Genomic DNA, 137088 nt, shown 5'->3' with positions numbered 1-137088 from the left:
AAACAGAGAACCCCTCGGAAACGGGAAGCACCCGGAGGCCCCTGCGAGTTCCGGGGCAGCTCCTGGGAAGCCAGAGGTGCTCCAAGGGGTTTGGAAGCTGGGAACACGGATTGTGAGCATCCATGTGTGGCAGAGGCCTCCCCAGCCCCCACCCCGTGGCTGTGCTCACTCATTTAGGTCACCCTGGTTAATCAGCACATCCCAACTGCCTCCAGACACTCGGAGTGAATCCCTTCCCTCCCTCCTCCCACTCACTTCCACGGAGACTTGAAGGGAGTGGCTGCCAAAAGGCAAGTTTGGGAGAAGGCACCCGGCGTCTATTTTTACGTTTGCTGTTGCCAGGATCAATTGGAGGCACGGGGAGCTGCACACAAAGCACTGCTGTATCTCCAGCTTCCCAAAAAACACATGCTTCCCCCCTCATCCTCCAGCAGCATCCCGGACCGGAAAGGTGGCCAGTGCTGAGCAAAGGGAAAAAACACCCTGGAGTGGAAACAGGAGCGTAGGGATGTTTGCTAAGGAGGGATGAGGACAGGATGGATTTGCTCAGGGTCAGCACCATCCTCTTTTCCTTGCTCTTTGTCCTCCCTGGGGCTGCAGGTGACAGTTTATGGGGAGCACAGGGACACCCCGCTCCTTGGAACCTTCTGCTGGGCATGGAATGGCTTGGGCATGATTTTCTCCCTGTCAATGAGAATATTCCTTTGGGTTTGAGACAACCCAGCAAATCCTGGGATGGGAGGACAAGCTCCTGGGATGATCAGGACACAGAGACAACCCCAACACCTACTGGGATGGGAGGACAAGCTGCTGGGATGACCAGGACACAGAGCCAACACCAGAACCTCCTGGGATGGGAGGACAAGCTCCTGGGATGACCAGGACACACAGTGAAACCCCAAAACCTCCTGGGATGGGAGGACAAGCTCCTGGGATGACCAGGACACACAGTGAAACCCCAAAACCTCCTGGGATGGGAGGACAAGCTCCTGGGATGACCAGGACACACAGTGAAACCCCAAAACCTGCTGGGATGGGAGGACAAGCTCCTGGGATGACCAGGACACACAGTGAAACCCCAAAACCTCCTGGGATGGGAGGACAAGCTCCTGGGATGACCAGGACACAGAGACAACCCCAAAACCTCCTGGGATGGGAAGACAAGCTCCTGGGATGACCAGGACATAGAGCCAATGCCAGAACCTCCCGGGATGGGAGGATAACCTGCTGGGATGACCAGGGTACTGAGCCAACCCCAATGGAACGACAACGCTGCCCGTGATCCGAGGTTTTCCATCACCTTTCCACACCCTCCTCCTGACCAAACAACTCCCTCAGCACAAAACCAAGCACAAAGCCAAGGCCTCCAGCCCATCAGCAGTTTCAGGGATCAGCATGACAAAGCCCTGGAGTGATCCAAGCTCATTTCACTGGTTTGGGAATACCAATGGATGCCGGGATTAGATCAGACAAGCAACGCGTTGCACACAACACGACTCTCAGAGCTGCCACGGGCACCATCCTGCTCCACTTCCAGGGAGAACATGGGTCCTTCCAAGAACCACCTTTGCTCTCCCATGACTCCAGCTGGGGTCCCCAAGAGATCCCTGCCCAACTTCCAGCTCAGCTGATCCTACCTCGCCCCACCGGAGCTGCTCAACACACCCTGAGCACAAAGGTCTCCAGTTTCACTCTCAAACTGGTCCCAGTGCTTTACCAGCACTTCCTTGGGAAATTAAGTCCCTTAGGGATGCACAGCTGGAGTGTTTCTGGAGCACTTCAACCATCAGGTGCTTCCCAAAAGCCTCCCAAAACCACTGAGCACTGCCAGGGTGGTCGAGGTTTGTCTCAAATTGAGCAGGAATTCTCCTGCCCTGCCCAACTCATCCGCCTGAACTGCACTTTGGAGACAGACACATCCCAACACGGAGCCAAAGCCTCTTCCCTGATCACACCAGCCTGACATTTACTGCTGATTCATCCCTGCAACAAGGTCAGCCTGGCTGGAGATGGAGAGAAGAGCCCCAAGTCTTAAATTAAGGATTATTTGGGCTGCTACAGTGACAGAGCAGCTCCGAGCACAGAAAAGACGATCCAAGGAAAACAAGAACGTTGGCTCCTCTTGGCACAACCCCCTCGAGAACACAGCAAAGAAGATTTTGGTGAGCCAAGAGTTGGAGCTCACCTGCCTGGGAAGGGAAGCACAGGGGTGGAAAACAACCCAACCCCGGGGAATTTTGTGCTTTTCTTTGTCTGGCTCCGTGTTCCTTCCCCCGCCGGCAGCTTTTCCGCAGCGTCGGTTTTCGGGTCGGTTTTGGACGGCTGGTTTTGCCAGGTGAGCCCTGGGAGCTGCTAAAAGCACAGCTGGAAAAATAAACACAGGGCTGATTCCCTCCCCTGCAGATGGAGCAGCTGAGGTGGGAAGTTCATCTCTCCATCCTTCCGAGAAGTGCTCGAAAACAGAACTCGCAGAAACCAACCCCCCTCCACCCTGAGCTCATTACACAACTCCACGAAACAGCTCTGCCCTGCCCCTCTAACGGGCTCCAGCTTTGGCACTGCCAGCTCCAGAGGTGCTGCCTAAATGGAATTCCTCAGGAATGAAGGTGTGGTGAGGGGTGGAACAGGATGTAGCCCACTGGGACAACCAGGAACCCAGGGGGAGAAGATCCCACCACCGACCCACACTGAAAGGCTCATCCCACGGCTCACGGGCCGGGAACAGGGATAGTGTCACTCCAGTGGGACTCAGTGGCAGGGAACGGCCTGAAAACCAGGAATAACCCCAGCCCTGCTTGTGTCCAAGCTCATGGCACCTCATGCACGGATCCTGCAGCACCTCAGTGCTCCATGGACAAGGTCCATCCTGGCAAGGTCCTGAGCATCCTCATTCCCGCATGGAATGGCCCACAGGACTCCCTCCCTGGCTATGGGGGGACTGGGGTGACCCACAGAGCCCCCAGAGGAGTTGTTTCCTTGTCCCTGTACTCCAAGGAGATAGAGGATGCTTCCCAACCACCCCACTGTTCCTAAATCTGTCCCTACAGCCCCTGTGCCGGCTGGCAGAGGCAAACAGGGGGATGTGATGGCACAGAGGGGGACAATTTTTGGGTCAGGACAGACACCAGGGATGGAGAAGAGCTCTCAGCCACCAGGACATGACAACATGGGCAGTAACTTCACCTCAAACCACTCTGGGCTGAGAAAATCCAAGGCTTTTCCTCTCTCCAGCACAGGAAGGGAAGAGGGGAGGAGGGAAGATTTAAGGAGCTGTAAAATGGAGCATGGAATATTTATAAGTGGTACTAGGAGGAGTCAGTACTAGCAGGAGTCAGGAGGAGATCACTCCAGCTGCATTTATCCACTCCAGAGCATCCAAGGTTTGTGTTTTCCCATGTTTTTCCAGCTGCCAACAAGCCAACAAACCACGTTTGGGGTCACCAAGTGACGTGAACTTCCCGAGCACCACAAGACACGGGGACAAGGTCCCCATGTGAGGATGGGAGAGGGTGATCCAATCACCTGCTGCACGAGATTCCAAGGTTAAAAAAAAAAAAAGCCAAGCCCGGAGCTGATTTTGCAGGACTGCAAAGCACAAGGAGCTGCTCCACAGGTTCCCCTAGAGCACCTCAACGTGCACGGGATGGGCAGGAGAAACACGGTTTTTTGCTGCAAATCCTTTCCTACTTCCAGCTGGGAAAAGCATCACGGCAGGGTTTGTACGGAGAACCCGGTTCCCAGAGGCAACGGGAGGCTTGGGAATGCCGGTTCTCCAAAGGGACACCAAGCCCAAGGGCTCCAAGGAACTTAAAATACCGGCTACACCCGCTCTGGCAACAGGTCATGCGTGGATTGTCCATCTGTCACATCAACGGGCTCCTGGGAATGAGTCACGGACACAAAAAAGGGGGGAAAAGGGAAAATGGAAGGAATTTTGAGCCCAGCAGCTGCTTAGACACTTGGATCCACGGGATGCTGCCCCAGGGATGGAGTCCCCAAACCCCTATCCCGGAAGCCAAACCCTGTGTCCCAGCCAGGGCAAGCAAATTCCCAGGGCAGGAATGTGCACACCTGTGCCAAGGGCAGGCTCCAACAAGCTCCAGGGTGGGAAGAGACCCAGCAGCAAAGGCTTAAAGGCCATTTTCACCTGACACACCACGTGTGGAGAGGATGCCAGGTTTTTCCTGGACTCCTCTACCCCCGAGAAGATTCCCTGGGGAATCACGAGGAGCATCCCCCAAAAACTCCTCTCCTGCTTTTGAGCCATCCCTTGGAGGGCGAGAGGGGCAGAGAGCAGAGCCCACCCTGCATTCCTGGGCACCAAAGACTGGCACTTTGCCAGTAGGGAAGGGAGGGAATCCCCTTGGAGTCTCCTGAAGCACCAGCTGAACTCAGCACAAGCAACAGCACCGGTTCCACCCCAGCGTCTGGAGCTTTGTTCCGACAGGATTGAGGTGTTTTCCGAGCTGACTGAAGGTTTTTTTGCAGCTGGAGGAAACCAGGGCCCTGAAAATTAGTGTGAAACAGAGGAAAAAGCCTGAATCTGCAGCTTTTTGGGGTTTTAAGATGATGGAGGGCGACAGGCCACCGACAGACCAAACCCAAGATGCCAGACTTGGGATCAAACCACTCCAATATCTTTTAAAAAACAAGAAAAATCAGAGTTTACTCGGAGCAGGACAGAGCAAGGACCTTAAACTCCTTAAACCAGCAGTGGAAATGGGTGAAAATGGGGTTAACTGGGCAGGCAGGAGGAAAATTAAGCCCCAAGAAGCACCTTGGGGGTCACAACTGGGGGGAAACACTTGCTTGGGACCAGCCGGCCACCAAGGACGTTATCCCGAGGCCTGGCTGCCCTCCCACAGCACACAGAGCATCCTGACCTGATTTTTGGCAGCACTGACCCTCTCCTCCCCCTGATTTCAACACTCCAGGGTGTTTCCTGGCTCAGAGGAGACACAACAACCCCCCCCAGAGCTGCGTTTCCAGCCCCAAAACACGGGTTTCATCACAGCTCAGGGCCTCCAGGGAGCTCCCTGCTGCTCCTGGGCCACCTCCAAGACCTTCATTGGCACCTCTGATGGCAGCCCCCAGGGAAAAGGGCTCCTCCTTGCCCTTGGATTAAAACTTTCCATCCCGAATCCATCACGGAGCAGCGATTTCCTCCCCACCCCCTGCCAGGGCTCTTCCTCTCCCAGGCTTAAGGACAGACGTGCCAAGGACACAACTGCAGCACTTTGGCCTCAGCTGGTGCCCGACTGGGAGCAGAAAGGGTGTGAAAAGTCTCCCCTGGGAGATGCAGGAGGAGCCAAAGCCGCAATGGGAATGACAACAAGCATCCCAGATATGTCAGAGATGGGAATGACAACAAGCACCACATCCCAGAGATGCCACAGCCCCGAAGGGCTCCACTGCTAATGAGCTCCTGCCTTTAATTTGATGAGGGAGGGAGGTGGCCACAAGCACAGCACAGGCTGACACAGGTCCAGAGGGGCTGGAGGAGGAGATTAGGGTGGATCTATCCCTGGGAAAGCACAAGGACAGTGCCAGGGAAAGCACTGGCCACAGCAAGGAGGGGATGTGATGGGTCCCGCTACAGAGGGGGAGGGAAAAGTGCCTGGTGAATTTGGGGATCATCCCTTGGTCTTGAGGGAGTTTGGGAGCCTCCAAAGTCCCCCATACTGCTGAGCAGATGGACAGCACCCATTACTGACTTTCCAGATCAGCCTTGGATGTGCCTCTGGATCAGCCCTTTCCTTCCCCTCAGCTGCTTCTCCCTCTCCATGCCAAGCCACAGAGCTCCAGGCAGTGATGGGACTCACAAACTCCTTCTCTGCCATCTCGGCCTGTCTCCATGACATCTTCCCCCCAAACCCAAGGAATTCCCTGTCTCTTCTCCACTGAGCCTCAGCCCAAAAGAGCTCCATCATGGCACGGAGCAGGAAAAGCCCTGGTAGCCTCAAGGACCTTGGCTGGAGAAGTTCAGCATCCAGAGGGAAACTCCTTTGCTGATGGAGCGGGAGGAGATTGTCCCACTCCTGCTGCCAGGGTGGAGATGCTGCGGCTCCACACAAGCCCAGGCTCCCCCTCCACAGCTGGGGAGGAACAGGAACAAGTAAAGGGAAGTGAAGCACGGAAGGGCTTTGGGGAACTCGGAGCTGAGCTAATTTTGCAGGGGGAACAACTTCCCAAGGCAACTTCCCTGTCGCAGAGACGCCGACGGCCACGCGCTGCCGTCGTTCCTGATCCAAGGCAGCAACCAGAGAATGACTGCAAGGCACTGCAGGAAAACACCAGAGCCAGGAATCATGACTCCTGCCACACTTATCATCATCCCCTTCAACACGAGATCCCACTGCTGGAAAGCCTTGGATTTTGCTCCAGCAGCCCGGTGTTTGCACGGCCAGCAGACTCACGGCGTCAACCTTTCCCATTTCTGAGGGGCTGGGAGGTCTTAGGGACAGCAGGCAAATGGAAAACGGTATTTCCAAGAGGGAGAAAGGAAGGAATGACAGTTGGGGTTTTCTTCCGCCAGCCGAGGAAGCCCTGGATGCCCACTGCTCCTTCCCACCACAGCCCAGGCAGTAAAATCAAGGATATTTTGGGTCCCCACACAGAGAGATCCGGGGTCCAACCCTGCAGGTGTTTCCAGGTACCTCCTACCCCCCTCAGTGCTGAGACCCCACCCAAGGGATGTGACACCTTGGCCAAGGGGAAAAGGTCTCCAAGTGCCTCAGAGAGGGACTGGGGACAAGGGGTGGAAGGACAGGACAAGGGGAAATAGCTTCCCACTGTCAGAGGGCAGGGTTAGATGGGATATTGGGAAGGAATTGTTGGCTGGGAAGGTGTTGAGGCCCTGTCCCAGGTTGGGCAGAGAAGCTGTGGCTGCCCCTGGATCCCTGGAAGTGTCCAAGGCCAGGCTCGAGCACCCTGGGCTAGTGGAAGGTGTCCCTGCCCACGGCAGGGTCTGGAACAAGATGATCTTTAAGGCCCCTTCCAACCCAAACCATTCCATGACTTAATGAAAACACAGCCTGATGGGTGTCAGATGGAAGCTTGTTTTTTGCTGGATGCATTTCCAGCCTCCCCAGATTCCTGCTGATGTTGTGGACATGGAGGTGACAGTCCCTGTCTTGCTGCCACATCACAGGGAAACAGGAGGGAGACCCTTTGGGAGACTCCAAGGGCATTTCCTGGATGTCAGGAAGCAGAAGCAACAGCTGCCTTGTGAGTACCCAAAAAATCCCTCTTCTTCTGGGCTGGGCCCTGCTTTGGGAGGGAATCACCACCTGCCACGTTTTTTTTGACTTCCCAAAAAATGAAGCAGCACAGAGAGCTGCAGGGACCGAGTCCTGGGAGGGGGAGGTGAAGACCAGGAGCATCCTGCCCAGGCACAGGGCTTTTTGGATGTGGGATGGCTCAAGTGGAAAGGGAGAAATGACGGGATCCTCAGCCCCTGCTCTGCCTGCCAAGCCCAATCCCTGGAGCTGCCGGAGCGTGGGACAAGCCTTGGGATGCCCAAAAAGGCCACGGGAGCTCTCAGGCTGCTCTTGTGCAACTCCAGGAGTTGATTTTCTTCCGGCAAAACACTGAAACGACCGAGAACTGAGCCGGACAAAGCAGCTCATCAACACCCCCGGCCACCGGCGCGTTCCCGGAGAAGAGTCCAAGTTTTGACGGAACATTTTCCACCGAGCCGAAAACAAGGATCATAATTATCCACCGGTGAAGTTTCCATGCAATAAAAAATCAGCAGGAAAACGAGAGCAAGGTCAACACACTGACAATGGAGGCCTTTTTTAGGCAGGATCCCATCCCAGCTGGCAGCGGGTTTGTGCCCAGGAGTGAGGGCCGGAGACGGGATCCCAAAAAGCAGCGCCTGGCACAGCCCCAACTCCCACCACCCCCCCCCGGTTATCTCCAGGGCACAGGCCTGGGCCAGGAGGGTGGGAGCCTCTGTTTGTTTTGCTCTTTTTTCATCTAGGACTAAAAAATTTCCTCCTAAACAAAAGTTGTTTGCAACGGGGGCCACACCAGACGTCAGGAGCCGGTTGGAAGCTCCGGTGGCTCCCGGACTCCCCACGATCCTTCTCCCACCTGGCTGGACAAGCTCCAGCTCTTGGGATTCCTCTCTCTAAAAAAAAATGCAGCTTCTTCCACGCTGCAAAGCTGTCACCCACCCTGGGGACACCTTCCAGCTCCGGGCTTGGAGCGAGCAGAGATGCTCCTGGCACAGGGTGAGAGCTCTCCATGTTTTCTGTGCTCACTTCCATCCTCAGGGGCCAAGGGTGAAGATAAAGAGCCTTCAAAGCTCTTGTGATCCCAAATACTGCAAGGGGAAGTAAATTTTCCTTATGCAAGCAAAGCTGCAGGAAGGGAGGGAGACAGAGAGCCAGCTGGAGAATCATGGAATGGGTTGGTTTGGAAGGGGCCATAAAAATCATCCAGTTCCAACTCCTTGCCATGGGCAGGGACACCTTCCACTAGCCCAGGTTGCTCCAAGCCCTGTCCAACCTGGCCTTGGACACTTCCAGGAATCTGGGCAACCTGTGCCAGGGCCTCCCCACCCTCCCAGCCAGCAATTCCTTCCCAATATCCCACCTATCCCTGCCCTCTGGCAGTGGGAAGCCATTCCCCCTTGTCCTGTCCTTCCATCCCTTGTCCCAAGTCCCTCTACAACTCTCTTGGAGCCCCTTTGGGAACTCGAATATGCTGAAAGGTCTCCCTGGAGCCTTTTCAAAAATTCCTGGGGATCTCCAGCCTCACAGCCCAAATCCCCCAGGACTATCCAATGCAGGATAACCAGGAGCTGTGACACGCTGTCCAGCCACACTGGACGTTGCTCCCATGGGATTAACAGCCCCTGACGCCCTTGGAGACCTTTGAGACGAGTCCATGGGCTCAGCCTCCCAAACCTTGGGGCCCCTGCTTTGCACAGCTCTGTAAACTTTTCCCACTGGGAGCGTGGCTTTCCTCGAGCTCCCAGCTCCTATCCCAGCTCCATTCCCAAAACCACAGGAAGGACGGACGGGGAGTTCTTCCACATCCCCCCGTGCCAGAACCACTCGTCTCTCCTGCCAGGCCGTGGCTCTCTCCGGAGTCGTCCTGGTTTCAATTAGGGCCCCAAGAATCCCGATCCAGCCCCAGCACCGCCCGCTCTCCAGGCATTTTGCTAAGGAAAGCAAAATAAACGCCGGCGGGGAAACACCCAGACACCATCTCCGGGGTTAGTCACCGCTCCTCCTTCCCCACGCTCCCATTTTAGGGCAAATCAGGAATCTCCAAGGGCTGCGGAGCCGCGTTTTCTCCACGGGAAAAGTTTTTTCCAGCCCCTTTTCACTCCAATCCCACTCCCTCCGCTGCCCCGGGTAGGGGGGTGAGGGAGGTCCCTCTCCAAGCCCGCAGCTTCGGGCAGCAATCCAGCTGAATTCCCGGGATCCAGGGGGCCAGGGAGCAGGGGGGACACTCCCGGAGGCACAGCCCAGCCAGGTCCGCCCGGAACAAAGCCCCTAAAAACTTCTTCCCTAAAGGAATTTCGGCCACATTCCTGCATTTCTGTGCTTGGCAAAGGCTCGGGAAACGTTATGATTGTTTTAAACCCTTCTGGGGGAAGGAGGAAGATGAGGAATTCACACACATACAGGGATTTATGCTGGAGGGGTGCAGACCCCCAAACTGGGAGGTGACACCGATGGTCCCACGGAGCTGGGGGGGACAAACCACGACCTGCAGCTGTGCCACGGCTTCCCAGGAGACAGATCCCTGGAAAACCCCCACGGGATGCAGAGGGACCTTGGGGCATCTCATCCCCTGGACCCCCCTGCCTGGGGGGAGGATGGATCCTGCAGTGCCTTGTCTCCCTTCCAGGGGGGATGGAGGGGCCCTGAGCCATCCCATCCTCCACCACATCCTTCCTGGAGCACACGTGATGTCCTACATCCCCCACAACGTCCTTCCTGGAGCATCCACGGGCCCTGTGACACCCCGTGTCCTGCAATGTCCTTCCTGGGTGACACACAGACCCCACCCCACCCTCTGGGACACCCTTCCCAGTGACAACCCTTCCCGGTGGATGCACAGCCCATGGATGGCAGATGACCTCTTGGAAAGGCCTTCCCTGGACCCCATCACACCCCAATCCCTGTGACACCCTCCTTAGGGTGTCCATGGGTCCTGTGCTGCCCTTCCTCCTCGAGCACCCATCCTGGGGCACACAGGGACCCCAGGACACCCACCCTGGGGTACCCAGGGACCCCACAACGCCCATCCTGGGCCACACAGTGATCCAATGACAGCCATCCCATGGCATGCAGGGATTCCATGTGTCCACCCTGGGGCACACAGTGACCCCCTGACACCCATCCAGGGCACACAGTGACCCCCTGACACCCATCCAGGGCACACAGTGGCCTCCTGATGCCCATCCTGAGGTACCCAGGGACCCCAAGATACCTGTCCTGGGGAACACAGGGACCCCAAGACATCTGCCCAGGGCACACAAGGACCCCACAACACCCATCCTGGAGAATCCAGGGATGCCATGACACCACCCTGGGACCACAGGGACCCCATGACACCCACGCCAGGGTACACAGGGATTCCATGTGCCCATCCTGGCAAGCACAGGGACTCCATGACGCCCACGGGGTACCCAGGGACCCCATGACACACACTCTGGGGTGCACAAGGACCCCATGACATCCATCCAGGGGCACCCAGGGGTGCCGTGACACCACCCTGGGATAGACAAGGACCCCATGATGCCCACCCTGGGGTAGCCAGTGACCCCAGGACACCCACCCAGGGCCACCCCATACCCCCCCCCCCGGGCTGTGCCCCCCCGGCCGCACTCACCGCTCGTCGGGCTCCCTCCCGCGCTGCCGGGCGGGCTCCAGGGGCACCACGGCCTGTCCCAGGAATCGGTCCATGCCCACCAGCGCCCGGTGCATCACGGTGAGCACCAGCCCGGCGCGGGGCCCGGGCTCGGGGGGCAGCTCGAAGGCACATTCCTCCCTCCACTCGGGGCTGCCGCCGCTCTTCTCGGCCACCGAGGTGCTGTACTTCTCGCGGCCCAGCTGGATCACGGTGTACGCGTCGCTGCCGCCCGCTTTGCCTTTGCCGGTGCCGCCCTTGCAGCGCAGCCCGCGGGCCCGCACCACCGTCACCTGGACGTGCGTGGGCAGCCAGGCCGGGCCGCCCTCGGCCGGCAGCGCGGCCGCCCGCAGCAGCGCCATGGCCGGCCCGGGGGGAGCCGGGGGAACGGCCGGGAACGGGCGGGGAAGAGCCGGGAAAAGCGGGCAGGGCCGCGCCGGGCCCCGCTCGGAGCCGCCGCTGCCGCAGCGAGAGGGACACCGCCCCCGCCCCGGCCCCGCCCACAACGGTCAGGCCCCGCCCACAACGGGCACTGAGCCGCGCCCCGTAATCCCTGGCCACGCCTCCATCGCGCTGGCCACGCCCCCCGCTCCCAGGGCTGGTCACGCCCCCGACAGGGTTTGACCCCGCCCCACCTGGCGCTAGCCACGCCCCTGTCCGCTCCGGCTCCGCCCATGACCGGCCTTGGCCCCGCCTCCTCCACGCCCGGTGTTAACCCCGCCTACGATCCGCGTCGGCCCCGCCCCCTTCGCGCACCCACCTCCGACACATCTAGACGGCGGGGGCGTGGTCAAAACCGGGGGCGTGGTCAGCCGTCTGGGGGCGGGGTCAGAGTTGTTGGGGGGAGTGGTCAGAGCAGGGCGGGCCACGCCCAACCCCGGGGGGGCCGTTTGAGGGTCTCACCTGTGCCCCAGGTGTGTCCACAGCCCGTGAGTCCATGCACATAAAGAAACGCACACACACACACACGTGTCCATGTCCAGATGTGTCCAAGCCCAGGTGTGTCCATGCCCAGGTATGTCCATGCACATAAAGAAACACACACATACACACACACACGTGTGTCCATGCCCAGGTGTGTCCATGCCCAGATATGTCCATGCCCAGGTGAGTCCGTGCACATGGAGGAACACACACACACACACACACACACACATGTGTCCATGCCCAGGTGCGTCCACATCCAGGTGTTTCTACACCCTGGTGTGTCCACACCCAGGTGTGTCCATGCCCAGATGTGTCCGTGCCCAGATATCTCCATGCACATAAAGGAACACACACACACACACACGTGTGTCCATGCTCAGGTGTGTCCATGCACATAAAGGAACACACACAAACACATGTGTCCATGCCCAGGTGTGTCCACACCCAGCTGTGTCCATGCCCAGATGTGTCCATGTCCAGGTGATGCCACACCCTGGTGCGTCTGTGCCCAGCTGTATCCACATCCAGGTGTGTCCACGCCCAGGTGTGTCCATGCCCAGCTGTTTCCACACCCCGGTGTGTCCATGCCCAGGTGATTCCACCCCCCGGCGTGTCTGTGCCCGCACCAACACCCACTGCACATTCCAACCTGTGTGTTCTCCTCTGGCTGCTGGAGCCCCCCCCGAATCCCCCCAAACCTGGGGGCTTCGGAGATCCCCTCGCGTGCCATTCTCCCATGACCTCACACGCACAGGAGCAGATTCCCGCAATCCCAACAGGATTATTCCCAACGGCATCGAGCCGCACACCCCCTTTCCCCACTCCGAGCTCCACCTCACACCCAGCCCGGAGCGGGGTGTGGGACACACCAACACACCCCCAGTGGCCCCAATCCTAATTAAACCCGCTCCCTGACCCCATAAGTCGATCCCATTCCCGGTCCCTGGAGCAAGGTCAGGGCGCGGAGCCGTGCCGGGCGCCGGGCCTGGAGCGCTGATCCCGCCGTGATAAGGGATGTCCGGGGCCGTCCCGGGTCAGCGCCCGCTCTGCCCTATCGCTCCCATCTCCCTCTCCCGGCTCCCGCTCCGTGTTCCCGGAGCTCCCGGGGCCCGAGGCGCCCGTTCCGCTCGGCCGCGGGGACGCGGGGACTAAACGGTCTTTGAGGTCCCTTCCAACCCAAACCAATTCCATGATCCGTGATTCCTGCGCCCCCTTCCCTTGCTTTTGGGGGCTCCTGAGGCTGCTCACGGGAACGAAGCTGCCGAGTGCGGGAACTGCCCCAGAAAGCCCCCCGAGCGAGGGGATAAACTGTGGAAAATCCTGCGTTTTTTTCCGTCGGGATGCTCTGCCCCAGCTATATTCAAATCTCCCATTAAAATATGCTTCAGACGGGAATAAAAAAAACCCTACACTGGGAACTTCTTATCGCCCCCGAGACGAAATCAAATCCAATTATCCCTCCGGTCCGGCGCCCGTTCCCGCTCCGCCGGCCGCCCCTTATCCCTCTTCAGCATCTGCTTTTGATTTTCCCTTCTTTTGATTGTTTTTCCACATTTTTTTTTATGCTCTGATTATCTCTCCTCTCGCAACATCTCCTCCTCTCTGCCACTTCCCATCCGTTACCTTCATAATTGGGATTTTTTTTTATCCATCTCCCTTCCCTGCCCCGCTCCCATTTATTTCTCTCTTATTCATTCAACTCTTTTATTTCGCTGACATCTCTGCATTCTGAGGCATAAAGAGGTTTTTTAATTACCCCTGAAATCAATTATTACGTTTTTTATTTCACTCTGGAATCGAAGGGAACACGGGGATCCTTTGCACCGTCCTGGGCTGGGTGGAATTTTGCTCCAACTTTAATTTTTAGCTTGAATTTTTCCCTTCCAATTCAATATTTCCTTCAACTTTAATTTTTGCTCTAACCTTAATTTTTCTGCTTTAACCTTAATTTTTTTTCTTTAACTTTAATTTTTCCTTCAGTTTTAATATTCCCTGCCACATATTCTGTGATTCTATGATTAATTTTTGCTTTATTTTAATATTTCCTTCACCATTCATTTTTGCTTTATTTTAATTTTTCTTTCAACTTTAATTTTTTCTTTATTTTATTTTTTCCCCTTTAATTTCTCCCTTAACACTTTCTGCAATTTTTGCCTAACTTCAATTTTTCCTTCCTCCTCCTCCTCCATGGCATTTCCCTCTCCCAAATCACTCTAATACTTCCCTAAATCCCATTGCAATGACATGCTGGATGTGGGATCCCATCTAAGCGAGCTCCCTTCCTGGGAAGAAGTTGGAAAATAATAGAAATGACATGATTTTGCTCTTTTGCCTCACTTTTGGTGCAAAATGCTGCTCTCCATCCTGGTGGGACCATCAGTGCCTGGTGCTGCTCACCCCGGGAGCTTCCCAACCTGGAGCTGACCCTTCCTAGGGATGGGAAAAGCACCTTGTTGGGGTTGCAAAGAAAGTGGATTTTCATGGGATGCTGAGCCAGGATGGCAGCAGGGTCTGGGATCATCTCCCCCAAGGCTCGTTGGCTCTTTGGATTCATTTTCTGATGGTGCTGAAATCCAGAGTGGGAGCAACTGCACAAAGAGCCCTGGGATTGAAGGGAAGGGATGAAGGATGAGATAGAATTGGGGATCCAGCACCTCAAATGTGCTGGTGGATGAAAGGCTGGAGATGCTCCGGCCACATGTGCTGGCATCCCAAAAAATCCCCGTGCCCTGGGCTGATCCCCCAGCGTGGGCAGCAGGGTAGGGGGGGATTCTGCCCCTCTGCCCCTGTCTCAGCTGAGACCCCCCTGCAGAGCTGCTCCAGCCCTGGGAACAACAGCACAAGGACGTGGAGCTGCTGGAGAGAGTCCAGAGGAGGCCCCGGAGCTGCTGCCAGGGCTGGAGCCCCTCTGCTCTGGAGCCAGGCTGGGAGAGCTGGGGGGGTTCCCCTGGAGAAGAGAAGGCTCCAGGGAGAGCTGAGAGCCCCTGGCAGGGCCTGAAGGGGCTCCAGGAGAGCTGGAGAGGGACTGGGGACAAGGCATGGAGGGACAGCACACAGGGAATGGCTTCCCACTGGAAAAAGTGAAGATTTGGATGGGATATTGGGAAGGAATTCCTGGCTGTGAGGGTGATAAAACACCGGCCCAGGTTGGGCAGAGAAGCTGTGGCTGCCCCTGGATCCCTGGAAGTGTCCAAGGCCAGGTTGGAGCAACCCGGGATGGTGGAAGGTGCCCACGGGAACAAAACGATCCTCAAGTCCCTTCAACCCAAACCATTCTGGGATTCTATGGAATCTCCACGCCAGCGCTTCCCATCCCAGCAAATATTCCTGCCACCACCAAAACGCCCCCGAACCCGGACACAGGGACCGGCTCTCGCAGCAACACCCAAACCTCCCCAAACCCCAATATTTTTTGGTTTTTTTGGAGGACGAGCCACTAAACGCTCCCTGAAAACATCTTTTACAGGGGATGGCGGATCCCCACCGGCGATTTCCCACTGCAAAATCCCGGCTGGCAGCGCAGGGATGCCCGGGAATGGAGGGAGGGGCTGCGAAGGGGAAAGGGGGGGGGAGAGAGAGAGGCGGGGGCTGGAGCGGAGACAAATAAAGAGTTCAAATGGGAAACGATTAAAACTAAACTAAAGTAAAATAAATGGAAAGCGGGGGAGATAAGGCCGGGGCGCCCTCTGTGCCTATTTAACATTCATTGGATTGAATAATCAGGCCTCATTATCTCAAATTGCTGCATATTTGCCCTCAAAATGCTAATTTGAAAGTTGGCTGCGAGCGCCGGCTGCCTATTTTGACTAAAATATGATTTTGCTTTCTTGTCCGTTGTTTGTAGCTCCGGGGGCATTTCCCTGAACCGAACTGAAAGGGAAATAGGGAGAAAGAAAAAACAAAACAAAACACGGGGAAGGGAAAAAAAAAAAAATCCCCCGACGTTTATCAAGAGAAGGTTGGGGAGGAGAGAGGGGCCCTGCTTTGCGTAGAAATGGCATTTTTTTTAGGCCTTGCAGTAAAATTAAAGGTGTTATCAGTTGGCTTTTCAGGGATGGACAGTTTATCCTTCATCTCTCGGGAAGGGAAATAGGAAGAATAATTTGCTTTTATTCTGATTGTTTGGTGGAGGGGAGGGGGGGGGGGGGAAGGGATGGAGGCTCCTCCCTCCCCTTTCCCATCTCCTTACTCCCCCCCCCGACCTCTTCACCCCCCCGCTCCGAGGGGGGCAAAAATCACAGCCCGGGGCTTCACCCGGCGCATCCCGCACGGAAAACGTGCTCCGGGTGATCCCCTGGCGGGATTCCGAGCGTCCATCTCTTTATGTTATTACCCTTTCTAAAAGTCAATCAATAGATAATAAGGTGGGAATGAGGGGGCAGGAGTTAAAGCCCCCCCTTCTCCCCCCCCCCCATCCAGGCCGAGGATTAGGGTTATTGAAAGCTCCGGAATTGTTTCAATCCCGCGTTAGGGATGCCGGGATTCGCTCCCTGCTTTACCCAAATGACACATTTCTCATGCAAACCCCAACTCCGGCCCCCCCAAAGCTGTTTGCACAGCAAATTCCAATTGTGTGGGAGATTAAGGGGGCTCGGGAGGGGCAGGGGGGAGGCCAAGGAGCCTTGTTGACAAATAAGGGTGGAAATCCGGCGCCATCAATTCCACGGGTGCCTCTGGATTTGGCAATGACACTGCTTTTGACTTTCCTGCTGGGCAGATGGGTGGGGGTGCTGACCCACTCCCAGGCTGTCGGGGCAGATGGTGGAGCAAAAGGGGGGATCCACAGGGATCCTGGTGGCCCTGGGGGTGCTGCAACCCCCTGGAGCAGATTCCGGGGGGGGAACTCGGAGGATTTCAGCCCTGCTGCCCAGAAATCAGTGCATGGAGAAGGACAAACCTTCCCACCATCCCCACAGCCCAGCCCAGCATCCCTTGGGATGATGGGGACACATTGTCACCCAGAGGCTCAGCCAGAGCTGGCACAGGCAGTGGTGGCACCCACACGTGGAGAGGGGACAGGTTGTCACCCCTCTTTATCCATGGGAAAAACCTCTTGGCCCTGGGGTGTCCCATCCCACCATCCCACCCCAGTGTGTCCCAGTGTGTCCCAGTGTGTCCCAGTGTGCCCCAGCCCCATTTGCCCCATTACAGATTGTCCCAGCCCAGAGTGTCCCATGCTGCTGTATCCCAACCTGCTGCATCCCTTTCTGAAGTCCCACCCTGGTGTGTCCCATCCCAGGATATCCCAGCCCTGGTGTGTCCCAGCCCGCTGTGATATCCTGGAGTGTCCCACCCTCATGTGTGTATCTCATCCCGGTGTCCCCCATCCCATTGTCCCAGCCTGATGTCCCCCAGACTGATGTCCCCTATCCCACTGTCCCAGCCCAGTGTGTCCCATCCCACTGTCCCAGCGCCATGTCCCTCTTCCCATGATCCCAGCCCGGTGTCCCCTCTGCCTGGTGTCCTCCATCCTGCTGTCCCATCCCATCCCATCCCATCCCATCCCATCCCATCCCATCCCATCCCATCCCATCCCATCCCATCCCAGTGTGTCCCAGCTGGGTGTGTCCCAGCCTCATGTCCCCTTGCCCAGTGTCCCCCACCCTGATGTCCCTCCACACCCTGTCCCCTCTCCTGCTGTCCCCCATCCCACTGTCCCATTCCAGTGTCTCCGTCCCTTTGTCCTGTCCCAGTGTTTCCTCATACCACCATCCCCATCCCACTGTCCCCTCCTGCTGTCCCATCCCACTCTCCCCATCCCAGTGTCCTCTCCAGGTGTCCCCATTCCCACTGTACCATCCTACTGCCCCATCCCGCTGCCCCCACCCCACTGTCCCTTCCCACTGTCCCCATCCCAATGTCCTCATCTCCATTGTCCCATTCCCACTGTCCCATTCCCACTGTCCCATCTCAATGCCCCCATTCCCACTGCCCCCATCCCGCTGTCCCTTCCCACTGTCCCCATCCCACTGTCCCCATCCCGCTGTCCCATTCCACTCTCCCATCCCACTGTCCCATCCCCAGTGTTCCATCCCACTGTCCCTTCCCACTGCCCCCATCCCGCTGCCCCCACCCCACTGTCCCTTCCCACTGTCCCCATCCCAATGTCCCCATCCCCATTGTCCCATTCCCACTGTCCCATTCCCACTGTCCATTCCCACTGTCCCATCCCGCTGTCCCCATCCTGCTAACTCATTCCCACTGTCCCATCCCGCTGTCCCCATCCCGCTGTCCCATTCCACTCTCCTATCCCACTGTCCCTTCCCACTGTCCCTATCCCAATGTCCTCATCCCGCTGCCCCCATCCCGCTATCCCAATCCCACTGTCCCATCCCGGTACTTCCAGGACGGAGCGCGGTCGTGCATCGCCCTCTGGCGGTCACTGCGGGAACTGTCCCGCCGGGATCCCACCGGGATCCCACCGGGATCTCACCGGGATCGTCCCGGGATCCCACCGGGACCCTTCCCTGGGCTGCCTCCCACCGCGATCCTCCTTGACGTGTATCCCACTGACTGGGATATTAACCGGGATCCCGATAACCGGGATCTCTGGACACACTCATTAGGATCGCCCCTAACTGGCACCCCCAGTAATTAGCAGCCTGTTAATTGGGATGGCTGGTGCTGGGAGGACCCTCTTTCACTGACAGACTGCTGGCTGGAGTGGTGCCACCTGGGATGCCGGTTAACCGGGATCCCTCCTAAATGGGATGCTTTGCTAACTGGGATCCCCACTAACCAGCACACCTGTTAACTGGGAGCCAGCTGGTTGGGATCCTGGATAACTGGATACTCACTGACTGGGATCCTCATGTGCTGGGATACTTGCTAAGTGGAAAGCCCAGTAACTGGGATGCTCACTAACTGGGATCCTCCCTAATTGGGATTCTCACTAATTGGGATCCTCACCAGCTGGGATGCTCTTGGGTCCCTCTGGGTCAAGGGACACTCAGTATTTCAGGTGCCTTTGGGAATTGGACCCAGATGCTCCAAAAAGTGGATTTTTTTTTTGCTGGAAGTGGCTCCTTTGGCACTGCCAGCACCCAAAAGAGCTCGGGTAAGGAGCGGAACCAAGTGTGGGAAGGGCAAGATCTGTCCTCAGTCAGGAATCCCAGGAGCCACAGCTTCAAAAAGCCCCCAAACAGAAATCAGGAAGATTATGGAATAAAATCCCACCGGTTTTCCTTCAGGTGCCTGGAAAGGGACAAAACCTTTAGAGGTGACATGTCCTTCCTACCCCAATACCTGGAGGCATTTGCATAACCCACTTGTTTGCTGGGAGGAGACCCATCCCAACCCGGGGGACCCATCCCAGCCCTGGGAAACCCATCCCTGTCCTGGGAGACCTATCCCTGTCCTAGGGACCCATCCCTGTCCTGGGAGACCCATCCCAGCCCTGGGAGGACCATTCCCTGCTCCAGGGGGGGCCATCCCAGCATGCAGCTGCCCAGCTCTGCTGCAGGACACCCCCAGTTTGGGATTTGGGACACATTCCATCTCATATCTTACAGCTACAGCTGTCATTATTCACAGAAACTCCTGTTGGAGCCCTCAACTTCCCAAAGTGCCTGTGCAAGGAATTTCCCAGGTCAATCACTGCCAGGGTTTAAAAAAAAAATAAGTATTTTTCCTTTTTTTTTTTTTTCTGCCTTTGGAGCCTCAAACAACCTGTGCCCTGTGCACGTCCGAGACCTGGAAAATTCTGCCTGGAAAAATCTCCCTGGAGCTGGGTCAGGCCTGTGGAGAGAGGAAGTGGAGCTGCATATCTTAGGATGCTTAAGGAAGGGCTTCACTCTGCATCCCAAATCCGGGTGGGGAAACCTTTAATAAGTGGGGGAAAAGTGTGGATTTAATTGGGGGTGGGGGGGCAGATCTGGGATTCCAACAAAACGATCCTCAGGGAATGAGGGTCAGGCCTGGATCCTCCTCAGCCACTTGATGGCAGCGGGTGCCCAAAACACTTCCCTTTCCCCCAATAATTTCAGCTGAATTGGTAAGAAATATCCCTTTTCCCTGGAAATTTGGGGTGTCCGTAGTCCCCCAGTGCAGGGCTGGCAATTGGATGCAAAGGAATTTTGTGGGTGAAAGGGCTCCAAGGGCTGGGATGGAGGGATGGACAATGGCCAGACAGAGGGATGCAGTGGGAGAGGGGATGGACACAAAACCAGGGAGGGGCTCTGGGATCATCCCAGGGACTGTCCAGGGACAGTGGGATGATCCTGGAGGCCCCAGACAGACAATCTACACCCTGCCCAGACAGCTCTGCTGAGGGTTAATGAGCAGCTTTGTCATTAATTAGCTCAGGAGCCTGAGCCTTGAGGCCATTTTGCCTCAAAATTAGGCAGGAGTCATCCCTGGATTCACATCCCATTTCTGGATCCGGAGCTGGTGAAAGGAGGTGCCCAATTTGTGGGCAGTGACACCCCCCCAATTCCAACCCTCTCTCCCGTGCTCCTTGTTTCCATGGCATCCCCTCCCCAAATCACCAACACCTCCCTTTCACCTCTCCAGGACAGGATTTTCCCACCTGGAAATGAAGCAAAGGGTTCCAAAGAACCACTGAGTACCAGTATTCCCATTTTGACCCAAATCACCTGGATCCCAATCCCATGGATCCCAAAGAACCACTGGGTACCAACCAGTATCCTCATTTTAGCTCCATATCACCTGGATCCCATCCTCATGGATCCCAAAGGACTGCTGGATACCATTATCCCTATTTCAGCCCTGTATCACCTGGATCTCAACCCTGTGGATCTCAAAGAACCACTGGGTACCAGTGTCCCCATTTTGGCCCTACATCACCCGGATCCTAACCCTATGGATCCCAAAAAACCACTGGGTATCAACCAGTATCCTCATTTTGGCTCCATATCACCTGGATCCCAACCCCATGGATCCCAAAGAACCACTGGGTACCAGTAGTCCCATTTTGGCTTCAGATCACCTCAATCCCATTCCCACGAATCCCAAGGGACTGCTGGATACCATTATCCCTATTTCAGCCCTATATCACCTGGATCCCATCCCCATGGATTCCAAAGAACCACTGGGTACCAGTATCACCATTTTGGGGACATATCACCTGGATATATCACCCAGTATCCTCATTTGGCCCTATATCACCTGGATACCAGTCCCATGGATCCCAAAGAACCACTGGGTACCAGTGTCCCTATTTTGGCCCTATATCACCTGGATACCAACCAGTATCCCCATTTTGACCCTATATCACCTGGATCCCAACCCCATGGATCCCAAAGCACTGCTGGGTACCAGTATTCCCATTTTGGGAATACATCACCTGGGTATATCTCCCAGCATCCCCATTTTGACCCTGTATCACCTGGATCCCAACCCCATGGATCCCAAGGAACCACTGGATGCCAGTATCACCCTTTTAGCTCCACATCACCTGGATCCCAAAGAACCAGTGTCCCCATTTTGGCCCAAATCACCTGGATCTCAACCCCATGGATCCCAAGGAAACACTGGGTTCCATTATCCCTATTTTGGCTCCAGGTCACCTGGAATCCCAACCCTTTGCCTCCCACCTGGCACAGGGATGTTGGACACCCCCATTCCTGGGCCCACCCAGCTGGGTGAGGGTGCCAGGGGGGTGTTTGCTGAGCTCCAGCAAACACAGGGAGAGGAAAAAAGGGGAATAAAGGAAGGGAAAGCACCTCTTATCCAAACACAGCTGAGCCCACCAAGGGCCTCCTGCCTTTTTATCTTTCCAAGACCGTAATTAAGACTCAATAACCCCAAATCTGCCTCCCTTTCATCTCGGTCCCCCCCTCCCCAGGGCCTTTATTTGCCTCAGTTTGAGGGTGATGTCCCTGTGATGCTCCAGGGAATGTGGCATCATCCCCGGCACCGGTGCCCACTGCGGGATTTTATGGAATTTTTGGTGCACAGACACCCCCGGGAAGCCTCCACCTGCAGATTCCAGGCTGGGATGTGGCCCAGAGCATGGAAATTGGGGTCCCCCATCCCCATCTCCATCCCCGAGGTGGCTGGGAAGCTGCAGAGCCGGGGATGCTCCTCGCGGGGGCACAGCTCCGTAATGACTTTCCCAGCTCCTCGGGGTTATTCCCGGCTCGGGAGGCTGCACGTACTGGGATTATCCATCGGGAAAGCCCAACGAGGGGGCTGCTGCGGTGCAGATGTGGCCCCGGCCCCCCGACTCCCCCATTTCCTCCCCAATAAACCCCCCGAGCCCCCGGAGGAGTCTTTGACCGGGGCTCTCCCCCCCCACGGCGCCGGCCGAGGTGTGACTTTTCCCAGCTCATTAGGAAAAGCTGCGGGATTTTTAAGGATCTCAAACCCTAATGACCATCTGAATCCCATCAGCCGAGCGAGGAGAGCTGGGGGGGGGTGCAGGGAGACCCCCCCCTGCCTCTGGCACTGCCTCCTGGAGCTTCCCTGCTCCTGTCCCTTCTCCCTGGCCTGGGGTGTTGTTGACACCCCAAAAAGCAGCTCTGCCGGGGGGGTCCAGGATGGGAAGGTAAGCTCAGGGTACCAAGAGGACACCAAGGGGGACCCCGAGTCCCCCACTGGGAATTTGGTGGCCTCGGGGTGACACTGTGGTGTCCCCTGGGTGCTGGATGCTCCTGCCTGAGTAATGTGGGGCCAAAGCCCCCCTGGGGGAGGATAAATGGGGGGCTCTGCCCCCGAGGCAGGGGGACATGGAGGGGACATCCCCACCGAGGGCAGGGGGACGTGGGAGAACATCCCAAACGGGGGCAGGGGGACATGGAGAGGAGGAGGCATCCCCTTGGAGGGGGACACATCCCCACCGAGGGCAGGGGGACATGGAGGGGGGACATCCCAGTTGAGGGCAGGGGGACATCCCCATCGAGAGCAAGGGGACACAGGGGAGGGGACATCGCCATCAGGAGCTGGGGGACATGGCAGGGGACATCCCCATCGAGAGCAGGGGGACATGGTGGGGGGACATCCCCACCGAGGGCAGAGAACTCGGCACGGGGACATCCCCATGGAGGGCAGAGGGACAGGGAGGGGACACGGAGGAGTCTCGGGCCCCTCCCCGTCCCCTCCGCCCCCGCGGTGCCCCCGGGCCCCATAAAGGCGGGCGGGCAGCGCTGCCCCGGGTGGCCCCGCGATGCCGACCCCGACCCCCAGCCCGGCGCCCCCCGGCCGCTCCTTCACCATCGCCGCGCTCCTGGGACCCTCGGGACCCTCGCCTCGCCCTGAGCCCCCCCCGCCGCCGCTCTGGGGGTCCCCCCCGGCTCCAGCCCCGCTCCTGCCGCCGCTCTGCACCGACTGCTGCGGGGGAACCCCCGCATGGGCCGCCAGCCTCGGGGCTACAGGTACCGACAGCCCCCCCAAACCCCGCACAGGGACCCCCCTCTGCTGCTCCCGGGGGGGACATCGCCAATGGGGACCTCCTTCCTGCTCCCCAAAGGGGATCCCTTCTCCCACGGGGAACCAGATTCACCTCTCCTGGGGGACACCCCTAAATGGGGACCTCCTTCCTGCTTCCAAAGCAGGGACCCCCTCTCCCAGAGGGACCCACATCCACCTCCCCCACAGGATACCCCCAGTGGGGACCTCCTTCCTGTTCCCCAAGGGGGAACCCTTTCTCCCACGGGGAATCAGATTCACCTCTCCTGAGGGACACCCCTAATGGGAACTTCCTTCTTACTCCCCAAAGGGGGACCCCTTTCTCCCAGGGGGACATCCCCAAATGTGGACCTCCTTCCTGCTCTCCATAGGGGGAATCCCCTCTCTCAGGGGACCCACATCCACCTCTCCTGAGGGACACCCCTACATGGGGACCTCCTTCCTGCTTCCCAAGCAAGGATCCCTTCTCCCAGGGGACCCACATCCACCTCCCCCACGGGACACCCCCAATGGGGACCTCCATCCTGCTCCCCTAGGGGGAATCCCCTCTCCCAGGGGACCCAAATCCACCTTTCCCGAGGGGCACCCCTAAATGGGGACCTCTTTCCTGCTCCCCAAAAGGGGATTTCTTCTTCCAGAGGGACACCCCTAAATGAAGATCTCCTCCCTGCTTCCCAGGCAGGGACCCCCTCTCCCAGAGGGACCCACATCCACCTCCTCCACAGGATACTCCAAATGGGGATTTCCTTTCACCTCTCCAAAGGGAAGATGCCCTGAAATGGGAACTCTTCCGGGAGAATTCCATGCCCAATTCTCTTGGGACACCCTGAAAGGGGACATCTCCAAGAGGGAGAGCTCCTTCCACCTCCTCATGGGGACTGCCTCCGGAGGGAATATATCCAAGAAGGACCCGTATCCACCTCTCCAAGGAGATCCTCAGCAAATGGAGGACCCTCTCCCACCTCTTCACAGGGACTTTGTCCAAAGGGATTCTCTCCAACAGGGACCTGTATCCACCTTTCTAGGGAGATCTGCATCAAATGGGGGACCCTCTCCCACCTCTTCACATAGGGAACCCCCTCCAAAAACAACCTCTTTAAAGGGGACACCTCCAAGTGGGAAGATCCCTTCTGCCTCTCCAGGAAATGACCTCCCAAGGAGGGACCCCACTGGGACCTCTCTAAGGGCTCCTCTTCATCCTGACCTTCCCTCTCTCTGTCATCTCCAGGCTTCCTGATCTCCAGGTGCTGCTTCCCCGTCTTCAAAGCCAAGCCTGGCAAAGCCAAGAGGGTCAGGACCATCTTCACCAATGACCAGCTGGCCCGGCTGGAGAAGGAATTCTCACGGCAGCAGTACCTGGTGGGCACGGAGAGGGGCCTGCTCGCCTCCTCCCTGCACCTCACCGAGGAGCAGGTAACCCCCTCCACCCTCCAGCTCCACCTGGGAGGCTCCCAAACCTCGGTGCCAACAGGTGGGACCTGGGATGTGTCCCTCAGACTGCAGCAGGAGCCTTGTGGGGTGGTGGTTGCAGAGAGTTTGGATTAAAAATGTGGAGGATGCCAGGTGGGGAAACTGAGGCACAAAGGGTTGTCCAAGAGCCATGAACTTGTGTCCCTCTTAAGGCTGGACCTTCTCCACCAGTGGCAGGTCCAGCTCCTGGGGTGCAGGGGGCAGTTCTCCATCTTGCTGGGGACGGAGTGGGCACTGCCTGAGCCTGAGGGTTCAGCAGTCCAGGACTTCGTGGTCCGTGGAGAAACCAAGTTTGAAAGCCCTTCCTAAAGTGGGAGGGAATTGGTGGAATCACCATCCCTGGAAGTGTTCAAAAACCACGTGGATGTGGCACTTGGGGACATGGTTTAGTGGTGCTGGGTTAGTTGTTGGACTCAGTGGTCTTTGAGGTCTTTTCCAAACGTAATGATTCCATGATTCTGTGATTCCAAGGTGAAAGTCTGGTTCCAAAACCGCAGGATCAAGTGGAGGAAACAAAGCCTGGAGCAGCAACAAGCCAAGCTGGCCAAAATGGGTTTGGCCACCCCACAGGGGAGCCCTGACTCTCAGAGCCACCACGGCGAGGAGGACAAGGACTTCCCAGCAGAGTCAGAGGATGGACAGGAGGACACGGGGACAGGACCTGCACAGACTGGGACAAAGAGCTGCTGAGTGGCCCCACGGGGCCCTTTCTCCATGTGTATTATATGACTGTACCATAGCTGGCCATATCTAATATATACAGGATATATACAGGGCACTCCTTGGGCTGGGGGGGGTGGTGAAAATAAATTATTTATGCAATTTTTGGGCTCATCTTTGCAGAAGGACGAGGAAAGGGAGGAGGGAGAATACACACACCCAGAGTGGCAGCGAGTGTTCAATGAGGGCTTCTTTATGGGAGAAAGATTTGGGGGAGTGGGGGTCACCTGCACACCCCCACCCACAGATTATCCCAAAGGTGTTGGGAGCTGGGATATCTCGGAGATCAGGACCTTCACAGAGCACCCAGGTCCTTGTAGAGGATCTTCCTCTCATGGTCCATCCATCTCCCTGCCAGTGGCATCTTCACCATAACCAGCTCTGCCCACAGCTCACATGTCCCACCCAGCACTGGCATCCCTCTCTCCAGGGATTTTGGAGCCAGGACAATGGGGAAAACACACCTGGAGAGCAGAGCTGGCGGGAGCTTTGCGAGTTGGGCACCCAGGGTGACATCTCAGCTGGGCAAGAATTAGCCAGGGTTCGATTTGAATTGCTTGGCCCTGATTAGGCAGAGGTAGAGGTTTCTAATCCAGCAGTTCTGGGATGGACACTGGGCTGGGGATGAGCCAAAAGTGGGATCTGTGGGAAGCTGGGGAGCTGCTTGAAGGATGAAAAGCAGGTGAGCATCAAGGGCCTGGGATCTGCTGGATGAAAGCAGCAATGGGGGCAGCAGTGGGGACATCTGGGTGCTCATCTGGGCAGCACCAGCTCCTGGAAGCCGATTTGCTCCATACCTGTGCTGGGTTTGGAGCTGGAGCAAGAAGGGATCCAGGTGGAGGGTTTATTTGGGCAGGTGTGAAACCCAGAGCAAGAAGAGGGGGGATGTTGCAAGGAAAGGAAGGAAAATTAGGGAAGGGGACGATGCAAAGAGAAGGGATCAGTGCGAGGAGAAGGGAGATGTGCAAGGAAAGGGGGGACAGTGCAAAGAGAAGGAGATGATGCCAGGAGAGAGGGCAGTGCCAGGAGAGGGAGAGGGTTCAAGGAGAAGGGGACAATTTAAGAAGAGACAGTGCAAGGAGAGAGGGACAGTGCAGGGAGAAAAGGGATGTGCAAGGAAAGGGGATGAGGCAGAGAGGGGGGACAGTGCAAGGAGGAGATGATGCCAGGAGAGGGAGAGGGTTCAAAGAGAAGGGGAGAATTTAAGAAGAGACAGTGCAAGGAGAAAAGGGATGTGCAAGGAAAGGGGATGAGGCAGAGAGGGGGGACAGCACAAGGAGAAGGAGATGACGCCAGGAGAGGGGGCAATGTTGGGAGAAGGGGATAATGCATGGAGAGAGGGAATGATGCCAGGAGAAGGGGATGTGGCAAAGAGAAGGGGACAATATAAGATGGGACAGGAAAGGGGACAGTGCCAGAAGAGGGGGAGGATGCAAGAAGAGGACGGTGCCAGGAAAAGGGGGATGTGCAAGCAAAGGGGATAAAGCAGAGAGGCAGGACAGTGCAAAGGGAAGAAGATGATGCCAGGAGAGGGAACAATGTCTGGAGAAGGGATAATGCATGGAGAGAGGGAATGATGCCAGGAGATGGGATCAGTACAAGATGGGACAGTGCAAGGAAAGGGGACAGTGCAAGAGGAGGGGGAGGATGCAAGAAGGTGACAGTGCAAGGAGAAGGGGCCGGTGGCAGGAGGGCGATAAAATAAAAAGAGCAGGATGCAAGAAGAGGAAGGTGCAAGGAAAAGGGGGATGTGCAAGGAAAGGGGATAAAGCAGAGAGGGAGGACAGTGCAAAGGGAAGATGATGCCAGGAGAGGGAGCAATGTCAAGAGAAGGGGACGGTGCATGGAAGGGGGAATGATGCCAGGAGAAATGGAGAAGGGAACGTGGCAAGGAGAAAAGGACAATATAAGATGGGACAGTGCAAGGAAAGGGGACAGTGCAAGAGGAGGGGGAGGATACAAGAAGGGGACAGTGCAAGAAGAAGGGGCTGGTGGCAGGAGGGCGATAAAATAAAAAGAGGAGGATGCAAGAAGAGGACAGTGCAAGGACAAGGGGCTGGTGAGAGCGGGGTGATGCAAGGAAAAGGGGAAGATGCAAGAAGGGGACAGTGCGAGCAGAAGGGGCTGGTGCCAGGAGAAGGGGCCGATGTGACGGAAGCTGCCCTTTGTCCCGGCCGTTTCAGAGCCGGGATTAGCCGGCACATCTCAAAGAGCCCAAACTGTGCTAATGTCTTCACATGTCTGCCGGGAGCCCGCGCTGCGCCGGCGGGTTTAACCCGCTAATCTCCCGTGCCGGTGGGTTTATTGCAATCAGCTCCGAGACAACGGGGCTTACGGGGGTGTTTTAATATCGCCCGGCCGGGGGCCGAGCTGATTGCGGGAGTTAAGTTGTTCTCAGGACACCTTTAATCCCCTGGGAGCTGGCAGCGCTCAGCCTCCGGCAGGATTGGGCTCCTCCTGGGCAGCCACGGGGGATCCATTCCCGCTCCAGGGGATGCTCCCGCAGGGTCTGCCCAGCCCGGACCCCTCCCCGGGGGGTGTCCGACCAGGGGCAATGGTTTAATTAAAACTGCCGGGCTTGATTGAGGTTTTTTAAATTTACTTATATATGAGACGGATTAAAGCACGTCCCTCTGGCACCTTGGGGTTTGACCAGGAGGTTTTTCTCGTGGGGGGTGATAATCCTTGATGGGGTGGTCGGTCCCTGGGGGCTCAGGATGGCTGTGTTCCCTCAGGACAGCTGGGTGCCAGGGAAGGCCATCCCTTGTCCTCCTCTCACTCAGGGATTAGCCTGTTTGCAGGTTCCTCAGGGTGGGGAAGGGACTTTGTCTCTGTGGGACGAAGCAGGGATTACTGGAAGAGCCAAACCCCCGGAGCTGACCCTGGTCATGGGGATGGAGTTGATGGTTTGCAGAAAAGCTGGATTCATCCCGGTCATTTTATGCCCTGCCAAGCCCCTGCTGCCAGCCTGGACATTCTGGAAATGGGGTAGAAGTGAAGTTTTCTTCCCACTCCCTCCCCAGTTCGGGGAAGAGGAGTTTTTGCAGTTCAGCCCAGCTCCTGGCAAATCAGCTGGGGCACATGGATTGGGATCAAACCCAGCACCGTGGAAAAGATGGGAGAGAGATGTTTGGAAAGGTTTTGGGCTGGATCAACCCACCTGGGACAGAGCCTTGGCTCTTCTCATCCCCCAGGAAAGTCCGTGTGTAAAAGAATAAGAATAAAGGAGAAGAATTAAGGAGAAGAGCTGTGTGTCTTTACCCAGCCCCCTCCTCCCATCCCAAAGACCCTGCTAGTCCCTTCCTAATCCATGACTTTCTGCAAGACACTGTTTTTTCACCTGTCTGCACAACCCGGGATGGCTTTCAGTGACAGATAATTAAAAGGAAGTGAGAATTAAGCAGCTTTATTAAGAGGATAAAGGTTATCTGCCAAAGATGCAGCGCTGAGCCCTTCCCGGCAAATCTCCTCCCTGCTCCATAGATAAGTAGGAGTCTCCTAGGACAGGTAGGATGTGGGATGGGTGTGTGGGTGTTTTCCCAGAGGAATAGCCTGCAATGGGGATAAAATGGGTGGGTGGAGGGTTGGGGATGAATGCAGGGAGCTGGTGAAGAGGTGTAAATGGGTGTCTGGCTAAATGGGATGGGATATGGATGGAGAGATAGGAGAAGGGATAACCAGGTGAAGGTGTAGCCTGAAGGCCTTTCGGGTCTTCCTCCCTGCTCTCCTTCCTGCCAGGATTATTCCTGCTGAGCGCATGGCGAGGGATTTGTTTGCGGGGTGGGGCATTTGGATGCAGGACCCCTCCAGCCCCTCAATGGCCCTGATCCAGCCGCTTTCCCAGGCACCTTCCCGGAGCTGGGAGCCCCATCCCCTCGGCTGATTGCCCTGTTTTGAGGGGGGCTGCTAAATGGGATTACCATGTGGAAGGGCCGGGATGTCGGGAAGGACAACGCGCCCCTGGCAGAGGTTCAAGGCAAAGCCGGGACACGGGATGCCGGGGGTCGTTCCCGTGCATGTTTCCAGGCTCCATCCCCTCGTGTAATCTTGTTAAATGGTCAGGGAGCATTTCCCCTGCTTCTCCCTCCCCTTTAATTCCCGATTGAAACATCAAATAAGTTTCCCGAGGCTGCTTTGACTGGTTTCGGTGGAAATTAAATAATAATAATAATAAAAAAAAGACATCACTGGCAATGGGAGGAAATGCCACCACATCCCATATTTTGCAGGCTTTCTGGGATGAATTTGCCCCAGGTTGCCTCGGACACAGAGCAAAGGCATCAAATTTTTACATTAAACTCTCTTCTGGATCCATGAAAATAAGGACGGAATGGGGTGACCTGCCTGGAAATGCAGCAGAAAAACCGAGACACTAAGGACACCCCTCTTATGGGGTGAGCATTGCAGTGGCCAAAATCTCTGGGTTTAAAAATCATGGATCTAAACCAGTTTCGGCGAAATGAGCTGTTACAAAAAAGTGGGGGGGGGAGAAGATGAAAATTGCATCACCTCCCTCTTTGCAAATGGTCTGTGGCACAAAATCCCTCGTCCCTGTGTCGTGCCAGTATGGACCGGCTGGGATTTCACTGGAGATGCCGCTCTGGCATCACTCTCTGAACGGTGTGATTTTATTTTGGGAGTTGATTAAATCGTTAACTCGAGCAATACAGGGCTGCTGATGGGAGGTGTGGGATTGGCAGTCGGATAAAGCGCTTCCCGGCTCTACCACAACCTCCTCCCGGGATTTATTTAGGCTGCGACCCTCCCGTGCCTCAGTTTCCCCGGCCGCAAGAGCTGGGTGAGTAAATCCTTGGACGCACGTGGTGCTGAGCAGGTCTGATCCCGCTCCCACCCGGCACCCCCGCGGAGATTCGAGCCGGATCCAACCCCTTGGATCTGCCCCATCCTTCCCCCACTCCATCTCTATTGATTTAATAAGATGGAGGGGAATTAACGGGGCCGGAGCATTGGGATAATGAAAGATGAACAAAGGGGCAGCGCTAGCAAAGATGCTGCCAGCTTTTAATGATGAGGCCGGGCAGATCCCCCGCCAGTTGTCCCTTTGGAGTGGCGATTAAGAACATACTGTTATTGTTAAGGCCGAGAGATAAATCCCTGCACCGTTTCTGATGTGATCAGCCGGGGCTTCTCCCTGCAATTTGTGATCCTATTGTGGACGGTGTTTGCCCTGGGCAAGGAGAGTCTGGGAACCACTTATGAACCATCCTTTGGTCATTAGTCTCCTCATTAGGGGAGAACAATGTGGGAGAAAAAAGATAATTGAAGGGAGCAGCGAGCTGATGGTGCACTCAAGCCCGGCCCATCGCTGCCTCAATGCTTAGTTTGTTTATAATTCCCAATTAATTTTTTTTTTAAATGCGTGGATTTGGGATGCTCTTAATACCTGGAATTGCAACTTCTGTGAGCAGGGCCTTGGGGTCTGTCCATGAAGGGAAAGCCACGGAGCATCCTCTGAGAACTTGGGTTTTGGTTGATTTTGTGGGGGTCACCCAGACTTTGCTGCCAGCTCGGTGTAGGCCCACGGAATCATGGAATTATAGGGTTGGGGGGGACTTTGGAAGGTCATTTAGTCCAATCACACCGTGGGCTCCACTCATGGGCTCAACCCACGCTGTATCTGGACCCCGGGTAGGTGGATGAGCCCCCCAGGAGCCGGGAGGGTGAGGGTGGTGGGATGCAGCAGGTCCCGTTCCCTCATTCACATCTGGCTGAGACACGAGGCCAGATGTGACACCGGGGAGCGGGACACCGAGGAACGACCCCGCTTGGATCTCCATCTCTCCATCGAAAGGCTGAGGCACAATCCAGGTCCTGCTGAGCCTCATTCCAGCGTGGCCTTCACTGGGATCGTGCCTGGACATGCCAAGCCCGGGTGATAAATCAGCCCGGGCCGCTCGAAGGACTCCGTGCCCTGGGGGGGGGGAGGAGGAGGAGGTAAAGCCTCCTCAGGATGCTCGATATTATCAAGTGCTAATGAGACCTGGATGGGGCTGAGGTGCTTTGCAGGCCATTATCCCAAATTAACCTGACAATGAAGCCCGGGAGCGGTGTCTGAAGGGCGGCCGGGGTGTGTATTGACTGTCTGGAACCGGGAGAGAGGAGGAGGAGGACGTGCCCTGCCTCCCCCCCTGGAGCATAAACCAAGAATCTTGTGTTTTCCAGGGGTAGTTTTCCATTGCATTAACACGGAAATGTGGAATGGTTTGGGTTGGAAGGGACCTTAATGGTTATCCATTAAGGATAACCCTGCCATGGCCAGGGACACCTTCTGCCATCCCAGGTTGCTCCAAGCCCTGTCCAGCCTGGCCTTGGACATGTTGAATCAGCTCCTGGAGAGGTTTGACAAGCAGGAGACAAAATGAGGTGACAGGGATGGAGAGAATGAGGACGGTCTCCTCCGCAGGCCAGCGTTTGGGATAACATCCTTCTAGGAAATTCCTATGTTTCCAAGTTGTCCTGTTCATCCCAGGCTCCTGCTGACACTGGGCTCTCGCAGGGGGACGTTTGAGGGTGGCCTTGCTCTTGTCACCTGCAGCCAGGGCTCCCCTTGCTCTACAACACCCTCAGAGTGCAGGGTGGTGCCACCCCTCCTGTCCTCATCCCAGTTTGGGGCTGTCACTGAGACCCTGCGAGGTGCCAAGGATCCAGAAGGCAACTTGGATCCCCCAGTAGACAGGCCAGACAGGGTTTTCCAAGAAAAATGGACACCAGCACCTTGCTCTGGAGCTCCCAGAAGCCCCTTGAGACCTGGCTGAAGGTGGGATAGCCAAGGCAGGGTGGCACCTTGGCACCTACTTCCAGGTGTTCCCGGCACAAAGGAAACCCACAGTAATTACCTGTAGCCAAAAAAATTTCTCTTTTCAAGGAATATGAACGTATACCCATCATCCTGCTTGGACAAACCCCACGCTCCTCTTTTCACTGGTGAATCCCCATTCCCCTCTCCCTGGAGGATTCGGTGGGATCCACCTTGGAAAGGGGCAAATCAGCAGCTCGAGGAGCCACACGATTCGAGGACGTTCCTAATTGCCTATTACTGATTTATGGATTATTATCTACTATTACTATGGGTTATTATTTACTATCACTGTGGATTATTATTTATTATTGCTACGGATTATAGCAGCAGAAACGGCTGCAAAAATACGACACAAGGCTAAAAGCTAAATTTAGTGTTCAGAATCCCATTTTTAAGCGAATTTTTATTGTTTTAAGAATAAAAGACACGAGCTCATGATTTCAACCTCCTCGGGTTGGCGGTGCTGGGCTTGTTATCCTAATGACCGCCAGCACACGCCTGTCTAATCACCTCCAGGAGCCCCTGGATCCATCTTCTCCCGGATAGGATGCTCCCGGATCCAGGAGGACTCCCCCCGCGGGATTAGAGATGCACCAAATCCCCGTCACGTTTTCGCGTGTGCTCGCTGCGGGTTTTTTGGGGGGGGAAGTTTCCGCCCCCGCTGGGCCGGTTTTGCGGCTGGAAGAAGGGCTGGAAATGGAGCCGGGCTCTCCCCAGCGCCGGGGAGGCGAGGTGCGAAATTTCTCATGGGCGAACAAGGGAGAGCCGCGGGGTGCCCAGAGAAGGGGGGACAGAAAAGATGAAGGGGGCAGCGACGACGAGGAGGAGGAGGAGGAGGAGGGAAAGAAGCAGCCAGGGAGGAACAAAAATCCCTAAAGCAGCAACCTGGCTTGAAGAGCGGCGCGTTTTCTATGGGGGGATTGTAAAATGCGCTCTCTCTTTCCCCTTGGCAGGGGGGAAAAGGGCCCCCCCTCTATCTGATAGTCATTAGCATCAATTAGCCCCGTTTGAAGTGGGCAACATCTTTGTCTCTTCGCGAAAAAAAGAAATAAAAAAACCTTTCAGGGAGCCCATAATAACATCTGGAGCGAGGGGAGGCTGAACTCAAGTTCCCCACTTTCATCTCTTGTCGAGGGACTTGGAATGTTAATGCAGCCTCATTCTTTAATGGAGTTATCAGGAAATGCTTTTCACCTCCTTCCCTTTGCTCAGGGGGGATGTTTACAAAGGGCTGGGGGCTTTTTTGGGGGGCTTTTTGGGTTGTTGTTTTGTTGTTGGGATTTTTTTTTTTTTTTTTTACCCCTTCCCTAAGAAACTCCCCCCCCTGCCCACCACCTTCCCCTTTTATTTTCTATGCGCTCGAAAACCAAAACTGGAACAAAATAAAATTAAGAGAATATAGTGATTTTTTTAAAAAAAAAAAAAATAAAATAAAATGGAATAATTAAAATAAAATAACCACCGCTTAAAAGAAAAAGAAAAAAAAAAGGATCAGATCCCATCCTTTCATCTCTTTCATCTCTCCACCTCGGAGGGGCTGGAGCTGCTGTGGGTGGTGGTGGGGGGTGTCTGCTACTGGGTGCTACATTTCCCAAGTCATTACCAGCGAGTGAAAATTTCCAGCTTTCCAACCAAAATGCATTAGCTGAGCACACAGTACTAATGGGAAACAGGACGCGTCATTAGGCAGCGGATTTGGCCGAGCGGGAGGAGAAGGCGAAAGGGAAAAGTCAGCCCGTGGTTCTGCTCCTTGTCCATCCCGGCGGCTCCCCCGTCCATCCATCCTGGATCATCACCCCACAGCTCTCCCACGCCAACAGCCCGAACGTGGATCTGCTCCTTTAATAACTGGAGCGGCTCCGACATCACTTCTCCTGGGAGTCACAGTCGCTGCTTGTCATAATTTATTTAACAACCTTTTAATAAAACAACCCAAACCCCTCTTCTAGTGACACCCATATTCAATCCCACACTCCCCCCGTGCCAGCAAAGCCGGGAGCTGGGAATTTCCACGGATTTTTTTTTTTTTTCTCCTCGGTGGCTCTTTTTTTTTTGGGGGGGGAGAGGCTTCGGCACTTGCCCAGCTTTGAACGTGTGATTCCAATTAAGGGCGCGGTTCCACGGCGGCGGGATCGGGGGCTGCCTGTTTGGATAAGGAGCAATAAAGCAGCAGCTGTATTTATCCACTTATTTGGAAGCTCCTGTGGAAGACAGGATGCTAAAAGGCAGGGGGAAAAAAAAAAAAAGTGTTTTAAAGGCAAACTTGAGGGACTCTTTTGTCTCCTGAGGGCATCCTCTTCCCTGAGGATCCTGTAGCCATCACCAGGGTGCTTCCTCACAACTGGGGTAATCCTGCCCGTGCATTCCCATCTTTTCCATCTGCTTTGAAATGCTCAAAAATATAGAGATTTTTATAACAATTTCTATGGATTGGGGAGGGAGAAGAAATTTAAATGGCCTGAATCCCTCTTAAAGGTAGGATTTATGGGATATGGACTGTGAGCCTGTGCATGCAGAGATGGTTAATGCCGGGTTATTAAACCACGGGGGATTTTTGCTCCGTGTTTATCAACCTGGAGGCTCCAGGATTTCTCCGTGTTTGCACATGGAGTGAATTTTCAGCGTGAACTTGGTGAGGTCTGAGCGGGAATCACAACTGGGAGAGGTGTCTGTGCCATCCACAGCTCCCTGTTGGACCACATGGGTGCACTGGGGGGTGTCAAGCAGGGATGGCACCGAAATCAGTTCAATTTTCACAGCACAGTCACCTCGTGTCCTGTAAGAGCTCCTGAGGTGCTTGTCCCATATCCCAGATATTCCCACACACTCCAGAATTCCTGGACAGGTACACACTGACACATTCCTCTCAGAACAGTGGCAGGATGGGCTGGCACAGCCAGTCCTGGGGTCTCTCCGTGCCTTGTGGGGTCTGTGCCCTGAGGAGTGTGGTCAGGGGATGGGGTGGGTGCTCCTGTGAGGCCTGGGGGCACCAGGGGAAATTTGGGAATGGAGGTTGGAGCGGGAACTGTAGGTGCCCATGTGAGTGTCCGTGGGGAAGGTGAGAGTCCCAGCAAGGTTTTGAGGTGGAAGGTTTGGGGCCATGAGGAAGGTAGGGGGTGGTGGAAGGAGCAAGTGTCCAGGTGGATGTCTGCCTGGAGCGGGACTGGTCCATGGAGTAGGAGAAGGTGTCCATGAGGAAGGAGCAGGTGTCAGTGTGGGGGGCCATGAGGAAGGACCTGTTATCCACGTGGGTGTCCATGGGGAAGGAGTGAGTGTCAGTGTGGGGGGCCATGAGGAAGGAACTGTAATCCATGTGGGTGTCCATGGGGAAGGAGAACAGGTGCTCGTGGGGGAAGACACAGGTGTCCAGGTGGGTGACAGCAGAGGTGACGGCAGGGGAGGCGCCGGGGGTGTCAGTGTGGAAGGAGGGGCTGGCAGGGAAGCAGAAGGGTGTCTGTGGAGGTGTTGGCATGGAATCTGGGGTGTCCATGGGGCTGCCAGTGGGGAAGGAGGGGTGTCCCCGGTGGAACTTGGTGGAAGGGGGGGTGTTGGTGGGGAAGGAGAGGTGTCCCTAAGGGTGTTGGCGTGGAAGGAGAGGTGTCCATGAGGGTGTTGGTAGGGAAGAAGGGATGTCTGTTGGGATGTCAGTGGGGAAGGAGGGGTGTCCATGGAGGAACTTGAATGTAGGGGTGTTGACGGGTTAGAAAAGGTGTCTGTGGAGAAGAAGGGGTGCCCTTGTGGAGAAGAAGGGGTGCCCTTGTGGAGGTCAACAGGGAAGCAGGGGTGACCGTGTGGAAGCTGGGGTGTCCCTGAGGATATCGACGGGGAAGCAGGGATGTCGGTAGGGAAGCAGAGGTGTCCGTGGAGGTGCCGCTGGAGGCCAGGGGGGTGTGGGCAGCGCCCTCCGCCCCCCTGCCGCTTTGCATAGGAGGGCGGCTCGTCCCGGCCCCCCCGCCCTCCATAAAAGCCGGCGGGGCGGTGGCGGCCGCACCAGCCCGGCCATGCTGCAGAGCCCGCCGCGCCCCCGGCCCGGCCCGCCGCCCTCCAAGACCCCCTTCCACATCGAAGCGCTCCTCGCCCGGGACCCGCCGCGCCGCGGCCCCGCCACCTCCATCCCGTCCATCCCGTCCATCCCGTCCATCACCTCCATCCCGTCCATCCCGCCGCCCCCGCGCTGGCCCGCGGCGGGACCCGCTCCGGGAGCGGGAGCAGGAGCCGGCCCGGGAGCTTGGCTGGGGCCGCTGCCCGGCGGGTGGGGCTGGGGCTGGGGAGGTGCAGGTGAGCGAGGGGGCCCGGCCGGGGCGGCGGGTGCGTGTTGGGGACGCTGCGGGTGGAACTGGGATGGGGGGACACCTTCCCGCCGGACTCTCGGCTGGCACTGGGAAACAGCGCGGTTTGGGTCGCCCCAAATCGCTTTATTCCCCTCACCGCGGTTGTATTTTAATTCCCTGCAGCCTCTGGACCAGCCCCGAGGTGAAGCGTTGGGTTGGGGCTGTGGGACGTGGAGGAGGGAGAGGGAAAACTTTCCTTAAGAGTTATTTTCCCCCGCTGTAAGCGATGGATATAGCGAGAGCAAAAATGAACTTTTTAATCTGTTAGGGATTCTTTTTTTTTATGCTGCAGGGCAATTTCTAACACGCTTGATTTCTCTCGATAAAGAGCCTGTGGTTAACTCCTAAAAGACGCTACAGGATTTTACTAATCCATCAACCAGCTCCGAGTCGGAAACTCGTGCAGAATATCCAAATGCACTGTTTACATTTGAAATGGAGACATAAACTTGGCAGAATTTGAATAATAAATATAAAGTGGCAGAGCTAAAAAGAGTATTGCTGATCTAGTGGAAGGAGTCCCTGCCCATGGCAGGGGCTGGGAAGTGGATGATCCTTAAGGTCCCTTCCAACCCAAACCAGTCTGGTTCTGTGATATTTCGATTTATCCCCAAGATTAAATGTTTGGGTGCAGTGAGACTCCAGTGGCACCATTTACATCCTTCAGGCTTGGATGGTTTCAGGTTGGGAACAGTCCCCCCATGGCCACGTGTGTCCCCACCTGTATTTTACGAGTGGCTTTTCTTTATCTTTTATTAGTCTTTTATTTATCGCACTGGCTTTTATTTCTCTTTTCATATGTTAGAAGGGCACTTCACTGCCTTTGTCCTCATCACACCTCCAAAAAACTGCTGTAATTTCCCAAAGCCTCACTCCCCAAACTCATTTCTCCACCTCTGCTGCTGCGTGGGTCCTTCTTCTCCCAAAATCTGCCCTCATCCCTCCCTTATTTTGCTTTCCCTTCAATTTTTCACTCACAGAAGTGAAAATGTAGAGTGTCTGGGACCACCCGGCCCTAAAAGTTCATATTTTACTGCAAAAGCATCTGAGGATAAAGGTATTATTGTTCTGTGGGTAAAACTTACACAGTGGTGATGGGTGATACTGACTGATCCATCAAGCTCTATTTTCAGGGTACTTTAACAAACTGACTAATTTATTTCAACAAAATACCTCTATTCAGAATATTTTTCATGAAATTAAGTATTTTTTTTTAACATTCAGAGCGTAATCTTGTTGTTGTCCAGGCAAAACCTGCAGCCAGGCCTGCGTTTTTTGTGTACAAGGAAGTCCTGATTTTGGTCCTGATTCTAAAATATTTAGACACCAAAAATATTTTTAATCTTTTTTTTTTTTTATTTTTTTTTACCTATTTAACATAACTATTTAATACATTATTTCTTTCACGAGGCAGCATCTGCACAATGGCGTTAATCTCTGTATTATATCAAACACACGGGTATGAAAACACAGTTAAACAATCGGCAAAGCTATTTCCACACAGCATTTCAAGTTGGAAATTACACTTGCTATTATCCCAGTATGAAAATAGCGGGGAAGGAAAAAAAAAAAAAAAGTGACGGGTGAAATGATTTTAATGATGAAAATAGTTTTAAGTGCAATTACAGCTGTTAAGCTGTCAGGTCTCCATCCCACAAATCCTTAAACACACGCAGAACTTACACCTAATTAATGGAAATAAGTAGGTCAAGGTGCTGGTTTGTGCCTGGAGAATGTGACAACATCAGTCATTAAAGGAGAGATAAGTAGCAGGGTGTGAATTGGGATCATTATGTGTGCAGCATTTCCATAAAAGTTGAAGAAACTTGGCTTGCCACAATATTTGGAACAGCAGTGATGGGGAGCATTAATGGCCTGATCCTGCCAATTGCTTTCCACGTGGAAATTCCCCTTTGGTTGTCACTCGTGGGTTATTTTAAAGTTAATCCAGTGGAATCACCTGGGCAGGCAGGTCATGGGATCACAGAATGGTTCGGGTTGGAAGGGATTTTAAAGGATCAACCCCTCTGCAGTGAGCAGGGACCTCAACTGGATCAGGATGAGGGAATTGGAAAGGAGAGAAGCCACTGCTCTCAGTCAGGTGCCAGCTGGTCCCCTGGTGTTGCATTGTATGTTAATTTATGGTAATTATAATTATCCTGAGGCCAGTGCTAGACAGGAGACAAGAGACCAGATCTACTAATTCCTCTGCACGCTGGGAATTTTTCTGGGACCAGGGAAGCAGGATGTGGTCCTGGACACTGATTCCCTGTGCCAAGGGAAGGGTAAAATCAGGGCCCAGTCTAGAGTAAAATCCCCCAAACTTTAGACATTCGTGACTTGGGCCTTCCTGAGACAGAGATGGGATTTTTGTGTTCTGCAGCTCTTGATGGATTTTATTATCCTGTTACAAAAATCTTGCTCCCCTCATTGAGGGTTGATTTCTTTGGGTCTGGCTGCATGTCCAGGTGGTACTTAAGAGTAAAACCACAGGTCCCCAAAAGATCACCTGCTCCAACCTTTCCTGGGAAAGGGAGCCTAGATGAGATTATCTAGGTCAGGACAGGGCAGGGACATCCCTGCTTTTTTTGGTGCTACTTTCCCCTGGCTCTTGTGACGAAAACCCCTTCAATTTTCGCTGCTTTCTCGCAGGTCTGGAGTTGTCTCACTGTGTTGGGACCAACTCTCTGGGTCCTGTTGGGCCTTGGAGGTCGGGGGGGCCCTGCAAGATGAAGAGGGTCCGCACTGTCTTCAAACCAGAGCAGCTGGAGCGGCTGGAGCAGGAATTCCTCAAGCAGCAGTACATGGTGGGCACGGAGCGAGTGGACCTGGCTGCAACTCTGCACCTCACGGAGACTCAGGTAAGGAATGGGTGGCACCAATCCTGGGTCTGCTCTGGGCCGGTTTTCCCGCAGGGAAGTGCAGCGGGAGGAGGACACGGTGCAAAGTGACCCGTGGGACTCCCTGCTGCAAGATGGCATGGAAGGGATGTGCCTGGAGAGATGGGTTTGGATGGTTCATGGATGAGATTTCTTAAGCATTCAGGAGCACAAACCTGCTGTGCTTTAGAGTTGGAGCTGGGTTGGACTCATGGATCTGTGTTGTTTAGGTCCTCTGGGGACAGTTTGTGCTTTGAGTGTCCTTTTATTTATTGTTATTTTCCTGCTCTTCCCGATAAGTTCCTGCCCTTCCCAAAGCAAGCTGCTTGTTTATTGTGGAAAGAAGGAGGCAGGTGATCTTCCATGGTGGGGTCTAAATTCAGCTGGGGAAAAAGGAGAGCAAAGCCAGGGTGATTCTGGGGGCACAGGGGGTGTTTTGGGGTCTCATCATGCCCTCTGGCAGCTGCAGTCCTGGGAATGGGTCCAGTGGCTCCTTAGGGAGCTGCTTCCTTCACTCTCCTGGCCAGAGGTTCCTCAGTGCAGCTGCATCCCCATCTCTCCTGATCCTATTCCCAGCACTGCTCTGCCCTCCACAGCGTCACCTCCTCCTGCTCTCATTCACCATTCCCCGAGCAAAGAAAGGGCACGTCCCCATTTTTAAGGAACTCTTTTTGGGGACATCTTCCTTGGAAGCACGTGGCATTGGAAACGTGCTCCCGGAGACCTCGGATTAAGCTGTTCCATGTCCCTGGCAGGTGAAAGTGTGGTTCCAGAACCGGAGGATCAAGTGGAGGAAGCAGAGCATGGAGCAGAAGGCGGCAAAGCTGTCCCAGTTTGGGGTGATCCAGCCTGCGACCGCCGACTCCACGGACATCAAGGACCACGAGGAGGACACCGCGGATGTGGAGCTTTGAGCAGCTGAGACTGAGCTGCCACTGCTGGTTTTTGATGCCTGGGGACGTGTCTGTGCTGCTTTGGTCCAAGAGAGACATTACCCTCTCGATCCGAGAGCTGGAGCTCCAGGACTAAAATGCAGCTGGTGGGGAGGAACCCATCCCAAATTTATTTGGCTGCTCTTTGGTAGCCATGTGCTGTAATTCCTGGGGCTTCTTCACCAGGCTGGTTGTGCTTGATGGCAGGTAATCTCCTGTTTGCTCTTGGAGCACCAGGGCACAGTTTCAAGTAGAGAGTGACAATCAGAGGGTGTCTCTGATGGTTGGGTGACAATCAATGTCTCTGACGTTGGGGGTGACAATTCTCCCTGATGGCTTTTCCTGGTTAACTTGACTCCCCTGTTTGATGCTTAGATCATAACCAAAAACACCCCAAAATTGGAAAGCCCTTTGCTTCCACCCACAATGCTCCTGCTATAAGATGATCAGGGTCTTTCCAGGGTCTTTCTACCCCTGGAACAGAAGTGCCTCCTCTTGGCAGTGCCTTGGTGTATTTGTGCCTTTTTTTTTTGGCTTCTCAAGCCCAGAAGGAGAACCCAGTGGTCTCTCCATCTCCTGGCATTGCCTTCCTTGGCCAAGGTGTCCGTGTGCTGCAGGGAATGAGGCACTGGAGCCCTGGCCAAGGTGTGGGGACGGGGGCTGCTGTAAAAAGCAGCTTTCCAACACCTCTGGTGCCTCAGACGACCCCCTGCCCCTTGTCCAGATGTGCTGGTTCTGGCAACTGCTCTGTTCTCTCCTCATTATCCACCCAGGTGCCATGGGAAACAGCACCTGGAGCGTTCGGGGAGCACATCTGTAAGGGCCCGATGTAGTTAACAGCTGGATTTCTGGTGGCTGGGAGGGCTTGGAGGGGTCAGGACTAATGTCTGCCCAGGGTACCAACCACGTCCAGTCAGCTCAGGATAATTTATTCCTTCTCTTTCTGTCCCAGAACACTGTATATCACTTTACTCTTCTATTGTTATTTATAAAAGCCGGGTTTTTTTCTTTCCTTAATAAGTGCCATTTATTTATTTGCTTTGTTTCTTAATAAAAGTTGAGCGTGTTTTAAAAAGAGAGATGGAAGGGGTGTCGAAAAACACATTTCCAATTACTCACTTTAATTTTCAATTGAAATTATTGCCAAAAAAGTTAAACCCAGTGTTATTTTCATCCTTCTCAAAAATGTTTGAGGATTTTTTTCCTTAATAAAATGTTTTGAACAAAATACATGGTAAAGAATTTTTCCTTTAATTGGTTGATGACCCCATATTATGGGTGAAAGTAATTAACATAAGTTATTATCTCTGGGCTGGTTCCTGCAGAGATAAAACTACATTTGCAGTAGGAAAGGTGAGCATGGGGTGCTCAGGTTGGAGCTGTGGCTCCTGGAGAACAAGGATCTGTGTCCTGTGCAGGTGGATGTGGCCAAACCTTCTCTGCTGAGGGGCTGGAGCATGTTCAGAGAAGGGCAATGGAGCTGGAAAAAGGGTCTGGAGAACAAGGAGCAGCTGAGGGAGCTGGGGGGGCTCAGCCTGGAGAAAAGGAGGCTCAGGAGGGACCTTTTCACTCTACAATTCCCTGACAGGAGGGTGAAGCCAGGTTGGGGTCGGGCTCTGCTCCCAGGGAACAAGAGACAGGACGAGTAATCACAGAATTATTTAAGTTGGAAAAGACCTCCAAGATCATCAAGTCCAACCTGTGACCGATCCTTGTCAACTAGACCAGAGCACTGAGTGCCACATCCAGTCATTCCTTGAACACTTCCACAATGGTGACTCCAGCACATTCCTGGGTAGTCCCTTCCAATGCCTGACAATCCATGAATAAATCACTGAGGAAACAGTCTCAGGTTGTGCTAGGAAAGGTTTAGATTGGATATTAAGGAAAATTCCTTCATGGAAAGGGGTTGTCTGGCCCTGGCACAGCTGCCCAGGGAGGTGGCGGAGTCCCCACCCCTGGAGGGATTTAAAAGCCGTGTGGATGTGGCACTTGGGAACGTGGGTTAGTGGTGGCCTTGGCAGTCCTGGGGGAACAGCTGGACTCGATGATCTTAGAAGGCTTTTCCCACATAAATATTCTCTATGAAAATATAATTATAGCGGGAGTCACGGCAGCATTGATCCACCTGTGGCTCGGTCCTTGTAGCCCCCTGCCATGGGCACTGTGAGATGGAGCTGTGGCTGGCACAGCCCACCGCTGGCTTCACTGGGACCGGATCCCGCATTACAGCCAGGAAAGGTGTCCCTGGCAGCCTGTTTGTCACTGTTTGTCCCTTGTCACCTGGCTGGGTGACTGGAGAGGTGTTACCGGGACAATGGGACAATGCCCAGCCCAGCTGCTGCCACGCTGGGCATGGAGGTGGCAGCTCCAGCCTTGCCACCCCCTGTCGTGTCCCCGCCACGAGCCGACAGTGACATCTAGTGACACCAAAACACTCCAAAAAGCCCCGAGTGTGGAATCATCCCAAATTCCCAACCCGGTTCCCGCCACCTGGTCCTTGAGGAGCGGGGCAAAGCCTGAGGGATGTGAATCAGTAAATACAACCAAAACCCGCGTTTTGGTGGATTTTAGGCTTTGCAGACCACCAAGCAGGAGGAGAATGGCCACTTTAGCGTGTTTTGAAGGTTGTTTTTTGGGGGGGGGAAATCGTGCCAGTTTTGGGTGTGCAGGGCAGTGGGCAATTCCTCCTCTCCCTATGAGGGAGCACCCCCTCCTGTGAGGGGGGACCTTGTGTTCCTGCCTGATAGGGCTGTGATGGCTATTCCCCTGCCATTAAATAATAATAATAATAATTAATAGAGGCGGCATTAAAGGTTTTTTTGGGAAAGTCTGGTCAGTTTTGGGTGCACAGGGCACCGGGAGATTCCTTCTCGCCCTGTGAGGGGGCACCTCCTCCTGTGAGGGGGCACCTTGCGGTCCCATCTGAGAGAGCTGCGACGGCTATTCCTCTACCACCAAATAATAACAATTAATAAGGGAGAGGCAGCAAAACTCTTTTACGATTCGGGGTGGCTGTGGAAGCGCCCCGGCGCCGTTTCGGAGTGTTTTGGCGGTGTTTTTGGAGCGTGGCTGTGGGCTGAGGGAAGGGGGGGGGGCTAAGATGGCCGCTGGCCCCCGCCCGCTCCGGGGCTGAGGGGGGCGATGGCGGGCGCGGACCCCTGAGGGGCGGAGGAGGAGAAGGAGGAGGAAGAGGAGGAGGAGGAAGAAGAGGAGGAAGAGGAAGAGGCGCTGCCCGGCGGGTCAGGGCGGGGAAGTCGCCTCCCGAAGATGGCGGCCGCGGCGGGGGGATACGCCGGGGCTGCGGCGGAGGCGCGGTTCATCAGCAACGCCAAGGTGAGTCTCCGCTCCGTGGGGATCGCTCCCTTCCTTCCCAGTTTTAGAGGGGAAAGGGGGTAGAAGCCCACAGGGTCCCCTCGGGATGCCGGGGTACCCTCAGCCCCCGGGTATGACTCGGCTCCGGGCGCGTCCCTTGACCCACGGCTGTCCCTCGGCAGGGAAAGGGCTTGTTCGCCACCAGGAACATCCGCAAAGGGGAAACAGTCTTCGTGGAGAGGCCGGTGGTGTCTTCCCAGTTCCTCTGGAATGCTCTGTACAACTACCGAGGTGAGCGGCTGGTACTGGTGCCGTGTCCCTGTCACCTGCCCCAGTGACCGCGGGGTCCCAAAGGAGCTGCCCGGTATCAAGGGAAAGGTTTGGGTTTGCCTTTGCGATGCTGTAAAGGTGCCCCTGCTGCCGTTTCTGCCTCTGCACTAAAGCGTTGGCAAGTTGAGGTGTCATTTGAGGGATGGTGACTTCCATCAGCTCCGGGGGGATGCGCCAGGTGCCACTATGGAATCCCAGAATGGTTTGGGTTTGAGGGGACCTTAAGGATCCACTCATTCCACCACCCTACCGTGGGCAGGGACACTTTCCAGTAGCCCAGTTTGCTCCGAGCTCCATCCCCTTGTTCATCTCTGATGCTGGTACCAGTTGCACCATGTTGGGGCTCTGGTCCGTTTCCTTCCCGAAGGCTTTCCTGTGCCATCCATCCATCCATCCATCCATCCATCCATCCATCCATCCATCCATCCATCCTTCTTCTCCCCTGCAGCCTGTGATCACTGCCTGCGGGCTCTGGAGACGGCGGAGGAGAACGCCCAGCGCCTGCTGGGGAAGAGCTCTCTGGTGCTGCCTCACCCAGAGCAGTGCAGCACCCGGAAAGACCTGCACCAGCAGTGCCCCCGATGCCAGGTACGGGACTGCCGGGAGGGAATGCCATCTTTCTGGGATTCCCGAGCCAGGCACCTGCGCTGCCCAAGATGGGTGTCTGCCTTTCCACGCTCCGGCCGGTCAGGGAGGGGGCACAGCTGGCACAGCTGGATGTAGGATCCCGTTTTCCTGCTGCCGGAGCCAATGCCGGGCGCTGTCCCCCCGCTCTAGGTGACGTACTGCAGCGCGGAGTGCAGGCAGGCAGCTCTGGAGCAGTACCACCAGGTCCTCTGCCTCGGCCCATCCCGAGACGACCCCACACACCCTCTCAACAAGCTGCAGGAGGCGTGGAGGTAGGGCACCGACCTGCCTGTTGCTCCACGGGCAAAGGAGGTGGTTCTCCTTGCTTTGCATCCCTGCATGGGGTGGCTGGAGGGTGGGAATGCCCCTGAAACGCTGCCTGGCTCTCCCTGCTGGTGGGGGCAGCGCACACGGCTGAGTAGTCCTTGTTTTTCTCCCTGTAAAGAGCTACAAAGCTCATTCCTGCAATTTTATGGTGCTCCCGCAGCCTCTGGGGATCCTCCTCACGGGTTGATAAATTGCTGTCCCTGCTTGCAAAAAAAAAACAGTCCCAGAGGGGAGAAGCGACATCCCTGACCCAAATCTTGTCTCAAACCCCAGCTGGGCCTTGTGTGGGACACAGGGTGAACAGGATGGGAGGGGATCGTTTGTATGGTTGGAGCAGGAAGGTGGATGCAGGTTTCTCTGCTGGATCCCCACACAGTGTTGCTGCAATGGCCACTTTGGTGTGATGGATTAGTGCAGGCCTGACCGCACGAATGGCAGCTGCCTCTGCCTCCCTCCAGCTTTTTATTTCCATACCAGCCCTGCTCTGCTCATCTCTTCTTCATTCTTATCCTGCAGGAACATGCATTATCCCCCAGAGACTTCCAGCATTATGTTGATGGCCAGGATGGTTGCCACCATCAAGCAGGTACGTCAGCAGTTTGGAGCTGCAGCTGCCCGTGTGTGGTTTCGTTATCCCATTGTGGATGTTTTCCCAAGGCTCTGGTTCTTTGGCCTGGCTTTCTCAGTGTTTTTTCTGACAATATTCCCTCTCTCTGGGCTGGGGAGGAAAGCAAGGTTAGTGCAATGCCTGTGCTTGATTCCTTTGTCAGGCTAAAGACAAGGAGTGGTGGATCAAGGTCTTCTCCCAGTTCTGCAGCAAGACAACAAATGAAGAAGAGGAGATTGTGCACAAGCTGCTGGGGGACAAATTTAAGGTAAGACCCCGGCAGCTCTTGAATTCCCAAGCCTGCCCTCTCCCACCTGTGTCTGTGAGCCCAGAGGTGCAGAAGCCCTGTTACAGCTGGGATGGGAGGCACTGGAAATTCCAGGCTTAAAGTGGGGGCCCTGACAGCCAGGAAATGAGTTGCTCAGAGGGCTTTGGGCTCGTGGTGCTTCCATGGGATGTGCTGCTCCTTCCTGTGGGGGAGACGCTTTGCTGTGGGCTGGGCCAGGGTGATATTTAGCTGCTGAGTAGGTGGCTTTTGCTGCTAAAATGAGTGGCTTTTGCTGCTGTGAGGGCAGCAGCCTCCAGCCCTGCAGGGAAGGATGAGGAGCCTGACTCCTTCCTGAGCCTTGTGGCCTGTCCTGGGCTGGGCCCTCAGCCTGAGGTTGGCACCCAGTGACAGTGACATCTCCTCACCCTGCCTGCTCCTTGTCCTGCCAGGGCCAGCTGGAGCTGCTGCGGTTGCTCTTCACCGAAGCCCTTTATGACGAGTATCTCAGCAGGGTGAGTGGATCTGCCTCCCAAACAGCCTAAGGAATCTGCCCATTCATTCATTCCTTGCTTCCCCCAAAGCTCCCTGTGGGATTTGAGGCACTGCAGAGTGGGGTGATGCTGCAGGCTGGCCTGGACTCAGTTCCTTTCTCCTCTCCCTCCTGCAGTGGTTCACTCCAGAAGGCTTTCAATCCCTCTTTGCCCTCGTTGGGGCCAATGGCCAAGGCATAGGAACCAGGTAAAGGGGCTTTGTGGAACCAGGTAATGGGTGTTCCTTGCAGGGCAGCAGAGATGTAGAATGTAAATCCATGCTCTCCTGAGTAAGGCTGGGTTTCAGAAAGGAGAATGGAGGGAAAGACTTGAAAAACTTTGTCTTGGCTGTGTCCAACCCTTTGGCATACCTCTCCCACCTTGGCTGCTCAGAGCCACCTTGGATCCCCTCTGTGAGATCCCACCGTGTGCTGACAACACTGTGGGACCATGATAGGTCCTGCTGCTTCCTGACAGCACTGTGGGACTGTCACAGTGTCCCTGTGCTTCCTGACAGCCCTGTGGGGCTGTAACAGTGTCCCTGTGCTTCCTGATAACACCGTGGGACTGTAACAGTGTCCCTGTGCTTCCTGACAGCACTGTGGGACTGTCACAGTGTCCCTGTGCTTCCTGACAGCCCTGTGGGGCTGTAACAGTGTCCCTGTGCTTCCTGACAGCACCGTGGGACTGTAACAGTATCCCTGTGCTTCCTGACAGCACTGTGGGACTGTAACAGTGTCCCTGTGCTTCCTGACAGCACTGTGGGACTGTAACAGTGTCCCTGTGCTTCCTGATAACACCGTGGGACTGTAACAGTATCCCTGTGCTTCCTGACAGCACTGTGGGACTGTAACAGTGTCCCTGTGCTTCCTGATAACACCGTGGGACTGTAACAGTGCTGTGCCTGCACACCACTGTGGGACTGTAACAGTGTCCCTGTGCTTGCTGACACCACTGTGGGACTGTCACAGTGTCCCTGTGCTTCCTGACAGCACCATGAGACTGTAACAGTGTCCCTGTGCTTTCTGACAGCACCATGAGACTGTAACAGTGTCCCTGTGCTTTCTGACAGCACCATGAGACTGTAACAGTGTCCCTGTGCTTCCTGACACCACTGTGGGACTGTAACAGTGTCCCTGTGCTTCCTGACACCACTGTGGGACTGTCACAGTGTCCCTGTGCTTCCTGACAGCACCATGAGACTGTAAGTGTCCCTCTCTTCCCCACAGCTCCCTGAGCCAGTGGGTCCACGCGTGTGACGCGCTGGATCTGCCGATGCTGCAGCGGGAGGAGCTGGACGCCTTCATCGACCAGCTCTACAAGGACATCGAGAAGGGTGAGGATCTGTGGGAATGCAGGGGCAGGACAGGGAGCCTGGGGATGCAAACTTTCCTGCCCTCCATCCCCTCTCATGGGGAGGGAAGGGTGCTTGAGAAATCACCCTCACACACCCGGCCCCAGAGCAGCGCTGGCTGGGTCTTAAAACCAAGCCAGTGCATTCCACGTTGCTGCAAATCCCTCTGTGCTCCCATGTGGAAGAGCTGGAATGGTCTGTGTAAAGCTCTAACACCACCTCTCTGTGCTGCAGAGTCTGGAGAGTTCCTCAACTGCGAGGGATCAGGGCTCTACGTGCTCCAGAGCTGCTGTAAGTAACGAGGACTGGGAGGAAAACTAGGAGTGAGGAGGGAAATGTCCTGTGTTAGGCTGGTTCACCTCTTCCTAAAAGCCTCTGGAGAAAGGGGTTTGTGCTTCCCAGCCTTGGGATGGAATGGGATGGGTGCTGCCCTGGAGCCTGGCTGCTCTCCCAGGGTCTGTGGCCCCTTGCCTAGGTGTGGAATGGTCAGTTCTGGCTTGGATGGACTCAGATATGATGTAGTTTCCAGGAGCCACTCAAGCATTTAGCAAAGAGACTGTCTTGCCCACAGGTAACCACAGCTGCATCCCCAATGCCGAGACATCCTTCCCAGAAAACAACTTCCTCCTGCATCTCACTGCTCTGGAGGACATCGAAGCAGGAGAGGTGAGACAGCAGGGCCTGGGTGGTGACATCACACCTTGGCATCATCCCTGTGTCCCCAACATCCCTCAATACCTCCTGTCTCCCGTGTTGTCCCGGCAGAAGAATTCGATCCCCGTCCCGTGTAGGGGCTGCCAGACCCCATTTCTGCCTGACTCTGAGAGGGCCTGGCACAAGTTGTGCTGCTTTGGGGTCGTGGGAAGTCATCCTGAGCCCAACCTGTTTCTCTTTGCTCGCAGGAAATCTGCATCAGTTACTTAGATTGCTGTCAGAGGGAGCGGAGCAGACACAGCCGCAACAAGATACTCAGGTAGGGGCTGCCTGGAGGTACCTGGGGGGGCCCCCACACCCCTTTGCACCTCCAAACTGTCTGTCTGGGCAGCACCCCCACCCTGGGGCCCTGTGTGGTGTGTGGCTGTGTGTGAATTCCATGTAAGAATTCCCTTCTTATGTGTTGTAGCCCCGGGGACTGAGGATTTGGGCTCCCCCCTCTCCCTGCACCACTCTGCAGTTCGCTCCTGCAGACCCTTTGCAGTCCCCACCACCTTCCTTTTCCTTCTCTGCCCTTCAAGGGTAGAGGTTCCTGCTGGTGGTCACTGTCCCCGTGTGCCATCACCCCGTGGGGCTGAGAAATCCCCCTCCCCACCTGGAATACCTTCACCCCACCTGAACCAGCAGGATGGAACCCTCAGACTCCTCTGGATTTAACACATTTAGCCCCTTTCCTGGCTGCTCTGTCCCTGACCCCTGCCCAGCAACAGTGTGGGCTTGTGCCTGTCTCAACGCCATCCATCTTTTTCCTCCTTCCTTCCCATTTTCCCAGGGAGAACTACTTGTTTACCTGCTCGTGTCCCAAGTGCCTGGCGCAAGCCGACGACGCCGACGTGACGTCGGACGAAGACGAGGAGGGCGAGGGAGAGACGGACGATGCCGAGCTGGAGGATGAGATGACTGACGTTTGATCCTGGCAAGAGGACAGGGAAGGGAAGGGACGGGAAGGGACTGGGGGTTCCTCCCAGAGGCAGCAGCTTTCATCCAAGGAACAGGGTTGTGTTGTGGGGTCGGGTGGGCGGCCGTGCGGAGGTGCCGGAGTGGGGCAGCCGGAGGCAGGTCCTGCTCCCGCCTGTCTGTGTTGTCCCTGCGTGTGTGTGTGTGTGTGTGAGGCTGTCCCCGTCCTCCCTGTGAGGACAAGCTGTGAGCTGGTGTCCCTCTGCCACATCCTGCTTCCCGGAGGGGCTGGCTGGTGCTTGCAGAGGAAGCTGGAAGAGAGCAGGATCCAGCCAGCCCCTCCTTGTGGCCACCTTCGAGGCTGCTCCGTGTCTGTGCCGGCCGTGGATGCGGAGGAGCTTGTCCTTCCCGCCCCGCAGGGATGAGGGAATGTGTGCGTGTGTGTGTTTGTGCACGAGGGGAACTATTTAATGTCTATATAAGCACTATCTACGCACTACGGAGCCGGGGTCCTTATGTATCCTCCATTCCATGCCTTGGTGAGCAGTGAGGGGATTTTGCAGGGACAGGGACACCTTAGAGGGGGGTTCAGATCCTGAGTCCAGCAGGGAGAGCAGAGCCGATCCTGCAGGCACCTCCTTCCTGACTCAGCCCGTCCTTCCAACAACACAGCCCCAAGCAGTGATTCCAGGACCATCTGGGGATGGAGAATGGCCAGAGCATCCCAGCATCCCAGAGCTGACATGTGGTGTCATCCAAAACCCCAAAGACATTGGGAGTTGTCCCTCTGTCCGGCAGTGGGACGAGGATGTGCCCGAGCGGGAGCTGCTGTGCGCTTCCCCACCTCGAATTCCCACATGGAGACATCCCAGCACCGAGTGGCCCCACGTAGAGATGTCCTGGCACCGAGTGGCCCCACGTGGATGTCCCCTTGTCACCCATCCCACGCTGCCACCGACGAGGCCACACCACGTGCTGCAGTGTCCCTGTCTGCGGACAACACGGCTCCCGGCGATGGACAGGCAGCAGGCCGGGCGTGTGCTCCGGGGTTATTCCCTCCCCTCATGGATTTTGGGGAGCTGTTTTCCCACCGCTGTGTCCGTGGCAGCTGGCTTGTGGGACTGAGGGTGACACACCTCTGACACTGCCATCACCTCCAGCCCTGACCCCACTGCTTGTCCCCAACCGTCCAGGGGCCGCGTCCCTTCAGTGTTCGTAATAAACCGAGACTGGTGAGAACTGGGATCCTGTGGTTTGTACTGGTAAACTGGAGCGTGGTGAGTGACCCAGGGGCTGGTCCTGTGGGGCCACAGGTCTGGGGATGAGGGAATAGGCACCTGTGGGAGTGTGGGCTCTGGATTTGTGACCAGGGACACACACCTTGGGGACAGGTGCTGTCCCCACGGCTCTGCCATGGTGCTGCTTCACCCCATGTCTGGGGTCTGGCCTGAGCACTGTCCCAGCTGCAGGAGGCACTTTGGGAATTTTACTAGGAAAAATATTAGGGGATGAGATTTATCCCTTCATCCCCTGACTGCTGAAAGAAAAAAGGAGAAAATTCCCTTTCTCTAAAACATTCAGACTTCATTAGCTCAGACAAAAATATACAGACATGGGGCGAGCCCTGCTGGTCCAGACCAAGCCTGTGTCGCTCTCCCTCCCATCCCTGCCAGTCCTGCATCCCACCAAATCAGCAGCACAAGTTCAAATGTTTCCTGGGAAGCGCTGGCCTGCTCTGGGCCATCACCTCCCTCCCACAAAGTCACAGCCAAGGGTGCTCTCCGATCCCACCTGGCACTTGGCCAGCAGGAAGATCTCCCCGTTGCCGAATCCAGTGGGATCTCTGGAAGACGTTGGGACTCCAAACCTGGTGCTTAGGGGAAACTCCTGGGATCCACTGGGAAGCCCACGATCCGCCACAGCCTCCTGCTGCTACCAGAAGGTCCAGGGGGGCTGCATCATCTCGTAGGTGGGGATGCTGGTGACGTTGACGGGGATGGAGATGACGGCCCAGGGGAGCCCGTGCTGCTCCAGGGAGCGCCTGATCATGTACCTGGAAGGATAAGAGGTGACAGGTGTTCCAGAGCCGCTGGATTTGGGAGACTTGAAGCCCAGCCTTGAGCATAAACCACGACCCGAACCATACAGCTCCAACTCAGCCATAAAGCTCCAACTGTGGATTAATCATGACTGAATCCACTCCAAATCTGTCCCGCAAAGCCCAGGAGGGACACGCTGATCGCTGGGACCCCGTTTTGTGGGGACAAGGCATCGCTTTGCCCTTCCCATGAGCTGTCCCACCCTTGGGGAGATGTGCCAGGGCACCCACCCGTCCCTGCCCAGCAGGAAGAGCGCAGGAATGTCGGCTGTGCGCCGGGAGCTGTCCTGCACCATCTCGATGTAGAAGCTGTCGTTGTCGTAGGCGTTGTCGGCGATGATCACGGCCAGCCCGCCGTGCTCCTGGATCACTCGGGTCTTGGACAGGAACGAGCAGCCCCTGGGGCACAGAGGGACAAAATTTCGGTGCCCGCTGGTAGGTGCAAAGCCTGGAAGTGCCAGGGCCTTGCCTGGAGACACCCAGCCCAGGGATTGTCTCTCCGATCCCGCGCCTCGCCCCAGCCGCGCTCCTCTGAGTCTCTATTTTAGGCACAAACCACCCACACTGCTAAAGAAAAATAGAATCATGGAATCATGGAATGGTTTGGGTTGGAGGGGACTTGGAACATTATATAGTTCAAACCCCCTGCCATGGGCAGGGACACCTTCCACTATCTCAGGTTGCTCTGAGCCCCGTCCCACTTGGCCTTGGACACTTCCAGGGATGGGGCAGCCACAGCTTCTCTGGGCAACCTGTGCCAGGGCCTCCCCACCCTCAAAGGGAGGAATTTCCTCCCAATATCCCATCTAAACCTCTCTCAGTGTGAACCCAGATGGGTTTTTTTCCCCCATAGCACAGGCTAAAAGACACAAGATGAAGTGTTCTGGGGTAGGAACACCCTCGTGTTTTCCTCGTTTACCCACGTGGAGAAGAAGCTGGAGGTGAAGGGGAGATGTGGCCATGGCACTGTGACAGTGCCATGGGCATCTCCCCTCCTGCCCAAGGGTCCCCCTAAAAGCCCTGTGATGCCAGACCTACCCCCTCTCCACCAAGGCGATCTGGTCCTGGATGAAGACCCCATTGTTCAGCTCCCCACAGGCCTCCGGAGGATCTGCCGGGACCAGGTGGATCTGGTCGTACCTTGTATTCTTCGGGAGGGAAACAGGCAGGGATGAGGCATCGGAGCTGCTTCCCATTCCCAGCCCCACTCCAGCTGTCCCTGCACTGCCCAGCACTGCCAAGGCCACCACTGACCCATGTCCCCAAGTGCCACATCCACATGGCTTTGAAATCCCTCCAGGGATGGGGACTCCACCACTGCCCTGGGCAGCTGTGCCAGGGCTGGACAACCCTTTCCAGGAAGGAATTTTCACAGTATCCAACCTGAACCTCCCCTGGCAAAACTCGAGGTCATTTTTCCTCTTGTTCCCTGGGAGCAGAGCCTGAACCCCCCCCCGGCTCCCTCCTCCTGTCAGGGAGTTGCAGAGCCAGAAGGTCCCCCCTGAGCCTCCTTTTGTCCAGGCTGAGCCCCCCCAGCTCCCTCAGCCTCTCCTGGTGCTCCAGATCCCTCCCCAGCTCCCTTCCCTTCCCTGGACACGTTTCAGCCCCTCAATGTCCCATATCCTGCTCATTTGGGGAGATTTTGAGCTTCCAGGTGCCCCATTCCAACTCCGGCACAGCCAGCCCAATCCCTGCCTCTGGAAGCCTGCTGAGGCCAAGGATGCTCATGGAAGAGCAATTAGCTCTGTTTTTATCAAAAATCCAAATCACTGAGTCCCACAAAGGAGAAATATTGGGGTGGAGGGAGCCAGAGTGACAAACTGAGTTTTAAATACTTACAAACACGCCACCAAAATCCTTGGCTGGAGTGGCAGTGAAGATGTAACGGATGTCCCCGGGACTGAGCACTTGGAAGTACAAGTATTCATGGATGCGTAGACCTGGGGGTGAATGGAGAGAGGTGAGAGGCAAGGAAAACTGCAGGGAAAATCCCTGAAAAAATGGGAAAATTCTCACTTATCGCTCCTGAACCACGGGGGAGGGAACACACCCTTTGGGATGTTGGGTCCCGGATGGGCCCGGGACCCAAAATGTCAGGTTTTGGGATGCTCCAAGGGGAGATACAACAGTTCCCAGGAGCTAAGAAGGGATGGAGGGGAAAGGCACTGGGATTGGGGTGGACTAGGGTGAACAAGGGGAAGAGGAAAATGCAAATGGACCGTGGAAGGGATTGAGGTGAACAGAGGGGAAATTCACTTGGATTGGCGTGCAGGAGGGGAAATGGCATGGAACTGGGATGCAGTGATGGGAAATCCACCTGGATCACAGGGCACGGAGGGGAAATGCAACGGGGTCAGGATGCAGCGAAGGGATGTGCACCTGGATTGGGGTTCAGGAGGGGAAATGCAACGGGCTCGAGGTGCACCAAGGGGGAATGCAGCTGGATTGGGGTGCTGGATGGGGAAAAGCAATTAGGTCGGGGTGCACCGAGGGAAATGCACCTGGAACGGGACACAGGAGGGGAGATGCACCTGAATTGGGGGGCAGGAGAGGAACTGCACCGGGATGGAGGTGCAGGAGGGGAATTGCCCCCAGATCGGGATGCAGGAGGGGAATTGCCCCCAGATCGGGATGCAGGAGGGGAAATGCACCCAGGCCGGGATGCAGGAGGAGAAACGCAATTAGGTCGGGGCGCAGCGAGGGGAAATGCCCCCGCATCCCTCCACGGGTCCAGGCGGTGAATCGCAACGGGGCCGGCATGCGGGGAGTGGAAATACACGGGGATCGCGGAGCACCGAGCAGGCAGGCGGCCGGTCGGGGGTGCGGGGGCCGGGTCCGGACGCGGGGTCGGGGGGTCGGTGCCGTGCGGGGCCCGTGCCGTGCCCCCCTCACTCACCGCGGGCCGTCCCGCAGCAGCCGCAGAGCCAGAGCCAGAGCCAGAGCCAGAGCCAGGGCAGCATGGCTGCGCCGCGCCCCGCCCACCGCCCCGCCCCGCGCCCGCCATTGGCGGAACCCCCCGCTCGCCTCGTTTCTATTGGTCCACACGGCCATCCATCAACCGCGAGCCGGCGCGGGCAGCGCGCTGTCACCTCGGCGCGCGCTGCTAAATAGTGAGCTTTCCGGCTTTGCAACGCTGCCCTCTCGCTCTTCCCCGCTGCCAAATAGTGATCCAGAGGCCCCGCCCCCGGGAAGGTTCTGGGCGTGCGCGGTGCATTGTGGGGTGGGGGCAGCGCAGCGGCCGCCGCGATGATGGTGAGTGATCCTCCCGCGCCATCCAGCGCCATCCAGCGCCATCCACGGGCATTCCCGCCAGGAACAACCCGCGGGGCCCCCGCTGCCCTCCGGGGAACGCGTCCCGAGCGGCTGCGGCGCGATGGGGCGCGGCGATGGGGCCGCCCCGCCGCGCAGGCCTGGGGTAGCCGGGATGGGATGGGGCGGGACGGCGGCGCTTCCCGCCGGGTCCAGGGCTGTCCTGGCGGGGCTGATCCCGCGGCTCCGTCCCGCACCCTCCCCTCCGGCCCCGAGTCCCTTCGGTTTTTGTGCCGCTACCTTCGTTTCTCCCGGGGATAAACAGTTCCTTTTTTCCATTGAGATCGCTGCTCGGGCGGGTGTGGAAGAGCTCCGTGCTTCTCCGTCCACAAAGCCTTCCCCGGGATTTAGGGATTGCAGAATAGGATTGGAAGGGAATTCCGGAGATTCCCCCAGTCCAACCCCACTGCCCAGGCAGGGTCACCTGGAGCAGGTGACCCAGGAACTCATCCACGTGGGTTTGGGATGTTTCCAGAGGGGGAGACTCCACACCCTCCCTGGGCAGCTGTTCCAGGGCTCTACCACCTCCATGGAAAGTTCTTCCTCATGTTAAGGTGGAACTTGATGTGTTTTAGTTTATGTTCTGTTGCTGGGCACCACCAAAACGAATCTGGGACCATCCTCTGACACCCTTTGAAGATATTTATATGGATTAATGAGGTCCCCTTTCAGCCTTCTCCAGACTAACCAAGTCCATCTCTCCTCATCAGAGAGGTGCTCCAGACTCTCTTAAGGGATCATTGAGTCCCTCCAGATCCATCTTAAGGACCCTTTCCTGTAGCTCCTTGTGGTTTTTATTCTTGTCACAGCCATGCTTTAATTTCCCTCTCTCTTCCAAACCGGTGCCTCCCCAATTTTGGCTCTGTTCAGTCTTTGTCTGGGCTCTGTCTGTGAGACAGTTGCATCGCTCATGGAATAGTTTGGATTGGAAGGGACCTTAAAGACCATTTACTTCCACCCCCTGCCATGGGCAGGGACACCTTCCACTAGCCCAGGTTGCTCCAAGCCCTGTCCAACTTGGCCTTGGACACTTCCAGGGATCCAGGGGCAGCCACAGCTTCTCTGCCCAACCTGGGACAGGGCCTCACCGCCCTCATAGACAGGAATTCCTTCCCAATATCCCATCTAACCCTGCCCTCTGGCACTGAGAAGCCATTCCCCTTGTCCTGTCCCTCCAGGCCTTGTCCCCAGTCCCTCTCCAGCTCTCCTGGAGCCCCTTTAGGCCCTGCCAGGGGCTCCCAGGTCTCCCTGGATCCTTTTCTTCTCCAGGTGAACCCCTTTCCACCGCCTAAATTTGTTCAGTTCCTTGCTGTCTCAGTAATAATTCCATGTTCTGTCTTCTCCAACTCCAGCATCAGAATCAGAACCTCACTGAGCACAACACCACCAAAAACCCCCCCCTTATTTTTGGGACAGTTACTCTGCAGTCCCAGAGTGGAAGCAGTTGGGTGAATTCCCAACACAGTGGGAAGGGGAAAGCAGAGGAACTCTTAAGGAGTCTGTGGGGTTTGCTCTTGGTCCTGGATGAGCTGTGGGCTGTGTGAGGAGTTTGCTCCGGGTCGTTGGGATGGGAGTGACGGCTCTGCCGCGGGTTCTCTCCTCAGCCCACTCCGGTTATCCTGCTGAAGGAGGGCACGGACACCTCCCAGGGAATCCCCCAGCTGGTCAGCAACATCAATGCCTGCCAGGTGATCGCCGAGGCCGTGCGCACCACGCTGGGGCCGCGGGGCATGGACAAGCTCATCGTGGATGACCGGGGTAAGGATGTGGGAAAGGGGCCTGGGAATCACCTCCCAGAGCAACCTGTTTACTCATATCCTCTTATCAATTAATCCCAGCATTTGCATATATGAAAGTTTCAGCTTCTTGACCTCCTAATAAACTTGACTCTCCCAGCAGAGGTTCAGTTTCTGTCTCGGTGTCACTTTAACACAGTGGAATGAAGGATAATTGTCAGACCAACCTGAGGAATTCCCTGTTTGCTGTGTGCAGAACTGGGGCTCTGGGGAAGGGAAGGCTCCAGGGAGACCTTCCAGCACAATTCCGGACCTTCCTTCGCAATTCCAGATGTTCAGAATTGTCTTCATGTTCCTCAAAGCTCAGCTTCTGATGCTCCAAGGAGCTGGAGCCCCTCTGCTCTGGAGCCAGGCTGGGAGAGCTGGGGGGGTTCCCCTGGAGAAGAGAAGGCTCCAGGGAGAGCTGAGAGCCCCTGGCAGGGCCTAAAGGGGCTCCAGGAGATCTGGAGAGGGACTGGGGACAAGGGATGGAAGGACAGGACACGGGGAATGGATTAAGCTGAAGGAGGGGAGATTTGAGTGGGATGTTGGAAAGGAATTCTTGGCTGTTAGAGTGAGGAGGCCCTGGGGTGAGATTGGGTAAATCCAGAGTTAGTGGGACTGGATATGAGAAAATCCATGTCAGAAAGGAAAAACAGGGTGTCTTGAACCTGGCCTTCAGGTATTTGTGGCCATCTCTATTTATTTATGTTTTAAGTGAGGCTCATTGAGAGCTCAGTGGGTGTTACTGGGTTGATTTTTAATCTTTTTTTGGAGTGTGATTTAGGGGTGAGACTCATACTCTCTCTGAAAAGACTTGTATGATGTCACCAAACTAATTATTGTGTGTTATTTTTGTTTATTCAAGGGTGGGGTGGAAAGTCTTACTATTGTCTTTAAAGAGTCATTACAAATAGGAACTGTAATAACGAAATTAAAAAGGGTAATTGGATTTAAATTTATCTAATAACTGGTATGATTTCTAGGCTTTTTTTCACCTGAGTGTCAGGCCAGAATATGTTTTTATCTGTCTGGGGAGGCTGCTGAGAAATCAGAGAGAAATCTAAGCCCCTCTTAATTGGTGTGGGGAGTTGTTTCACACTCTGAACCTGAATCTGCTCCAAAAATGGGCTGAGGAGACATTATGGAGATGGAACAGAGGAATCTGCTGAGACCCCCTGAGACACAGGGCCGAGGGCTTTATCCCGGTGGTGAAACTTGACTTCCTTTTTTCCATCAATCCCAGGCAAAGCCACGATCTCCAACGATGGTGCCACCATCCTGAAGCTCCTCGACGTCGTCCATCCCGCCGCCAAGACCTTGGTGGACATTGCCAAATCCCAGGATGCAGAGGTGGGATGGGAGCCTGGCTGTGCTCGGGAGCCTGTGGGCTTTGGGAATTGCTCATGGAGTGCTGGGATTTATCCTGGTTTCTCTCTTGATCCCCTCTCTTTTGGAATAACTTTCGAATGTTTTGAGCTCTTTGGCCCGGATCTGATGGGTGGTTTGGGAACTTCAGAGATGAAGTTCGTGTTTTATGAGTAGAGGAGACTGGGAAATGGGAGTTCACCCTAAATGGGATGCAGTCTAAACCCAGCTCTTCTTAGTCTAAGACCAAGTGCTGGTGCTGCATCTGGGCTGGGGCAATCCCTGGTGTCAATCCAGGCTGGGGATGAAGTGATTGAGAGCCCAGAAAGACTTGGGGGTGTGGGTGGGGGAGAGGCTGGAGATGCCCCAGCCCAGACTCCCCCATGTGCCCTGATCCCCCAGCGTGGGCACAGGGCAGGGGGGGATTCTGCCCCTCTGCCCCTGTCTCAGCTGAGACCCCCTCTGCAGAGCTACCTCCAGCCCTGGGAACAACAGCACAAGGACGTGGAGCTGCTGGAGAGAGTCCAGAGGAGGCCCCGGAGCTGCTGCCAGGGCTGGAGCCCCTCTGCTCTGGAGCCAGGCTGGGAGAGCTGGGGGGGTTCCCCTGGAGAAGAGAAGGCTCCAGGGAGAGCTGAGAGCCCCTGGCAGGGCCTGAAGGGGCTCCAGGAGAGCTGGAGAGGGACTGGGGACAAGGGATGGAAGGACAGGACACAGGGAATGGATTAAGCTGAAGGAGGGGAGATTTGAGTGGGATATTTGGAAGGAATTCCTGTCTGTGAGGGTGTTGAGGCCCTGTCCCAGGTTGGGCAGAGAAGCTGTGGCTGCCCCTGGATCCCTGGAAGTGTCCAAGGCCAGGTTGGAGCAACCTGGTTTAGTGGAAGGTTTCCCTGCCCATGGCAGTGGGTGGAACAAGGTGAACTTTAATATCTCTTCCAACCCAAACCATTCCATGATTCAATGAACCACTAAGGAATCTGCCCACAAATCCACAAGCAGAGAAAACCCTGAAATCTTGATATCCCTGCCAGCCCTCCGTGGTTTTGCAGCTGGTATCACAGCCTGTGGGTGACACTGTTCCCTCTCCTCGCAGGTTGGTGACGGCACCACGTCCGTGACTCTGCTGGCAGCCGAGTTCCTGAAGCAGGTGAAGCCCTACGTGGAGGAAGGGCTCCATCCCCAGATCATCATCCGTGCCTTCCGCACGGCCACGCAGCTGGTGAGCCTTCAGAGCACCTGGGGACAGCAGTTCTGTGCCACAGAGCCTCAGGGGGGACCTTCTGGCTCTGCAACTCCCTGACAGGAGGGGGGACCTGGGGGGGTGTTGGGCTCTGCTCCCAGGGAACAAGGGACAGGAGGAGAGGGAACGGCCTTAAATTGCACCAGAAGAAGTTTAAGTTGGATATTGGGGAAAATTTCTTCCTGGAAAGGGCTGTCCAGCCCTGGCACAGCTGCACAGTGCAGTGGTGGATCCCCATCCCTGGAGGGATTTAAAATCCCTGTGGATGTGGCCCTTGGGGATACAGGTCAGTGGTGGCCTTGGCAGTGCTGGACTAAATGATCCTAAAGATCTTTTCCAACTGAAACTATTCTCTGATTAATGAAGCCAAGCAGTGCTTTGGGCTTGGGAAAACTGAATGCTGAATGGGCGTGGGGAGTGTCATTGATGATCTCCTGGTGTCTTCCTGCCAACATGAGCTGCCTTTCTGCTGTCAGGGAGCTGTTGTTACCAGTCGCTCCCTCTGGGGTGCTCTCTTTCCCTTTGTGTTTTTTTCCAAGGATGAACGATTAATCAGGAAAATTCCCTTGCTGTTCTTCTGATCTCTGCTGCTCCTTAGTAAACCTTGCATCTCATCAAGCATCTTGGTCCCCTTAAGCTGACCTTTTGCAGGTGCAATCCCTCAAAAGCCCTGTTTTTTCCCAGAAAACAGCAGAGTCTCTTCCCACTCCTCTTAAATTGCTGTGTTTCTTGGAATTACTGCGCTGGAAGGGGTGGAGTAGCTTCAATGCTTGAAACTTCAGTGATGTTGAAGCAGGGAATGAAAGATTATCTTAAAATACAAAGGGAAAAGTTGGAGATGTGATGAGTTCAGGAGCATAAATCATTAATCCAGCTGTTGCCCTGTGTCTTGGCAGGCTGTGAACAAGATCAAAGACATCGCTGTTTCCGTGAAGAAGGAAGATAAAGAGTAAGTTTTCCATGGAGATGACCTGGTTGTGTTCCTGGGCTTCAGCTGAGCTGGTGTGAGGGTGTTCCTGAATTCTCCTGTGCCTCTGGCTGAGGCCTCGAGGTCGGACCGAACAGCTTCAGCCCCACACTGGGGTTATTCCCAAATTATTTGGAATTTCCTGCTCCTCTGGGAGCGATGCCTGGCTCTCACTTGGCTGCAGGCAATAATTAGGGCAGTGTCTTCCAGTGCACAGGGAGGGAGCTGGGCACTAAAATAAGTGGCCTGATTTCTTTTTTGCAGCAGAGGAGACTTGCAGCTCTTGCTGCAGTCGGTGCCAGTGTTAAATCTCAACAATTCCTTGAGGATCAGATCCCTTTTTAGCTGTTGCCCAGTGGAAGGTAGAGAGTTCATAGCAGTAAGGAAAGGACCCCTTCAGCTGAGGTGAGAATATTGGAGTTCATTTTCTTCCTGGATTTTAAGTTCTTGTCTACGTGACCTTGCTAATACCTGGAGTAAATCTGAAGTGTTACAACTGAATAACCACCTTAAATAAACCAAAATGAGTTGTCCAGATGGTGAAAAAATGCTGAAAAAAAGAAGCCAAATGCTGTCCTGGGATGGGAAATTCATCAGTTCCCATGGGCAGCAGGAGCTGGAGGGAGAGATCCTGCAGCTGGATCCGTATTTCCCTGGTGTCTCTTATATCACCCACCGGGTTACACATAATTAACCTGAGTTAATACTTGAGAGAATGTGCTGCCTTTAGAGGGTTTTAGGAACAACTTCCTGCCTTTGGATGAGGGAAAGGACCTGCTGTTTTCCTGTTTTTTAGGTGTCTAAACCCTGGGCTGATGCTCAGGGTCTAAAAGGGAGACTGGGATTTTGGGATTTGTGTGTGTGCCTCGTTCTCCCCATTGACAGGAGGGAGCTGATCTTTGCCTCTATAAGAGAGGATTTGGGACCCCTCATGCCAAGAGCTGGAGCTTTTCCAGGGAAGGGAGTGGAGCTGGGAAGGGGCTGGAGCAGCAGGAGCAGCTGAGGGAGCTGGGGGGGCTCAGCCTGGAGAAAAGGAGGCTCAGGGGGGACCTTCTGGCTCTGCAACTCCCTGACAGGAGGGGGGGCCTGGGGGGGTTGGGCTCTGCTCCCAAGGAACAAGGGACAGGAGGAGAGGGAACAGCCTTAAATTGCACCAGAAGAGGTTTAAGTTGGATATTGGGGAAAATCCCTTCCTGGAAAGGGTTGTCCAGCCCTGGCACAGCTGCCCAGGGCAGTGGTGGATCCCCATCCCTGGAGGGATTTAAAATCCCTGTGGATGTGGCACTTGGGGACATGGGTTAGTGGTGACCTTGGCAGTGCTGGACTAAATGATCCTAAAGATCTTTTCCAACTGAAATAATTCTCTGATTAATGAAACCAAACAGTGCTTTAGGCTTGGGAAAAGATTTATCAAGCCCTTGTTCTTCCTCTTTGCAGTGAGCAGAGGAGCCTCCTGGAGAAGTGTGCAGCCACAGCCCTGAGCTCTAAACTCATCTCCCAGAGCAAGGAGTTCTTCTCCAAGATGGTTGTAGATGCTGTCATGATGTTGGATGACTTGTTACAGCTCAAAATGATTGGAATAAAGAAGGTGCAAGGAGGAGCTTTGGAAGTAAGTTCTGTCAGAGCCTGTCCTGAAGGGATGGGAGACAGGAATCACTTGTCTCGAGCAGAAATGCAGCCTGGCTTGATAATACCTGTCTGGGAATTCCCAAAGTGAAACAAAGGTGCTGGTGTGAGGAAAAAGCTTAGGTGGTAGGGCTGGATTTCTTTTCCATTGGTAGAGAATCTGGGTTTTGAGCCAAGTACACTCTTACCTCTTTTGCAGCAAATGTTACTGATACAAATTAATGTAAACCCTAAATTCCCTTTGTATTTTTCAAATAGTGAAATGTTCAGGGTTTTTTTTGTGGGTTTTTTTTTGGTGGGAAGTTTTTTTTTTTACTTCTGGATCCAAAAATCCTGGTTGTATGTAGGATTACTGGGTTGGGAAAAATGCAAGGAAAACCTCATGAAGGAGCTGATCTAGTGGTGGGTGGGATGTGTGGTTTGTGCCATAGTGCTGGAATACCTGTCCTGTATGGGATTGCACCTGGATACATGGCAGGGAGTTGTTCCTGGCTGTGGAGTAGGAAAGTTAGATCCTGATTTCTCTCCCAGCCATGGAGTCAAAGAGATCACTCCAGGTTGGGCAGGGCTGTCCTGCTGGCAGAAAAATCCCAGAGGCGGTGACAGAGCTTGGAAAAACAAACCAGAGCAAAAAGAACCAGCCCAGAGTGTGGGTTAGAAGTATCCATGTTCAAAGGGTAGGAATGGGGAAGAGATCAAGGAGAGAACTGATGGCTTCATGCCTTGATCTTCAGGTTGTGTGTGCAGCGTTTTTGGCTGTGGGGTCTTGAGGGGTGGAGAGGAAACCATTGAAGCTGCTTTTTGTGAGCAGAGAGAAACCCTTGCTGCTTCTTCCCTCTAAAAAGTGGGTTAATCAAAGGAGGCAGCGTTGGGAAAGCTTTGTAAATGAGGCCTCTGGAAGCAGGGAGTCTCCTGTGGGAGTTATTAACCCTGTGGAGAGAACCTTGGGAGGCTGAGCCTGACACAAATCCCTGCCTTCAAGGACTCGCAGCTGGTGGCCGGAGTCGCCTTCAAGAAGACCTTCTCCTACGCTGGGTTTGAGATGCAGCCCAAGAAGTACCAGTCCCCCAAAATTGCCCTCCTGAACGTGGAGCTGGAGCTCAAAGCTGAGAAGGACAACGCTGAAATCAGAGTCAACACTGTGGAGGTAAGAGCCAAAGGGGAGCCTGCCCTGCTGGCTGATCCCTGCGGGATGTGACTGCTTGTCCAGTGGGATAAAAGGTAGGAGGACCATGGAGGTGCTCCCAGGACTGGAGCATGTCTGCCGTGGACACAGGCTGGGAGAGCTGGGGGGGGTTCCCCTGGAGAAGAGAAGGCTCCAGGGAGAGCTGAGAGCCCCTGGCAGGGCCTAAAGGGGCTCCAGGAGAACTGGAGAGGGACTGGGGACAAGGCATGGAGGGACAGCACACAGGGAATGGCTTCCCAGTGCCAGAGGTCAGGGCTAGATGGGATATTGGGAAGGAATTTTTGGGTGTGAGGGTGTTGAGGCCCTGTCCCAGGTTGGGCAGAGAAGCTGTGGCTGCCCCTGGATCCCTGGAAATGTCCAAGGCCAGGTTGGAGCAACCTGGAATAGGGGAAGGTGTCCCTGCTCATTGCAGTGGGGTTGGACTAAGTGACCTCTAAAGGTCCCTTCCCCCCCAAACCATTAACAATTCTGTGATAAATGGGATTGCCTTGTGCACATCCTTCCCCTTGGAAAATACCTGGTGGGTTGTGCTGCCTCTTCTGGGAGAAGGGTGTGGAGACTTGGAATCTCAGGTTTAGGACATGTTTGTACCTGAGCTGTGCTGTGTCCAGCCATCAGCTCTGTAGTGACTTCCCTGTGCCTACCAAGTGGCCTTCCACAGAAAACTCATCAAGCACTGCTTGGAATGTATCAGGAACAGTGTGGCAGCAGGACCAGGGAAGTGATTCTGCCCCTGGACTGGGCACTGGCGAGGCCACACCTCGAGTGCTGTGTCCAGTTCTGGGCCCCTCAATTTAGGAAGGATGTTGAGGGGCTGGAGCGTGTGCAGGAAGGGGAACGGAGCTGGGAAAGGGGCTGGAGCAGCAGGAGCAGCTGAGGGAGCTGGGGGGGCTCAGCTTGGAGAAAAGGAGACTCAGGGGGGACCTTCTGGCTCTGCAAGTCCCTGACAGGAGGGGGGAGCCAGAGGGGATCGGGCTCTGCTCCCAGGAACCAGCAGTAGGACAAGAGGGCACAGCCTCCAGTTGTGCCAGGGGAGGTTCAGGTGGGACATTGGGAAGAAGGTTTTTACAGAGGGAGTGATCAGACACTGGAATGGGCTGCCCAGGGAGGTGGTGGAGTCACTTCCCTGGAGGTGTTTAAGGACAGACTGGATGTGGCATCAGTGCCATGGGCTGGGTGACAAGGTGGGGTTGGGTCACAGGTTGGACTCAAGTTGTCTCAGAGGTCTTTTCCAACCTGCTTGATTCTGTGATTCTGTGATGCTGAAAGAGCCTCCTCAAATTTAAGCAACCAAGGTCCCCGTTTGGGCATAAAATAGAGGGGCCTAAAATCCCCAGGGTGTTGAAAGCAACCGTGTCCCAGGGCTGCAAGAGCAACATTCCCAATCCCTCGTAACGGGATTGTCCCTCTCTCCTCCCTGCCAGGATTACCAGGCCATCGTGGATGCCGAGTGGAACATCCTGTATGACAAACTAGACAAAATCCACAAGTCAGGAGCCAAAGTTGTCCTGTCCAAACTTCCCATCGGGGACGTGGCCACGCAGTACTTCGCCGACAGGGACATGTTCTGTGCCGGCCGCGTCCCGGAGGAGGATCTCAAGCGGACCATGATGGTGAGCTCCTTGGTTTCACTTGAACACTGCCAGGCTGGGGATTCCCAAAGCAGGGCAGCAGGCTGTGCCTGAACACGCTGTTCCTTGCAAACATTTAAAATGATAATCACTTCATTTTTGCCCGTGTGGTTGTTATTTAAACTTGGCGTAGACAGACAGGGCTGTTCCTTGACGGAATGAACAGTCACGCACTAATTGCATCTGCACTGCTCTTTTGTTTCTCTGATTAAGGTCTGCTCATTGCATCAGTACAGCTTTATTTTCCCTAGTTCTTGGCTGTTCCATCATGAGTAGTTTTTTTTTTTTCCCTGAGCTTTGTGTATTTCCTGGACTCCAGAGCCCGTGAGTCAGCACTTCGAAGTCGCATAATCTTATTTTGCTGTCGAGGATTTTGAGATGGCAGGGAAATTAAGGGGTTTTCCTGAATCTGGCCTGCGGGATGGATTTGCATCAGCTAAACAGCTGGGCTGTCCCTAAAGAATGAGACCCTGCTGGGAAATCAATTTGGATTGTCAGTGTTGGTAATTCCTTGCTTTATCTCTGTTCCACGCAGGCCTGTGGTGGATCCATCCAGACCAGTGTCAATGCCCTGACAGATGATGTTCTGGGCCGGTGTGAACTCTTTGAGGAGACTCAGATTGGGGGAGAGAGGTAAATACACCAGCTGTAAACCTGGAGTACCTTGCCAGACCTCTAATAGCAGTTGGAAGAATTTGGGTTAAAGCATTGGCAGGTTGGAGCATCTTTCAAGGGGTGAAAACAAGGTTGTTAAAAACTAATTCTTTTGTTGTATACAAAAGCTGCTTTTTGAGGCTGAGATTTCCTCTAATCTTACCCCTTATATATGCATTTAAAATACATATATTTATTCTGCAGTGTCATGTAGAAAGCACAGTGGTATTACTTCATTTCTAATGGAAAAGCAGCACATTTTGGAGTTGATTGTGGCATTTATCTGATGTTCCATAGTGACACTTTGCTTCAGTGCAGGTGAAGTTGGGGACAGTACACTGGGGTCCTTCCTGTTGCTGGAGGAGAATTCCTGTTTGGAGCTGGCTGCTGACTCCTGCCAAGTGAAAATTGGAGCACCAGTTTAGCAAATCCCTGGCAACAGGAAGAGAGTGGATTTTCCCAGATTTTCCTTGTGTGTTGCCTGGCTCTGCTCCTTCTAAGCCCAAGATCTGATGGGGCGCCATGAGGGTGACACGGCTTCAGTCACGGATCCGGCCCGTCCGGAATCTCTGAGTGTTGGTGTGGATCCTTTCCAGCAGCAGCACCACTTCTCCGTCCCCATAACCCTTCTTGCCCCGTGCCTTTGGCAGGTACAACTTCTTCACGGGCTGCCCCAAGGCCAAGACCTGCACGATCATCCTGCGCGGGGGAGCGGAGCAGTTCATGGAGGAGACGGAGCGGTCCCTGCACGATGCCATCATGATCGTCAGGAGAGCCATCAAGGTGAGCCCCGGGGGAGCTGCCTCCCTGCTGGGCTGGCACTGGGGTTCTTCCTCAGCCTTGGCACAGCCTTAAGTCCTTCTGGGAACCTTCTCACATGCCAGAGGTTGGCTGAGGTCTCTGGAGAGGCCTGGAGTGAGGAGTTGATTAACTCAAGTGCTGTTCCTTGGCCAACTCAGCGCTGCTTTGGCAGCGGCTCCAAGTGCTTTCCAGGCACGCCTGGGTTTTCCTTTCCTTCCTGCACAGCTGTAACTTGTGCTTGCTCTGTCCTCCATCCTAAACAAGCACAATCCTGGGTGTGTTGGGTGGATCTTCAAGAGGTTTGAACAGGATTAATGTCATGGGTGTGTCCACGCCTGTAAATCCACTTGTTCCCCCTTTTGGTGACCAGTCTGAGGGGGTGACAGGCCCGTGCTTTTGAAGGCAAGTTGGGAGCACCAAGAGAAGTCCAAGGCCTCTCTGGATGTGTCCTGAGGATGCTGCCAAGCTGTGGGTGTTTCTGGTTAAAAACAGCTTTGAAGGCTGTTTGTCCCGAGGGGCTGGGAAGAAGCACATCAAGATTTTGGGAACTGTTGCCTTTAGACAGAACATCCTGACCTCTCTCCTGAAAAAAACCAGCAGAACTTGGCTGCAGGGTGCTGCTGCCAATGTCTTAACTTTGGGTGCTTTATGGAAGTGAGGGAAGTGGGCTCAAGGTATGGAAGTGAGGGAAGTGGGCTCAAGGTATGGAAGTGAGGGAAGTGGGCTCAAGGTATGGAAGTGAGGGAAGTGGGCTCAAGGTATGGAAGTGAGGGAAGTGGGCTCACTGTATGGAAGTGAGGGAAGTGGGTTTCCTGGCCTGGGTGGGCTGTGAGCTGCCATCCCTCCCAAAATCCCCCTTTATCCCGTGCATAGCTGGGATGAGCTGCTGGTAGCTGCCCCTGGAGGTTCTTAGTGTGGTCCTGAAGCTCCCAGCAGTGCTGCCAGGCAGTCCCAGGGATGGCAGCAGCCCGGACTATGGATTCCTGTGGGCTGGCATTGCCCTGGCACAGAGCCTTTCCAGCTCTCCCCCTCCTTGGAATGAGAGTGTTTCCCGTTTCCCTTTTCCCTTCAGAACGACTCGGTCGTCGCCGGCGGCGGCGCGATAGAGATGGAGCTTTCCAAGTACCTCCGGGACTATTCCAGGACCATTCCAGGGAAGCAGCAGCTGCTGATCGGTGCTTACGCCAAAGCCCTCGAGATCATTCCCCGCCAGCTCTGCGACAACGCCGGCTTTGATGCCACCAACATCCTGAACAAGCTCCGAGCCAAGCACGCACAGGTAGGGCCACCTGGGAGCCCAGGGCACAGCCAGGGGTGGGTGGGATCCCTTTCTCCCTGATGTTTTCCTCCTGGAGCTGTCGGATCCGGTGTAACTCGGCTGAGCCCGTGTTAGACTTGTCCTCTTTGATTAAACGCCGTGTTTGTTCCCAGATCAAGTGCGGGCTCGGCACACGTTGCTATAAAAGGAAAGGATCTGTCTTCCCTTTGATCCCAGCTGTTGGGTGACTCCCAGAGCTGGGAGTCCTGATTTGCTCCTTGAAAGTGCATCATTTGTCAGGAGGGAGCTGCTGTGTTAAACATGAAAGGAATCAGTGGAAGTTGGCTGAGGAGCTGCAAGCTGGAGGTCCCAATTGCTGATCTGGTGGAGATCCTAATCCTGGTGTTTGGAAGTTGCCCCTTGGCTTTGGTCACTCCCATCACGTTCCATCCTGCTCCTGATTGTGGGATTAGCAGGAATACCCTGAAATGAGGGGGTGCAAAACCTGGGGCTGTGGGCTAGGGAGTGAGGCAGCAGTGGAATGAGTCCCGTGAGGCTTTAGAGCTTCATGGAATGGGCTGACCACAGAGATAATGGAGTCACCATGCCTGGTGACTACTTCAGGAAAGTCACCATCCCTGCTCAAGGAAAGCCTGGATGTGGATGGTCTAGTTGGCGTGGTGGTGATGAGGCACTTGGTGCCATGGTGTGGTTGACACGGTGGTGTTGGGTCTTAGGTTGGACTCTGATCTCAGAGGTCTTTTCCAACCTGATTCTGTGATCCTAAAATGGAATGAGGCTTCTGTTTTATGAGGCATCACCGGCACTGTGGGAACAAGTTAAGCCACCAGCACCTGCACTCAGTTATAGAGTCAAAAGGGAGTGTTTCAGCCTTGGAGTGTGTGAGTCAAAACCTGGAGTTCGCAGGAAGTCCTGGGAGTTCCAGTTAACTGAAGGACAACACCGGGTGCTGTTTACCAAAGGAACCCTAATAAAGGGGGAATGCAGAGAGAGCTCTGTGGAGAATCCCAACAGAGACTGGGCACAGGCACTGCCAAAACCAAGGACATGGTGGTTGGGATTTGTGTTCCCCTCAAACACCCTCCTCCCCTCATCCGAGTTCCCCGAACGTTTCCCTGTCTTCCCTTCCATCCCAAACTCCCGGCCAGCCGTGCGACTGAGCCGCCGTGTCCCCGTTGTGTCCCCTCAGGGCGGGATGTGGTACGGGGTGGACGTGAACAACGAGGACATCGCGGACAACTTCGAGGCGTGCGTGTGGGAGCCGGCCGTGGTGCGCATCAACGCGCTCACCGCCGCCTCCGAGGCCGCCTGTCTCATCGTGTCCGTGGACGAGACCATCAAGAACCCCCGCTCCACCGTGGACGCCGCCCCGGGGGGCCGTGGCCGCGGCCGGGGCCGCCCCCACAACCACTGAGAACCCCGGTGCTCCCGGCCGGAACGGCGACGCGGCTCCGATGGTTAATCCCCGCGTTAATTAACCCCCCCGCGCGTTAATTAACGGGCTCGTCGGCAGATGGTCGCTTGGAGGGCTCGTGGATGTTGTGTTAATTAGAGTCACGTCTTGGCCCTGGCAGCCACGGCCCCCTGTGGGCTGCCCTGCCCCAAACGTTTCCCACACAGCACTGATCCCCTCGGGCTCGCCTGGGCATTCCGCTCGGGAATGGCCTTCCCTCTCCCGGCATGGCGAGGATGGGCTTTGCTCCTATTTATACTGGTTTATTTTTCGTTTTTCTTCCTGCTGGGGAGGGGTTTGGACCCCAGGCTCTTCAACACAATAAAAGGATGAACTTGTCTCGGTGGCAAACTGGGCTGTTCTCTGCTTTGTTCCGCTCGGTGGCGGGTCGTGTTTAGAGTTAAAAAATAGACCTTTCAAAGTTGTTTTTGCCCCCTTGCAAAGCAGGTGCTGTGCTGGGAAGCAGGACAGACTCTGAGCACATGCCAGGAGTGCTTCCAGGGTGGATTCTTTCTCTTGCAGCTCTCTGAGGCTGCTCAGTGACATTTTTATTGGCATTTACGTCTTGCCCTTGGCTTCCTGGAAGGAGGTTCAGGGAGGTGACAGCTTTAGGTCTGTGGGGAGGGAATGTGTGGGTGCTTCAGGGGTGGGTCCAGGTGTTTGGGTTGACTCTGGCAGGAAAATCCTCTTGAGGGAATACAGGGAGACTTGGATCTGGTGGGTTGGAATGTTAAGGGAGGGCAGTGGAAGGAATTTCATAGAACCGCAGGATGGTTTGGATTGGAAGGGACCTTAAAGACCATCTCATTCCATGGGCAGGGACGTGTTCCACAGGGTGCTCCAAGCCCTGTCCAACCTGGTCTGGGGCATTCCCAGGGATGGAGCAGCCACAGCTTCTCTGGGAAAGCTGTGCCAGTGTTCTCCCACCCTCCCAGTGCTCCCCCAGTATCCCACTTTGTCCCGGTGCCCTATGGAACTGGACCAGTGGAGATCATGGACCTGCAGGGAGAGGGAGGTATGAGGATGCTCCCAGTAAGCCCCAAACAGCAGCTGGTCTCACTGGTTTGCTGCTGGTCTGGCTTCAGAGTGAAACCCCACCTCAATCTCCAGAGTCTTTATTCAACACTGAATCATAAAATAGCTCTTTACACACTTTTTTTTTTTTTTGGGGGGGGGGGGGGAAGGGAGAGGGAGGAGGGGGAATTGTTTTTTGTGTTTTTGTTTTTTTTTTTTTTGTTAATTCCTTAAATACACATTGTTTACACTCGCCAAAGTTTCAAAGCAACAACATCAAAGTGCGTCTACAGGTGATAGTTCCAACCAAAGTGCTAAAAAACCACGGGCTCCTGGCCGGAGTCGGACCCTGCTTCCCACCAAACCCACCTGGAACCTCCAGTGCACCCTGATCCCACCACTCCCCCTCCTCCAGGACAACATCCTCTGGTGGATTCACACCCAGGACCCGGTTTAGCATCGAGGGACCACGGGGATAAGAGGAAAAAAAAAAAAAAAAAGGGGCTGTTTGGTTCTCCAGACACTGGCACATCGCTGCGAAGAGACTAAAATAGACCTAAATTTATAGAGAGTTTAAAAAAATAACTTGGGAGGCAACTGGCTACCTTTGGGGAGGGGGGAGGTTGCTGTACAGGGGCCCCTCGGAACCCGCTGGCGGAGCAAACGAGGGCTCTTCAGGGAAAAGGATCCCAAATTCCTGTATTTGGAGATCTCTCTTGCCCTGGACTGATTATCTCCTCTGATTATCTTGAAGCAAAAGCCACCCCACACCATTGCACCCACTTGTCCCCGGCCCCAACCTGCCTCGTTGCCCCTCCACGGGGCTCAATCCCGAGGCTGGATCAGAAAAATCCCATAATTTTCCCTGCTTTTGGGCAGCTTTCCCTCCTCTCCTTCCTCCCTTCTCCCACCCTCCACGAGGGGGGATTATTTTGCCTCCCACGGGTGAGGAAGATCCATCACCACCTTACAACAAACCATCTCCAGTTCCTAAAATCTCCCTGCTCCCTGCTTTGTTTTCCCCCCTTTTAAAGCATTTTCCCACTTCCCAATTCCCAAATGCTTTTGCTCCATCCCGACCTGCATTTTTCCTTCCCCCAAAACGAGAGGCTGAGCTTTAGCAACGCTTTTCCTGCGGGTTTTTTTGTTCTGTTTTCCCTAAATTTGGAGTGTTTTGGAGGATCCATGCAAGCTGTGCCCCTGCTGGCAGCTGGCACCGGGACACATGGCATAAAAAAAGTGGGATAAAGATTAAAATCCTCCTTGGACAGAGCTAACCCGAGAGTTCCCATTTTCCTCGAGCCCTGACGTCCCAGATCCCCCAAACTGGGAGCACAGGGATAAGGCAGGAGGAGGCAGCTGGTCCCTGGAGCGTTCCCAGCTCCTGGGGGCTCGGATGGATGGATAACAAGCAAAACCCAACCAAGAAAAACATGGATTTGGGATAAATTTGGCCCCTGAGCTGGCTTTGGTGATGTTGTTCCTCTTGAAATCCCTGACCAGCACTCAAATTCAAGCGACAGGGAATGCTGGGAATGTTGGCCACAGGGAAACTTCAGGAAAACTCCTTAGAAAAGGAATAAATCTCCCCAGAACTGGTCCTGCAGGAGCCAGCTCTGGAACTACCATCCATCCAGCCCCTGCCAGCTGTGGCCATCGCTGTGAGCCCAATTCTCACCCCGGATCCATGGATTTTGCTGGGGATTGTCATCGCAGAGCCCCTCTGGGGCTTCTCTGGGATCTGGAATGGGGCTGAGCTCCTGGATACACTGCCTGATTTCAAGGCTTTTCCCAGGGAATTTGGTATTTCTGTGTGTTTCCATCCATTTCCAGAGGAAATGGGGTTGAAACTCTGTGACCTGGGCGGTGAATCCACGAGCATCCCATAGGGATGGGGGTTTGGGGAGGGGAAAACCAGCAGGAGGGGAGGGAAAGCAGCAGGGAAAGGATCAATATGACATTTCAGTGGAAGAAATACAGGGCTGTTAATGAGCTCATTAACAACCTGGGCAATTAGGAGCCACCAGGAGGGCTGGGCCCTCATTACCACCTGTGTCCTTGTCCTCACCCACCTCCATCCCAAGATGAGGAGGGAAGGATCCATTCAAGCCCAAGGAAAACGGGGAGAACCCCCCACTTCCCATCTTCTAATCCTTGAACCTGCTCAAGGCCTTGTGTCATCAGAGGATTTCTGTGGAAACGTGGCTTTTGCCGAGTTGGATTTTTCGGGAATGCCCCGAGGGGAGGCCGATGGTTCGCTCTGGTCTCGGTGACACTTCGAAGCACCAAATTCCAGTGGGAGTGTCCTGCCATGAATTCCAAACCCCAGTGGCTCCAACACCACCACAGACACGGCCATTGACAGCACTGGCGGGCACAGAAGGTTTCTTCTCCAAGAATCCTCGAACATCTCCCCCTTTTTCCGTCACCTTTGCCTTCCCAACAGCCCCGAGGAGCTGGGAGAAGGTCCCAAAAACCGGGAGCAAACCCGGAGCAGCCGCCTTCAGTCTTCGGACACGACTCTCCACCACGATAGTCTTTAAGCATAGAGTGTATAAACATGCTGAGTATATAATTTTCCTTTAAAATCTTTTTTTTTTTTTCCTTCTTTATAGAAATAAATACTTACTTTGTTAGGGTTTTTTTGTTGTTGTTTGTTTTTTTTTAAGGGAATTTCCCGAGTCTCTGACAGCTCCACTGGGACGCTTTCCTGGGATAAGGGCTGGATGTTCCCCGGGGGGTTGTAGCTTTGCTGGGTGGGTTTTTTTTTTTTTGCTGGTCGGGGCATCCCTTGCTCCTCTTGCCCCTGGAATTTGTGTCCCAGTCTTCCCCAGGTGGAGGTAAAGCCACGGCAGGGAGCTGATCCCGGTGCCAGGAAGCTCATCCATGGGGATAGGGTGGGAGGCAGGAATTTCTCGCAGGCATTTTTTGGGGGGCTCCCACATTTTGTGCAGACAGGGAGCAGCCTTCTCCTGGAAAAGCTGCAGTTGGAGGGGGGAGCAGAGGTGCTTCGAACGGGGGTTATGGCCAAAAATCCCTTACCCTGTTTCAGGAGACGGCGTGGGTGGGATGAAGGGGGGATGAAGGTTCTCCTGAGGTGGGGTTGGAGACCCAGGAGGTTCCTCCAGCCCCGCACCGGCTTCAGTGATTTGGGATTGATGTTGTTGTCTCTCAGGATCCCCACGGACTGTTGTCATGCTGGCAGCCCTGGCTGAGCTCTGCCACGGGCGAGGAATGTGGTCCCAGATGGATCTGCAGCCTCCTCCTTCCTGGAGGGATGTTCCCTGTCAGCCCCTCACCCTGGGAAGGCTGGAAGTGGAGGGAGGTGCCCTGGGAAGGGCTGTCTCCTCAGAGCCACGCTGGCCAGCAGGCACCAAAACCTCCAACACTGGTCCAAATCAGAGGAAAAGCCCCAAAAATCTGCTTTTCCCAGTCGGATTCTCTCCGCTCAGCCCGATCCAAGGGCACCTGGCGGGGGATTGGGATGACCAGGGGCTGTGGTTAAGGCCGGTGTGTCCCCACTGCTGGCAGTGCTGTGATGGGTGTCCCCGGTTCCGTGGGCACCTCCTGGTACTTTATCCCCAGGGTGGAGCATGGAGATGCCTGGCCCTGCTGGATGCCTTTCCAAAGCCTTTTCCTGTGGAAAAAAAGGGTATTTTGGGGATGACGACTTCCTTGGAGACACCCGGGAAGGAAAAAGCAGAGTTAAAAAAAAACAGCCGTGGCCACGGATAAGGGTCAACCAGAGGCTGTCGGGTGGTGCTTTCACCAGCAGCTTTGGATTTTGGGATAATTTGCCCGGGGTTTCTCCTTCAGGCTGCTTGGGAAGGCGATGAGATGGCAAACACAAGCGTCCCATTCCAGTCCTTCTCTCCACGTGGGACAACTCGCTCCGGATGGAGCCTGAACGGGGTGGTGGATGGTGGGGACCGGAGCGTGACCCGTGTTTCCTGGTGGACGAGGATTTTGGAGGTGGTTTATTGCCTTGGCAGGAAGGTTTTGGTGGAGAGGAAGCAAGGCTGGAGACCTCTGGAAGAGCGACCATCTCTCCTGGTGTCCTCTGGCTCCCGCAGCCCCCCGGGATGCAGCTCTGCCCCCCGGGCTTGTGCTGTGGGGGCTGCTGCTCTCTGGGCAGCGTTTGCCCAGGTTTGGGAGCCCCTCTGTCCAACAAATGAAACGGAGACCCCGCGGGAACGCTGGGCGTCCTTCCCTCTGGAGGAACAGCCCCTTCCCACCCCACCTCCCCCACCTCACGGAGAGGACAAGGAGCCCGTGGGATGGGCCGGGAGATCCTCGGACAAAGAAGAAAAAACCCCTCCAAGAAACAGAGCCCGAAGAAAAAGACATTCCCCAAACGCGGATCCTTGGCAACGAGCGGCCGCGGGGGTTCCGAGCCATCTTCCCCTCCCGGGAAGGAGCGTCGCCCTGTCTCCTGGGGCAGCCAAAAAAAAACTGTCCCGAAGTAGCACCTTCTCGCCCGCGAGCCGGCCCTGGGATGAGCTCCGGCTGCCAGTCACTAAGGCCTGCGAGAGTTTCGGGTTTTCCTTGTGCACGAGCCGGCGGATCCGGATCCGCGCGCCGGGTTTGGTTTTCACGGGGCCTCCGGCACCACCAGGCAGAGGAGGGAATGTGCTTTGTGCTTCCCTGAAGGTCTAACAGCCTCCTTCCACTTTGATGTGTAAAATCTTGGAGAAGCCGGGTCTTTTCCTCAGGGCCTGGAAGAGGAGCGGGGAGCGGGGTTGGAGGGGGGATCCGGCATTCCTAATGCTCCATGGGGTGAGGGAGGGAGAGGTGGGACTATCTGAAATCCTTGCCATGGGAAGGACACGGGGAAAGGGAGGGAAAGGGGAATCCCTGCCATGGGAAGGACAAAGGGTGAAGGAGAGGTGGGAATATCTCAAATCCTTGCCATGGGAAGGACATGGGGAAAGAGAGGGAAAGGGGGGAACATCTCAAATCCCTGCTAAAAGAAGGACATGGGGTGAGGGAGAGAGAGGGAAGAACATCTCAAATCCCTGCCATGGGGAGAACACAGGGAAAAGGAGGGAAAGGGGAATCCCTGCCATGGGAAGGACACAGGGCAAGGGAGGAAGAGGAGGGAACATCTGAAATCCCTGCCATGGAAGGACATGGTGTGAGGGAGAGGTGGGAATATCTCAAATCCTTGCCCTGGGAAGGACACAGGGAAAGGGAGGGAGAGGAGAATCCCTGCCACAGGAAGGATATGGGGTGAGGGAGGAAAAAGGGGGAACATCTCAAATCTCTACCATGGAAGGACACAGGGAAATGGAGGGAGAGTGGGGAACACCTGAAATTCCTGCCATGGGAGGACATGGGGAGAGGGAGAGAGAGGGGGGAACATTTCAAATCCCTGCCATGGGAAGGACATGGGGAAAGGGACGGAGAAGGGGGAACTTCTCAAATCCTTGCCATGGGAAGGACACCAGGCAAGGAAGGGAGAGGAAGGAACAACTCAAATCCCTGCCATGAGAAGGAAACGGGGTGAGGAAGAGGGGGAAACACCTCAAATCCTTGCCGTGGATCTGGTGACACTTGGGACCCTTTACCTGGAGTTTGTTCACCATTTCTTCAAACATCTTCTTGGCTTCAGGGCTGTGGGGCTCCTTGAAATAGTCCACAATTCCCACCTGCACCACGATGGACTTGAGGTTCCGGCACACACCTGAGGGGCAGAGATACCACCTGGATTCTCCATACCTGGGGGGCAAATGACCTCCCCACGGCCAGCACGGACCTCACATCCCACCCTGTACTCCTCAAGGCCTTGTGCACGTGGGGAAACCTCACCCTGAAGCTGGAGGAGACCTGCTCGTGGTGGCCAAGACCAACACCGGGCTACGAGATGGTCTCTGACTGTCCTGTCCCCAAATCAGCATCCTGCTCTTTCCTTGGGAAACCCTTGCTCTTCCGTCCAGAGGGGTGAATTCCCAGCAAGTCCCACCACAGTCACATGAGCCATGGCCACCAGGACAGACCCTGCTGATGGCTGTGGACCTCCTGTCCCGGGAAAAGGCTTTGGGCAAGTGGTGTGACCCCGAACTCAGACACACCGGGGTGAACCTCAGGTGTGTCACAGACACTGAGGTCTGGATTGCATTGTGGAGAGCACGGAGGGAGCATCTCCATCCTCTCTATGGCCCAAGGCAAGATCAGCTCTCCTTGGCCCATCCTTGGCAGGGGGGATGTTGGATCCCCTCTCAAGGACCTTCCACCCGGAGCTCCCAGCCTCTCCCAGTGCCAACAGGTTCCTGTGGGTGGGGTTGGAAGGAAGGATCTGCTCCACGGATCTGGATATCTGGTGGCCTCGTGGCGAATGGGTGATGCCCCCTGGCATTGCTACTCACTGTTGAAGTGCAGCAGGGCTTTGGGGGTGACCGGGGTGGACGTCAGCACCAGCATCTCCAGCCCCTTCAGCCCCTCCCGACACACCTCGGCTGCCACCTCCTGGTTGATCTCGGCCACGTGGTCCAGCTCCAGGACCTGGAGCCTCATGCAGTTCCGGGCTGGAGGGACAGAGCACCCGCTGTCAGCGTCCCGCGGGGAAGGGATGAGGGCAGCAGAGGGCAAAAGGGGTGGGTGGCAGCAAGGGGTGGTGGGGTGCACCCGTGGACCTTGGCCCACGGACGTGGATCTCCGTTGAGATCCCCAGGGGGACCTGCAAGGTGCCCTTCTCCTTGTCCCACCAGTGGAGGGGAGGTGGTGCCCAGGGAGGTGATGGAGTCCCCATCCCTTGGAGGTGTTCAGGGAAAGAGCAGACGTGGCACTCCTGGCTGGGTGGCATGGTGGTGTTGGGTCACGGGTTGGACTCGGTGACCTCAGAGGTCTTTTCCAACCCAATTGGTCCCCGGAGAGGTGCCTACCTAAGGATGCCAGTCCCTGGACGCCGCAGCCGGCGCCCCCGACGCCCAGAGCCCGCAGGTGGGGCCAGCACCGCCCGATCATCTGCAGGCAGCGGTTGCTGAAACGTGTCGGCTGCTGGCTGGGGAGAGGAGAGGGAGGAGAAACAGCTGGGCAGGGCTGCCGGGAAAGCTCAGCCCTCTCTCCACGAGCGCTCCTGGAAGCGGCGTGGGATTGGGGCATCACCCACCCTGCCAATGCCACGATGGTCACGCTCTGAGGGGGTGTCTCCACACAAGCAATCACCCTGGGCTGTGCTGCCACCAGGACAGGGCAGCCCAGTGCCCCAAACCCTCCATCGTGCCTGGGGAATTTGTGGGTACGCCATCCCTGGAAGTGTCCAAAGCCAGGTTGGACGGGGCTTGGAGCAACCTGGGCTAGTGGAAGGTGTCCCTGCCCATGACAGGGGGTTGGAACAAGACAATCTTTAAGTTCCCCTCCAACCCACACCGTTCCATGACTCCATGACTCTCCCTTCAGAGATCTGAACCAGGCTCTGAATTGTTTCCTGCACAGATCAAACTGGCAGCAGGAGCCTGGAGCTCTGGCTCAGGTGGAGAAGCCGACATGCCATGTGCTGTTTCCCCCAGGGAAGACACAAGCCACCAGGACCTGACATCCAGCTCCTCCTGCTAAGTGACATCCCCTCTGTGCTCCTCGATCCGGGCTGACGGGGATGTGACATCCCAACAGACCTCCCAGACAAGAAGAAATGCCCTGGGGACATTCCCGTGGCACGGATGTGAGCGACCTGCTGTGCGAGCCACGAGCTTCTGAGCACCCAGACCCTGTGGGGTGGAGATCCACCAGCATCTTCATGCCCCCAAAATGCTTTTCCAAAAGTGAGAGTTGTCTCCCCAAGCAGTGACACCCTTTCAACAACACCCCGGCCCTTCATGGCTGCTCTTACGTGAGCACAGAGGAGCTCAGACGAGCGTTTGATGTTCAGTGTCACCAACCAGAGCCATCACGGCTTCCCTTTCATCTCTGGAGTGAGCAGCCTCCATGGAAACATTCCCGGCTCAGCAGGGAGGTGTCTACACCCAACAGCTCCCAGCCTTCACAGGGAGGGATGGGGCTGAGCTCCTGGTCTCCCAAATTTGCCTCCAGGATTGCTGCTCATCCCATGAAGACCCTCCCAAAGCAAATCCGGCACCCAGTTTCTTTCCAGCCCATTGCACTCAGCCTCTACTTAACACAGTTCCATCCCTGGAAGTGTCCAAGGCCAGACAGAACAGGGCTTGGAGCAACCTGGACTAGTGGAAGGTGTCCCTGCCCGTGGCACTGAATGATCTTTAAGGTCCCTTCCAACCCAAACCATCCCACGATTCCACGATTCTTACCACGGATGCAGAGGTGCAACCTGGAGGGAGATGATGTCCCTGCAACCTGCTCCAAGGGCCCAGATGACCTCATGGCCCACGGGGTCCGTGGAGCTCCTGGAACAACACAGAGGACACGTGGTGGCCCCGTCGGCAGCGATGCCGCCCCGGGGGCCGAATGTGCAGCCTCTGTGCTGCTCCCTGGAGCACCTGGAGGTGCAAATCGGGTCACTGTTCATAACCCACGACCTGCCCGTGGACCAGACAGTCCCCACACAGCCCGTGTCGGAAGGCTGAAGGCATTCCTGTCTGGAATTGTGCCTATGGATGTGCAATGTCAAGAACAACGGGAGAAGGTGAGGCTGAAGGCGAGGAGGAGGATGAGGCGAGGCTGGAGGGGGGGTGAAGGACGAAGGGGAGGTTGGAGGGGCATCTTCCAAAGGCAAATGTGACACAAGTGATTGGCTGAGACTGCCAGGCCATGCACCCTCGAAGAGCAGATAGAACATCCCTGCAGGTCCCACTGGGATGGTTTCACTTGGGGATGGGGAAGGTGCCAGGAGGTGGGAAGGACGTTCCAGCCATGGGCAGTGGCTGCTCCCTGGCCTCTGTCCCAGCTCTGTGGTGGCTCTTGGCCAAATGCCACCGCAGGTGTTTGCTGTGGGCTCCTCCCTGGTGTTTTTGGAGGTATCAAAACCTCATGGGGTGCTGCTGGACTCGTGCAGGGGTTGGTGGAGGTGTGGGTGTACCACGAGCTCAGAGGAGCTTCTGCTGATGCTCCCAGTGCCAAGGAGAGACGTCAAAGAGCACCATCCTGATGCCGCCAGCCCAAACAGAGGCCCCTGGCTGTTCCACCACACCAGGATGTCTCCTGGAGGCCGGGGCTGTGCTTCCTAACTCCAAATGACCTACTTCAAAACTGCAGGCAAGCCTAAAAATAAGCGAGGGGTGTTATCTCGAGCACTTCACGCGTCTCCACTGGAGAAGGTTGCCAAGAGCAGCAGGTTAATTAGAGCATGAGTCAGAGTCACAGGTTAGAGACGTGCCAGGAGCACTTGGACCTGCTCTGCTGCCCTTGGAGGAGCCGATGGAGGAGGCTTTGGGTCAAACCCAGCAGCTCTGAGCTGCCTCATGGGGTGAGATCCCCTGACCAGAGCCGTGTCTGAGCTCACACGATCCACACCAGAGGAGTGGCTGGATGTGCTTTCCCACCTGAAGGGTTCTCCATCCTGGGTTGGGTGAGAACACACATCAGCTACAGGGAAAATGGATCCCAAGGCTGAAGTGGTCGCCTGCAGGGTGCAGTGAGAGCAAGGATCATCCTCCTGGAGTGTGTAGGGAAGGTAAATCTTGTCTCCACAGCGGGCAGAACCTCTTTGGAAAGTGGCTAAGACCAAGGAGAGGTCAATGATCTCCTCCAGGATGTGTGACCTCCTCCATGTCCTACACCAGAGCCTTGTGTCCTTGATCTTGAGCGAGATCTCCAAGCTGGATCTTAGCTATCCCATGGCAGAGCTGTTCCTCCCTCCCAGAAGAGAGGGACCCTGAGCCTCTTCTCCCCATTAGGAGCCTTCCTCATGAGGTGACAGTCAGGTGGGACCTCACTGAGTACCTCTTCCTCACCCTTCTCTAACACAAAGCAGTGTCCCCCTACCAAAACCCTGGTCACGCCTCCAGCTGGGATGAGATGGTAACAGGATGTTGGGAATGGAGCTGGAAGGGAAAACACACCAGAAGAGGACAAGAGTTGAAAGGACAGCTGGGGGACACTGAGGCTGCTACTGGGCTGGGGACGTGGAGAGGTGGGTCCTTCACACCTCTGGATGGCATTGGAGTAGGGAATAGGGACCGGCATCAGCGGAGCCCCAGCACATCCCATGGATGTTTCCAGATTTCCCCCAGCCCCGTGGCCGAGCAGGGGGGTGTCGGTGGCCGTCCTTACCGGTAGGTGACAGCCTGCAGGGCCCGGCAGTAGCAGCTGGCCAGCCAGAGGGAGCGGTCCGTCAGCACGTTGGGGCAGTGCGAGATGCGCAGGATGAGCAGGTTGCTGCCCGTGGCCTTCAGCAGGGACTCCAGACCAGCTTCCAGGCAGCCCCTGCCAGGGGTGGAGGCAGGGTCAGGCATGGGAGGCCATGCTCACATTCCCCATGGCCACCCCTTGGCTCTGGGATGCCCGAAACCCACAGCAGGAACCAGTGTCCCACAGTGGAAATGGGATCACAGGAACCCAAAATGTGCTGAGCTGGAAGGGACCCATGAGGATCATCCAGTCCAACTCTCAGCCCTGCACAGGCCCAGCCCCAAGAGTCCCACCCTGTGCCCCAGAGGATCAGCCAAACCCTCCTGGAGCTCTGGCAGCCTTGGGGCTGTGTCCACTGCCCTGGGGAGCCTGGGCAGTGCCCAACCAGCCTCTGGGATGAGGGCACTTGGTGTGTTCAGCTGGAGCAGAGAAGACTGAGGGGAGACCTCGCTGCAGTTCCAACTTCCTTGGGAGGGTCAGAGGAGGGACAGGACCCAGGGAATGGCCTAAGGTTGGGTCAGGGGAGGACTCATGGAGCATCATCATCATCATCCCCAAGGACCAGCAGCTCCGGCTGTGGGAAGAGGGTGACCAGGACGCGGGGACTCACCGTGTGCTCCTCATGTAGTCCTCCTTGCTCTCCTTCTTCCCTCGCTGGCGCGGCTTGAGGTTTTGGAGGGTGAGGGAGTGCATCTGGGTGCACCACTGGGACAGCATGGCCAGGAACTGGGGGGACAGGGGTGCTCATCACCGAGGTGGGCACCCTCAGCACGTCCCCCACCACCCACCCCCAGCTGTCCTCGGGCAGGTCTGTGCACACAGATGAGGCCATGCGAGAGTGCGGGCAACAAAATCATGGGTGTGACCACAGGAACACGTGGGAACATGTGAGCTCCTGCCCTGGAGCATTCACAGGTGAATGCACAACACACCCAGCACTGGTGCAAGCGCCCACCTCTGTCCCCCCATGACCACAGAGCCATGACCACCCACACAGGGTTGACCACCAATGAGGTGCTGGCACAGCTTCACCTCCCTGGAAGGAAGGTCTCACCCTGGGCAGTGCCACCCCCGTCCCCACCCCCAGTACCTTGGAGGACACCCTGGCGTTCTCCAGCAGCACCCGCGTCCACACGGCCGGGTGCCGGGCCACGAACTTCCAGTCCTTGCACACCTCGGCCGCCCGCAGCAGGGTCCTGGTGTCCAGGTAGGTGAAGATGCAGAAGAGAGCTGCCCTCATCTTGAGGATCTCGGGGCTGATCACCTCGCTGGAGTGCCCCGGGCTGCCCCTCTCCAGCCGGCACACCTTGCCCCCGGCCCCCTCGGGCCTGGCCGGGGGACACCCGGCGTCAGTGGCCACTGGGGGACACAGAGAACAGCAGGTAAGGGAACCTCAACCCCTGTCCCCCAACTCCCAACCTCCCCATCCTCCACCTTCTGCCCTCTGTGAGTTATATCAATCTCTACTTAATGCTTTTGCTGGTTTTGATACAATTGCTTTAAATAACTGCTTTGACACAGTGCACTGCACTACTTTATGCCATATTATACCTTACTGGTGGGTTTTTAGCTTTTGCACTGTGTAGTAAATAATTCTGGCTAAGATCTTTCGTCTGTTCATTTGTTCTGTTTGTCATAATAAATAACTCGTTTTGTATAAGTATATCCTTTTGCCATCACTAAAACCTGTGGGACAAAGTGGTTTAATCACACCTCTATAATTCCTTAAATTTAAACTGTTGACACAGCCCGAGGCTAAGACAGCATTCAGCCTCACCTGAACCCTTCTCTGAGGAAAAAAATCAGTGATTTTTGGGTCAGAACCACCTTGTGGGGAGCGTGTGTGTGTGTGTGTGTGTGTGTGTGTGGAGGGGGAAGGGATGGATGCAACCTCACAGAGGTGGGGTGGGGTCATGTCCCCCATGGCAGCCCCTGGAGCCACATGGGGCAGCCCTGGAGTAGCTTCCAGTCACAAACAGCTCAGGAAAATTATAACACAATGCAGCTCCTGCAGCCTCTGACCCAGCTCAGACTGGGACAGTGAGGACACTGCCCTATAACACCCCACAGCTCATATGGGGACAGTGAGGACACTGCCCTGTAACACCCACAGGTCACAGGGACAGTGAGGACACTGCCCTAGAACACCCCCAGCTCACAGGGACAGTGAGGACACTGCCCTATAACACCCCACAGCTCATATGGGGACAGTGAGGACACTGCCCCATAACACCCCACAGCTCATATGGGGACAGTGAGGACACTGCCCTAGAACACCCCACAGCTCATATGGGGACAGTGAGGGCCCTGCCCTATAACACCCCACAGCTCATATGGGGACAGTGAGGACACTGCCCCATAACACCCCACAGCTCATATGGGGACAGTGAGGACACTGCCCTAGAACACCCACAGGTCCCAGGGACAGTGAGGACACTGCCCCATAACACCCCCCAGCTCCTGCAGCCCCTCACCCAGCCCAGACTGGCAGGGACAGTGAGGTCACTGCCCCTCCCCTGCCCTGGAGCCCCAGAGTGGCCGGTGGGTCACAGACCCCTCCTGGGGGAGGTGGCCAGAGGGACCAGAGCAGATCAAACCAAAGGCCACGTGGCCCTGCCATCTGGACATGTGACTGGTCTTCTACAAGGTCCCGGTGGCAGCTCCAGGATCTGTCTCTCCCTTTTTCTCTCTTCTTGCTCCTTCTGCTTCTCTTTCCTTGTCCCTTTCTTGACACTCTGGGTGGCTTTGGGAGCTGGAGGGGTTGGATTTTGGCTTAAGTGTTGTGAATCAGTCCGTGCTGGGTTGATATTGTGGTGGAACATCTTGTCCAGCTTGTGTGTGGTGCCCCTTTTTGAACTTTGGCCAAGTTCTCTTATTTTCTCCCCTGAATTAATAAAGAAACCCCTTGGGAACAAGCCCGTGGCTTATTCTCTTGACGCTTTCTCGAGGTGTTAAAGAACCCTAAATATATATTTTAAATAAAACTCCTGTCTGAACCTGTGAGCTGCAGCTCCCGGGCTGGAGCATCCCACCACCCCAGCAGGAGAACCTGTGGCCTCACCTGTGGGAGCCCAAACCCAGCTTTCAGCAAAGGAAAACAAGGGCTGACAAAAACCTCGTGATCTGAAGGAGCTGGACCCTTCTCACAAGACCTGTTAAAGTTCTACCTCATGGATCAAGCTTGGCTCCAGCAGAAATCAGAAAGGACTTTTGAGATGATTGTATCAAACCATGTCTAAACCCCTGTAATCCCTCTATCCCCCATGTAATCCTACTAGAAGAAAAATTAACTATTTGGAAATTGCAGTAAAAATTTGTGTAACTCCGCAATTAACATAGGTTGTCCCCTTCATTAACATACAGCCCCAGATGCCTTTAAAATAGTGTTCTCGTGTTCAATAAACTATTCCAGTTTCCCCATACTGGGCTCGTGTCTAGCTTTTATTTTTCAGACCGCCACTCTCACCCGTCAGCCGGCAGCTCCCAGTGGGCCGGGACGCGGCGGATCCGGGCGCGTCCGGCTCCCAGCCCTCGGCCTCCGACTCGGTGGTGCGGGATCCCACGTCGGAGACGTCGCCCTCCTCCCCCTCGGTGCTGTTGCGGTAGGGCCGGCGGTGCCAGTTCTGGATGGCCTGGCGGCGCAGCCCCGAGCCGCGGGATCCGTCCCGCGCCGCGTAGGGATGCCCGTCGGCCGTGTCGTCGGTGGGACACGGCTCCGCGCTGTCGCTGTCGTAGCACCCCGAGCTCTGCGACACGGCCTTAGCCCGGCTTGAGGCCCTGGGGGGGGGGGGGGTGGACAGGGATGCCCGACCTCAGGTCTCTCTGGGATGGGCATCCCCTTCCCATCAGCCCCATGGCTCGCAACCTATTTCCCGTGTTGTATTCCCTGCCGTTAGTCCTGCTTTCCCATCGCTGGAATAAACCCACCGATCGGTTCTCGGAATCGCAAAATTCCCTCGATGCGTTCACTGGCATCTATTTTTATTTTTCAAAATTACACCAAGTTTAGCAGCGGTTAATGAATATTTGGAAGACTGAACGTCACCTCCCCTCGCCTTCTCTCTTAGGATCCTTGCCCCTGGAATAGGTGCTGTGTGGAAATTTCGCGTTGGTACCAACGCGCGTGTGAAGACATCCCTTGCGTTAGGAATTTTCAGCACAGAGGTGTTTAAATCCCAATTTAAAGCCACGCAAGCAACCTGCAAACAGAAGCCTGTGTCCCGTGAAAATCCCGGAGAGGCAGCAGGGCTGGGGACTCACCCGGTGCTGGAGGAGGAGCGCTGGTTGGACACGCCGTACGCACCGTGCACGGCCACGCACGGCCCTGGGTGCCGGTCTCTCTGCAGGGAGATGGGACAAGAGGAGCCAACGTGGCAAACCCCAACGTGCGGGTGGTGCACCCCAAAGAGATGACCCCAAAAACCCACCCAGTGCCAGTTGTGTTGTGGGGTGAGGCCCCAACCCAGCGGGATGTGGAAGAGCATCTCCGACATCGCCACGGAAACGCAGACCCACCGAGAAGCATCTTCTCTTTGGGATCTTTGGGATCCCCCCACCCAGAATTATCCACTTCCCCACGGGGATGAGAAGGGGGTCCCTACACCTCCCCATTCAGCCCTTGGCAGCCCCCAGAGGAGCCCCGTGGTTGCGTTCCCAGTGCCGCCGGCTGCCCGTGCCTGTGCCCGCGGAGGTACCGGTCGGCAGATGGCCTTGGCCCCGGGGGTCCCGCAGCGCCCCAGGCTGCCGTTTGGGGTGGTCCCACAGCTGCTGCTGATGATCTGGAGCTGCTTCTCCGCCCGATCCGCCCGGTCCAGCAGCTCCTCGATGAAGTGCTGGAGCCGGACCTTGGCGTTGGCCTCGCGCGCCGCCGTCTCCTTCAGGAACTGGTCGATCTGCAGCACCTCCCTGCACGGAGGGACCGGCGGGTGACACCCCAGTCCTGCCCCACCCACCCCTGGGGAGCACCTCCGAGCTGGGCTGGGGGTCAAGGTTGCTCGTGCCCATCTGGGTTGTTCCGTCATCAGCCTGGTCTGGGTCTGTGCCAGCCCAAGTGGCTCCTGGGGTGGTTTGGGGCAGAGCAGGGACCAAGGGGTGCTCCCACAGTGCAGGGTGGATGTTGCCACCTTGTTTTAGGGAGGTGGCATCCCCAGCACCTTGTGCATCACCTCCAGGACTAGAGTCAGGCTCCTGAGCTTGATGGAGCAGAGGGAGGAAGAGGATGATGGTGCAGTGGGATGATGGAAGAGGATGGAGGTGGTATCCTGTTTCCTCTGGAGCAGACTTAGGAAAGACCTTAGGAGCAGCCTGACTTCCCTAAACCCCCTCAGCCCTCTACACCCTTAAGCCCAGTGACTGCAGAGCTCTGGCTCCTTCATTAACACAATAACTAGCAGGTTCTCTGAACCTGCAGATGGGCTGGTTTCACCCCAAAATGTGGCCAGCTCTGGGGGGCAGCAGCTCAGCCACCCCAGCTGGCCCCATCACACCCACCCCACACACCCACCCACCCACACACGCACACACACACACACTCACACACACACACACGCACACACACACACACGTGTGTCCAGGCACAAACGTCCACTGGCCTCATCCACTTCCCAAAAACACATGGAATTACACGCAGACACGACACGCCAGTGAGCAGCTGTGGCCACCCCAGCCCTGCAGCTGGAGGTACCCCGTGAGCACACACGGGCACACCCAGGGACACACACCCAGAGCTGTCCTGCACACCCATGAGGGCACCACACACACTAGGGAATCACAGACCCAACGTACACCCCGACACAGGCACAGACACACAGAGGGTGGTGAGGCCCTGGCACAGGTTGGGCAGAGAAGCTGTGGCTGCCCCTGGATCCCTGGAAGTGTCCAAGGCCAGGTTGGAGCAACTTGGGCTAGTGGAAGGTGTCCCTGCTCATGGCAGGGGGTGGAACAAGGTGATCTTTAAGGTCTCTTCAACCCAAACCATTCCATGGTCACACACCACCCTAGGCACAGGTACAGCTGGTCACACACCTGGCACCAAACACACCTCTGTGGTTGATGGTGCACATGATACACACACACACACATGGGCACAACCACCTCACACCTTCCCTCAGCAGCAGGAGCCCCAGAAGGGGCACAAACACAGACAAACAAACACAAACACAGCTTTGCACATCTGTCTCGGGCACATCTGACCACACACACCTGAGCCTTTGGGTGCCTGACTGTGCATACCTGAACACAGAACCCTGACCTTGGACACCTGACCACACACCCAACCATCACACCCAGCCCTGGACACCCACCTGACCACAGAAACCTGACCATATACACCTCACCACACACCCAGCCATGAACATCCAGCCCTGAACACCCACCTGACCACAGAATCCTGACCTTGGACACCTAATCACACACCCAGCCCTGAACACCAACCTGACCACAGAACCCTGATCTTGGACACCTGACCACACATCCAACCATCACAGTCAGCCCTGAACACCCACTTGACCACAGAACCCTGACTTTGGACCCCTGACCACACACCCAACCATCATACCCAGCCCTGGACATCCAACTGACCACACACACCTGACCTGGGACACCTGACCATGCACACCTGACCATCATGCCCAGCCCTGGACACCCACCTGACCACAGAAACCTGACCATATACACCTCACCACACACCCAGCCATGAACATCCAGCCCTGAACACTCACCTGACCACAGAATCCTGACCTTGGACACCTGACCACACACCCAGCCATCACACCCAGCCCTGAACACCAACCTGACCATGCACCCAACAATGAACACCCAACCCGGAACACCCACCTGACCACAGAAACCTGACCACACACCCAACCATCACACCCAGCCCTGAACACCAACCTGACCATGCACCCAACAATGAACACCCAACCCGGAACACCCACCTGACCACAGAAACCTGACCACACACCCAACCATCACACCCAGCCCTGGACACCCAGCCCTGGACACCCAGCCCTGGACACCCACCTGACCACAGAATCCTGACCTCAGACACCTGACCACACACCCAACCATCACACCCAACCCTGGACACCCATCTGACCACACACACCTGACCATGTACACCTGACCATCACACCCAGCCCTGGACACCCACCTGACCACAGAAACCTGACCTTGGACACCTGACAACTCACCCAACCCTGCACCCCTGACCACACAAACCTGGGCAAACCAGTCTACTCAGAAGCCCAAAGAAAAACGAAGGGCCAGCCCTTAGCAACATAATTCCCATTGCTGGACATTAATTACCATTTAATTACCAATTAATCACCATTTAATCCCCCCCCCCCTCAACCTGCCAACTGCAGGCTGAGCCTTGGAACTCCTGTTGATGCCCTGGGAAGGCTCCCAGTGAGGGGCCTCAGAGATTTGGAAGGCAAATGGGGCACTGGGCAGCAAGTGTAAGGTGATGCTGATGGTTATCGCCTGCTCCTCTCTCATTCCCATGGACTGGGTGGAAAAACACCCCTGGCAAAGCAAACGGAGCCTGGGAGCAAAAGGGCTCCCGTGGGGACAACGGCTCCATGATATTTGGGAGCTGACAGGGACGGGAAGTGACCCCACCATGTTTTTGGCACTGAAAATGATTTCTAATGACTTGCCCACGTCTAGGGGAAAAAGCATCTCTGCCCATCAGCTCTTCCCATGCTCTCCCTGCAACCTGGAAAGGGATTTTGTCCCTCTGGGTGGGTGGAGGAGTTTGGGGCCTGATGGGGACAGTGGAGGGGCAGGAGGGTTTATTTAAAGAAAGGGAGATTCAGGAAGTTGTTTTGGGGCATAAACCCAGGTTTTTAGGTGGTAATGATGTCCAAGCTCCACCATGGACTGACCAAGACACATTTGATCCATTGGTCATCCTCTGCTTACCCTGTCTGCATGTCTCTAGCAGGAATGGTGTCCCTCATTCCATCACCACATAACCCCAAAATGCCCCTGGACAAGACCCACGAGGCAGCTGATGGCAGCCCCCTAAACCCACCACATGCCCCCAAACCAAGAGGTGGTGTCCTTATCCAGCCCCAACACCATCCCATCCTCACCCCAGACCATCCCCACCACCACCACCGCGTCCTGTGAACCCTCTTCCTGAGCCACAGTCGTTATTTTGGAGTCAAAATCATTAACAAACGTGCTGAGGATGGTGAGGATGAAGACAAATCCTTGAGGGATCCCACTAGTACTCCCAGCCCAGCACAGCCATGACTGTCCCTCACTAACCTGCTCCTCACTGACTTTCTGGACCCTGTGGTGGCCTTGGGATTTGATAAGAAACTCCTGAGGAACAAGGTCTAGTTTGCTGGGGCAACAAAATGACCCGATGTTTGGCTGGAGGGAAAACTGGGAGCAGTGTTGGGGTGGGAAAGGGGTGTTGAGTGGGGGATATGGGATGAAACTGAGAATGGTAGAGCCATTGTCCTACCAGCAAACAGAGGTCACGGTGCTTGGGCTGTCCCGCCCTCCTTCTGGGAGAACCCCCCTGATTTTGGCACAGCCAAGGTGGTCCCTCTCACGTTTATGAGACCATGGGACGGGTCAGTAGGATGCTCAAGTTGGATAGGGATGGATAACTTGGCTGTGGAGCCAGAGGGGATGAGCCAGCCCCGGGTTTGGGGGGACATCCTTTGGAACTAGAGATAGGCTGCAGCACCATGGCCCCCACCACATCCCTTGGCAGGAAAGTAGGATGGCCATGTGCATCTAGTGGGAGGTGTCCCTGCTCATGGCAGGGGATTTAAGGTCCCTTCCAACCCAAACCATCCCATGATTCTGTGGTCTCCAGCCTGGCCGTGTCCTGGCAGCACTGGTGGCTCTGGGACAAGGTCTGGTAAGATGTGATCCAGGCTGGACTCACTCATGGAGGGGCTGAGGACTTTGTGGACACCAACCACGTGGGAGAAGATGCAACACCTGATGAGGGATGATGCTGATGGACACTGCCAAGGGAACTGTGCCTGAGCACTCGGTCTGAGGGCTTGGTGATGGTGTTGGGCTCCTCAGCACTCACAGAATCATGGAATGGTTTGGGTTGGAAAGGATCTTAAAGGTCATCCTGTTCTATGGGCAGGGGCACCTTCCACTAGACCAGGTTGCTCAGAGCCACATCCAGCCTGGCCTTGAGCACCTCCAGGGATGGGACATCCGCAATTTCCCTGGGATTCACCACCAAGGACCGATTTCCTCCCACCCTGCAACCAGGAAGGGGGGAGGGTAAAGGACTCACTGTTGCTTGCGGGTGAGCTCCTGCTCTTTCTGCACCAGGTCCTGCTTGAGGGAGGCCAACATCTCCACGCTGACATCCACCTGGCGCGACAGCTCCGACGCCCGGTCCTCCAGCTCCTGCTTCTCCCGGCTCAGCCGCAGGCTCTCCTGCTTGGCCTTCTCCAGCTCCGAGCTCTTGCGGTCCAGCTCCACCTGGAGCCGGCCCACCTGCGAGGCGATCTTCTGCTCCACCTCCTCCGTCAGCTTCTCCAGCCGCTTGTCCACCTCCAGCTTCTCGAAGGCGCGGATCTTCAGCCGCGCCAGCCCCTCCTCGTAGGCCGCGTCCATCGCGGCCGGCGGCGCCGGCGCCGGCGCCACGGCCTTGCCGCGGGCGAAGATCTCTGTCAGCGGGATCTCGATCTCGTGGACGTAGCGGGGCGAGGGCGAGGAGGACGGCGCCGGCTCCAGCTCCTCGGCGGGCACCAGGTCGCAGGAGAAGCGCTGGTCCTTGCCCTGGAAGGAGGTGCTCTCGAAGTAGTCCCGGCGTGCCGCCGGCGCCAGCAGCGCCCCGTCGGCGGCCAGCGGGAAGACGGCGGCATCGCAGATGCTGTTGGTCTTGGAGAGGACGTAGAGGGTCTCGTAGGTGTGGTTGTACTCCAGGTGCGCCCGCAGCGAGGACAGGCTGCGGAAGCGCTTGTGCTCCCCGCAGCGCGGGCACCGGTAGGGCAGGTCCAGCGAGGCCATCCCTCAGCGCGGCGCCCCGGCGCTCATGGCGCGGCACGCAGGGACGCGGGCGGCGCGGGGCGCGATCCGGAGCCCCCGGAGGCGGGGTGGCGGCGGCTCCGCTGGGGCATGGCCGGGGGAAGGCTCTGGGATGGAGGTGTGGGATCCGGGGATTCGCGGGGAAGGGGTGTCAGCATCGGCCGGTGACGGGCGCTGGAAGAGATGGGGGGGTGGTGATACGGGGGTGGGGGGTCCCCGAAAGTCCCTCCTTGGTCCTTCTTCTTGAGGCCCTCTCTGCCTCCACCACACCCTCCCATGTTCCTCCCACTCTCCCATGGGAAGACCCACAATCCTTAGGAAGCTCTAAAAACCTTGGGAAGCTCCAGAAACCTTGGGAAGCTCCAGAAACCTTGGGAAGACTCAAAACCTTTGAGAAGCTTCACAACCTTTGGGAACCTTCTCAACCTTTGGGAACCTTCTCAACCTTTGGGAAGACCCACAACCTTTGGGAGACTCCAAAAAGCTTGGGAAGCTCCAAAAAGCTTGGGAAGCTCCAAAAACCTTTGAGAAGCTTCACAACCCTTGGGAAGCTCCACAACCCTTGGGAAGCTCCACAACCCTTGGGAAGCTTCACAATCCTTGGGAAAATCTGCAACCCTTGGGAAGTTCCGCAAACCTTTGGAAGACCCACAACTTTTGGGAAGCTCCACAACTTTTGGGAAAATCCATAACCCTTGGGAAGACCCATAACCCTTAGGAAGACCCACAACTTATAGGAAGCTCCACAACCCTTGGGAAGTTCTGCAAACCTTTGGGAAGATCCACAACCCTTGGGAAGTTCTACAAACCTTGGGAAGTTCCAAAAACCTTGGTAAGAATCACAACTTTTAGAAAGCTCCACAACCCTTTTGAAGACCCACAATCTCTGGGAAGTGCCACAACCCTTGGGAAGCTCCACAACCCTTAGGGAGTCTCACAACCTCTGTGAAGCTCCACAACTTTTGGGAAACTCCACAAACCTTGGGAAGTTCCACAGCCTTTGGACCCAATGATCTTAGAGGTCCTTTCCAACCTAAATGATTCTATGAACCCTTGAGAAGATCCATAACCCTTGGGAAGGTCCCCCACCCCTTGGAAAGGTGCACGGCCATCGGGAAGGTTTACAAGCATTCCGGAGGAGTGCAGCCACCAGAAAGGTGGACAACCCGTGGGAAACCTCCCTCCATCCACCCTGAGTTTGCCACGGGAGGTGGCAGAGGTGACCCAAGAGCCTTCCTGCCCAACCACAGGATGAGCCCCTGCAGTATCAGAGGTCTCTGAGCCCCAGGGTCATCCCTCTGTCCAACACTGGGATCCACCTTCTGCAACCAAAGGGTGACCCAATCCTACTGGATCCACCCATGCAGCCTCACAACAGGATTTGTCTCCAAGAGTTCTCATCGATCCATGGAACCCCCACTGCCTGATGCAGAGGAAGGACATGGTGGCTTCCCAAGCCTGGGTAAGTGAGGGTCCTTGTGGGACCTGCTTTACCCCTCACTCCCCAAATCCTTCAAGACAGCAGGGGCAGAAATCCCCACCCTTTTGAAACGGGATAAGCCAGGAAAAAATCCAGCCTGGGGGGCACAAGCACAAATCAGGGCACAATGTTTTCATTTTTTCATTCATTTTTCCCTCAACAGTGAAAACTGTGAAGCTTTCACCCCAAAACTCCGAAGGCACCCCTGGGTGGGAGCATCCCTTGCTCATCCCACTGCAATAACCCCCAAAGGGCTCTTCCCACCACCTTAAAAACCCCTCTGAGCCCTCCTGCATCCCATAACCACCAGTTGGTGAGCACTGATCTGCCACGGAACCCTCCATCCGTGCTGGTCCCCAGGGCAACATCCCCCGTGGCTCAGCATCCCCCTCGGGGGGGGGCACAACCAGGCCACGAGGTTGGGAAACCATTTTTTAAGGGAAAAAAATCAGTAAAGGCGAGAAATCCATTAAAAAAAACCCCACAACAAAACCCAAGATGAGCTGGGAGGGTTTCTGGAGCTGTTTGGGGTCGTCACAAAACACCTCCCTGCACGTTAAACCCCCGGGGCGAGCACAAAGCACGTCCGGCAACTCCGGTGGGATGAGAAAGCTCTTTTCCACCACAGGGATGAAGCCACAGCATCGTGGCCCCGGAATCTCAGGCCTGGATCCCTGCCCGCGGCTCCTGGAGTACCCAACCACCCCCATCCCGTATTTTCCAGCCTTTAAACCGAGGCAGGATCCGGCCCAGGTGGATCGGGAAGCACATATCGCCCGGTCCTTCTCCCGGGCAGGTCTCGCCGTGACCGCAAAACCTCCCTTTCCCTCCCATCTCCCTGGCAACGAGCGGGATTTAAGGAAATTATCAGTGGAGTCATTACTACGGCGGCCACGCTAATAAAGCCCCCGACGCATCTGGAGAGCCGGGAAACGCTCCCGAGCGCCGGGGGATTGCAGCATCCCCGGGCTGCTCCGGCGCCGCTACCTGCGATTCATCATGGAGCCTTTCTTCGCATTGTTTAACATTTTTCCTGCCCACTCTCCCTTCCCCCCCCCCCCAAAAAAAATATATATCTATATTCCAGCAGGCAGCTCCACTGCCTGGTTAAAGAGGGAAAGGGGGGGATGGAGAAAAGGGGTGGCGGCGGAGGATGGTGCCGGGGTGGAGGATGATGCCGGGGCGGTGGGTGCTGCCGATCCACGTCCATCCCCGGTTCTCCGGAGGGATGGGAAGGAGCAGGGTGGGAGCACCCCGGTGGGCGCGGGCGGCCGGGTATGAGGCACAGGGGGCTCAGGGGGAGGTGGGCGTGAAAATCCGGGGCGCGTTTATCCCCCCCTAAAATCCCCGGAGCGGGGAGCGGCGGGTCCCCCCCTCACCTCCTGCCAGCGGCTTTGTCCCCGCTGCGTCCCCCCGCTCCCGGGGGCCCTGGGTGAGGAGCATCCTGGGGATGAACCGCCACCTCCCAGCGCGGCATCCCCGCTCCAAACCATCCCGTTTCACCCCATTACCTGCTTCTGGCCGCCGACCTCCCGCGCTGGGCTCCTCCGGCGAGGACAGCATCTCTCCCGCTCGCCCGCCGGCCACCCCCGAGCCGGGGGCTGCGGGGTTGGGGGGGGGGGGCTGGACAGGGAGCCCGCAAAGCAGCTCCGCTGCACAAAGGAGGCGGCTGCCGAGCGGCTCAGGGATGTGCCAGGGCGGAGGGATGCGGGGCAGGAGGGATGCAGCCACAGGGATGCGGGGAAGGAGGGATGCAGCCACAGGGATGCGGGGCAGGAGCGATGCAGCCCGCGGGAAGCATCCGGCTCCCCGTGGCCAGCACCTCCATGCCAGGCAGGGCCTGGGGAAGGAGGGAGGGAGGGTGGTGGCTGCGGGGGGTTGGGGGGGGGGGGGGGGGGGAAGGGAAAGAGGAGGAGGAGGCGGAGGAGGAGGAAGGAAGGAAGGAAGGAAGCAGAGGCTGAAGGCCCCGGCGGGGTGGCGGGAGCGCTGCTGGGCACCCTGGGGATGGCGGGTCCCCCGGGCGCTGGGGGCTCAGAGGGGGCTCTGCATGGCGAGGGAGGGATGCAGGGATGGAGGAAGGAGGAGGGCGAGCGCCAGCAGCCGCCTCCTCTTCCTCCTCCTCCTCCTCCTCCTCCTCCTCCTCCTCCTTCTGCTCTGCAGCCGGAGCCCGGCTCGTCTCGCTACCGCGTTGCTCCCGCACAGCTCCCTCTGCCTGTGTCCCCACGAACACCGCGGGCCTGGCTGCCATGGCCGCCCCCTGCTTCCCCTCTGCCCACCCTGCTCCCCCTCTGCCCCCAAGCCCCCCCTCGCCCCCACCGGTGAAGGCCCTGCCCCTGGAAGCTCCCGACCGGGATCATCCCGAGCATCCTCCCCCGGGGGTGTGTGGCACAGCCTGGGCAGCTGCATTGCTCCTTCCCCATCCCGGGCTGGACCCACAGGTGTCAGGACTGAATCTTGGTCCTGAGACAGTCCCTGACCATCGTGTTCCCATCCCTGCCTTGATCCTGATTGAATCCCTGACTATTCTGGCTTGGTCCTGATTGAGTCCCTTAGCACCCTGGCTTTGTCTCTGGCTTGGTCCTGATCCAGCCCCCTGAGTACCCTGGTTTGGTCCTTGGCTTAGTCCTGAGCTGGTACCTGAACAGTCTGGCTTAATCCCTGGCTTGATCCTGCCCTGACTTGATTCCCAAATTGGTCTTGATCTGGTCCCTGAATGCCCTGTTTTAGTCACTATCTTGCTCCCCAGATGGTCTCCAGGCACCCTGGTTTGGTCCTGATCCAGTCCCTGAGCATCCTGTCTTGGTCCTTAACTTGGTTCCCAGCTGGTTCTCAAGACCCCTGGCTTGGTCCCAATCCAGTCACCGAGTTCCCTGGGTTGGTTCCCAGTTTGGTCCTGCTCTGGTCCATGATTTCCCCAGTTTAATCCTTGTCTTGGTCCTGATTGAGTTCAGGTGCACCCTGGCTTGGTTCCCAGCTGATGCCTAAACACCCCAACTGGGTTCTTGGCTTCATCCTGAGCTGGTCCCTGATCAGCCTGGCTTAATCTCTGTTTTGCTCCTGATCCAGTCCTGAAGTATCCTGGCTTGGTCCCCAGCTTGGTCTTGATGCAGTCTTTGAGCACCCTGGCTTGTTCCCCAGCTGGTCCCTGAGCACCTTGGCTTAATCCTTGATTTGGTCCTGATCCAGTCCCTGATCATCCCAGTTTAATCCCTGACTGGGTCCTCATCCAGCCCCCAAGCACCTCAGCTTGTTCCCCCGTACCAAAGGCATCCAGCACTGCTGTGTTTTCCTCTCCCTGGACACATGGGAAGAACAGCAGCTTGGGCTGACATGGGATCAAGAGTTTGTCCCCATCCCCTGGGATTTGGGGTGTCACTGATCCTCCCCTCTCACCAACACAGCCACGTGCCCTCAATCCCATCCCTCCCAGAGGCAACTGCTGTGGGGGGTGTCCCATCCCTGCCATCCCTCCCATCCCTGCCATCCCTCCCATCCCTGCCATCCCTTCCCACCCTGCCCTGGCAGTGCTGGCTGGAGGGAGCAGAGGGCCAAGGCTGGAGCTGGTGCCTCTGCAGAGCTTCCAGCCTCGGCATCAATTATGGATGCACTTCCAGAGGGTATTAATAAAGGCCTCATGCATCATTCATGGCCAGTGGCACAGGAAAGCTCGGCTCCTGTGCCCGGAGAGATCCGGCATCCCGTCCCAAACCAGCCCCTTCCCAAGGGAATCCTGGGGGCTGAGGTCCCCATTAATCCCGTCTGGGGTGTCCCCCCAGAAAAAGAGTTTTTCCTGGTGTCTGGGGTCACCTGCAGCCCATGGAGTGCTCCTTGCTCAGGGTTGGGCTCCCACACTCCCGGGATGGTTCATCCAAAGGTCAGGAGCATCCTCGGGGTCATCGGGAGTGTGAGATTTTAGGGATGGCTCCGAGGGGACATTTAGGATTTCCCCCTCCACCAGGTTTCCTCCTGGCCCTTTCCCACATCTCACCTCTGCTCTCAGCCCCCACATCCCCTGCCCAGCCTCCCACCCCAACTCCAAAGGTTCCTTGCACCCCATGGCGAGCTCCAATTTTGATGGGATAACTGGGACAGTGAATTTTGCTGGGATAACTGGGACAGTGGATTTTGCTGGGAGAACTGGTGTTTAGCCCCGGAATGCTCCAGTCCACATGTTGGCAAAGGGCTGAGGGGACATGAGGGAATAAAACAGGGAGACCCCTCTTTCCTTCATAGCACAGTTTGGGGGCAGATCCCCCCTCTCCAGGGGACAAAATCCGCCGGAGAGAGCAGCTTTCCAGCCATCCCTCTTCCCTGCCTCACTTTCCCCCTCTCCAAGGAAAGGATGATTGTCCCTAAAACACCTGAGCATCCATGACAACTGCCCTGCTCCTGCTCCCTCCATTCCCATGGGAATCTTCTCCTGATTAATTGAAACCCAAGCTCAGCGTGCCCCATCCAAGTATCTCCCAGCAGAAGGACGGGATTTGGGGATTTCATGGTTTTAACTGATTTTTAACCACCAGAGGAGGGAAGTTCTGCTGTGGGAGACACATTCCCCGGCTGCAGCGTCGTCTCCAGTGCCATCCAGCCTCTGGTATTCCCAGGAGAAGGGGACCAGCGTCTCTCCAGCATTTAAAATGCCAAAAGGAGGGAAGAGACCCCCCCCCCCATCTCACAGGGGTCCACGTCCTGCCTGCCTGGGGGTGCCTGGATCTTCTCCAGCCCTGGGGATGATCCAGGTGGAAAATGGGGAATGGGCAGGCATCTCATCCCGTTTTTTTGTGGGTAAATCCAAGGGCACACGGGGTGTCCACATCCCACTGGGGACCGGCAGCCCGGGATGGGGGCTCTGGGATGGGTTTGGGGACCCCACAGGAGAGAGGCAGATCCCTCCAGGATTCAGCCCCATCGGAACAAACCTGGAGCCACACCCTTTTTTTTTGGAGGGAGACCCATCAGCAAGGACTCTGCTCTGTCCTGGGACAAGACCCTTCTCCCAGGATAAGCCCCCACCTAGGGATTTGGGAATGCTGAGGACGAGTGTCACCAACCCCCTCCCCGCTGCACCGATGGATTTTTCTCTCCCTGCTCATTATCAAACCACCTTTTTCTCCCCCAAAACGCAGCAGCAAGAGGTTCCAAAACCCAACGGGAACACGGGATGGAAAAGGCAGGAAGCAACCCTGGCAAGGGCTTGGATCAGCTCAAATCTTTAATTAGAAAAATAGACACAAATCTGGAATATTCCTGATAGAGGATTTTGCTTTTTTACAAACAGGATAATAATAATAATAATAATAATAATAATAATAATAATAATAATAATAATAATGACATCACCTTTCCAAAGGGCCTGTCAGGCACCGGTTGCCAGAGCCCGGTGGCATCTCTCTCCTTGGGGAGAAAGGACCCGGTACAGCCACGGCTCCGACTGTGCCATCCAGAAATCTCCAGTCGGGAGCATCCTGCAAAGTCCTGGCAGGGCAAATCACGGCTACAAACACCGAGTGTCTGTAGGTTTGGGGATAAAAAACCCACCTTTCCGTGGATTTCTCTGTCCATGTGTTTTTCCTTTCCCCCTCCTTGGAACAGGAGCCGTGTAAAACACGGGATTTGGAGATGGCTCCACATCCCACCTCCGGCACCGCGGCGTCGCCTCCACCTCCCACGTGCCCTTCTCCTTCCCCGGGCACGGCCCTTCCTTCCCTCCTCTCCGGGGGGCCGCCCCGGGAGGGAATTCCCACCCCGGCTCTCCCGTGAGACGCTCGGGGGGAACCTCGGGAAACGCCGTCTCCCGGCGCTGCTCACGCCGGGGGTCTCACAGCGTCCCGAAGGAGAGACCCACGGAGAAGAACCCCAGGCCCTTGAGCTTCTCCTCGGTCCGGGCCTTCTGCTTCAGGTGGACTTTGCTGTGGCGCTTCTTCTCGTCGGAGCGGGCGAAGCGGCGCCCGCAGGTGTCGCAGGAGAAGGGCTTCTCGCCCGTGTGGGTGCGGATGTGGGTGGTCAGGTGGTCGCTGCGGCTGAAATTCCGCAGGCAGATGCGGCACTGGAAGGGCTTGTGGCCCGTGTGGATGCGGAGGTGCCGGTTGAGCTCGTCGGAGCGGGCGAAGCTCCGGACGCAGTTCTCCACGGGGCAGGCGAAGGCCTTCTCGTGGGGCTTGGGGCAGAAGCACTTGGAGGAGCACTTGGTGCGGCGGGTTTTCTTCTTGGGCTCCTGGGCCAGGGCGGGAGGGTTGGCGGGAAGCAGGGAAGGGAGGGAGGAGGAGGCGGCGGCGTGGCCCAAAAAGTCCGTGGGGGGCACGGAGGGCGAGGGGTGAGGGTGGAGGAGCTCGGCCGAGGTCATCAGGCCCGGCAGCACCTCCGGCTGGGCCAAGGCGGCGGCGTCGAATTCCGGCATCAGCGGAGGAGGGATGTTGTGGATCTTGGCGTCGGCGAAGTCCCCGCGGGCCGGGAAGTTTTCTGGCTCGCAGCCGAATCCCAGATGGGCTCCAAAGCAGGCGGCATCCTCTGCCAGGCTGCCCAGCTCCGACTGGCAGCTCACGGACAGGACGCTCTCCATCTTGGAGCCCAGCGGGTGGAACAGCCCCTGGCTGCTCTCTCCAGCCGGGAACGCTTCGGGAGAAGGGTATCCGGCGGGCAAGTAGGCCTGGTGCTGGGCGAGGGGCTCCCACTGGGCACAGGGGGCTTTGAACTTGTCCAGGGGCGGGGAGCCAGAGGACAGCTTGATGTCCTGCTTGTTGTCCAGGAGCTTGGGCTGGAAGAAGCACTGGGAGGTGTTTCCCAAGGCGGGCTGTGCCTGCAGGGGCTGAGCCCCCTCGGCCGTGGGGAATCCGCCGTATCCCTGCTCCGGGAACGGGGCTTGGGTGGATCCGCTCATTTCGGGCTGGCAGGTGGGGTAAAGGTCCAGCTGGCCCTGAGCCACCTCGGGACAGGGGTAAAGAGCATCCAGGTGCCTCGGGTGGCTCTCGGAAGAGGAGGAGAAGGGGGAGATGCCCAGGATGCCCGACATCAGGTTGAACAGGGATTCCTGGTCCTGGGGATGCTCCGGTACCGCCTTGATGAAGAAGCTGCCGGTGTAGCTGAGGGAAGGGGAGGGTTGGCTGCCCAGCAGGGAATAATCCACGGCCCCGCCGCTCGCCGGGATGCCCACCAGCTCACCTGGGGAACAGAGGAGACGCTGGTTAGAGGGATGGAGGGATGGAGGGATGGAGGGCTGCGGGGCTGGGGGGGGCGGGATACGGGCGAACAGCGGGAGGCTGCTGTTGCGTCACTGCGAGGTCTCCGTCCCTGGAACCGCACGGGGAGCTCCGGGATTCACCTCCCTTCTCCAGCAGGACCCCCGCCCTGAGCTGGCAGGGGACTGTCGAACCCACAGCCCGGCGCTGGGGGCAGGGGAGGGGAAGATTCCCAATTCCTGGCTGCAGCGATCACTCCCAGCGGGGTCCCTCATCCCTGCCCGGCTCCCTTTCCCCATCCTTACCTCCGAGGAAATCGGCCTCTGCCAGAAGTTGCTGCTCAGGCTGCCCCAAGCCCTGCAGGTCTCCGGTTTTCATTTCGCAGCTCTCCTCGTACTTGGAGTAAAGCGGATCCGAGCAGGAGAAATCCATAACGTTGAGCATCTTCCCTGGAGAAACGGTCGGAGCAGGGGGGGGGCGGGCTGGGACGAGTCGGGAATGCTCGGGGAGAGCCGGGAGATGCTCGAGATGAGCCGCGAGATGCTCGGGATGAGCCGGGAGATGCTCAGGGGCGAGGCGGGAGATGCTCGGGGCGAGCCCGGGATGCTCGGGATGAGCCGGGAACGCTCGGAGTGCCCGGAGCGAGCCGAGGGATTCTCAGCGGGGAGCCGGGGGATGCTCGGGGTGCCGGGACCGACCCGAGGGATGCTCGGGGTGGATGCCAAGGACCCTCCGGGTGATGCTCCGGGTCGCTTGGGGCAATGCGGGGGGTGCTGCGGGGTGCTTGGGGCAATCCAGGGAATGCTGGGGCTGGGCGCCGGGATGCTGCGGGGGGTGCTGCGCCCCGGGGGGTGGGCGGGGGGGCCGGTGGCGGTGCGAGGGGGGCAGGCAGGGCCCGGCAGCAGCGCAGCCCGTGCGGACACCCGGCTCTCCCTCCCCGCCGTCCCCTTTATAGCTGGAGCGGGGCTGCTCCGACCTTCCGCCGCAGCCATTTCTGGAGTCCCCAGTGAGGCTGCCGTGACGTAAATGCCCATATATGGACTCAGGATGTAGGCTAGGGAGTCCCAATAAGGAAATCTCTCCCGTGACGCGCTGCCCCCTCCCTCCCCCTCCCCCCTCTTCCCCTCCCCCTTTTCTCTCCCTCTGTGTTTTTCATTTCTCTCCCCCCCCTTCCTTCTCTCTTTTTAACTAATAATCGCGATATTTTTAACGAACCTCTGCCCTGGCTGTGTGTGCGCGTGCACAGCATCCCCCCTCCCGCTCCCCATCACCCCCTGCATCCCCCCCATCACCCCCTGCATCCACCCCATCACCCCCTGCATCCCCCCCCAGCCCCACACGCGTGTGCAAGAACGCGGGTGTGCAAGAACAACCCTGGGCACCAAACCTTTGCCTCCCTCCAGCTTCAGCTTTGCCCCTGCGGCTCCCACATATTTTTCTTTTTTTTTGGGAAAAGGGGGTGGGGATGCCCTGCATCCCCCCGGCTCTGGCCCTCGCTCCGCAGCCTTGGCTCCCCTCCCACCGTGGGCTGCCGTTCTCCCAGATTTACATCTCCCCGAGGCTCTTATTCGCCCTCTGCTATTTTTTCCCCGTGAATGCCTTTTGTTGCTCTTGTTCCTTCTGGAAGCGTGAAAGGTGCCGGGTTTCTTTCCCTCCCCACCCCCCCTTCTCTCCCCTCCTTTCCCTGCCCGATTTTTGCAAGACTTTCTTGCTGGCATTTCGCGGTCGCTGGGATCGGGAGCCGCGATTTGGATGCCGGCTCCTCCTGCGAGGGAGCGAGCGGCCAAACAGAGAAGGCAAAGGCTTCGTCCAGCTCCCTCCCTCGCCGGGATTCAGTCATCCCAGTTCATGGCTCCCACCCAGGCACGGATTTGGGCCGGGAGAGGGCAGATCCATATGCAAATCCCACCGGCTCCAAGGGGGATGTTTCAAGAGCGGGCTCAACACAAGCAGGGATTAGGAGGGATCCTGGCAGCGCTTCCACACCCCCTGAGCATCCCCCCGACTCCCCCAAGGGCTGCTGGGGGGTGAAGCCTCTGCACGAAGCAAAGCTGGAGGGTGCTGCTTTCCCTGCTTGGTTGTTTGGAGGTTTCCAAATTTCCAGCGTGGACTGGGAGCTGATCCTGGATTTCGGGTCCTTTCTCTCTCTCTGATCCCGGGATCAGCACCAGCATCCAGCACGGGCAGTTTGGATGGGGAGGAGGAGGTTTTCTCTTGGAATTTTGGCTGCTGGGTTTGAACCCCACCATAAAATAACGTCTATAAAAACACTTAGAGCCACAAACCCGCCGGTCACAGCTCAAGGTGGGTGATGAGGAAGCAACAGAGAGAGCTGTGGGATGCAAAGGAGCTGAAAAAGCAGGAGGGGACCTCTCCCTGGCCTCCCTGGCTGTGTGTTTTCCCTGCCTCCAGGTGTTTTAGCCCCTGCTGGAAGGCCAGATGTGCTGGGGATGTTCCCTGGTGCCCACCCCCACGGCCACGGGGAGCAGCAGGTGAAGGGGGGCCCTGCTCCGGAGTTATTCCCGGCTCCAGGGATGACTCACCTTTGCCTTACCTTGGGCAAAGCACTCGGAGCTGTGTCTGGCAGAGCTTCCCCACGCTGGGGACACGCTGCTGCCTCTGCCAAACGCACCCAGAGCGCTGGCAAAGAGGGGCAAGGGAGCAGCAAACCCGGCCCGGGATTCAGGGAAGAGTCAGGGAATGAGCTGGAAGGTTCAGGCTGGGAATGGAAGAGGGGGATGGAGAGATCCAGGAAACTATCAGGGTGAGGAAACAGCGAGTGGGAGCCCGTCATTCCCTGTTTCTCACTCGTGGGAGATGAGGAGAGCCCAGTGCAGCGGCCAGAACGTGGGTTTTGGGCAAACCAAAGGCAACAGCTAATCCTGAAGTGCTCAGAGAACCTGGAATTTGGCACTTCAGGACATCCTGGGGACCGAGGTGATGAACAGGATCAAAATATTCCACCTGTGGCTGCTGAGCACAACCCCAACCCGCTGCTGAGAGGATCTGCTGGATCTTGGGATACAACCAAGGGATGGACCTGGGGGTCCTTGTTCTCTTCTTCACCTCTCCTTGGCTGCTCCAAGGACCCCCAGGCCTTGGTCACTCTGGTTTTATTTGGCTGGGCCACATTTTATCTGGGATGTCAGACTTTGGAATGTCTCTGAGCTGGAGCCTGGATCATCCCTGGGAAAACAGCTGCCAGGACAAGCAGCTTAAACAAGCAACTCTCTTTTCCTCCCAGAGGTGGGAAAAACTGTCCCACCTTTTATACACCACCAGGGGAAGGTTCCTCTGCCACCACCACGGGTCAGAGGCAGCCCTTGCAAACCTCCCTCCATCCTCAGAGCTGATCCTAAAATAGTGCTGATATTTCAGCTCCCCAGATAAGAAAATAAAACAATTATTGTGAGGTTCATAAACCCTCAGGAGAGTGTCACTGACTCTGCAGGGGCAGCTGTGAAGCTCCTGTCTGATGTCCCCTCTTCCTCTGGATGGATGATTTTATTTTATATATATCCTGAGATAAAGAGAGACCTTTTTTATATTAAAAAAAAACACAAGAGTTTAAAGTGACCCTCTTGGATGGCACATTCCATGGGAGGAGTGTGGCTGTGCTGGAGGTGACACCACACATGAGGTAATGGGATAACGTGACCATGGCTAAAGCCAAGCTCTGGGAGCAGGTGCTGGCACTGCTTTTCCCTTCCCAGAAGGGGCACTTGGCTGGCAAGGAGGCGGGATAACCTTCCCGGGGTGAAATGTGTCATCAGGAAAACACAGGGAGGAAATCCCTGCAGGATCCAGGTCCCAAATCCCTGCAGGATCCAGGTCCCAAATCCCTGCAGGATCCAGGTACCCCCAGTGTCACACATGGGCACCTTGGGGGGTTTCAGGGCTCAGCTCTGCCCTGATTTTGGGTCCTTTCTCTCTCTCTGATCCCTGAGATCTGCAGGAAGCTTTGCTGGAGGTGTTTAGGAGCAGTTTGGGAAGCCCTGGGAGAGCCCTGAGTGTCCGTGGGGCATCTCCAGCAAAGGGTCACCCAAGCAGGAGGACTTTGGGCTCTGGGAACTGGGAGCATCCTCGGGGTAGCAAAAACCACCCCAAAGCAAGGCCTGGGTTTGCTCCAGGGCTTTTGGGAAGCCTGGAGGTGTCTCTGAGCTTCCTGGCAGGGCACAGCTCTCCGAAGCCCGGGGCTCCCCCAGTCCCCTGCCATCTGGACCTGGCTGGCACGAGCCACCAGCCCTGCTCACTCGCCCACCTCCAACATTCCTTGCTTGGCGAGCTCCTCTCTGGCTCCTGCTGATCCACCCTGATTCCTGCACGGAGCCGGGGGCCAGCTCGCTCCCAGGAGTCCCCTTCCTCCCCACCACCCCAGTAAATCCATTGCAATGGCTCACCAGCCTTCCTTCCCATCCAGTTTCCCAGCCTGCGCTCCCAGCTGGGGTTCCAGCATGGAAAACAAGCCATAATTCTTTGGCTCTGTCCCATTTTTCCCCTGGTTTTCACGTCCGAGGGCTTGGCTTGGGGTTTTCCCTAAAACCTGTCAGGTTTTGGATGCTTCCAGGACTTACAGCCCTGTTTCATGGAGGAGCTGCCATGGAAAGGAGGCAGATCATCCTCTTCCTCCTGCCTTGCCTTGCCACAAGCCAGGGAGAAGCTGGAGCGAGGTCTAGGGAGCACTTTTCCCACTGGAACAGGCGGGCAGGGAAGAGCAGGCAGCCCCAGGCGAGGGCAAGGGCAGAGATGGGCAGCACCGATGGGAGCTTGGAATTCATTTTTCCAAAGGGATGGGCTGAGGGGTGGGTTCATGGCAACACTCCTTTGGCAGCCAGACCTGGGGCTGCGTGCCCAAAGCCGGCAGATAACTGGGGAAAAGTGGAATTCCCACGTGTCTTCTCCGAGCTCCAAACATCCACGGATCACGTACCTCCCGCAGCCGACCCCATGCCCTACATTGAACATTCCTCAGTGGCCTTTTCCCCCTGATTGCTTTGTGAACCTTTACCAACCCCTGTGTTGGGAGATGATATAAGTTTTAGGTAAAGAAACCTCCCCCCTTTCCCTGGGCTTGGAATGTGCCCAATGTTTCCACCCTTGCCGGTTTGGGAAGAGCCTCCGAGCGATGGGTGTGTGTGTGATCAATGCCTTGGCTGCTCACACCTGCTGATGAATTCCCTGCTCCTGGTGATCCAAACCTCTCTGTGGGGATGGGGAGAGCTGGGAAATTCCCTGCTGGCGGCACTAACCCCTTCCAGAGGCTTTTTTTCGTGGAAGAGAAAGCGGTTCCGTTGACTCCGAGCCGCCGGTCTTCAATATTCAAGAAGATGCTTCTGGAATTCTGGTATTTGAACCTGGAAGCTGAGGAAAACACAACATCCCCACTTCTCACCTTCCCAGCACTTCCATCTCCTATGGATTTTTTCCCATCTCCCTTGGATTTTTTGCCTGTTGCTCAGGTTTGCCCTGCAGGTGGGGAATGGGGAATTTTAAAGAAATCCCCCTGGGAAGTGTGGCTGCTTCCCCTCATGGTGTGAGGGGCAGGGATGGAGGTGGGCACCCAAAGGGGCAGCTCCAGCAGCTGGTACCACCCTGTGCTCCATGTAACCCCTGGAATTACCTTCCATGACTCCCATCTTCTGGATACAAAGCATCTCCTTTGAACCACCCCCACCAAACCCCCCCCCAAATCCAACCACAAAGCCCAAATTCTTTATTACCCATCCTGAACTTCCCTCTGCCAGGTCTCCAAGGTGGAGAAGGGAACAGCATTCCAAAGTCTTGAAACTGGTAATGGATTTTATGGGGGAAGGGGGGGGGGTGGATGGCAGGATGTGACTCTGCAGTGATTCCTCCTGGAATGGCCACTGGAGAGAGAACACTGATGGGTCAGAGCCCACCCCCTGGATCATGGAATCATGGAATGGTTTGGGTTGGAAGGGACCTTAAAAACCATCCAGTTCCAACCCCCTGCCATGGGCAGGGATAACATTCCACTTGCTCCAAGCCCAATCCCATCTGGCCTTGAGCTTTTCCAGGGATCCAGGGGCAGCCACAGCTTCTCTTGGCAACCTCTGCCAGGGCCTCCCCACCCTCCCAGCCAGGAATTCCTTCCCAATATCCAAACTAACCCTGTCCTCTTTCAGCCTGGATCTCATCTCTTTGCCCCTCACCTCCCCTCTGCCATCCCTCCACCCATCTCCCCTTTCCAGGAAAACTTCCAGAAGGCAGCATTTCCATGGAAACTGGCACACGCCCAGCGGCGCCGCCTCCCTGCCTTCCCATTCCCGGTGCCACGGAGAGGAGGGGATGCTCCCGTGCCAGAGGAGACAACCCGGAGAGGTGGAGCAGGAGCTCACCCGGCTCCCTGCCCCGGGATGGCCGCGGGAAGCTCCGCGGATCCTCACGGAGGAACATCTTCCCTCGGGAATGTCCGGGCAGCCACAGCAGATTTCAGCAGCACGTGAAATACCTGCCAAAAGGGGGCTTTTGATTTTTAATTACCAGGCACGAGGGAGGAATTGCTGGCTGGAATTTCAGAGCCCGGGCACGGGCGGCGGGTCAGGGAGGATGGAATCTCCCTCCCGGTTTTGTGTTGCTGCACGTCACCATTTTCTCCTGGTGCTCAGCTCTTCCCGCCCTGAAAATTTATGGATGGCCTCTCCTGCAGCCTTCCTTTGTTCCAAATTAATTTGGTACCCCCCAGGCACGTGGTGTGACTCTTGGGGATGGGCCTGTGCAGGGCTAAGGGTTGGACTGGATGATCCTTGTGGATTCCTTCCAACACAGCACATTCTGTGCTCCTGGGGATTCTGGGGTTCAAAGAGCTGAGCTTTGGGGCCAAATCCCTCAAATTTGGCTGCTCCCTTGCAGTTCAGGAATCACAGCCCCTGCCTACAGGGATGGCAGAGCAGGTTGCCAAAGCGCTGCCCTAAAAATAGGCAACAGGCAGAAATAATCTCCTCCCCTGCCCCCCAAATAATAAACTCCAACCAAGTGCTAATTCTGGCAGCTCTGGGAGCAGTTGGTGGAGAGCAGGAATTTTTATTCTCTCCTTCCTCACCCATCCTAATCACAATATTTTTAGTGTGTGCTTTTTTCACGTGTTTAAGGGGCAGGAGGATTAACTGAGCTGAGGCCAAGGCTCTCAAAAATAAAGTGATAAAGCAGGAGGAGACAATTATCTGCATTTCTTTCTAAATTCTCTTTTTCCTCCCCCCCCCAAGAGTCTCTCTCTGCCTTCATGTAGCGACTGGGAAGCTGCAAACATTCCCCAGCTTTTCAGTTTGAATGGAATGATTCACTGAGAGCCCCAAGTTTTCCTCCTCTCATTCTCACACTGGTTTTAATCACCTCCAAACAAATCTCATGTATATTTTTAAACAAAGCACGTTTTAAAACCAAATTGTTGGACTGTTTTATTTAGAAAAAGCTGGAAGGGAAGAATTTAATTTTTAGTTTTCTGGGGGGGGGCGAGGTGTGAATGGGAGCTGAAGCTCCCAAACGAGCCCTGAGCATTGTTAAGATCGTTAAGCTCCTAATTAGCTGCAGGACACCCCAATTCCCATCCTGCATTTAAACCAAGAGGGTTGTTTGTCTTCTCCAGGCCCTTTTTGCTCAGCTGGATGTGGTCTCACAGCCTGGGCAGGTTTTTTTTTTTAGGGCAAGCAGAGGCTTTCCAGGTGCTCAGGGAGGTGTGATGGGATAACAAAGTGTGTCAGGGAGGTGTGTTGGGGACACACATCCCAAATGAGATGCAAACATCAACCCGAGAGAGAGCCTTGCAATCAGATAAAGGTGCTCATTAACAATCCATTGGAATAAAATCCCTTTTAGAGAAGGGGAGGTGAGAAAAGCTAAGTTGGGAGAGGGAGGATGGTGTTTCCTTGCCCCAGGAAGGGAAGAAAGTCTCCAGGTTGCTTTGTCTCCACCCATCCCTCCCTTCCCAGCCACCAGGATAGTTTGGAGATCTGTTTTTCCAATGCCCATGGGGATTGCTGGGCACTGGGGTAGACCCTGGGAATGGGCAGGGGGCTGCCTTGAAAGACTCAAGGAAGGTTGTGCCAGGTCCTGCACGTGGGTCACGACATCCACATGGAGCTCCCTGGGCTGGAGGAGGAGTGGCTGGAAAGCTGGGAAAGGACCTGGAGATGCTGGTGGCAGGGGCTGGATGTGATCCCAGGTGTGTCCAGGGGGGCAAGAAAGCCAAGGGCACTTGGTTTGTGTCAAAAATAGCGTGTCACAGGCCCAGGGATTGTCCCCAGTGCTGGCACTGCTGGGGCACCTCCAGCCCTGGGGGCACTTCTGGGACCCTCAGACAGGAGAGACATGGAGGGGCTGGAGCGTGTGCAGGGAAGGGAACGGAGCTGGGAAGGGGCTGGAGCAGCAGGAGCAGCTGAGGGAGCTGGGGGGGCTCAGCCTGGAGAAAAGGAGGCTCAGGGGGGACCTTCTGGCTCTGCAACTCCCTGACAGGAGGGGGGAGCCGGGGGGAATTCGGGCTCTGCTCCCAGGGAACAAGGGACAGGAGGAGAGGGAATGGCCTCCAGCTGTGCCAGGGCAGGTTTAGATTGGATACTGTCAAAATTTCCTCATGGAATGGCAAGGGTGGAGTCCCCATCCCTGGAGGGATTTCAAATCCCTGTGGATGTGGCACTTGGGGACAGGGGTCAGTGGTGGCCTTGGGGGAAGGGTTGGACCTGATGACCTCAGAGGGCTTTTCCAACCTAAACAGTCGAGTGATTCCATGTTTTTGCGTCCTGTGGTGCAAACCAACCCCTGTGACTGCAAAAAAGGGGACACCCCTGGCCCAGTGCCTGCTCAGAGATGAATTCATCCAACAGCTTTTCATTTGTGAGTGTTATTTGCTTCCTTGACCAGCTCATTGCTCCTTCTCAGGAAAGCTTCCAAGACTGTGGAGAGACTCTCTCCAGAATCATTAATCAGAGCAGTATGAAGATTTATTAACTCTCCTCTCCTTGCAATAAAACCATCAGCCTCCAAACTCTGCTTTCTGTGCCATCAATTCCTCCTCCCAAGTAAATTTAAAGGCTGCCAAAGAAGGCAAATCCATCTCCTCAGTCCTCATTTATTGCCCTGTCGTTGCAGTATCGTGATCTCGACTCATCTCCAAAATCCAGGAGTGAAATTAGACCAGTCCTTTATTTTTTTTAGGCTTAATTATGTTAATAAAGCTCAGTGATATTCATGGCAAAGGTTGGAAGTGCGTGGAAATTCGTGGAGCTTCAAATTAACTGCTTTGGTGGCTCGGGCTGTCATTAGGAAAACTATTAGATATAGTGTGGTGTGTAAGTGAATACAAATGGTATCTATTACACAGCTCAGCTCTGAGAGGAGCAGAATTTGCCATCTCACTCCCAGGAATCCGGCTGCCAAGCCAGGTAAAAATGGGAAAAGTGCCATGGGCAGGGACACCTTCCACTAGCCCAGGTTGCTCCAAGCCCCGTCCAACCTGGCCTTGGACACTTATCAAAGAATCCTGGAATATCCTGAGCTGGAAGGGACCCACAAGGACCATCCAGTCCAAGTCCTGGCCCTGCTCAGACATCCCAACAATCCCACCCTGTCCCTCAGAGCGTTGTCCAAACCCTCCTGGAGCTCTGGCAGCCTTGGGGCTGTGCCCACTGCCCTGGGGAGCCTGGGCAGTGCCCAACCAGCCTCTGGGGGAAGAACCTTTTCCTGGGATCCAACCTGAGCCTGCCCTGGCAACTTCAGGACATTCACTCAGGTCCTGTCACTGCTCACAGAGGGCACTGCCATATCCACAGGGATTTTAAATCCCTCCAGGGATGGGGACTCCAACACTGCCCTGGGCAGCTGTGCCAGGGCTGGACAACCCTTTCCAGGAAGGAATTTTTCTTAATATCCAACCTAAACCTCCCCTGAGGCCGTTCCCTCTCCTCCTGTCCCTTGTTCCCTGGGAGCAGAGCCCGACCCCCCCAGCTCCCCCCTCCTGTCAGGGAGTTGCAGAGCCAGAAGGTCCCCCCTGAGCCTCCTTTTCTCCAGGCTGAGCCCCCCCAGCTCCCTCAGCTGCCCCTCCCAGGACTGTGGGACAGGGACAGGTTTCCATCCAGCTGCTCTTCCAGGACTCTCTTTGCACAAGACTTGGCCAAGAGCTGCCAAGAACTGAACAAACCCTACAAGACTCAGCAGAAAACAACCTCTCTGTCTCTTTGCTCAGCGTCCGGGGGCTCTGCCTGATGGATCCACTGGGAATCCTGTGTCACTCCACACGGACAGGGCAGGGCTTGGCCCACTCTGGCTCTGTGACAAAGCCACATAAACACAATTGGCTGAAGCATAAAGAGCCTGCCAGGACAGTGCAATGTCTCCATAGAAACCCCTGAGAAGGGAACCTGGCGCTGATTTAACGATGGCTGTAGCCTGTTGAGGCTGGAAACTTCCTCCTTTGAGCTCTCTTTTCCCGTTTTTTTTCTTTTTGAGGAAAGCACTGGAGACACTGCAGGGGGTGGACAGAGCATCTCTGGTGCTGTGACAGCCAGGGATGACAGACACAGGCTCAGCTCTCCTTTGCTGCTCCAGTTCACAACTAAAAATAAGCAGGAGGAGCTGGGGCTGCTCCAAGGAATTGTGGGGCGACGGATAAATAAAAATAAAAAGTGATGTTCCTGAGAGGAAACATTTCTAAAGCTTGATCACCCCTTTCAGGGCTGGCCCTTTAAAACTCTGCCCAGGAAAAATCAACAAATCAATGCTTTTTTTTTTTTTCCTGTGAAAAATAAACATTTCCTTCCTTTCCAGCCAGGAAAAATACCCAGGGATGAGGATTCAGTCAGAGCTGTGGACACAAAGTGTTCAGGGAACACGAAGGTGACTCCCCAGATTTGTAGATCTGTATATAGAGAAAAAAAAACTCATTTCCTTTTTTTTTTTTAATGCTTTCTGCACTCAGCTCTGAAAGCACAGCTCACACTCATCCCTGGCTGCTGTGATTCCCAGAATCTGGGTTAGACTGTACCTCTGCTCCAGACAGGGGTTATATTTGAACTGGGAAACCCTCTGGAAGTCCTGAGTCTCTCCCACTCTCTGGCTCCACCCCAGCCCTTTATCCAGGTGAATCCTGGCCATGCACTGACCTATCCCTCTGCTCCTCTTTATTCCCGAGCCTGGGAGCACCAGGAAGGACGTGGATCCACAGGGAGGTCTGACTGAGGAGCTGGGGGATCAGGATCCCACGATAGAAAGTTATCCAGTGAATCCCGTTGCATATTTTGGCCTTTTGAATTCCCACCTGGAATCATCAGCTTTTCCTACGGCAGATTGGAGCTCCAAATCCAATGTTTAATTGCTGGGAGCATCCCTCTCCCATCGGGTCAGGACCTGATGGAGAGGAACACTCTGAGATTTAATTCCTTAATGCTTGAGAAGGGTTTTAAAGGGACTAAGAGGTGAAAAGTCCCTGCCCAGCAGGGGTTTGGCAGGAGGTTGGAACCGGATGATCTTCCAGGTCCATTCCAACCCAAACCACTCCAGGATTCTGTGACTCTGCCCTGTCTCCAAGTTTAAACAAACACAGACATTTGATGCCATGTACAGTTTAAGGTCTGACTGAATCCTCCTTTCCTCTTTTCCCAGGGAAATAAATGAAGCTGATTCCTCAGGAAATACCCATTCCCTGCATTTCCCTCTTTCTCCTGGGCATATCCAGCTGCTTTCAGGGTCTGAACCCGACCACAAATATTTAGTCTTAGCTCTGAAACAACCAGTTTTGGTACAGAACATGGAATAGTTTCTATTTTTACTTCCACGTGGCGTTTTCATCTCATTTTCCCCCTCTTTTCAGGCTTCCAATTCCAACACGGATACTCAAAGCCCTAAAAACCCACAGAGCACTGGGAGCTCGAAGATTCCCAAGGAAGAAACAACGCCTGTGTTTTTCCAGGAGATGAAATGAGGTCACACTTTGCTGTTTTCCCGTGAAAGGCTTTGAAGGTGTTACATCACGGGGGGGGTGATTCGGCATTTTCTCCTCGTTCCCTTCGGTGATTCCAAGCTCTCCTCGCTCCAGCCTCCCCTGCAGTTCATGGAATGAGGGGGATGAATAATACCTGATGCTTCTCTGATGTGTTCCAGAAATGCCAGCCTGGTTTGCAAATGTCAGGCTCCGGCCTGGAATGAGCCCAGCCTGGAATGTTTGTTCCCTGCCCGCCGGGTCTCGCCTCCCCTTTGTCATGTCCAAGCTCATGGAAACTTGGCATTCCACTTCCAATTCCATTGAATCACGGAGCCCTGGAGCCAACAAATTGACTCTCACCGAGGAGCTGACTCATGGAATTGGCTGGTGTTGAGTTGCTCTTCCAGGGAAGACCGAAAGCTGAGGCTTTAACACCCCAGGGATGTGTGAATTCCCATCATGATCTTTGCCAAAACACCTGGATTTGCTTTTCATGGCTACAGAATCATTGCATTTTCACGACTACAGAATCAGTGTATTTTCATTATTACAGAACAATTTGATTTACATTATTACAGAACAACTCTAATTTCATTATTATGGAATAATTTGATTTTCGTTATTATAGGATCAATGTATTTTCATTATTATAGAACCAATGTATTTTCATTATTATATAATAATTGTATTTTTGTTATCATAGAATCATTACATTTTCATTCCCAGAGAGCCATTTTACTTCCAATATTATAGAATCATTGTATTTTCACTGTTACAGATTCATTATACTTCCAATATCATAGAATCATTATATTTTCAATATTATAGAATAATGGAATGGTTTGGATTGGAAGGAATCTTTAAAGGTTGTCCAGTCCCCCTGCAATGAACGGGGACATCCTCAACTACATCACCCCAAACTCTTGCTCTATCAGGATAATTTGGAAGGAAAATTAGGAAGTATGCAGGTTAAATGCTTCCTGGGATTCATGTCAGCTCTTGCCACTGGCTGAGAAATTTGCCTCGAGCTCCCACATTCCCAAATTATGTCCCGGAGGCAGCAGAGCACATGTTCATGGTCAGGAGCTGAGAGACTCACCCATGTTCATGGAACATGCCTGAAACTTGCCTTAAATCACAGAATCATGGAATGGTTTGGAAGGGACCTTAAATCCCGTCTCATTCCCACCCCATGGGCAGGGACACCTTCCACCAGACCAGGTGAACACAAGGAAATAACCAGATTTTCCCAAAGCTGTTTCCCTAAGCATGTCCAGGTGGATTTTCCTGGGGTAGGTATCTCCAGATTTTATAACATTCCATTTTCTAATCTGGCAAAACACCATTTTTTTTTCCCCCTCTCCTCATTCCTGAAAAACCACAGAACTGCTTTACCTGCAACTTGATCTCAGCTGGAAAGAGAGACATTTGTCCCGGAAAATTCTCGTCCAAACAATTCCAGTTTGGCAAAAGCTCTGAGCAACTGAAAGGAGGTGTTGGAAAAGGGAAAAACCAGGATGCCTTAATGAACAGAGCAGCAGGAGCAAGAGGAAGCAGGAGCAGATTGTCTGTGCCATGTACAGCTTTGCAGCCATGGAACAAACTTCATTTTAAACATTTGGCTGCTGGATCAGCAAGATTGGGCCTTTCCTGTGCCTAAAGGAGCTCCAGGAGAGCTGGAGAGGGACTTGGGACAAGGGATGGAGGGACAGGACACAGGGAATGGCTTCCCAGTGCCAGAGGGTAGGGATAGATGGGATATTGGGAAGGAATTCCTGGCTGAGAGGGTGGGGAAGCCCTGGCACAGGTTATCCAGAGAAGCTGTGGCTGCCCCTGAATCCCTGGAAGTGTCCAAGGCCAGATTGGACAACCTGGTCTAGTGGAAGGTGTCCCTGCCCATGGCAGGGGGTTGGAACTGGATGATCTTTAATGTCCCTTCCAATCCAAACCATTCCATGATTCCCTGAAGTTCATCTCCCACTTGTCTGCTCTGGGTAGAATTTTGCCTCTCACTTCCTTGACCACTGCCCTGCTCCAAGGCCAAACCCACGGATATTGTGGCCTTTGTGGCTGAATTCCACTTGAGCAGCAAAAGAATCCACAAAGCAGGTGAATTCTCTTCCCAAGGCAGTGGCATTCCAGGGCCTTCTGGAGACCTGGGCTCAGCCAGACCTTTGTTTTACTGTGGAAAATCCCATACTTGGGTCACTCAGACTTTCAAAGGAGCTGCTAAAACCTCAGTAGAGTGGACAACAAACAGCTAAACCAAGGGCACCTTGATTCCCAGATGGAAGGATACAGAAATCCTGCTGATAAAATCACTGAAAACACCCACAACACAGAGGCCTCTGTATTTTTTTTCTTCTGTAGCCAAAAATCACAAGTGGAAAAGCAACTGGAGGGGACACAATTCCTTCATCCAGCTCTGTGTCCAAGGATAATGATTATTGTGCTGAACCAGCCCCAGTGATTCAGTTGGCAAAAGGGAAGCGTCAGTCACTGGGAAAGATGAAGATGGTGGTGGTGGCACATCGTGGGCATGTCCAGGGGAAAGGAAAACCAAATAGGGAAGAGGGTAATGGGATGGAAGAGGAGCTGAGGAGGAGATGGATGTGGAAAGGGCAACTTCTCAGATCAGGAATGGTCTGGAAGGTGAGAGCAGTGACCAGGCAGGTCGTGGATGGGATTTGGGGGAGCCAAGGGTGATGGGCCAAGTCAACAAGGTGGGCAGTGAGGGCTGATGTCCTACAGAGCTGTGGCTCTTAGTTGGGTCCCTGATGTCTTGTAAGGTTCTCATTAACTGACTCCACAAAAATCCTTCCATTCTTGGGACTTTCACAACGTCTGGGTCATAAAATCATAGAACATTGGAAGGGACCCCCAGGGATCACCCAGTCCAACTCCTGGCCCTGCACAGGCCCAGCCCCGAGAGTCCCCCCCTGTGCCCCAGAGGATCAGCCAAACCCTCCTGGAGCTCTGGCAGCCTTGGGGCTGTGCCCACTGCCCTGGGGAGCCTGGGCAGTGCCCAACCAGCCTCTGGGGGAAGAACCTTTGGCTGAGATCCAACCTGAGCCTGCCCTGGCACAGCTCCAACCATTCCCTGGGTCCTGTCCCTGTCACCCAGAGCAGAGATTGGAGCTGCCCCCCATGAGGATATTGAAGACCCCAGTGAGGTCTCCCCTCAGTCCCCTCTTCTCCAGGCTGGACAATCCCAGTGCCCTCAGCTGTCCCTCCTATGGCTTCTCCTCTGGACTCTTCCTCATCTTCGTGGCCCTGTGGTTGAAGCTGCTTAGTGGCTCTCACTTTACTCCTTTAAAACGAGGAAAATGAACATTTATTCCTCTAAAAAGAGGATGGATGGATGCACAGCCACCTAAGCCTTGTTTCCAAGGGAGCCAAGCTCACATAAGCCTGAGATAGCCCAAGGAATTAGGATGGATCTCTTACACCTGCAAGGTGTTGAGTCATAACCCCCACAGTCGGATCGACCTCTCAGACAAAAGTCCACATCACACCTTGTTGGCAGCAGGCTCTGACAACCTGTGTGTGTGTGTGTGAAATACCAGCCTGGAACAGGCATGAAAAGGAATAAAATGCACTCTTTTTAAAAATCAAATCCCTGTTTTAGCTTTGTTTCTATATTGAAAGGAGCGGGGGAGAGCAGGAAAAGGTTGAGACAGCATCACAAAGTGATTCACCAGGGGACTGAGGGTCAACAGGTGGGGATGGACAAAGCCTTGAGTCCCTGCTGGGCTTTCAGGGATGAAAATGAGGAGCTGACACTGCTGGATGTGTGACCCCTCCGAAAGGTTTGCATTTTTGCCTGTGCAACTAAAAATAACAGCTTCAAACCTGAGAAAGAACACGCTTTTGGTTCAGCAAACAGCAGCTGCAGGGGACAATTGCAACTTGTTGGGGGTTTAAAAATAAGTAGCTGAGTCTGTGCTGATGTAAACAGGCTCCGTGTCTGTGGTGCCACACACACCTGATCTGCTCAGGTGCTGGAGGAGGGGAAGGCTGTGGGTGTGTCTGTCTGGACCTCAGTAAAGCCTTGGACACCATCCCCCATGGAACATCCCTGGAAAAGGCTTGGCCAGGAGCACTCCCTGCTGGGTCAGGAACTGGCTGATGGTCAGGCCTGGAGGTTGGTGGGAAATGGAGCTGCATCCAGGTGGGATCCGTCACCAGTGGTGTCCCCAGGGATCAGTGCTGGGCTCAGTTCTGTTTAATGTCTTTATTGATGATTTAGATGAGGGGATTGAGTGAACCATCAACAAATCTGCAGGTGACACCAAGTTGGGGGGTGTGTTGATCAGCTGGAAGGCAGGAGGGCTCTGTAGAGGGACCTGGACAGGCTGGATCCATGGGCTGATTCCAACGGGATGAGGTTCAACCAGGCCAAGGGCCGGGTCCTGCCCTTTGGCCACAACAACCCCCGGCAGCTCCAGGCTGGGCCAGAGGGGCTGGAGAGCAGCCAGGCAGGAAGGGAGCTGGGAGTGGGGATGGACAGGGAGCTGAACAGGAGCCAGAGGGTGCCCAGGGGGACAAGAAGGCCAATGGATCCTGGCCTGGAGCAGGAACAGGGTGGCCAACAGGGTCAGGGAAGTGATTCCTGCCCTGGACTCAGCGCTGGTGAGGCCACCCCTGGAGTGCTGTGTCCAGTTCTGGGCCCTCAGCTCAGGAAGGACATGGAGGGGCTGGAGCAGGTCCAGAGGAGAGCAACGAGGCTGGGGAAGGGACTGGAGCCCAAGTGCTGTGAGGAGAGGCTGAGGGAGCTGGGGGAGCTCAGCCTGGAGAAGAGGAGGCTCAGGGGAGACCTCCTCACTCTCTGCAACTCCCTGACAGGAGGGGGGAGCCAGGGGGGGGTTGGGCTCTTTTCCCAGGAACCAGCAGTGGGACAAGAGGGCTGGGTCTTCCCCTGTGCCAGGGGAGGTTTAGGTTGGAGATTAGAAAGAATTTCTTTGCAGAGAGGGTGCTCAGCCATTGGAATGGGCTGCCCAGGGAGGGGGTGGATTCTCCATCCCTGGAGGTGTTGAAGGACAGACTGGATGTGGCATCAGTGCCATGGGCTGGGAACCACGGCGGGGTTGGATCAAGGGTTGGACTTGATGATCTCAGAGGGCTTTTCCAACCTGGTTGATTCTGTGATTCTATGATTCTATATTTCAGAGGGTGTGGTTGCTCCCCAGGCTCCACTGCCTGATGCCTGTGAGATATGGGAGCTTGGAGAAATCCAAGTGGGACAGCCCCGTGTGGACAAGGAAAATGGGGTCATTTCATGTGCCTGTTCTGTCTCAGCTTAGGCCAAATGACTTGGAGTTGTGTTCCTGTACCTCCAAGCCCGAGGAGAACCATTGCTTTGTTAGACTACTGCCGGGACCCAAATAATATCAACAATAACTAAAAATACTAATCACAAAGGACTGATCCAGATAACACCACATGTAGTGATTTTTCAGTCATCACAAGGAATCCAGGACTGAAAATGAGGATTTACTTGATTTGGCTTTAAATGATTCTCCAAGCTCCCATTTCAGGCTGGTTTCATTTTCCTTGTCCACTCCAGAGGATGGCAGTGGGGAGGAAGGTGATGTGTAAGTCAGGGATGTACATAAAGAGACCCCATTCTTTTTTTGGGTTGATGACAGATTTATCACCCAGCACTTCTTCCCAGTTGCCAGTTCTGCTTTTAGACACAAAGCAGGTGGTTACCAAGAGCAGCAGAACCATGGAATGGTTTGGGATGGCAAGGTTGGAAGGGGTCTTAAGGATCAGCTTGTTCCACCTCCCTGCCATGGGCAGGAGCACCTTCCACTAGCCCAGGTTGCTCCAAGCCCTGTCCAACCTGGCCTTGGACACTTCCAGGGATCCAGGGGTAGCCACACCTGGGCCAGGACCTCCCCACCATCACAGCCAACAATTCCTTCCCAGTATCCCATCTAACCCTGCCCTCTGGCACTGGGAAGCCATTCCCTGTGTCCTCTCCCTCCATGCCTTGTCCCCAGTCCCTCTCCAGCTCTCCTGGAGCCCCTTTAGGCCCTGCCAGGGGCTCTCAGCTCTCCCTGGAGCCTTCTCTTCTCCAAGGGAATCCCCCCAGCTCTCCCAGCCTGGCTCCAGAGCAGAGGGGCTCCAGCCTTTGGAGCACCAGAGCAAGCTCTGAGAGAGATGAAAGTTCTGAACATCACGAAGCAACCACAGCTCTGCCCAACCCGCTCAGGAGAGCCAAGTGTCCCCTCAGAAACTGCTGGATCTGAAGTCTGACCAAAGCAGGGCTGGCAAGAGATGATCCAAACCCTCCTTCCCGCTCACCTGACCTTGCTCCACACCTGTGTCTCTGCACTCCACGGGGAGGAACTCGTCGGAGCAAACTGAACTTTGCCTGCAGGGCTGCAGAGCCTGGAGCCAGCTCTGCCAACTTCCCTGCCTGTGGAATGAGGGAGTGATGACAGTGATGTTCACTGTGGATTCCCATCCACCTCCCATGGCTGTTTTGGGCTTCAATTAATACTTCCAAGCTCCTTAAGAAGCCACATTTCAGAGCTGTTATGTAAGCAGGAGTTATTATTATTATTAAAAAAAAACCCACATTACGAGCGCGTTATTAGTCTGACAGATGGAATTATCAGCGGAATTATATTTTTATCAATCGTCCTTGCCTTGCCATTCCTTTCCTTTCCTCTCATCTCTCTTTTATCACCCCTCAGCTCTGGGCTGGCAGCCCTAACACCGTCTACGTGGAGCGTTGCATCACCGGATGGCTCTCGATGGCACGGATGAGTAAACGAGCTCTTCCCAGGCAGGGAAGACTTTCCACGTTGGAAAACTCATCGGAATCCATCTGTGGGTTGAAACGGGCACAAAATCATTCAGGGACTGATGATGGTTGGGGCCCTGAATATCATTTACCTCACCCAGGCTGGCTCCCAGCACGGGCAGAGCGAGCGGCTGCCACCCTCAACCACGGGCTGGCAGGAGGAACCCTGGCAGGAGGCTGGGCCAGAGGGGCTGGAGAGCAGCCAGGCAGGAAGGGAGCTGGGATGGGCAGGGAGCTGAACAGGAGCCAGAGTGTGCCCAGGGGGACAAGAAGGCCAATGGATCCTGGCCTGGAGCAGGAACAGGGTGGCCAACAGGTCCAGGGAAGTGATTCTGCCCCTGGACTCAGCGCTGGTGAGGCCACCCCTGGAGTGCTGTGTCCAGCTCTGGGCCCTCAGCTCAGGAAGGACATGGAGGTCCTGGAGCAGGTCCAGAGGAGAGCAACGAGGCTGGGGAAGGGACTGGAACACATGTGCTGTGAGGAGAGGCTGAGGGAGCTGGGGGGGCTCAGCCTGGAGAAGAGGAGGCTCAGGGGAGACCTCCTCACTCTCTGCAACTCCCTGACAGGAGGGGGGAGCCAGGGGGGGGTTGGGCTCTTTTCCCAGGCAACCATCAGCAAGACAAGAGGGCTCGGTCTCAAGTTGTGCCAGGGGAGGTTTAGGTTGGTGTCATGGTTTGAGAGCCCCAAAAATCTAATTCCCTAGTCCAAACCCCCTCCCACATCTCAACCCAGTGTGAGATGGTTTCCAGACACCACAGAAGACTCAAAATGGGGGAAAGGGAATATATTACAATGACTGTACAAAGAAATACTACAATACATTACATACAATCTTAATTATCTCTATCATGACATAAGCATTTATAATAGACCAAATCTCTTCTCCCCTCCAAATAAAAGTCCAGGAGGGAAGAAGGAAAGATCCTTTTCCACTCTCAGAGCAGCAATGTCTCTAAGGCAGTTGGGTATTAGAAAGAATTTCTTTCCAGAGGGGGTGATCAGCCATTGGAATGGGCTGCCCAGGGAAGTGGTGGATTCTCCATCCCTGGAGGTGTTTAAGGTCAGACTGGATGTGGCATCAGTGCCATGGGTTGGGAACCACAGCGGGGTTGGATCAAGGGTTGGACTTGATGATCTCGGAGGTCCCTTCCAACTCAGCTGATTCTATGATTCTATGATTGTATGGTTCTATGATTCTATGATTCTATGATTCTATGATTCTATGATTCTATGATTCTATGATGGGAAACATTCACAATTCCCCAGCAGGAATTATTCTCCATCAGAACTGGCAAACTGCTGGGATGGGGAAGGGTAATTTTCTCTCTTATCTTCTCGAGAAGTTAATGGCACTATCACATAAATGTGCTTTCCTGAGAGCTACGGATCTGCAGCTTCCTTGGGAGGGGCAGAGGAGGGGCAGGGACTGAGCTCTGCTCTGCGGGGAACAGGGACAGAACCCAGGGAATGGCTGGAGCTGTGCCAGGGCAGGCTCAGGTTGGATCTCAGGGAAAGGTTCTTCCCCCAGAGGCTGGTTGGGCACTGCCCAGGCTCCCCAGGGCAGTGGGCACAGCCCCAAGGCTGCCAGAGCTCCAGGAGGGTTTGGCTGATCCTCTGGGGCACAGGGGGGGACTCTTGGGGCTGGGCCTGTGCAGGGCTGAGGGTTGGACTGGATGATCCCCATGGGTCACTTCCAATTCAGGATATTCTGGGATTCTGTGATTGGTGCTGCCTTCAAGGCAGGTTTAGGTATGACAGAAGAACAGCACAAGGTGAGGCTCCAAGTCCTTGTGCTCTGTTCCATCCTCCAGGAGAACCTGATGTCTCCAATGCTCTGGTGAGGAGCTGGAGACGGAATTTCTGAGGATGATTGGGAGGATGAACTGAAGGAGGGCAGATATTACAAAGAGATTCTTCCCTGTGAGGGTGGTGAGGCCCTGGCACAGGTTGCCCAGAGAAGCTGTGGCTGCCCCTGGATCCCTGGAAGTGTCCAAGGCCAGGTTGGACGGGGCTTGGAGCAACCTGGGATAGTGGGAGGTGTCCCCGTCCACAGTGGGTGGAACGAGATGGTCTTTAAGGTCCCTTCCAACCCAAGCTGTTCCATGATTTTATAATCAGGAAGAGCTCAGACTGCTCTCACAGTGGGAGTTTGTTTCTCATATAAAAGGTACTTCCAGTAGGTCACTGGTGAAGCAAAACTTCACATGAGTTTTCCCACAGCCAAAGCCCCCAGGGGGATGACCTTCTGCACCACAGGGCAGTTTGGGAAGTTAATTCTTGCCTCAGTCTTTGGTGGGTAACTCTGTACATCAAAAATCTCCTTCCTCCCCCTGGACAGTGCTTGGCACTTTTTCTGCCTGAGGCTTTTATAATCACAAAGTATAAATATATCTTTTTACCATTAGATTTCTGTGGAGTGAATCCGTATCCAGAACTGGAAAAGTCTCTGGGGTAAATGTTATAAAACCAGAGGATTTTAGAATGGGTTAGGTTGGAACAGGTCTTAAAGATCATCCAGTCCCACCCCCTGCCATGAGCAGGGACACCTTCCACTAGCCCAGGTTGCTCCAACCTGGCCTTGGACACTTCCAGGGATCCAGGGGCAGCCACAGCTTCTCTGCCCAACCTGTGCCAGGGCCTCCCCACCCTCCCAGCCAGGAATTCCTTCCCAATATCCCAACTAAAACTTTCCACTTTAGTTTAAAGTCATTACCCCTTCCAGACTAAAAAAAAAAAAAAAGGAGTCCATGTATAAACATCACCTGATAACATAATTCTAATTTTAGTGCAAGGAAGTCCCATTTCCTTCTTGCCTGCACCGGGAATGACCAACTGGGACAACTGGGATCCTATAAAATACATTCCTGGGTCTCTCTTGCTTTGATACCATTCTCCCTCTGCCAAACCATCCCACCTTCATGTGTTTATTATTTGCCACATGTTTTCTTTTAATTGCTGTGTTAATTTATGATGCTGTTGCAGTTTAAAATAGAGAACCTGCTTGGCAGCCTGCATTCCTAAAATAATCAACTTCATTAATATGATTAAGAGCAAAATCTTTTACTGCTTCTGGTGCTGGGTATTAAACTGAAGAATGAGCATTTAAACAGTTTCTCACGCAGGTCTCTTATTTTTACAAAGTATAAAAACCCAGCCAATTTTAAGGCTTTATATCCCAAAATAGGACTGTACTGTATTTTAATAGTAAAGCAATAAAAAAAAAAGACCTTTTTCCATGAAATAAGAAAGAAACACAATGTAAAGTATTATAAGTTCCCAGACCTCCAGTGCATGACTAATACTGGGATGATGGTTTTTGACTGGTCAGAAACCATGAAATAATAAGAAAATGATGGTGCAGTGAACATGGGGCGATGGTTTATGATTTGTGGGATTTGAGTTACCAGGCTAAATTTAAACCCTTAATTTGCCTAAATGAAAATTGCTCAGTCTGGTTACAGCCTTTTCTCAGCCAAGTCTGAAAATGAGCTGCAGTTGCATGTTACTAGTCTTACTTTGGAGGTTTATAATTATAACTACAGTAATCTAGGGATGATCAGATGGTTAAAACTGAGGTAGGCACTTGTTTCCCCCCAAGGAGGATTTGGGGAGGTCAAGTCTTGTACAAATTCAAGGCTTCTCTTCTTTCTCGTGAGAGACGAAGGCCGGACAACATTTCTGTGAATTCAATAAAAAGAACTATTATTTGTATATAAACTACATAAAAAACCAGTTTATTTTATGGAATATTTATCATTAAAGTGTCTTTTAGCCCTGCTCACACACCAGGGCGCAGGAATGAAAAGGACACAGGAATAAAAAGGACAGTCTGTGTCTCGCAGAGGTCTGAGGAGCCGGGAAGAAAGAACAGATGGAATCAGACAGATGGAGGAAAGCAAGAAAACAATGATCCAATGTCAGCCGGCGTGACGGGAAGGCAGCTCAGCCCCCCAGGAGGCTGCTGGGCAGTTTTCTGCAGGAATCACAGCAAAAAGCAGGGAATGGCCTGGGAAAGGGTGTGAAGGTGATGGTTTGCACTCCAGCACCAAGGGACTGGGGGCTGGCGCTGCCGGCAGGGAGCATGTCCTGGGATGTGGAATCCTGGAATGGTTTGGGTTGGAAGGGACATTAAAGATCATCTTGTACCAACCCCCTGCCACAGGCAGGGACAACTTCCACTAGCCCAGGTTGCTCCAAGTCGTGTCCAGCCCGGCCTTGGACACTCCCAGGGATCCAGGGGCAGCCACAGCTCCTCTGTCCAACCTGGGCCAGGGCCTCCCCACCCTCCCAGCCAACAATTCCTTCCCAATATCCCACCCAAATCTCCCCTTAATCCATTTCCTCTTGTCCTGTCCCTCCAGGCCTTGTCCCCAGTCCCTCTCCAGCTCTCCTGGAGCCCCTTCAGGCCCTGCCAGGGGCTCTCAGCTCTCCCTGGAGCCTTCTCTTCTCCAGGGGAACCCCCCCAGCTCTCCCAGCCTGGCTCCAGAGCAGAGGGGCTCCAGCCCTGGCAGCAGCTCCGGGGCCTCCTCTGGACTCTCTGCAGCAGCTCCACGTCCTTGTGCTGTTGTTCCCAGGGCTGGAGCAGCTCTGCAGGGGGGTCTCAGCTGAGACAGGGGCAGAGGAGCAGAATCCCCCCCTGCCCTCTGCCCACACTGGGGGACCAGCCCAGGGCACGGGGGGATCTGGGCTGGGGCATCTCCAGCCTCTCATCCACCTCACAGAGGAGAGAGAAATATCCTCCAAACTCCACCTTGAAGGAGCCACTGGAGAAATAGGAAGATTCCAGAGAAAAACAAGACTTCAAGATCAGTGTAAGTTCTGGAAGTGCTTGATGGGTCAGGGAAGATGAGGATGAACCATTGGTTTTGAGATTTAATTTATTAACATTTTGTTCATTTAACTCTCATGAGGGACTCTGGAATGACCATTTCTTGGGTATTGAAAGGGATGGACACTGGAAGAATCCAAGATAGGCTTGGTATGTCCATCCTCAGAGATATTCAGAATTTCACTGGACAAAGTCCTGAGAAACCTGATCCAGTTGGATCCAGCGAGTCCCTTTCCAATCTTAAAGAGGGAATTGTTCAATGTGTTCAGTGACCTTAGAGCTGGAGAGAGAGTCAAGGCTGGGCAGGAATGGAGGTATCAAATGGCTTTTAGAGTGGAGGTTTTTGGGCATAAGAGAACTTAAAGTGGATTATGAGGAGAAATGAGCAGGATGAGGGTGTGAGGGCAGAGCAGGGAAAGGGATAACAGTGACTGCAAAGGAGACAGAGTGAGATATTTGGGGTAAGTGTGGAGATGATCAAGAAAATCCTACACTGGTGAGCACAGAGGAGAAGAATGAAAGGCAGGTAGAGGGCAGGGAAGCTCAGGAGGTAGGGAAGGGCCACAACACATGCTGACCATGAATTCTTGGGAATATTAGGCAAGATCCTCTCCCTGGAAAGAGGCAGAGCAAAGAAGACAGGGAACCTCAAGGAGTGAACAGTGTATTAGGCAGGTAGCAGAATTTAAGACTGAGTGAATCCATCCAAAGAAGGAATTTATAAAGGATGAAGTCACCCTTTCCCTTCATTGCTGCGATTCATCAGACCAAAGATAGACTTTCAGAGCTCAGATACCTTCATTTGAGCAAGTCACCTTTATAGCTGACACAGAAGAACAGAAGATTTGAGGACTTGCTTCATCTCCTCCTAAAATAGAGACCTAAAAGAGATCAGCTGACTCATGTCCTAAAAGAGTCGGATTTTCCCCCACAGATTACAAAGGGAGCTCACACCCCAGGGCTCAGGTTGGTCTGTGCTGTTGGAATTTCAGTTTTGATAATCCACCCCAAATCCTCTGCACCCTGACCATGGGGCACAGAGCTGGGTTCAGGGATGAGCCCAGATTTGCAGATGACACCAAGCTGGGGGGAGTGTTGATCTGCTGGAAGGCAGGAGGGCTCTGCAGAGGGACCTGGACAGGCTGGAGAGTTGGGCTGATTCCAACGGGATGAGGTTCAACCAGGCCAAGGGCCGGGTCCTGCCCTTTGGCCACAACAACCCCCGGCAGCTCCAGGCTGGGCCAGAGGGGCTGGAGAGCAGCCAGGCAGGAAGGGAGCTGGGAGTGGGGATGGCCAGGGAGCTGAACAGGAGCCAGAGTGTGCCCAGGGGGACAAGAGGGCCAATGGATCCTGGCCTGGCTCAGGAACAGGGTGGCCAACAGGGCCAGGGAAGGGATTCTGCCCCTGGACTCAGCGCTGGGGAGGCCACCCCTGGAGTGCTGTGTCCAGTTCTGGGCCCTCAGCTCAGGAAGGACATGGAGGGGCTGGAGCAGGTCCAGAGGAGAGCAACGAGGCTGGGGAAGGGACTGGAGCACAAGTGCTGTGAGGAGAGGCTGAGGGAGCTGGGGGGGCTCAGCCTGGAGAAGAGGAGGCTCAGGGGAGACCTCCTCACTCTCTGCAACTCCCTGACAGGAGGGGGGAGCCAGCTGGGGGTTGGGCTCTTTTCCCAGGCAACCATCAGCAAGACAAGAGGGCTGGGTCTTGAGCTGTGCCAGGGGAGGTTTAGGTTGGAGATTAGGAAGAAATTCTTTGCAGAGAGGGTGCTCAGCCATTGGAATGGGCTGCCCAGGGAAGGGGGGGATTCTCCATCCCTGGAGGTGTTTAAGGACAGACTGGATGTGGCATCAGTGCCATGGGCTGGGAACCACGGCGGGGTTGGATCAAGGGTTGGACTTGATGATCTCGGAGGTCCCTTCCAACCCAGCTGATTCTGTGATTCTATGATTAATCCTGGTCGTCTGGACGTCATGGAAACACTGACTGTGGGTTTATGGTCAATGAGGAAAGAGAGCAGGTTGTTTCAAAAATCACAGTCAGGGAAAACACGCTGCAAATATCGAGTATTTGGCTCCTCTCAAGAGCGCAAAAAGAAGTCACAAGGCTGGAGCTCCTGAAACAGGAGCAGGTGAACATGGGAACACCTGACCTGCATCTGAATGAGGTGTCTGAGCTCCCTTTAGGGTCAATTAAAGTCTGAGGCTCAGCTCTGTTGCCCACACAGAGGCACCAGGTGCTACTTGAGATGCCAGAGGTATCACATCTCCATTTCCACAAGGGCACAGGTCTCCCATAGGTCTGGTGTTGGATTTACTGGCTCTGGATGGATGCCTTGGGCACTCTGCTGCATCTCAGGTGGCTCTGGATGTCTCTGGGTGGGAAACAAGAGCTGATCCCAGTGAACTGTAGGAGTGATTCAACTGACCCTACAGCAGATTCCCACATTTCAGGAGTTTAATGCCTGAGGAATCACTGAAAGCTGCTATTGTAGGAGAATGAGGGACTTGCCCTCCCCTCCAACTTCAGGAAGATTTGGAAGTGTCTTGGACTCAATCACCTGCTAATTTTAGGCAACTGGATCCCATCCTGCATTGCAGAGGGTTTAAACACACAATGCACAGGTAGGAAACTCAGTGTAAAGATGGAAATTCAGGTTTAAGCCACCTGTCAGTTCAACTTGACCTACAATTCAGATGCCCTGAGTGCCAAGGCATGAGGGCACTGGTGTGATGGGCAGAGTTGTGAGTCTGCAGTTGAAGAAGATGCTGAAAACTTAAGATTTCTCAACATTTCAGGCATAACCCAAGTGCCTGGGCTTCCACAGGTACAGCCTCAGAGCCCTGATGCTGCTGCAGATTTGGAGATCAGCCTGAAGGAGCAGGCAGTCCTGGCACAACGAGGTCTGAAAGTGCCTAAAAGCCACCAGAAAAATTATAAAATCATAGAATGGTTTGGGCTGGGAGGGAGCTTAAGGATCATCCAGTTCTAACCCCTGCCATGGGCAGGGACACCTTCCACTAGCCCAGGTTGCTCCAAGCCCCGTCCAACCTGGCCTTGGACACTTCCAGGGATCCAGGGGCAGCCACAGCTTCTCTGCCCAACCTGGGACAGGGCCTCCCCACCCTCATAGACAACAATTCCTTCCCAATATTCCACCCAAATCTTCACTTTTACAGTTTGAAGCCATTCCCTGTGTCCTGTCCCTCCCTGCCTTGTCCCCAGTCCCTCTCCAGCTCTCCTGGAGCCCCTTCAGGCCCTGCCAGGGGCTCTCAGCTCTCCCTGGAGCCTTCTCTTCTCCAGGGGAACCCCCCCCAGCTCTCCCAGCCTGGCTCCAGAGCAGAGGGGCCTCCCCACCCTCCCAGTCAATCAGGGGAATGTGTCTCTGGAACCCTGTGCAGCACAGGAAGCAAGGAATGAATGGGTGATGGAGCACAAACAATCCCACTGTCAGAGCAGCAGCAGCTGAAGGGATGGCACAGACAGAAAATGTTCTGCAGGAGCTGCTCTGCACCCGAGGGTGAAAGAAAACCTCCAGTTTTCCAGCACTGCCAGTTTGTCATTTCTCATCACCGCTAAATTCACTCATTTTCCCGTTTTTAAACTTAGCACAGAGCTCAAGGAACGCAGTGTTTTAAGCCTGACAAGTGGTTTATTCAAGGCAGCTGATTTGCCAATTCAAAGGCTACTCCCTGCAGACTCCTACCAGAAATGTTCAGTCGTAAAGCTCGGCTTTAATTAAAGAAAGACCTTCAGACATTATCACAGCTGGAAGATCCATAACGAGCCGTGCATTTTTCTGAAGGAACTTTTCCCCCCCCCGATCCACCCAAAAACCTGGGGAAGGGCTCCACAGATCCATCATAATTCCCTGCCACTTTTCAGCTCAGGCATTAGAGACGCTGTGTGGGCAGATTTAATAGGTTCTTTCTGGCTTCCTGGGGAGGAGAAGGATTGCATAAGACGTGAGTCAAGACACCAGCCCCGAAGCTGTGCCTGTGGTGGTTGCAGGAGCTGCCCCGTCTGCCCACGGGGATGTCACAGCCGGCACATTTCGGAGCAGGGATCAGCCCACTTTTGGTCACTGGAGAAAGGTTGTCCCAAGTGTTCTCCTTCTGCCTGAAATCAGGGCTCAGCATCACCCAGGAAGGCACTGGAGTTCCTTTTCTCATCCCAAATGACACTTTCCCGCTCCAAGCTGCATCCCGACCCCCAAGAAAAAAACCTTTATTTGGTGACAAGTTCTCTTGATCCCTCTCTTGGGCTCCCTGTTTTTTCCCAGTAACCTCCTTGAGGTTGTTTCCCACCCAGATCCAGAGCTTCCCAACGCAGGGTTTTCAGCACTGTGTATGGAATAAAATTTTAAACAATCAAAGCACCACAGACAGGAAGAAATTCCAGGCTTTCTCTAGGTTCAGGTTCCCAAAACTTGGGTCTATTAAACCTGATTTTTGACGTCCTCCAGGGTACTTAAAGCAGGTGTTTGGTTTTCCTTCTGGGGCCACTGGAAGGAAATGTGTCCCCTCAGGGAGGGGGTTCCTGAGTCATTTTTTACCCTGAGGGTGTTGAGGCCCTGGCCCAGGTTGGGCAGAGAAGCTGTGGCTGCCCCTGGATCCCTGGAAGTGTCCAAGACCAGGTTGGACGGGGCTTGGAGCAACCTGGGCTAGTGGAAGGTGTCCCTGCCCATGGCAGGGGGTGGTTTTTAAGGTCTTTTTCAACCCAAACCATTCCATGTTCCTATCTGTCACTATGGGCTGTGAGGCAGCCACCATTCCAACTTAAATATCCCAGTCAGGTGTCCGAGGTTTGGCAGAGGGATGCTGAGCCAGAATCCCCCAGATCGCTTCATCCCATTAAACTGTTTTCCGGGTTTAATCCTGATTTTCTCTTTTCTGATCAGAAACAGCCTTTAAGCCCTGAATCTGTTTATCCCTCAATCTGATTTAGCCAGAATCAGCTAATAAACCTCCTGTTTTCTCCGACAGGATCCCAGCAATCCCGGGACATCGTCAGTGCCACGGCAGCCAGCAAGGAGAAAAACCCGTTCCCAGCTTTTCCTCCTTCCCACACTGGTTCTGTTCCATCCCTTCCATCCTAGTAAAGCATGACCCAGCCTCCCCATTCATACATTTATTCCCGTGTTCCCCGAGCAGCTCCGACTCCTCGGTGCCCGCGCTCCGCTCTCGGGGAGCTCTACCTCGTTATTATCCTCGTTATCCTAATTCCCGGTTTCATGGCCTGCAGCCACAGCCTGAACTCCTTCCCTTGCACTAATAATACACCTTTCAGCTCCTGTTTTAGCAGAGCACTCCCACTGTCCCTCACTAATTGACTCACCTGCCTAATCACTCTTCTGGTGTGTCAGCACTTTCTCTCTCCTTGCTGCCCACCCCTCTGCCCACTGACATATTTTATCTTCATTCCCTTGCTTTTTTTCCCTCTTTTTTTAAAACTGAGACTCTGTAGAGATCACCTGGATCTCTCCCATTAAATCACATCATTTTTTTTTCCCATCACAAACCAGGAAGAAAAAGCTTAGTCAGGTGGCCGTGTCCTTGAGTTGCCTGACACTGGAAGGCACAAACATTATAACAGCTGAGGTTTATTTTCCAGAACAGCTGAACAACCCTGTGGATCAGATCCCAAGAATGATGAGTTTCCAGCTACCTTAGTGCATATAAATCCAACAGCCTGGAAACTCAATTAGATCTGGAACAGGCTGCCCAGAGAAGTTGTGGATGCCCCAGTCCCTGGAAGTGTTCAAAGCCAGGTTTTGGATGAGCAACCTGGGACAGTGGATGGTGTCTGTGCCCACGGCAGGGGGTGGGAACTGGATAGTTTTCCAAAGCCAAACCATTCCAGGATTTTATGACCTTGTCACTGTTTGTCCTCTCAGGCTGCCTGGTCCCATCAGGTGTGGGGAGGGACACAGATTATTAATTAAGAGGTTGTAACAGTCACAGTTCTGGCTATCTCTGTTATTAATCACTTCCACTGAGCTCACATTCAGAGTCCTCTGTCACGTGGATCCAAGATAGAAAGAATTCCCACGTCGAAAACTTGGCAATTAACACGTCATTGGCACCAGCCACGACCTGATGTTTAAATATTCATTTTTTCCAAGATCTCTGCAGTCACCAGGAACACCTGTACTTTACATTCTCCTCTGCAATTAGCACATTAATCAGTCCTATCTCTTAATACCTTAAAGTTCACCTTTAAAAGCCCTCGGGGTTGACAGAATATTGGGGGAAGCCGAACCAGGCAGGTCCGTCTCTCTCCAAAAATCCCACTCCCAAGCAATGGCCTTTTTAAAAATTCCTCTCCAATTCTTCATTTCGAGTGACATTTCATTGGAGAGGCTTTTAGCACATTAAACCTCCGCCTGAGTAAGTCTCTGGATATTGTTAGAAAATTAATAAGGAACGTGAACGGCTTCCTGTGCGATGTGTAAGCGATAAACAGGCAGCAAAGCCGCCCTCCTCCCCTCCCTGCCTGCCAATTGCTCGGCTAAAAATAAAGGGAATGACAGAGAATTTCGGGATTGTGTGACAAGAGGAGCCCTTCAGTCACTTTGCAGCCGAGAAAAGCAAATGGCAAGTTTTTCCTCACCGATGACATTTGGATGCGTTATTAGAGCTCCCGCTCTCCTTTGGATTAGTGGAGAACGGCACTGAAATCAGGCAGGCTGCTCCTTGTGCTTCCAGGGAAAGCAAGCATGGAATTGCTGCTGCTTGCTGTGGGATTTACTCTTTTATTCCTGCCTTTTCCTCACCCAGCACCTCATCCCCTCGCCTCGTGACGTGTTGTTTTCTCGAGCCTCGCTCATAAATCACCGAGCACTGATTTTTAGGGATGTGGTTAAACAAGGACTGGGGAAGGCTGAGCCCGACAAATTTAATTGCATTTGCAACAGGAGATGGGTTTGGATATCAAGCTGCATTTTCCCTGTCAGCATTTTAATTATTTTAAGGAATGTTTGCCTTGACGTCCTCGAGCGCTCGGATTCATCGAGTGCTGAAAAATAACACCCAAATCACCACGGAACCAACGCAGGCTCTGCCTTTTGGGAGATGTTACATGGCAGAGAAACGCTCCGAGCAGAATAAATAACTCAGGAGCCAGGAAATGTGATGGAGGCACCTTTATTTTTCAGTCTAATTCAGCTTAGCTATTAGTAGAGAATAAAAACCGGTGCAGTTATTTATTGTCTGATATCACCGGGCAGTCTGGAGGTATATCCATATGGACAGCTGGATATATTGCTAATACCCACACCAGAAGGGCTTTAATTGCCTTTGAGATGGAGCTCAATAACTTTATGAAAGATTAAACGAGGTTCTGTCTGTAAAACATGGCTCGTGGAGCTGCAGTCGATGACCCTGGAGATTCCTCTCCCTCCTCCACAGTTCTTGATCCATGAGGGAAGGACTGTCAGTGCCGTGTCAGATCAGTGAGCTGCATCTTCTGCTGCTCCAGCTTCAGCTGTCACCTCCTCCTGGAGCTTTAGAGGAAGCAAATGAAATAAGTAAATAAATAAAAAAATCGGGATTTTAAGGGGAAATTCCTGCCTTGCCCTTGCTGACAACCAGCTGAAACGTGGAATGTTAAGCAGGGCTTGTAGGGAATGCCTCAGGGAGAGTGTTATCATGGAATGATTTGGGTTGGAAGGGACCTTAAAGCTCATCTTGTTCCAACCCCCTGCCTTGGGCAGGGACACCTTCCACTAGTCCAGGTTCTGGCTGTGCCAGGGGAAAGTGGAGCTCCTCATTCCCTCCTGGTACCTGAAGGGGAGCAAGGGAGGACTGCAGGGATCAGGAAGCGATGGAGGATTGCAGGGATCAGGAAGCGATGGAGGACTGCAGGGATCAGGAAGCGATGGAGGATTGCAGGGATCAGGAAGCGATGGAGGATTGCAGGGAGCCCATTGACACCCAGATCTAAAGGTGTTTATACAGAGATTCATCTCAACTTCTCCACCTGCCCAGGTTGCAGAGCCTCTCCTCAAACTCCAGGCTTCTCCTTTTGTCAGCCCGAGTGGGAAAACAGTCCCTGAGAGTCCACCACTGACCATCTCTCCTGCTGGAGATTCGGAGTGAACTGAATGGATTTCCCTCCTTGGAAAATCGTTTTAATTCCCTGGTAACAACAGCACTGTCTCAAAATGCCTGCTGCGAGATTTCAAAGGATGTCCATCACCAAGCCCCAGAGCTTGGGAATTCAGGGATCTCTGTGAGTGGGCTGGGACAGAAGGGAAGAGAAATGGTTCCCTGTCACAGGACAAGCTCATGGCCACCAAGCTCATTTGGAAAACCACTAATTTTACAGGAATTTCCTCTCAATGTGCACCTGCTGAGGACCCCACCTGCAGAGCTGCCTCCAGCCCTGGGAACAACAGCACAAGGACGTGGAGCTGCTGCAGAGAGTCCAGAGGAGGCCCCGGAGCTGCTGCCAGGGCTGGAGCCCCTCTGCTCTGGAGCCAGGCTGGGAGAGCTGGGGGAGTTCCCCTGGAGAAGAGAAGGCTCCAGGGAGAGCTGAGAGCCCCTGGCAGGGCCTAAAGGGGCTCCAGGAGAGCTGGAGAGGGACTGGGGACAAGGCCTGGAGGGACAGGACACAGGGAATGACTTCCCAGTGCCAGAGGGCAGGGATAGGACAAGAGGACAGTGGTCTTAAGCTACACCAGGGGAGGTTTAGGTTGGACATGAAGAAGAATTTCTTCACAGAAAGGGTGATTCGACATTGGAAGGGGTTGCCCAGGGAGATGGTGGAATCCCCAGCCCTGGAGGTGTCCAAGGGACGACTGGATGTGGCACTTGGTGACCGGGTGACCTGGTGGTGTTGGGTCAAAGGTTGGACTTGACGACCTCAGAGGTCTTTTCCAACCTAAATGATCCCATGATTCTGTTCAATGGGATCTTGGGAAGAAATTCCTCCCCGCGAGGGTGGTGAGGGTCTGGAATACAATTCCCAGAGAAGCTGTGGCTGCCCCTGGATCCCTGGAAGTGTCCAAGGCCAGGTTGGAGCACTGGGCTAGTGGAAGGTGTCCCTGCCCATGGGAGGGGGTGGAACTGGATGATCCTTAAGCTCCCTCCCAAGGCGAACCATTCCATGACTCCCTAATTACGCTCCCACACCGCCCTCAGGGCGGGATGGACCCGCTTCCCCCTCCCCCGCTCCATCCGGGCATTTCCGCCCTCCCCGCCCGCCAAAACCACCACCCGCGCGCGCGCCCTCCCTCACCCGCCCGGCCCCGCCCATCTCCCCTTTTCCCCCGCCCCCTTTTCCCTCTCGCCACCAATCAGCGCGCCGGAGGCCGCCCCCCGCGCCCCTCCCCCTCTCTTCCACCGGCCAATCGCGGCGCGGCGAAGGGGCGGTCCCCGCGCGTGCGCGGGCGCGCGCGCCGGCGCGCGGCGGGCGCGAGTCCTTGGCGACGGGGCGGCTCCGGCGCGGCCGCGCTGGGGGGACACCGGGACCGGGAACACCGGGACCGGGAACACCGGGACCGACCCGCCCATGGGGCCGGGACAGGACGAGGAGGAGCAGGAGGAAGAAGAAGAAGAAGAACAGGAGCGGGTCCCGGTGAGTACGGCTTCTTGGAGGCGGGAGCAGCTCCTGCCCGGCCCGAGTTGGGGGGCGGCGGTGGGGGTGTGACAGGCTGGTTCCAACTCGTGTTTCTCCTTATGCTGGTGGGATAAGTGGGCTGAACGCACCTTCTGCCCCGTGAAGGGGCTTTTAGCAGGTCGTTCTTCCATCGCAGAGCAAGGGGGGACGCGACTGAGCTGAGCCCGCCCTTCCCCTCCTGCTCCAGGGGGGGCTGTGACCGGGCTGGTCCTTCCATGCTCTGCGCTCTTCCCTGGGAGAAGGGTGTGGACCCTCCTCCCCTCCTGGGAAAAGGGCGTTTGTGTTCTGTTATTACCCTAGTTACGATTTAATAACTTTAAATTAGCAGTTATTCTGTTCTCTTTGTGCCTTGTTATGCCCTGGGGAGGGGTGGGTGTTGCTGGCTGGGTCACTGACCCTTCTGGGAATGTAGGGACAGAGGGGTTGGAATCATGGAATAATTTATGTTGGAGAGACCTTAAACCCATCCAGTCCCACCCCCTGCCGTGGGCAGGGACACCTTCCACTATCCCAGGTTGCTCCAACCTGGTCTTGGACACTTCCAGGGATGGGGCAGCCACAGCTTCCTTGGGAATTCCATTCCATTCCAGTCCCTCACCACTCTCCCAGGGAAGAATTTCTTCTTAACATCTAATCTGAATCTCTCCAGTTTAAATTTAACTGTGTTTCCCCTTGTCCTGCGTAAAAAGTTGCTGCTCCCCATTTTTCCTAAGCCCCCTTTAAGTACTGGGAGGTCCTGGAGCAGTGGAAGGTGCTGGAGGTCTCCCTGAAGCTTTTCCTTCTCTAGGCTGAGCTGGAGTGGCCCCTTGGAGCCTCTCATTCCCTGGAAAGGCTCACACAGAGCCCTGTGCACTTTGCTGTGCTCATATCAGTGCTGGAGGCAGGGAAGAGATCTCTGGAGCTCGTGTCCCATCACATCCTGCCTCCCCTGTGCTCTGGAATCAGTGTCTTCCTGCACTTCCCTCTCATGAGAGCATCGGGAAGATCCTTCCCGTGGAGTTGCACTTCTCTGGAGTTGTGTCCTGCTGTTCCCAGGGTGGTTCCCAGAGGTGTGAAGGGCTTGGGGCACCTGCTCAGGTTCTGAGTGTTGCAAAAATGTTGGGAGGTACCTTTTGTGTCGTTGAACACTTGGGGCTGGGGATGTTTGTGGATGTCACATCCATCCTTCTGTGCCAGGGAAGGTGCAAGAGGACAACCCAAAATGCAAATGAGCCTCTCAGAGCTTTCAGCCCAGAGCTCTCAAGGAACTCAAGAGGTGCCACAGCCACGTGGTGACCAGGGGTAGGTGCCACATCAGCTCTTAGAAACCTTCCTGGGAAGAGCCAGGGACTGGGAGAGGTTCAGTCCTACCAGGGAAAATAACAAAGACTAAAAGAAAAAGTAGGAAAAGGCTGTGGGAATAAATCTGATGTGTTAAAGGCAAGTCTGACTTTAAGGAGCGTGGGAATTGAGTGCAGAAGGACTTGCCCTGTGTGTTTTCAGGAAGGATAATTTGCCCCAGGACAGCAGGGATGGTTCTTGCTCTAATACTTATTCTTCTATATATTTAGATAGAAATGAAGTTCCTTTAAGTGCTGCTTTACAGACAGATTTCAACTTCATGATTCTAAGCTGTGTGTGATGTTATAAACCAGTGGATTTACCTCCTGCTGCTTGTTTTATCCATCACAAATCGAGTGGTTTTGCTCCTTTTTGGGTGTCAGGTTCTGTTGTGTGTGTTTTTTTTTTTTTTTGTTTTTGGAGGCTGTTGCTTCCTCCTGTGGGTTTGTTTTGCTCTGGGCTTTAAGTGCTGCTCTGACAACCTGAGCTTGGCTCTGGGAATTCCAGGTGGGAGCTGAGCCAAGCTTGTTCCTCCCTGGCTGCTCCTCTGGGGCCAGGGGGTGCAGGAGCAGAGTAACCCAAAAGAATCTGCTGCCTGTTTATATATTTCAGTTTTATCAGTGAAAACATTTTGCCTGTTCCTTCTTTCAGTTTATTATTGATCATGAGGATGACTTAATCCAAGTTTCTGACTTTTGCATTGAGCTAAACATAAATATTACAAATCAGATCCAGGAGCATCGAGCTTTGGGTTTTCATTCTTAAATGCTGCAAATTGGTGGCTTCATTCCAGAATGTTCATTATTCCTTGGAGATTTTACTTGTTCTAATTGGAAATGAGGCTGGATCAAGGCTCCCTTTCCCAGGAGAGCTTGGACCAGGTGATCTTTGGGGGTCCCTGTTCTTTGAGACCCAAAATAATTAGTTGAGAATTAACAGAAAGAGCTTGAATTGCAAAGATGTAATGTGGAAAATTCCAATGGTGATTTAATGTGGAAAAGATAAAAGAATGTACATTTTCTTAACTATAATTTGTGTGATACAAATTATATGATTTTAAATAATTATAAATTAAAAATCAGAGGGTACCCAGAGCTTTCTCAGTGTTCCAAAGCTGAGAATGTGAAGAAATAGTTGAGCTTCTCATTGTATAAAATAATTCAGGAGCACTATTAAATGCTGATATTGGAGGTGGGATTTGGACAGCAAAAATAATTCTTGGGGGAGAGTTACTGGCTTTGGTGATTGATTTTTGGGTTGCTGAGGTGGCCTGAACTGTTCTAATGGGGAATGAGGTTTGATCAAGGCTCCCTTTCTCAGGAGAGCTTGGACTGGGTGATTTTTGGAGGTGCCTGTTCTTTGAGACCCAAAATAATCAGTTGAGAATTAACAGAAAGAGCTTGAATTGCAAAGATGTAATGTGGAAAATTCCAATGGTGATTTAATGTGGAAAAGATAAAAGAATGTACATTTTCTTAACTATAATTTGTGTGATACAAATCATATGATTTTAAAAAATTATAAATTAAAAATCAGGGGATACCCAGAGCTTTCTCAGTGTTCCAAAGCTGAGGATGTGAAGAAACAGTTGAGCTTCTCATTGTATAAAATAATTCAGGAGCACTGTTAAATGCTGATATTGGAGGTGGGATTTGGACAGCAAAAATAATTCTTGGGGGAGAGTTACTGGCTTTGGTGATTGACTTTTGGTTTGCTGAAGTGGCCTGAACTGTTCTAATGGGGAATGAGGTTTGATCAAGGCTCCCTTTCCCAGGAGAGCTTGGACTGGGTGATCTTTGGGGGTCCCTGTTCTTTGACGCCCAAAATAATTAGTTGAGAATTAACAGAAAGAGCTTGAATTGCAAAGATGTAATGTGGAAAATTCCAATGGTGATTTAATGTGGAAAAGATAAACAAATGTACATTTTCTTAATTACAATTTGTGTGATACAAATTGTATGATTTTAAAAAATTATAAATTAAAAATCAGAGGGTACCCAGAGCTTTCTCAGTGTTCCAAAGCTGAGGATGTGAAGAAACAGTTGAGTTTCTCATTGTATAAAATAATTCAGGGACACTCTTAAATGTTCATATTGGAGGTGGGATTTGGACAGCAAAGGTGATTCTTGGGGGAGAGTTACTGGCTTTGGTGATTGATTTTTGGGTTGCTGAGGTGGCCTGAACTATTCTAATTGGAGATTAAACTTGATCAAGGCTCCCTTTCCCAGGAGAGCTTGGACTGGGTGATTTTTGGAGGTGCCTGTTCTTTGGCACCCAAAATAAGTCGTTGGGAATTAACAGAAAGAACTTCGATTGCAAAGAAATGGGCTGAGCCAGAAGTTCCTTTGGAAGTCCCTCCTCCCCCCTGGGGCACAGGCTGCCATCCACAGGGACCTTGGCAGCGGGATTAATGTTCCCAGAGGAATCTCCTGAGCTTTGGCTGTGGAAAAAGCGGAGTTTTTCTCCCTGAGGGATGAAATCCCTGCCGGTCAGTGGGGTCTGGTGGCCCCTGGGAGCAGAGCCTGAGGTGCTGGTGGGCAGCAGGGGCAGGGGGGGTTGGCAGTGCCCTCCCTGCAGCAGCCAGGCTGAGTTCATGAGAGCAAGGCTGGCAGCTGGAGGGGAAAGATTCCTTCCCTCCTTGGCCACAGCTGGATCCTCTGCCCTGGGTTCGGGCTGCCAGGACAAGGGAGGGGCCAGCAAAGGGGCTGGTGGAGACCACCAGGACAGGCAGGGACTGTGGGGCAGGAGGGGGGGGCTGGGGAGGAGGAGGAGGGGGGTGAAGGGGAGGAGGAGGAAGGGGAGGAGGAGGAAGGTGGTGAGGAGGAGGAGAGGGGCGGAAGGCAAGTAGAAGAAAGAGGAGGCGGAGGTAAGGAGGAGGAGGAAGGTGGGAGGAGGAGGAGGAAGGTGGTGAGGAGGAGGAGGTGAGGAAGGTGGTGAGGAGGAGGAGGAGGAGGAGGAAGGTGGTGAGGAGGAGGAGGAGGAGGAAGGTGAGGAGGAGGAAGGTGAGGAGGAGGAGGAGGAAGGTGAGGAGGAGGAGGAAGAGAAGGAGGAGGAGGGTGAGGAAGAGAAGGAGGAGGAAGGGGATGAGGAGGAGGAGAAGGAGGAGGAAGGTGAGGAGGAGGCAGTGGTGCTTCCCTGCTGGAACAGGGGTTGGAGGAGGCAGAGGAAGGCTCTTGGTGTGCACAGTGATGGGCTGAGCAGCAGTGGGGAGGGGGGACAACAGCAGGAATTCCGAGTGGAGACAAGGAAATCACCTTTTAATGAGGATGGGGAAGTGCTGGGCCAGGACCCACGGGCAGGGACACCTTCCACTAGTCCAGGTCGCTCCATCCTGGCCTTGGACACTTCCAGGGATCCAGGGGCAGCCACAGCTTCTCTGCCCAACCTGTGCCAGGGCCTCCCCACCCTCCCAGGCAGAAATTTCTCCTTAATATCCCATTTAACAGAATCACAGAATCACTGAAGTTGAGCCTGAATCCTTGGAAGTGGCCACAAATTGAAGGGATGATCCTAAACACCCCAATCCACCTTGGAATTAGTCCTGCTTCCAGCAGGAACTTGGCCCAGGTGGCCTCCAGAGGTGCCTGGAAACCTCAGTTACTCTGTGATTACATGAATAAAACTTGTACTTTGGGCATTAATGTTCATTACAGTGATCAGCTTTGTGTTCCCTGACTGTGAACAGAGAATTCTGTTCACCTTTCTTTCCTTGGAAAACCAGGCAGCCTTGCTGCAGGTCAACATTGCCTAATTCCCACTTATTTTGGGCCACTCCATAAATTGGTTGATGTTACAAACTCAGCAGTGGAAACTTAAATATTTCAGAAAATCAGAATGTTGTGCTGGCCGACCAGTGTCAGTGGATATTGTGTAAAAATCCAGCTTCACCCTTCCTTGGAATGTTTTCAGCACATCCCTGGCAGATTATTGTGTTATTAATCAGCATTTGAGATCTGATCTCT

The 137088-nt window shown here is 54.9% G+C and overlaps 9 protein-coding genes across 14 annotated transcripts in view; 5 read left to right on the top strand and 4 right to left on the bottom strand.

Moving 5' to 3' along the window:
- RAB11FIP5 (RAB11 family interacting protein 5) overlaps positions 1 to 11349 on the bottom strand; it is a 41220-nt gene extending 29871 nt beyond the window's left edge. For 4 of the 5 annotated variants that reach the window (XR_005565899.1, XM_039387525.1, XM_039387526.1 and 1 more), the window contains exon 1: positions 10855 to 11347. Coding sequence is in view for 4 of the 5 variants with exons in the window: in XM_039387525.1 (XP_039243459.1) it covers positions 10855 to 11234 (380 nt within the window). In the remaining variant the exon portion in view is untranslated. Of the gene's footprint in view, positions 1 to 10854 lie in introns of all 5 variants that reach the window. The other variant, XM_039387528.1, reaches the window with a different exon arrangement.
- Positions 11350 to 22924: 11575 nt separating this feature from the next.
- On the top strand, positions 22925 to 25217 carry LOC113985049 (homeobox protein not2-like). Its single transcript, XM_027715607.1, is given in 4 exon segments — positions 22925 to 23132; positions 24395 to 24579; positions 25108 to 25191; positions 25194 to 25217. Coding segments are annotated over 4 exon segments (501 nt in total).
- A 10960-nt stretch (positions 25218 to 36177) lies between these two features.
- Positions 36178 to 40333, top strand: LOC113985041 (homeobox protein not2-like). Its single transcript, XM_039387524.1, has 3 exons — positions 36178 to 36454; positions 39160 to 39368; positions 40142 to 40333. Exons 1-3 carry the CDS (start codon positions 36178 to 36180, stop codon positions 40298 to 40300), a joined length of 645 nt encoding a protein of 214 aa, XP_039243458.1. The 3' UTR covers positions 40301 to 40333.
- Positions 40334 to 43535: 3202 nt separating this feature from the next.
- SMYD5 (SMYD family member 5) lies at positions 43536 to 50526 on the top strand. Its single transcript, XM_039387529.1, has 13 exons — positions 43536 to 43654; positions 43816 to 43924; positions 44412 to 44551; positions 44741 to 44862; positions 45434 to 45503; positions 45688 to 45792; positions 46242 to 46304; positions 46460 to 46530; positions 47552 to 47658; positions 47911 to 47967; positions 48248 to 48342; positions 48579 to 48649; positions 49163 to 50526. Exons 1-13 carry the CDS (start codon positions 43589 to 43591, stop codon positions 49299 to 49301), a joined length of 1215 nt encoding a protein of 404 aa, XP_039243463.1. The 5' UTR covers positions 43536 to 43588; the 3' UTR covers positions 49302 to 50526.
- A 531-nt stretch (positions 50527 to 51057) lies between these two features.
- Positions 51058 to 54345, bottom strand: PRADC1 (protease associated domain containing 1). The gene is made up of 5 exons (XM_027715609.2): positions 54282 to 54345; positions 53225 to 53325; positions 52424 to 52533; positions 51617 to 51784; positions 51058 to 51340 (listed from the first exon to the last, which is right to left on the bottom strand). Exons 1-5 carry the CDS (start codon positions 54343 to 54345, stop codon positions 51220 to 51222), a joined length of 564 nt encoding a protein of 187 aa, XP_027571410.1. The 3' UTR covers positions 51058 to 51219.
- Positions 54346 to 54595: 250 nt separating this feature from the next.
- CCT7 (chaperonin containing TCP1 subunit 7) lies at positions 54596 to 69022 on the top strand. Of its 2 annotated transcripts, XM_027715584.2 has the most exons (13): positions 54596 to 54637; positions 56299 to 56452; positions 57716 to 57822; positions 58928 to 59053; positions 59971 to 60023; positions 60306 to 60446; positions 61479 to 61650; positions 62650 to 62814; positions 64278 to 64466; positions 65020 to 65117; positions 65789 to 65921; positions 67012 to 67218; positions 68408 to 69022. In XM_027715584.2, exons 1-13 carry the CDS (start codon positions 54632 to 54634, stop codon positions 68630 to 68632), a joined length of 1776 nt encoding a protein of 591 aa, XP_027571385.1. In that variant the 5' UTR covers positions 54596 to 54631; the 3' UTR covers positions 68633 to 69022. The 2 variants fall into 2 exon arrangements, with proteins under 2 accessions (XP_027571385.1, XP_027571386.1); XM_027715585.2 differs by lacking the exon at positions 60306 to 60446 and having other exon boundaries at positions 54601 to 54637.
- Positions 69023 to 69770: 748 nt separating this feature from the next.
- On the bottom strand, positions 69771 to 93554 carry FBXO41 (F-box protein 41). The gene is made up of 13 exons (XM_027715583.2): positions 92954 to 93554; positions 89223 to 90136; positions 84640 to 84850; positions 84206 to 84285; positions 83412 to 83722; positions 81036 to 81304; positions 80556 to 80671; positions 79868 to 80020; positions 77947 to 78042; positions 76567 to 76685; positions 76051 to 76209; positions 75253 to 75368; positions 69771 to 74400 (listed from the first exon to the last, which is right to left on the bottom strand). Exons 2-13 carry the CDS (start codon positions 89942 to 89944, stop codon positions 74338 to 74340), a joined length of 2415 nt encoding a protein of 804 aa, XP_027571384.1. The 5' UTR covers positions 89945 to 90136; positions 92954 to 93554; the 3' UTR covers positions 69771 to 74337.
- Positions 93555 to 96636: 3082 nt separating this feature from the next.
- On the bottom strand, positions 96637 to 99485 carry EGR4 (early growth response 4). The gene is made up of 2 exons (XM_027715586.2): positions 98923 to 99485; positions 96637 to 98600 (listed from the first exon to the last, which is right to left on the bottom strand). The coding sequence occupies exons 1-2, from the start codon at positions 99059 to 99061 to the stop codon at positions 97261 to 97263; spliced, it is 1479 nt and encodes a 492-aa protein (XP_027571387.1). The 5' UTR covers positions 99062 to 99485; the 3' UTR covers positions 96637 to 97260.
- A 32156-nt stretch (positions 99486 to 131641) lies between these two features.
- ALMS1 (ALMS1 centrosome and basal body associated protein) overlaps positions 131642 to 137088 on the top strand; it is a gene marked incomplete at its 3' end in the record, with an annotated part of 26314 nt that continues 20867 nt past the window's right edge. The window contains exon 1 of the mRNA XM_027715581.2: positions 131642 to 131764. Within this exon, the coding sequence (XP_027571382.2) occupies positions 131699 to 131764 (66 nt within the window). The remainder of the gene's footprint in view (positions 131765 to 137088) is intronic.

The sequence above is a fragment of the Pipra filicauda genome, unplaced genomic scaffold (assembly GCF_003945595.2).
Source record: "Pipra filicauda isolate LSUMZ 115617 unplaced genomic scaffold, ASM394559v2 scaffold570_size292671_pilon, whole genome shotgun sequence".
Classification (NCBI taxonomy): Eukaryota; Metazoa; Chordata; class Aves; order Passeriformes; family Pipridae; genus Pipra; species Pipra filicauda.
This window is presented reverse-complemented; position numbering and strand designations above follow the sequence as displayed.

What these genes read in the sequence shown, in the direction of transcription:
- LOC113985041 (XM_039387524.1), top strand. Translation starts at nt 36,178, where the DNA reads ATGCTGCAGAGCCCGCCGCGCCCCCGGCCCGGCCCGCCGCCCTCCAAG. An exon ending in CTGGGGCTGGGGAGGTGCAG is followed by an intron (nt 36,455 to 39,159) that starts GTGAGCGAGGGG and finishes GCTTTCTCGCAG; the next exon opens with GTCTGGAGTTGTCTCACTGT. An exon ending in TGCACCTCACGGAGACTCAG is followed by an intron (nt 39,369 to 40,141) that starts GTAAGGAATGGG and finishes TGTCCCTGGCAG; the next exon opens with GTGAAAGTGTGGTTCCAGAA.
- SMYD5 (XM_039387529.1), top strand. Translation starts at nt 43,589, where the DNA reads ATGGCGGCCGCGGCGGGGGGATACGCCGGGGCTGCGGCGGAGGCGCGG. An exon ending in TGGTTGCCACCATCAAGCAG is followed by an intron (nt 45,504 to 45,687) that starts GTACGTCAGCAG and finishes TTCCTTTGTCAG; the next exon opens with GCTAAAGACAAGGAGTGGTG. An exon ending in CTACGTGCTCCAGAGCTGCT is followed by an intron (nt 47,968 to 48,247) that starts GTAAGTAACGAG and finishes TCTTGCCCACAG; the next exon opens with GTAACCACAGCTGCATCCCC.
- PRADC1 (XM_027715609.2), bottom strand. Translation starts at nt 54,345, where the DNA reads ATGCTGCCCTGGCTCTGGCTCTGGCTCTGGCTCTGGCTCTGCGGCTGC. An exon ending in CTGCTGCGGGACGGCCCGCG is followed by an intron (nt 53,326 to 54,281) that starts GTGAGTGAGGGG and finishes ATTCACCCCCAG; the next exon opens with GTCTACGCATCCATGAATAC. An exon ending in ATCGCCTTGGTGGAGAGGGG is followed by an intron (nt 51,785 to 52,423) that starts GTAGGTCTGGCA and finishes TCTGTGCCCCAG; the next exon opens with GGGCTGCTCGTTCCTGTCCA.
- CCT7 (XM_027715584.2), top strand. An exon ending in CCAAATCCCAGGATGCAGAG is followed by an intron (nt 57,823 to 58,927) that starts GTGGGATGGGAG and finishes CTCTCCTCGCAG; the next exon opens with GTTGGTGACGGCACCACGTC. An exon ending in TCGTCAGGAGAGCCATCAAG is followed by an intron (nt 65,922 to 67,011) that starts GTGAGCCCCGGG and finishes TTTTCCCTTCAG; the next exon opens with AACGACTCGGTCGTCGCCGG.
- FBXO41 (XM_027715583.2), bottom strand. Translation starts at nt 89,944, where the DNA reads ATGGCCTCGCTGGACCTGCCCTACCGGTGCCCGCGCTGCGGGGAGCAC. An exon ending in CCAAGGCCATCTGCCGACCG is followed by an intron (nt 84,286 to 84,639) that starts GTACCTCCGCGG and finishes ATCTCCCTGCAG; the next exon opens with AGAGACCGGCACCCAGGGCC. An exon ending in AAATGGTGAACAAACTCCAG is followed by an intron (nt 74,401 to 75,252) that starts GTAAAGGGTCCC and finishes CTCCTCTTCCAG; the next exon opens with GCCCTGAGGAAAAGACCCGG.
- EGR4 (XM_027715586.2), bottom strand. Translation starts at nt 99,061, where the DNA reads ATGCTCAACGTTATGGATTTCTCCTGCTCGGATCCGCTTTACTCCAAG. An exon ending in AGAGGCCGATTTCCTCGGAG is followed by an intron (nt 98,601 to 98,922) that starts GTAAGGATGGGG and finishes TCTGTTCCCCAG; the next exon opens with GTGAGCTGGTGGGCATCCCG.